The sequence below is a fragment of the Phocoena sinus genome, chromosome 11, assembly GCF_008692025.1.
Source record: "Phocoena sinus isolate mPhoSin1 chromosome 11, mPhoSin1.pri, whole genome shotgun sequence".
In the NCBI taxonomy this organism is placed as follows: Eukaryota; Metazoa; Chordata; class Mammalia; order Artiodactyla; family Phocoenidae; genus Phocoena; species Phocoena sinus.
The window spans coordinates 49516078-49660256 of record NC_045773.1 but is presented as its reverse complement, the minus strand read 5'-3'; the positions used below and the strand labels follow the sequence as shown (position 1 = coordinate 49660256).

The 144179-nt window shown below is 40.6% G+C and overlaps 1 protein-coding gene across 5 annotated transcripts; it reads left to right on the top strand.

Annotated features, from left to right (window-relative positions):
• Positions 1 to 22717: 22717 nt before the first annotated feature.
• On the top strand, positions 22718 to 141488 carry ARPP21 (cAMP regulated phosphoprotein 21). 5 transcript variants are annotated; one of them, XM_032648742.1, is made up of 19 exons: positions 22896 to 23071; positions 24771 to 24937; positions 25896 to 25937; positions 26902 to 26991; positions 30904 to 31048; positions 32504 to 32582; positions 33250 to 33309; positions 34035 to 34175; positions 46647 to 46755; positions 48622 to 48723; positions 54718 to 54755; positions 56662 to 56721; positions 61055 to 61284; positions 71258 to 71491; positions 78514 to 78695; positions 80751 to 81011; positions 84576 to 84702; positions 139367 to 139515; positions 140675 to 141470. In XM_032648742.1, exons 2-19 carry the CDS (start codon positions 24809 to 24811, stop codon positions 140930 to 140932), a joined length of 2436 nt encoding a protein of 811 aa, XP_032504633.1. In that variant the 5' UTR covers positions 22896 to 23071; positions 24771 to 24808; the 3' UTR covers positions 140933 to 141470. The 5 variants fall into 5 exon arrangements, with proteins under 5 accessions (XP_032504635.1, XP_032504637.1, XP_032504633.1 ...); XM_032648741.1 differs by lacking the exon at positions 48622 to 48723 and adding an exon at positions 79716 to 79820 and having other exon boundaries at positions 22898 to 23071; positions 140675 to 141488; XM_032648743.1 differs by lacking the exons at positions 48622 to 48723; positions 56662 to 56721 and adding an exon at positions 79716 to 79820 and having other exon boundaries at positions 22897 to 23071; positions 140675 to 141488.
• The last annotated feature ends 2691 nt before the right edge of the window (positions 141489 to 144179 follow it).

Genomic DNA, 144179 nt, shown 5'->3' with positions numbered 1-144179 from the left:
TATTTGCAGAAAGGAGTACGTCTGGCATTACTATGTCTTTTTGATCTTCAGCTTCGTGTGATCACAATACAATGATCCAAATATGTCCAGATTTGCTCTACCGAATAAATGCCAATTAGTACCCCTTTAGGACAATAATGACCTCTAGTCACTCAGTATGTACTTATTGATGAGTCAGATAAATTATTTTGGAGATCATGAGTATGAGTCACTACCTACTATATCCGGTTTTTCCAGAAGAGGGACTTCCTGAACAAAGTGTCTGTGTATTCCTAGGAAATGTTTGCTGGTCTGAGTTGTGTTCTTCATGCAGCCACAGCACACAAAGTCAGGTTTTTTAAAGACATAAGTCTTAAAGACACATTTTAAAATTTTATACCATGAATATAATATAAACAGTTAATATTTTAAACAATTGAAAAATTAATACAGCATTCCTGGTTAAGATGATTAGAAGACATTCGCAGAAGACATTTATCTTTTTTAGAAACCATGGTTAATTTCCTGTTACGTTCCAGATACCTTCGTGGTTTCTGGAGACCTAGAGATAAGTAAGACATAGTCCCTGTTCTAGAGGCACTAACGCCTGACTGTCAGATAACTTCAGGACCCTCTGATAAGTGCTGGAATGGAGATGTGTCCTCTGATGGAGGTCATTGTGAGCACAGAGGAGGAATAGACCATGGGGAGTGGGGACAGAGCCAGAGATTTGATGGGGAAGAGGTGACTTTTGAATGTCATCTTGCTGGTTAATATATAGGTTTAAAGCAGTGATCCTTCACATGTTGTAAAATGAGTTTCTCCTTTGGAGAGTGGAGGTGGCTGGGGTCACCTTCCCCCGCCGCCAACTGATGGAGGGGCTTTCTGCTTTATCCCCAAAGCCCTATACCCTTCCAGAGTAGCCCAACCAAGAAACACATGGGTACACAATGACCATGAGGCCCGGATGTGTGAAATTCGTGTTAGTTCTTGTAACAAAAACATCGGAGAGCTGTTTTGTGACAAGTGTCACAGGTGTGCATTGCACCATCTGCTGGCACTGGAAGAATATGAGAAGCATTGCCAAGGGCCGGATTGAAGTTCTGGCCCTGACAGGCCTTACTGGCATATTTCGCAGGGTTCTCAGGTTATATGGACCTTGACTTCTTTCCCTTTTTGACTGGGTTCAAGGCCAGAGGTGGTTTAATAAATAATATAAGGTATCTTTTCTAAATTAGTGAAGATTCTTTTAAATGTGTACATTTAAATGGTTCTTTTCAGTTTCTCCAGTGGGACATGGGGTGGGGCTAGTATATCCACACTAAGCAACAAGCAAGATGATCTGTAGACCTGAAAAGGCGGCGGGGGGGGGGCGGGGGGGGCAGCCATCAAAGGACCACTTACTGTGTGTTTACTTGTGACTTCGGCAGCTTATCCTGGTCTAATCCGTCCAGTGTGAGCAGTGGAACTCTGCCTCTGCCCCGCCTCCTGCATCCACACCAGAGGTGCGCATCCCTACTTTGACCTTGCTCCTCTGCCCCTTCGAATCATCCTGGCCGCCGGCTGTCACCTTTGCCCTCCTTTCTGATCTCTGCTGCCCCATCCCTGGAGAAAGGCCTGGGCTCTCAAGGAGGGCAAGAGGGAGGCTGCTCCCAACCCTTCAGGGTGTGGAACCACAGGTTCAGATAATGACCGGCTTCATTCTTAAAGTTCACGACTTGGCGAATAATTGTCGGACTCAAAAGGAGAATTATTAACTCTTGACTGAGGACTTTGAGTAAATATTTCCTTTCTTACTGGGAGGATACTACTTTCTTCATTTCATTGGGTGAGAGGATGTTTTCTTCAAAATCATAAATTAGTCTAATCTGTTATCCTTGAAGCTTAGTGAACTACCCAGTAAGGATTCATTTGGAATTTGTTGTTTAGCATACTCGCTGAAATACAGAGAGGGTAAGCCCTTGAAACGCTAAGTTGAATAACTCCTCGTTTTTAGCAGACTGTAAATTTCCTGAAGGCAGGGGCTGGACCATATCAATCTTTGCACGGCTCACAATTCCTAGCAGACTGGATTGTACCTAGTAGGAGCTGAGTAAATAATTGTTTATCCATTTCACTAGCATTAACAGCCCTGATTACACACATGATCACACACACGGATTGTCTGGGCAATTAAAGTGGAGTCCTCCAAGAGACTAAATGTTTTACCTAGACTGATTTAAGTACACATCTTCTCAGCCTCATAAAACATCAAATGCTGAATACAACTTACTATTCTCATATTGATTCATTGTCGTAGTATGAAAATCAGTTATTGAGCTGTGTTTGTGGGAATAACGATTCATGCTGTTACAGCTTCACCTCCCCCCAGGCCTATCCACAAAGAGAAGTGGTGAAGGATGCCACATAAAGAGGGAAAGGGATAAAGTGACTCTGTGGGTTGTCACTGGTAAAGTTTATAGAATGCTGCTCAGCCTATAGGACCACAATGAAAGCATTAGCTGCTATTATAATTGTTTAGACTGCTCCTTTATTAGTGTCTTTGAAGTGCTAACATACTTGCTCTGCATAGGGGAAATCAGAACACTTATAAATTTCCTATGGCCAGCTATAAAAAATTTTAAATCAACAATATTCAGTTCTAATTTACCTTATTATGTCCTGCCTATTCCTCCAAAGAGTACTTTAGATAGACAACAGTAATACATGTTTCCTGTGGTGAAAGGCATGGTCAACACTTTCTAACTTGTATAATCTCGGGCAATTTTCTTGACCTACTGAGTCTCAGTTATCCCATCTGTATAATGGAAACTGTGACGGCTAAGTATTAGCGATTTTGACAGAGTAAATGATATCATGTGTATAAGCCGTTTATCATGATATCTTTAGTGCCTACTGTGTATCAGGCATGGTGTTAGCTGCTGGTGGTCTTGAAATGACATCTAGGAATGTCACTTTCAGAGGTGCCTGCAAGTAGATGTGTGCTAGATTTGAGGTTAGAGGACTGTGTAACCTAATAGTGGCCTCTGAGAATTGGAAGTTAAAAATAGGATCAGATTTTATGTTTAGATGAAAATTCATAACTTTGGAGAGAGTTATAGATTTTTAATTGACCAGAATTAAATGTGGGGTCCAATAAGAAGCAGTTACTCGGAAGTACAGATTGATATACAAATACACATAGTATGTACAAGTTTCAGTCCCTTTACACGTATTGCAAGATTTGGATCAGTAGTGAGGTGTCCAGGGTTAGAGAAGGTGCGTTTTGTGACCACCACGATGCGACTTCAGCCTTCCAGAGGGAAGTCCTGAGGTGCGGCAGGCAGGGTCCCCAGAGCAGCCTCTGAGATGGAGTTCAGTGTGCAGGAGGTTTACTCAGGATGGTTCTTGGGACCAACACCGTGAGGGACACAGGGAAGGGAGCAGGAGTGGCCAGAGGGAGCGGTGAACCACAGTTCAGGCCTGAGGATGAGATCAGCCTTGGCCAGCTCCGGGGCCCTGCAGCTAGGATGGACCTGAGTGTCAGCCTAGGCTGGAGATGGCCATGCTTACCTTCCCACGTCAATCACTTATTGGATATGGACTGTCCTAGGAAGAGTGTGGCATTGGAGCCTCAGACTCTGCAGTCGAAATAACCCCTCAAGAGGCAACAAGTCCTTCCTTGAAGAGGATTCTGTCTCTACTATCAAGGTTGACCAGAAAGATTAAAAACTGACCACCACAGTGCCCTAGAACAAGTGTATTTTAATGTGTACCCCAGTGTTGCATAAAACTTGTCTTATATCACTCCTTGGGAAAAAAAGCCTTAACTAGATATGGGTCAGTTTTTTTCAAAGAAGCTGTGGATCTAAGAGATTTTCAGACCTCTCCCGTTCTCCCTGGCAATAATCATCAGTCATCTATGAATCAGAGTCTCTCCCATCTGGACTGAAGCCCCGTTTGGGTGCACAGTACTTCTATCTGATACTATTATATTATTTAATCCCAGAGGGATTTATTATGAAAATCTTTAAAACATGCACAAAAAATAACGATAATTGAGTACCAACCCCCCATGTATGCATCAGGGAGTGTCCACATTTCCCCTTCTCCTTCCGGAGGGATTTCTAATGCATAAAGCATAGCCTCCTGTGTTCATCTGAGACAGATCCTGACGGGTGTGTCCTCAGAGCAGGGTGAGATTTCACAATGTTTGAAGTCACTAATGTTTCTTAATAGCACTGACGTGAACGCAGTTGGAGTTGTCAGATCCATGGTTCCGGGAAGCGACCTGCTCACCACCCCCAGATCTTCAAAGCAGTGCCCCGCCAGCCACTCACATTTCTTTCCACTGTCTTGCCTCTGCAGCTCAGCAGTGGGGATTAGATTTGGGCCTGGAATGAGGGCTGTTGCCTTAGGCTGTCTCAACAATGTTCATGGCAACCCAAGAAGCCCACACCGGGAGTCACAGGCCGAGAAAGGTGCATGGAACTCTTGGGCTTCAGTTTCGTGATACTGTTGTGTGGAGGGGCCTCCTGAAAATTGATGGACATGGAAGTGACCTGCCAGCCTGCTGTGCTCTTGGCAATATTTCAGCCCAATGTAACATCAAAATCAAAATTTCAGTTTGGGAAAGGAGCATCGTAGGGAAGTCGTACAGAGACTATCTAGAGCCAAATCGGGGATCTGATTAGAACCCGTGACCTGAAGTTCCAAGACCATTTCTGATTCCCTAGCAAGTTCGAGTCCCCAGGTGGGTCTTCCAGGGTGTCCAGGATGAGGCCCCAAGCCTTAGGCTGCGCTGGGCCCGGCTCTGTCCTGAGCGGAGCAGCCCTGGCATGCCAGGGAGTGAATCAGCAGTCCCCTCTGCCCCCGCGGATGCAGTGGGGACTTGGTGGCTGTTTGGCCCCAGCGCAGGTGGCAGCGGGGGTGGCGGCGGTTGCATTTCCTCTTTGAGGTGGGGACTCAGCTGTTTCCTTGGTCACGTGCCCCTCCTAAGCGCTTGGAAGAGGCAGGAGGCCAAGAATACAGCTGAGACTTGAGCTGCAGCCAACTCCCAGCAGCTGCTACTCTGTTCTCTGAGCTGGAATCAACTCCAGGCTGCAGTGTGGCCTGATCTGGCATTTGGGGAGGGGCCCGGGGGGGGGTATCACTTGCACATTCTGAGTGACTTAACCCACCTGCTCTGTGTGTGTGTGTGTGTGTGTGTGTGTGTATGTGTGTGTGGCTTAATTTAAGTGACACTTTTCTAATATCCCAGTTACATGAAAAAAAATGTAGCTCAGTGAAAAAAGGAGAAGGCGTTCACTTTTGGGGGGGTCAGTGGATTTGTAGATCTTAAAGGAATTACTTTAAAACATAAAGCTGAGGGTACCATCCTAACTCAGAATGTGTTTAATACAAGCATGTTTTGGTCTACATTTTCGTCTCTATATATGCACAGAAGCAGCTTGGCAAGGATATTGCACCAGGAGCAAGAAGTACTGAGTCCTAGTGATTGTGTGGCCTTTACAAAGATAGGTATGTGATTCTGGACACCATCTTTGTTCTCAGCCTAGGCTGTTTGTTTGTTTAACATGCTAACTGAAGACAATAAATCTCTCAGATCAAATTATGAGTGTTTTTTGGAGAAGCAAAACAATTAAAGAAAGTGGAAAGTTTTGGGCAAAATGCCAAAAAATCAAATTTTAACAGTCTACAGAATCAAAATGTGTACTTAGTTAACACACAGTATCTATTTCTTTTTTTCCCCTTTATTTATTTATTTATTTACTTATTTATATTGAAGTATAGTTGATTTACAATGTTGTGTTAGTTTCAGGTGTACAGCAAGGTGATTCAGTTATACACACATATTTTTTTTTCAGATTCTTTTCCCTTACAGGTTATTACAAAATATTGAGTCTAGTTCCTTGTGCTATACAGTAGATCCTTGTTGGTTATCTATTTTATATATAGTTGTGTGTATTTTTGTATCTGTTTCTACACAGCAATAGTTGATAGGTCTTTAAAATGGCTTAGCATAGAGCTGTTTTATATAATGTAAACATATCCGTTTGGAGGTAAGAGATCCTACCAAACATCTAGGATTTTCTTACTTCCTATATTTGAGAAACCAGAGAAAGAATTATCTGCGTAAACATCGCATGAGTTCCTGAATCTGTCCTCCTATTTGAAAGCATTGCTGTTGACGAAGAGCCACCTTTAATGAACTCTACCTGCTTTTTTACGCAGTTAATACAAAATCCTCCTCAAATCTGGGTCCTCCAGAGGGTGCGGTGTATTCTAGTCATCTTTGGACCCCCTGTTCCTATCAAGGTGCTCGTTAAAAGTATGTAGAAGAAATGAAAAGGCATTCAGTTTATCCTGTTCATTATGCTTTTGAAAGGAAATGTGATGATGATGTGTGTTGTCGTGGTTTTAAAAATACCCAGATCAGGCTTCCCTGGTGGCGCAGTGGTTGAGAATCCGCCTGCCGATGCAGGGGACATGGGTTCATGCCCCAGTCCGGGAAGATCCCACATGCCGCGGAGCGGCTAGGCCCGTGAGCCATGGCTCCTGGGCCTGCGCGTCCGGAGCCTGTGCTCCGCAACGAGAGAGGCCACAACAGTGAGAGGCCCGCATACAGCAAAAAAAAAAAAAAAAAAAAAATACCCAGATCATCGCTCACCGTGTAACAGCTCCGCTGGTCTTTACCCTTCTTCCCAGACCCTTGGCTCCAACCTGCCCCTGAAAGGAGAGTGGCTGCAGACAGGAGATGTTTAAAAGTGACAAACTTATAGGTGGCTGCTGAGTAAAAGGGACTACAGATGGTATAGTTGGAGAATGCTATAAATGATGACGGATGTCACCCAGGCACCATTCCCTGAATCCAAACCTACAAAGCGGAAGGGAAACACATTTCTTTTAATGAAGTTACAGGGTTTCCCCACAAACAGTCCATTTTCATTGAAAACTTTTGGTTGATTCCTTGTAGAAGCAAGTAAGCTCAGAACCCAATATTCACGTCAATGGCTCCATATAAAAATATCCTTGAATTCTTAAGACATTTAAGTCCAGTCTAACTTGTAATTGTTTTTGACTTTGTTTTTAATGCATTTGAGTTGTTTTGATTTTAATATTCCAAGAACAAAACATATTTTATGATAATTTAAATGTTTAACTCATCTTGAGATTCTTATGGCATTATTAAAATAGTTCTAAAAAATTTTATTAAACAATTTGGTTCATGTGTAGGGTATTTTTCTTTAGGTTTATCTTTGATGTTTATTTATTTATTTTATTTACTTATTTATTTAGGCTGCACCGGGTCTTGGTTGCGGCACGTGGGATCTTCGTTGAGGCATGCGGGATATTTCATTGTGGCGCGTGGGCTTCTCTCTAGTTGTGGCGTGTGGGTTTTCTCTCTCTAGTTGTGGCATGCAGGCTCCAGAGCGCCGGGGCTCTGTAGTTTTTGCGACACGCAGGCTCTCTAGTCAAGGCGCACGAGCTCAGTAGTTGTGGCATGTGGGCTTAGTTGCCCCGCGGCACGTGGGATCTTAGTTCCCCCACCAAGGATTGAACCCACGTCCCCTGCATTGGAAGGTGTGATTCTTTATCACTGGACCACCAGGGGAGTCCCTGACGTTTATTTAAAACATGCCTTTCATAGACTAACTCCTTTCACTGTGCATTTGATTGGATGGACTTATTCGCTACTTTCGGTTTTGTTAACAATTGCATTGTCTTTACTTTCATGTTTTCTAATTGAATGGGTAATTTCATGGCAACCAAAAAGGGATTCACTGTGCAGTTAACACTGCAAGTAGCCTATTTGAACTCATTCAATATTTTTTGGTGTCTTCTCAATCTTTCAGTTTACTTTTTCTGATTGTAAAGCTAAAATAGGTTCATTTGAGAAAATTTTACTCCAAAAGCATGTACCCTCAGATATCCTGTGGTTTCATCCCATGGATTCCAAAGCATCACTTTGGCTGCCTTGGTTACTTATTATCAGGCATGTGGTGATTGTTATTCTCACTCATTTGAAAGTGTTGTGGTTGAAGTTGAAGTCCTGTGGCCAGTCTGTCAGAATCTGAACTGTAACCCCACCTTGTCCTAGAGCAAAATCTTAGCTATGATACTTAATGTCTCTGTAGCTGTTTCCTCGGTTCAAAAATAGGACATTTGAGGGTGAATCCTTTTATCCTATATTTTTTAATCGAAATAATGTCAGGTACACAGTGAGCAATAGGTGTATTGAAATTTTTGTCAATCGGCTCTGTTTACATTAGCATTAAACTTTCTTTTTATGTAAAATCTCTAATTGTATCATAGTAAAAGTCATTTTCTTTGCAGTGTGATTTATGGCAGTGATAATGATAATGAGGAAATAATTGCTAGTTTGAAAGTGGGACGTCAGCGGTTTTGCATTATGACTAGGTACCATAATCTCATGACTTGTTAAATTTATGTATTCATTCACTAATTCATTAAATAAGTACATCATCAAACCATTACTGAACACCAGATGTTTCCGTACAATAAAAGTAAGGATAGTCCCAGTTTTTAAAGAACTTATGTGAGAGTGAGAGAGATAAGTAAGAATCTGTTACTTCTCTCTCTCTCTCTCTCACAGAGGAATCTACAGATTCTTCCTGAATCTTGACAGTCTTTTTTTCAATGTCCATTGGAAGCTGGGCTCCATTTGGCTTACTTCTTTTTTTTTTTTTTTGCGGTACGCGGGCCTCTCACTGTTGTGGCCTCTCCCATTGCGGAGCACAGGCTGAGGACGCGCAGGCTCAGCAGCCATGGCTCACGGGCCCAGCCGCTCCGCGGCATGTGGGATCCTCCCGGACCGGGGCACAAACCTGTGTCCCTTGCATCAGCAGGCAGACTCTCAACCACTGCGCCACCAGGGAAGCCCCATTTGGCTTACTTCTTAAATAGGTTTTGGAGAGGTGCTGGATTAAAAGAAGAAAAAGAAGCAATGTAAGATTTTTTTTAAAGTTAATTAAAGGAAAATATCTAATCTGAAATGGGAACTTACAATGCACAAAAATGTAATTTATAATGAAATTTCTCCTAAATAATGCACTCTGAAAACTAGCATGGAACAGGCATCTTGACAGCGTATACATTCTTGAGTAGACACTGATTTTCAAAAGGAGGACCTTTACATACTGGTAGTATAGTGGCTGAGTACCAGTAGTGGTGACTGGAGCATCCCTGTACCATCTCTGAATTTGTTTTTATCCATTTGGGGTGAGGAGTAGTCTTAATTAAATATAGAAGTGTTCATTTTTGCCTGAGCATATCTATACTAAAAAAGGGGGGAAAAAAGAGAACCTAAAAGCCTTTTTTAGGGGTGAAACTGTAAATATTGCTTCTAATAAATATTGTTTATTGTATTCTTCATATATAGCCCAGATGTGAGTGAGTGTGTGTGTGTGTTTCTGTGTATATGAATGTGTATCTTTAGAGAGGTTAAGATGTGTAGAGACTACACTTCACATAGACCATGGTGAATACAGTATCAATAGCTTATTATTGCTGGTCAGAAAACAAACTTTTGCTCCAGTGTTTATTTAAAGGCTGCAATTGTCTTTCAAAATCCACTAAGAAACCCACCCCCCAAATTCAGTTATAATGTTTTAAAGAGAAAAGAAAAACAGTGAACAGAAAAAATTTACTTCTAATTTGCATACAGAACTTTTGACAAAATAAAATATGTGAAAATGCTGCATTACAATACGTGTTAAGAGAAAGTTTCCTAAATTTTCTACCAGTTTTTAAGAATGTTGCCAGGACACAAAATCTGCAGTAAAGCCCAGGCCACTCAACTAGGTTCTGTCTAGAGAAAGCCAGGAAATAAGGGTAGGTTTCGCTTATAACCAGAGCATTGGTTTTTTTAAATTTTTTATATATATACTTTTTGCGGTATGCAGGCCTCTCACTGTTGTGGCCTCTCTCGTTGCGGAGCACAGGCTCCGGACGCGCAGGCCCAGCGGCCATGGCCCACGGGCCCAGCCGCTCCACGGCATGTGGGATCTTCCCAGACCGGGGCACAAACCCGTGTCCCCTGCATCGGCAGGCGGACTCTCAACCACTGCGCCACCAGGGAAGCCCAAGAGCATTTACTTTTTAAACAAAGTTTTCCAGAATTGACCAACTGAATTCATGTATACACGATACAGCAGGCCGGGAGGATTTAGACAGGCAGCTCTTCTTTTCAGTTTTTCACAGTCTCCTGAAGTTTGGCTTCTTGGTGAGCCAGTGGATGGCCTGTGGAGGGAATAGCCAGTGGTTTCTGTCCCTGTGTCACTCTCCCCTTTCTCCTTCTGGAGTCTCTGAAGTTGAGAAAAATTATGGCCTCACCTGGAATTGGCATCTGCAGGTGTGACCAGGCCCCCCATGGGAATGATCAGGCCACAGAGTTTCCAGCAGAAACACTCGCAGGCAAGTTATAAGGATAGTTTCAGACCAGAAGGGATTTCAAAGACCTGGGATTGTACAAATCACACATGTGTGTTCTCTCTCTGTGTATATATGTATACATACATACACATAGATACACATACATATACACACACATATATATATATAAAATCTTAATATTTAAATTAGGATACTAACAATAACTTTTGAGGGTAAAAGTAGTCATATATGTTGACATGCTTAGAATCCATCGGTACTAACAGATTCAGATTACCTTTCTTATCATTATGTACGTGATTTGTGAGGCAACAGGATCCAATCATGTTCTTTACACATCTTTTCCTTTTCAGTGAAATTACATAATTGTTTGAAGGGTAGAACCCTTTTTTGTATATACCATACTTTAACAAATACAGAAAAATGCTCTCCTAACATATCTGTAATAATGAACCATCCTGTCTTTGCTTAGATGCTAGTAATAATGAGTGAATGACTCTTTTTGTCTTCCTAGTTTTCAGTCTATTTATGAAAATTAAAATTTGTTTCAGGCTCCATCATGAATTCCTCCAAATATTCCATGTTCTACTTTCACATATTAATTTTGGATGATTTTTTCTGACAGTTGGGCTGGCCTGCCCCTTCCTCCTTACCTTTTTTTCTTTCCTCCCTTCCTCCCTTCTGCCCTTCCTCCTTTCTTCCCTCCCTTCCTCCCTCCTTCGTTATGAGTAAAAAAAGTTATGTTTTTTTTCCGCTCTGTATAGTTTTCCCCATGTTTACGACTTGGCCTTTTTATTAAGGAGATTGTAGCTAACAAAAATGTTTCCACTTCTGAGCATGCCTTGCTATATATTATATTATGCAACTGTTGACTTCTCTTATCTATGTTTAAAATCTTGAAGGTATCACAAATAAGCCAGTGGCTCAAAAGCTGAATATTACACATTACATAAGACTGACAGATGTTTCATTTCTACAATAAATCAAATCATAAATTTGATTCTTTTGCAGATAATTTCATCCTGGCCATTTCCACGTCTGAGGCTTGGATGTACAGTCTTGCAAACTTTTAAACAGCTGTTGTTTAAAAGTTGTTTTCGTTCATTTTGCTTGTTTTTGTTCTTTGATCCAATACCAGATTTCCAGCCCCCATTTCAGGAATCCTGTTGTCCTACTGTGTTGCAGGGCTACTACATCCCGTCTGACTTTTAACTTCAAGGTTGCACCTTAGAGATATCAAAGTGCGCACATTAGCCTCATGTCTTTCTTCCTAAAATGTCCGTTTGCACTAGGTCCACCCACAGTCCCCCTTTTTTGAAGTCTCTGAAAATCAAGTGAGTTTCAAGGCTATTTTCTTCTAATCATACGACACATGTACAAGGCTAATAGCCCCTTCCCGACCCTTAGCTTAAGCATTATACACCCCATGAATAGAATGACCCCAAGTCTTCAACTTCACCATCAGGAATCCTCAAAGAATTTTTACATACAGCTTAACCCTGTTCTTCCAGTAGTCATGGGACCCTTCAGCCCTGGGATCTCAGGCCCACATCTCTCATCACCTGGGTTGAAAGTGACCATGTATCTCCTGAATTTCATCAGTGATTTCTGCCAGTTCCCTTATATAGATGGTTTGATAACCTGTTTTTTCCCACGACAGGTAATTCTAGCAGGCTCTAATAACTCACAGAGCTTACAGCAGCGCATAGTTTTGTAAGATTATCCAAATGTATTAGATATTTTAAAATATAGAGAATTTTAAAAAGCACACGCCTGTTTTCCCTGGGCTTCTCTGGATTGAAGGGACTTGTTGGAAAGTTTGAACAGGGAGCATCCCAATAGGAGAGTCTATCGAAGTAGAAGGCATTCACCTGCAAAATACTGCAGTCTTGAATGCAACTAACTCTCTAACAGTCCCTTAAAGCAAGAATGTTTTCTTTAAAAAAAAAAAAAAAAGCTTTGAGGTCAGGCTTGAGGCAGGGAGCAGGGGAGAGGTCATGGGTGTCTGGCCAAGCTTTTGAGGTACACAGTGGTCATGTGATTGCAGTAGTGACATTGAATGGTGGCACACAGGCCAACTTTAAACGGCAGCCCCTATCCTTCAAGTGACCGACCACAGCTCCCTGTAGGTGACTTTGCAAGCAGGGCACCTCGGGTTTTAATCACCATTGCCATAGATGGCCCCAGACCTGGGGGAGCATGTACATGCACATTCATATGTCTTAAGTAGGAAATTACCTGCCGGGTGAGTCCTGGGACACCTGGCAGAGAGACAGATTCTGTTCCACCAATGTGTCGTAAGTTTTCTGAAAATGTTTCCCTCCCAGGAATATATCCATTTCTCCTCCTGGCAAATTGGTACAGATTGTGTTCATGCTGTGTGTGAGGCATTATACATGCTCTTGGACCAGAGACACTGGTCCAAGAGCCCTCTGTCCAGGGAATTTAGTCATTCTCCCACCCATGTTTACCACCTGGAATGCTTTAGATGGTTTATATTTAAAGCAGGATCCTAAAACAAGCCAAACCCTCGATGGCTTAGAAGTCAAGTCTTTGAGACACCATATTGCATATTTGCGTTCTTCTCCTAGACGTTTGTTCTCCCTGAGTCTCTGTAAGTCCTGTCTCTGAAGCCACAGAGGTTTCACTCCCTGCCTGCTTCCCTTCTCGTCGAGGAAAGGAAGCGTCGCAGGAAATGTTTTCCCATCACTTTCTCCAGCACTTGAGGTCCCAATGCAGACTCTTTTCCCGAAGTCCATTCCTGAACATCCTTTGGTGGTTTTGTTGTTAACTCACTCTCTCACATCTACAATTTACATAGTCTTTCTAGAGATTTCATTGTGGTGAGGAAAAATTCCAACACCGCGTTGCTAGCCATTAAAACCAAAAACATGCGGATGTCAAATGAATTCATGTATCCTACATTTCAAGTGCATTTTCTCCCAGGAAGTCTGAGGATAGTAGGAATTATTTATTGAACACCTATGTTCTTCTCTAGCAAATCTGTTGATCTCAGCCCAGTGGCTTTCTGGTTTTCATGACTGTGTTTGCAGGGGTGTCAGTATGGAATTCTGTGTCGTGCTGTACTAGGCAGTGTAGAGAAAGAGGAAAAACAAGAGGAATAAAGTTCCCCGCATTCAAGAAGGAGCAGAGATGGCCAGTAGGATGTAGATATATTATCCTCCTCTGTGTGGGCTGAGCACCATTGCACTGCAGTGGGGGCATGGCATCCTGAGGGGCCAGATGACACAGGTGAGGGGCCTGATGAAGTGAGCACTTGGACGAGACTCCATGGAAGAAACTCGATGTAATAACTAAAAAAAGTTGAGTTTAGAAGGAATGAGAGGCACTACTTCTGTATTTGTTTTTAGTCTGGAAATGTGAGCAAGGCCTAACTGTCTGGCCAGTTTAATTGTAATAACTCATACATTTGTTGGATGCCATCATTTTCATGAAAACTCAGACACTATCAAGGCCCTAAAGAAACTCACCCGCATGTGAGTCTTCAGTTCAGGGTTTCCATGCTTTCCTTTTATCTAATGAAAACGTCTGCCCATTGTCTGTTTTCTGTCACTTGTATTTATTAGTTCCCTTAAGACTGCATTCAAATTAGCCTTTGTGAATAGAAGACTTTGAGGAAACGTTAGGTCTAAGGTTGGCAGTGGTGTGCGTTTTTGTATTGTATGCTTTATTCCTCTGGATGGGATTGCTTTGCTCTCAAATCCCTTTGTCCGCTGAATTCTCTAGTTGGGTTGTTAGCTGTCCCCGGGGGCAAGCGCCATCTCTTTCCTTTCTCTAGTGTCCTGTCCAAAAGGCCACACAAGTGTAGGTGCTCTCTAGGTAAGCTTGGACTCTTTCTCTGAATGGACTGTCCATTATCACAGACACACAGAGCTCAGTGAGACCAAAGCCCTCTTGAGACCCTCCCATCCAGAAGCGTGTCATGGTTTTGCCTTATTAGTAGCTGTTGGGCGTTTTCCCTTAACCTTGCCACATTGGTTAATAGGTCTCTGGATGGTTAGATGCCTTGACTTTTCGGGGTTGGAGGAAGCAGAAAAAATAGTACAGTGACAACAAGTCCTGCTGTGTGTCAGGCACTGTTCTCAACACTGAGTTAATACAGAGGTAAACTAACCAGGCACAAATCTCCATCGTTGTGTAGCTTATGTAATAGTGGAGGGAGAATGATTTTTACTACTTGTTTCAAATATTGAGCCTTGTTAAAGAGTGACTTGTCTGAGTGTCTAAGATCTGGGGATTTCAGTGATCAAAGTAGCCAGTAGCCAGCTGCCCTAACACTAAAGAGACAAGAAAAGTAGGCGTGGTCTTGCCCACTATAGGTTAGCAACAAATAGTGCAGTTGATGTGGGATAAAATGTAATAATCTATGGAAAACACTCATTCCAAAATCACCCATGTGGAAGTAAATACTAAAAGCATTTATTGGTGTGGCTGTTGGATCTTGTAGAAAGAGCTTGCTATCAATATATTAACACACAATTGTAGCCCAGAGTCACCCGACAGAACTAAAACTCCCTTTGTTCCTGAATCTCCTGAAATTCCCCCTGCTGTACTTGGGATGGCAGCAGACATCCGTTTCTGGTAAATCTCTCTCTCCTGCCTCTCTCCCTCCCTTTTAGGTGTAGAACTCGCCTCCTGCGGTCATAGACCCTTAAGACCCACACTTGAGCTTTTTATTTTGGGGGAACATCCTTCAATTCCTTTGCTCCCCTTGAAAATCTTTTCATTCTTCTGCTGTTGTAGGGGGGTGGAAGGAGGCAGAGCTGAGGTCCTGGGTGGGTAATTTAAACTTCTATGTTGATTCACTTTGATTAGATTTAGTGATGATGTTAGCTAGGAATAATTCTGAAAAGGCAACCTTAAGGCGTGAAATATTCACAGGCTGTGGCACCAAGTAATACCCCTTGACGTAAGGGAAAACAAAGATAACGTGGCATCATGGCCGTGAAAACCTCTTATTTTTCCCAGTTTATATATGGATAGAACACGAACCTTATCGCCATTTCAAAAACTGACAGAATAACAATTTATCAATTTATCTTTGCTTTTACTCATTTTATCTAAATGTCTCTTCCTTCTTTTCTGCAAGAAAGGTTTTAATGACACACACATTTAGCTCACCCTGTGACACCTATAACTGCATCACATTTGTTAAGTTTCATTGCTTTTGAAATGACAGATTCTTCCTTCACTTCTTGTAGGAATAAAGGACAAAAGAGTTCACATCAGATACGCTGAATAAAATTAGTATTTCTCCCCACCCTTTTTTTGAAGTGCCTTTTCTCTTCATGATGAATTTTTAGAGTTTTGAATTCTTTAAGCCAGAATTGAAAATATGCATTTGTGATAAATCCTTGTTCCGTTACAAGGTGTCTCCAGTATACGTAACTGAACATAAGTAATGGATTATATTCTTGGCATCCAGATCCTCCGAAAGAGGACATCTTAAAATATTGCATTGAACTGAATTGAACTGAGTTGAGAATACAGAAGTTCTGACATCTGTGAGATTAATAATGCTCAAGCAAAAGTATCATTTCAATTGATCATCCCCTCTCCCTTCCCTGAAATAGTGTTCTTTGTCCCAGGAAATCATGGTACAGTGATACCGAGGGAAATATTTAGGATAAGTGTGTAACTTGGTGAGATTCCTGGAAGATCTAACTATTTAGAAACATTTTTGTTTGAACAAAGTTATGTGGTATCATCAGCAACAAGATCCCAGCAGTGTTATTTACTTTCCCGGCAAATTTGTTTTAGTTACACTTGGAATAAAAAAGCAACTTCCCAAGTCGGAGATTCTGGCTCTTTGCTTAAACATTAAGGAGACACTCATTTCTAAATGTTACATGTGTTCTGGCACCAGTAAATTCAAATTCATTGTTCCATATTTAAAAAAAAAAAGTATAATGCTTTCTGAAAACCCTGGGCACACTTTATCTGGGAATCTTGCAGGCATGTGATTTTCTGTATGGCTTCTGGAAAGACAGGTACCATGAGTTCTAGAAGTGAAGGAGGAAACTGGGCAGATAACTAGCAGATATCTAGAGGTCATTCTGATGACTATGGCTTATGGGCTTTCAGGAGTTTCAAAGAAAAAGATGAAGCACAATGTCTAGAAACACACATGTGTCCATAAAATATTAGGGATAAGATCGGGAAAGAAACACACGTACCATTATCAGACAAACTGTTCGTGAAGTTTCTGGGCAGTATTTGTTGGCTCATGCGACAGGAAGGGCAGTAGTGGTCTAAGGAAAAACAATGTGTGGGTGTCTCTTGCAATATCCCAGGAACTAATCGCACAGATTAGATAAGCCTCATCTGTATTTCTAATAGAGCCCCAAGTCACTAGAGGAACACGGAGTTTTAAAAACAGCTCTGATCCCCAGTTAAAATGACAATGTTTCTTACCCAGCTCTGCCACTATCTGTTTGTAGATCTTCTCCAAGTCACTGGGTTTAATATCAGCTAGACTAGCTGATTTCAAGGTTCTTTGCAGGGCTGTGGTTCTCTGGGTACTTTTTTTTTTTTTTTTTAAGTTTGCACATGGCTGGAGGTTGGTGATGCTACCCTGTGTATGGATAAATCATACCTAGACTCTTAACAGATTGAGGTAGGAAACATAAGGTGGTGATTAGCCTGCATGGCCTATGAAAGTTGAGGCTCTTTTAAAATCCTGGGACTGGTCCCAGGGGTCACCCAGTCAAATCTAAACAAGCCTCAGTGCTTTCTCAGTCTCGGATTGTTTTCTAACATGACAGCGGGGCCACTGGCCCTGTTCTCTGTGGCATTAATTGTGGTCAGAAAATTCTCCTTATCTGCAATAAAAAAATATGCAGGGCTTCCGGGTTCCGGCTTCTGGGACCGGGTTTGTGCCCTGGTCCAGGAAGATCCCACATGCCGTGGAGCGGCTGGGCCCGTGAGCCATGGCTGCCGAGCCTGTGCGTCCGGAGCCTGTGCTCTGCAACGGGAAAGGCCACAACAGTGAGAGGCCCGCGTACCGCAAAAAAATATATATATGCAAAATACTCAGTCAGTGATGTGACAAAGCAGCTGATCAGCTGCCCCATTACCGGCAGCTCTCTCATTCAGATGATTGACAGCTGATGTTTGTATTGCGCTAGGATGCGCCCAGAGTTGTCTTGTGCAGTTAGAAGTGGTTTCTGTTACCATTTGTGGATGAGGACACATTGGCCAAACATGCACTGATTCTAGTAGAGGTGCAGCAGAAAATTCTCAGCACATCACTGCATCCTAACCTTTTATTCTTGCAGTGTCCACATTGGATGGTTAAATAGCAGAGCTTATCTTGCCAAAGATGAGACTGCTAAGATGATGCTGAGGAGGAGGACGGCCCCATTTATTGGGTACCTATTTGAATCAGTACAAACCAAGGCGGGTTACATCCACCACACTTGTCTTTCTATGTATGTGTTATCAATACACCAGAAGCAGTTTTGTAAAGTAGGCCAGTTCCTCTCTTGTACTATCATTTTCTGCCTTTGATCTGTTTGTATGTATATTGATTTGTCTATTTTTCATTTATATCATATTCAAGAAGAAAAAAGTTTTTTAGGTTCTTTTATTGTGACAAAGTATACATAATATAATATTTATCATTTTAGCCATTCCACAGTGTACAATTAAGTGGCATTGAACTGTGTAACCATCACATCTGTACCCACAACTTTTTTTTTTCCCCCCACAACTTTTTAATCATCCCCAACAAAAACCAATTAAACAACAACTCCTTTCTTCCTTACCTCCAATTCCTGGTAGCCTCCCTTCTACTTTCTGTCCCTATAAATTTGCCTGTTCTAGGTACTTCATATAAGCAGAATCATACCATCTTTGTTCTTCTGTGTCTGACTTATTTTACTAAGAATAATGTTTTTAAAGTCCATACATGTTGTAACATGTATCAGAATTCCATTCCTTTTTAAGGCTGAATAATATTCCATTGTATGTTCTAGTCCCTGCTTTCCATTCTCTTGGATGTATATTTTGGAGTTGAATTACTGGGTCATATGGTAGTTCTATGTTTAGAAAGGTAGGTTCTTATTTTTTTTTCCTAGTGCTAACTTTTGAAGCAACACCAAGTAAGGCCAATTCCTTGTTCTCTGAATATGTTTTAAAATAGCGTTAGAAAATAGCTATTTTGTCCTCCCCAAGTCTTCTCTTGTCTAAACTAAAAATTGCAAATTATGCAACTATTTTTTAGAACCCAAATGTAAGATATTTTGTCCTGCTACATTTCACTTTATTACTTTCATCAGTTAGTTCTGAGGATATCCAAATATTTATTATGGAACCCAGTACATTATTTACTTCTCCCAAGTTTATGTCTTTCTTTGAAATACACTGAGAAAACATTTAAGAATTACAAAAGCAGAAGTCATCTTTGTTTTCCAGTTCATGAATAATCAAGAAAAGGATGATGAAATTGTTTAACCCGTCTTTAAAATTTTTCATGTGGATCCATTAGAAGTATTTAACTTTTATCTTATTTTATTTTTTTGAAAAAAAAAGAGGATTTTTTGAGATGGTGTTACAGCATCCTTGCAGGTGGTAGAGATTCCATAAACAGTTGTTATAAAAGTGAGGAATTGAAACATTGGCCTTTTTCCTTCAGATGTTTTTACTGAGATCAGACCTCTCTTATTTTTAAAGACACTTGTGATTATTGTGGGGCTGTTCTTATGTTCAAAGCTTTGACATCAGTTTTTTCCGTTACTGAAGTCTGCTAAATGTTGATGTAGGTTATGTTTGTGTCCAATTTGCTATGATAATAAGGAAGAAAAAGTGATATTCTACATATGAGGTACTGTATGTTTATAAACTGCCTAGCTATCAAAGTTGAAGTAAGAATATTCATGTAAAATACTTCTACATTTAAACCCCTAGTATGAAAATTCCTTTTCTTAAATATCCTCCTAGGTTCTTCCTCCAAAACAGTTGTCTGATCACTTTGGCATTTGCATGGTGGTTCAAGAATTTTACAGAATGCCTGTGCATTGAGTTGACCAAAAAATGTTTAATGAAAGGGTAGAACTCCTGGTTGAGTATTTCTTATACATGTATTGAAGGAGACATTTTTCTTTGGAAAGTAAACTTACGTGAAATTCTCTTATTGGTGTTTTTCTGTTACCTGGGGAAATTTTCAAGCTTGCTGAAGGTATTAGTCCGTGTGTTCTATTCATGCCATGATGCCATGGTTGCTCTCATTTCTGAAAGGATTACATTCCAATTACTTCTCTTTTCTTTCTTTCTTTCTTTCCTTATTTTTCTTTCTTTCTTTCTTCCTTCCTTCCTTCCTTCCTTCCTTCCTTTCTGGCTGCATTTTGGGTCTTTGTTGCTGCGTGCAGGCTTTCTCTAGTTGTGGCGAGCGGGGGCTACTCTTCGTTGCAGCGCGCAGGCCTCTCATTCCGGTGGCCTCTCTTGTTGCAGAGCCACTAGGGAAGCCCTCCAATTACTTTTCTTCTCTCTTTTTTTTTTGTTTTTTAAGTCTTTAAACTTAATCTTACATGTTCAAACTAACTCGTTTAACTTTAACAGAATAACTGTTTTGAGACTAGGGTGTATCTTTGGTTGATAAGGGGTTGCAGCATTTAAATACCTTATGCAGAAAATTGACAGATCCCCCTAATATCACAATTTGCTAGTGGCTTACGTTTGCAGAACTGTGACTAGCTAAAAGAAGAAGGAACAGTGCATAAGGGGAAAACATTTCAGTTGTTCAAATAAGTAAATCTTGATTGTGTTGTCTCATCATAAAGTACCTATACTGATGGAGGATAAGATTAGTCATCCTCTGCTAATTTGGAGTAGAAGGATTGTGACAAAAGGGACTAATAAAGTGGCCCTCCCAACTTGCTAATAGAATTTAATGTCTCATTTTAGATATCCTCTGAGAACTAAATCACTGCTGGAATTTGAATTAAACCCCAAGCTTTCTTTCTCCACATGACAGCCCAGTGATTAATGTATGCAACACACACACGCGCGTGTGTGCACACAGTTAGGACATGCCTGTTTTGTTGGTAATGATGAAAGACAGAATACTTGGTCTTCTGCACGGTGCTTCTCTCCTCTCGCCCTCTCTTTCTCATTCCCACAAACCCAGTTGCTACTATATGCAACTCTAAAGTCAGCCCCAAAAATAAGAAACAACATAATCTAAAATGGTCATTATTTTACTCATTTTCCTCATTGTAAATAGCTGACAACACCATTGATCAATTTCCTATAGCTTACTTATTGCCTGCCTTTCCTCAATATCACCCCCTAAACCGTGGTTAAAATATTATTTCCACTGAAAGAACTGCAGTGACTTTTATCTTGTGCATTTGTATAGAGTCTCCTTTTTCTCCCTCCCCACCTCCAACCATAACAATTGACACTTGGCCAGGATATCTATTAACCAAATGTTGGGTAAAACATATTTGTTAGACATGGTTTTGCTTCTTTGTGAAAAATGGGAGAAATTGGGACAAATGAAGACTAAACAGCAGTGGAAGAGTCGGGTTCGTTTGGGGAACGGAAAGCTGGACTAGGGTTGATTCCCTGGCACTGCTTTCTTAGCAAAGAGAACAGTTTTAATCAGTTACAAAAATATTTGTGATCCATATGTTCCTCCCTGCTCGTTCCCATATGCCCATATTCTCTTTTATCTTGGTGGATGATGACTTTATGATTCAGGGAGGCAAGAATAATACCTCGCTGGCTTTAGAGCGCAGTGCTATTTCCAAACGTGTCCTGGTAGTTACGCACGCACACATATCCAGGCTGTTCACGCTTTGAGATGGTTACGTGAACACCAGTTTGTTCTTTCTTCGTGGAAAGAATTATATCTTGCATCCACCTACTGGGGCTGGAATAAGGCATCTAAGGCTTAGATTTGAAAACTGCATGGCCATTTCACCGGCTGGATTAACCACCACTGTACAAATAGGAGCATCAGAAAAAGGAGACAGGAAGGCTGCGGTGATCGTTGATAACTTCATTTTCTTTGGGAAAAGGAAAACAGAATCCAAAAAGCATTTGGTAAATCCATCCATCACAGGTGCCTATTCTAAGACATGTTAGATATTGAGCTGGTTACTTAAATAGATCCTAATTTTAAGGCATGTTGACTTCTATTTAGTGTCAAGTTTTCATTATGTGAAACTGATAAAAATTGAGAAATTAAAATTACTGTTGATGAGCAACGCATTTGATCCCTAAATTCATGTTTCCTTCGCCATAGTTATATAATTTTTAACGACAAAAGAAACACTTTTTACAGCCAAAGTATCCATTTTAATAAGACATAAATAACTCTAGAAATGATTGACTGTATAAGCGATTGAATTTTCAACAGTTGTTTTCCTCTTACACAACAAATGGTGTCGTAACCCAATAGGCTGTTGATAAAGCTGCAGTAAAATCCGATGAGGAGCCAGCTGTGCTCATGTCAACTTGGGAGGGGGCAGCGAGGGGGAGGCAGAGAGAGTTTCTAAACTTCAGAGTAAATAACTGAGATGCATTTAGTGTTTTCAAAGTCGGGTATATGGTGGAACACGTGCGCAGGCTGTCGGATTTAGCAGATGTGCGCCAGGGTAGAGTTGCAGCAAAGGGAGAGAGATACAGCTTGGTTTTGGCAAACGTTATTAGGAATCTGTCTCTCTCTTTGCGTTCAAGCTGTATTTGCCGCTGCTCCTGTAGGAGTTGTGAGAAAAAGAAAGTGCACGTTATAGCAGGGATTGTTTTCAACAGGCTCAAAGTTTGCAAATCTGTTGAATCCCTCTGACAGTGTTGCTTTGCTGTCAAACAGAATGCCCAGCTGACGGTGGCAGTCCTGATTGGGAGGGGCCAGTAGGTGGCGGGTAAATGTTGCTCACACAGCAAAGAGAATATTCGGAATTCTTCTTCTCAAACTGTCAGTGGAGAGGAAAGAGCTCTCTCAACAATACCACTGTGAAAGTTTTCTTTTTCCTTTCTTTGTTTTTTTCACTTTTATAGCTAATGCCTCATTAAGTCAAAAATCTTTCAGCCTTCTTAGGATAACTTTCAGAAGAAAAGAGTCACAGGAACAGCACTCAGGTAGATTATATTGATCTATAATTAAGACAAAAGCTTTGGTTAAAAACGGAGGCAAGACTTTTGCTCATAGGTGATCTGGATTGTCATTGAGGCAAACACACAAGCTTGTTTTTTTTTTTTTTAATATAAAGTGCGAGATTTCACTAAAAAAGGTTAAAATTGAAGTGAGTAATCTTCGGTGCATAATGCAATTGTTAATTTTAGCTCGTTGCGTGGGTGCCCCTCTGACTTGAACAGCCGGCTGTAGCCTTCATTAGAGAAGAAGCAGGCAGCTCGGGACAGGTGGAGTGGATCAAGCTGTGAACGTGATTTGCTGGAGGCCGGTCATTAGTGTTAGAAACCCAGTCTTGTTTATTTCGTCCCTCACCCTTACTATGGTTGTTGCAATTATTGTGACTATTGACTTTTCGTCTTTTTTCAGGTGGATGATGTGTCAGGCTGTGTAAGGGAATCGCACGGAGATGGGTGTTTTGAACTGTTAATGGGGACATGGGACTCCCGCTGTCTCTGATCCCTCGTGTGGATTTTCCCAGCGTAGAAGGACAGAAGCCGCTCGTAAGTCGCCAAGACCGACAGCAGAAATTCTGCGCAAAAGGTAAAGGGCTGTCATCAGATGGCTGTCATCTCATCTGTATATTTTTCTCATTCTATAAATATGCCTGTTTGCATAAAACAGTTCATGAAAGGCAACCAAAACAGACAGGATCTGTATCAGGGATTCAACTGCCTTAGTGTTTGTAAAATTAGAGCTCAATTTGTTCTTTTTTTTTTTTTTTTTTTTAAAAGCTGGCCACAATCTGTTTTTTATTGAAACCCTCTGGAAAAAAAGTTAGGGCAACAGAAGTCCCATCTCCTCCCCCCACTCAGTACATTGAGAACCAAACGATTTGCTACTGGGAAACAGAACTTTTTGTTTGGTTAACTACACACATCCCCGGTGTCACTGAAATACAAGAGATCTGTCAGATACACTGAATGGATATCCTCAAACCTCCCCAAACCTAAGAGCCTTGCTCACCAGGCCCTCACAGACTCCCAAGTACCATCCTTGAGGAAAATTTCCTTTTCCATTCCCACAATCCTTTGCCAAGTGAGCTTGTCCTGTCATGGTAGGTCTTAGCAAATTTGCAACAGAAATTACTGCAATTTAGATTTTTCTCATGCTTCCTATGTCCAGTTGGAAATAAAGTTACTGAACTAGTAAATGATAAACACTCCCAGAGAAACATGTCAAGACACTGATTTGTCCAGTAATAGTTACCATTGTAATGACTAGGAACAGGGCAGTCATTACTTGGGAATTTTTGTGAAAAAACTGACTTTCTAGGCTACAAGGTCTTTCTCTTATTTTTCTTTCTCCTTCGTTCCTCTCTTTTCTTCTTTCTTTTCCTCCTTCCTTCTTTTCTCTCCTTTCTTGTTTTTCTTAAAAAAAAAAAATTGAGGAGGAAGTAAATGCTAAATTATTGAGGAGCCCCCTTTGACAGCACGTCAGAAGGGGAAGTGTCAGGGCTTTATGGAGGAAGGGAGAAAAAAGTACTAATAACAGGCTTACACTTTGAAAAGCCATTTCCAGTGTCTGTGTAGTCGTCTCTTGTGAGCCTGGAGCATCGGAGTTCAGTTGTGATAGCTTCCTTCTGCAGAATCTCCAGCATCAGTCACCGACAGGGCTTGGGGAGGGCTTCTGCTTTTAATAGCGTCACTGTTACTTTGAAGCCTGAAACTGTTGTCCCTGAAAGGTTTACTGCCAAATTTAGATCCTATGTGTATACTGAATTATTACCTCTTACATTGACTTCTGCCCCTTGTAGAGTGTACTGAATCCCTTATACCCAGGAAGGTATGTCTGTGGTTGAAATTTGCAAATGATTTATGAGTCATCTTAGAGATGCTGCAGAACCTAGTACCACCTCCCGACTCAGAAGTGGAGGAAGAGTTGGGGAGATACTCTCTTCTTCTTTTGCTTCTACTTTGTAGAGGAGCATAGGAACCGGGAGACGTGTGGGACTTTCATGTCTCATTTTAAGATGTATTGACCCACCTTGACGGCAAGGTGTATTCACAAGAGCATGTTTATGTGTTTGGAGGGGCGTGGACAGGGCAACTGAATCTGCCTCTCGTGTTTGTCTTGGGTACTTGATTTGATCTTGTTTTATTCTCCTTTTGTATAAAATTGTCAGGGAGGCTGGAGTTGCTTATTCGAATTTGAGTACAAAGGGAAAAATCAAATATCTCAAGGATAATGGTCAAGACTTCACCCTGTGCTGACATTACTTTCTGATGTCTTAACCTTGTAGGGTGTCAAATCTTGTTATTTTAATTTGCATCTGGGAGAATGTCTGAGCCAGGAGACCTGAGTCAGACCATAGTGGAGGAAGGCGGGCCTGAGCAGGAGACGGCCACTCCAGAGAATGGCGTGGTTAAATCCGAAAGTCTGGACGAGGAGGAAAAACTGGAATTACAGGTGAGCCTGGAGAAGTCCCATTTCTCATACCACTGTGTGCATCCCTTTCTTTCATTTTGAAGATACTCTGAAGGTTTGGGGGTTTTTTGCTTGTAAAGAGTTTGACTAGTAAAATAAATAGGAAATCCATAAAATGAATCTTCTCCTTTCCCAATTATTAGTCTTTTTTTTTTTTTTTTTTTTTCTGACCAAACAGTGCATTCTGGTCAAAATGCCCTTTGAAATGAAAAAAAAAAAAAATCCAAAGAACATATTTAATGACTGAATTTGCCCACAGCTTCTGCATATTAATTTCCAGATCAACTCAAGTAGCCTGTGGAGGACTTCTCCTGAGGCAGCTTTACACTAGCTGAGTTATAAAAATGGGTTTGTAGTCCATGGAATACAGCTCATGACAGACTAAGAAAAATCAAAGACATGAGCTCTGTTGACCTTCCTGGGCAGGCTAAGCTTCGATTCTTATTAGCAGAAAAGCCTAGGGAGAAAGAATGCTCTAGAAGGGGTAGGGGGCAGTTTGGGAGTGATTGACGGTACTGAAAAAGTGATATGATTAAATACTCATGATTTATGAGAGAAGGAGATTTGGTAGAAGGAAAACAAACTGTACTTGCAAATAACCTGTATCGATTTTCTTTAAACCAAACTACAAGAGTGTTAACTCTTCTTATATAAAAAGGGAGCAGAGGCTGATAACAGCATAATGGCCAAAAAAGCCTTCAAGGCCGGCTTTTCCCCTCCCCAGGAGCTGCTGTAAGGAGGGAATGAGAAAAGCTAAATGGTCAAAAGTTTGGGGAAGCAAGAGCTGGGGGAGTCCTCCCTGGTGGTTATAATACCTTGTTGCTGTTGTTATTGATTTTTCAACTCTGGTGACATCTTTTTCTCTCCTTCTCTCCCCTCCCCTCTCCTGGTTGTTGGTGGACTGTTTGTTTGTTTGTTTGATTTTGTTTCTAACATACAGAGGCAACTGGCGGCTCAGAACCAAGAGAGAAGAAAATCCAAGGTAGGGTTCTGGAATTCTACACTGACCTGATATCATGGTTGCATGTGGATTAACATCAGGGTTAGAGAATTTGCCAACGATTCACATGGCTGTATGTGGATCTTGGCTGCACCGGTGCTGCCTGCATTTAATGGGGTCGTGTTGATGCCTCTCTGCTCTATGTGCTTTTTTTGGATGTGGACCATTTTTAAAGTCTATTGAATTCTGTTTTATGTTTTGGTTTTTTGGCCACAAGGTATGTGGGATCTTAGCTCCCTGACCAGGGAACGAACCTGCACCCCCTACATTGGAAGGTGAAGTCTTAACCACTGGACTGCCAGGGAAGTCCCTCTGTAGGCTTTTTAATTAGAGCATTTAGGGTTCACATAGCTGCAGTGTATATATTTGATCCTGGCAGACTTGACAGTGCTTTACAAACAAATAGCTGCTTGTTTTCTTTTCATTTTAAATCAAGTTTGGGGGAAATGTTTTAGTCTGTCTAATTAGTTTCTGCCTCGAAGTAAACAGGTTCTAGTGTTTAGGACACAATCTTCAACTTTTAAAACATCTTCTCAGTCAAGTCACTTCCAAACCCAGTTTTAGTAGAAATTAATTTGTGTTATCTTTTCCTCCTTGTACTTTCATGAAAAGACAGCAATTCATTCTTTGTATGTTTCCAGTGTGATGGGCACAGTTTGCTAGGCATGTTCCTTAAATTCATCCTTCCACATTCTCCTCCACCTGCATCTCCATCAACACTGGGGTCCGATGCTTTAAGCCAGTGTAGACACTGCATCCCCATCAACACAGGGGGCTGATGCTTGGAGCCACTGTAGACAGCACTGAGCAGTGGAGCTGAAGCTTGCTTTTAAAACTCTGATTTGGGAATGTCCAGAGAAGGTGGAGATGATTCGACAGCCTGAGGGTATTTCCTGGGGTTTTTTTCTTTATTTTCCTTTCCTTCTCGTTTCTTTTCCCTCCCCAGTCAGGAGCAGGGAAAGGTAAACTGACTCGCAGCCTTGCTGTCTGTGAAGAATCCTCAGCCAGACCAGGAGGGGAAAGTCTTCAGGACCAGGTATACCCCCCATCATTATGGATCATTGCATGAACGGGATCTACCTTTGTGTGCATGAGTATTAATTTGGCATTAAATAGTGTTTTGGGGGAGCAAAAAACAGTTCAAGAAGGAAAAAGTCTTCTGGCTTCATCCTCTGTTTCTGAGACATTCAATATTAGTTGAACAGTTTGTCACAAAGTATTACATTTGTTTTTTTCCAGACCCTCTGAAAACTGCAAATGGAAAGGAATTCAAAAGAATTTAGATTAAAACTTAAAATGTAAGCACAGTCGTGCTGATATTCCCCAAAGGCTCTCTCTTGATAAAACTGAACCAAATATAGTCCCAAGTATCCCATCTCCTTCCTTATTGGAGATTCTTACCTCCCCAAAATGCACTTGCCTATAAAAAAACAAATCTTGGCTTTTATGAAACTTCAGAAATAGTGAATAAGGTGCATTGAGTTTTGGAGACATACTTTTATGGCCTTTGGTGGAGATTTCTCACTACTGGAAAAATTGTCCAGAAATAAACCTGAGATGATGGTGAATTTGAGTTAATATTATTAATTCATTGCTGCATATCCTTATACCTATTTTTGCTCCTTATAGCAAGACTATTAAGCTCTAAAAATTCAAATGCCAACAAAACCCTTCTGTGACAAAATGGGAAACTTCACATCATATTTATTTTTGTTTGCCTTTCAGGCATCATATTCATTTTTATAAAAATGGTCTTGCTGCTAAAAAATTTTCCTTATTTTATCAGAGGCTGAGAGCAGTCAAGACAAGTAAAATGATTTATCTGAGCCCAGAGGAGGAAAAATTGATTAAGATAGCATTATTTTTGTCGGGCCTTGTTTTGCTTCGCTCTTTTTACTTTAATGAAAATAGTCTAAATTCTCCTCATGGGTACAGAGAGCATTGAGAGCACTTTCTTTAAAAGGACCAAAAATAAATTCCTTATAGATTTTGTCCTAAGAGTATTTTTTTTTCCCTAGCCTCATTTCCTTAAGAAGCCACCCATGTCGTAATCCATGGGCAGGCTAGCTTTCAGTAGCCATCCCTATGTTTCATACACAGGCTTTATTTTACTTGGGCTCTGAGAAATACGTGGCTTTTGTTCAGCATTTTATTTGTGCTTCTTCTTTTAAGGGAGATTGAAAAGGGGGAATAATGTGAATATCACAGCTTATATTATTCAACATTGATTGATGGCTTGTGATGTAATGCACACAATATATGTTAACACTGCAGAATGACAGACCCTGGGAGAGGTAATGCCCCAGTGGTCCCCCACTTCTAATGCCAGGCAGAGGAGGACAGCCTTTATAGATTTCATCTGCTTTTTATCCTATTTGACAAGTACCAGGAGGAAATTTTTTAAGAGATCATCTGTATCATTGTGCCCATCCTGGACCTAAGTCTAGGTTCTCCATACAATTGGTGCAGAGAAATAAGAGGCAAACGGTGCTTTGTTCCTGCTGGTTCCAAGCTGAGTAACTAAGACTAGCTTTGTAGAAATTAGAGCTTGCAAGCCTCTCTTTGGACTGGCTGAGGTGTGGTGGAAGCAGGGGGCTGATAGACACACAAATAAGCGAGTGGCCGTGCTACTTTTTTTAGAAAATAAAGAAGCAGACCTTTGAGCTTGAATGCAATGCCTTCATTAGGTACTACCGGCACTTAAACAAAATGTGGGAACTGAATCCCTGAGAACACTGGCCGAAGTATACAGTATACGGATTGTATTGCTTCCCCAATGTTTGTATATTCACAGTATTTGGAAAACTGCCTTCATTTTCCTGCGTGGGAAAAACTCTTGCTACCTGTATTACTTGATCTCAGACCCATAGCTGATGGTTCAGCCTGTCCTTAAGTTAAAGGAGTTTTGCTTTTCTAATGTTATACTATTTACCTATCAGTGTATTACTGCAACTTGAATCATTCTTTTCCTGTTGTTGGATATAAACTTATCCTGTACCGATGTATTTATTAATACTTGTATTTTATTATTGAGCATATCAATAAAAATATTAAAAAAGAACAGATTGTTTTTTACCAACTCTATAGCACTTTTGTGTGTTCTTTCAACACCAGAATGTGTAGAAAAGACAGGTATGTTTCTGAGTATGGTATTTGTCAACACACGGCATGAGTTTGTACATATTTTTGGTAAATGATGTCCTTTAGCCTGTGCTCTTACATTTATATTTCCAAGCCTCTTTGATTTTAGATTCAAACTTACCGAGGCTGGATGGTTCAATCGGTTTTGAAGAAGCAATGAGACCACTGCCATGGCCTGGTACCATCACTTTCCTCCCCTGATCCACTGTCGAATCGATTCTTCCCCACTCAGAGCCAGAAATGTTCCAGCTGTTTCCTTAACAAGTGGAAGCAAACCGTAACCCTGAAGTCTGCCTGAATCTTTGCTGACTGAGACATTTCTGTCCCAAGTCCGGTGATAAAAGACCTTACAATCAAATTACACTCCATTTTACATAATTTGTATATGTCCATCCCGAGGATAAACATGTAGATATCAGGAAACCCGGCTAAGATAAATATTTACCATGAGAAGGTGTTTTATTTCATCCTCTGTATCATGCATCTTTCCAAACGTGGTGACTTTTTATTCCAGCCTGGAATACACAATGGAGCCTCTCCCAAAAAAGAAATTTGGCTTTGGAGGATTTTTGTTTTCTGCTTGTTAGATTAGCTAGATTTACCAAGAACCATTGAGAATCCCAGGTTGACCGTAATTTGAGGACGTAGAGGCATAGTTTAGTCACATGTAGAGGAGCATTAGTTTAGTTATCAGTGAGAAACACTATTAGTCATTGGGAATATTTTTTTCCTACGTCATAAATGTTAATGTCGCTAGTAGAAGAAAGCTTTCCCATCAAATCATCTCTTACATAAGAGCCAGTGGGCTTAATGTTGGCTCATTTGTCATAGTTTTAATCATAGTGTAGTTTTTTCATGAAACTGAAAAACATAATTTGGCTCATTCTTCTTCAAAACAGTGAACATACTATCAACCAAATGGCTGATATATGAGTTAATACAAAATGATCTGTTTTCAGTGAAAAATCAATAAATATAAAAGTGGATCCAGTCCCAATACTGTAAATGGTCAACCAAGCATCAGTTCAAGAGAACCTTACATCTTGGAAAGGATTAACTGATGCTAGAATTAAAATAATATTAAATATTTATGTATAACTGATGGAAAATATAGTCCTATTTTCTACCTTTTCTAAAAGGCAGTGCTTATTGTAACCATATATTACGATGATTTATTAATAGCCTTTGTAAACAATGTATGGTAATAACCCATACCTAGGATTCCTGCAATTCTATATCTTGAGTTTTCATAGTGATAGAAATCATTATTGATATGGTTCTAAAACAGATTTTTAATTGTAAATTGGCTGTCATGGCCTTTATTTATGTCTGTTTTTTCTGTAATTATGATTCAGAGTATCTGTCTGTCTGTGTTTGTGCCAATTTTTCCTTACAAGGAATTATAGAAAAGAACTGCAGAAGCCTCTTTTTTTCTTTTTTTTTTTGAGACATGACAGGAGCTGTGATGCAAGCTTATTGATAAAGAAAAATTTTCCTAGGTGTTTAAAAATAAACCTGTAGAGAAAATCAGTGTTGTTATCTACGGAAATTTAACTTGCTTATGGTTAATATTCATGAGGCAAAGTTTTAGTACTATATACTTCTCATGACCTTCCATTGACTTCTGAAGTTTAATTCACCTTAAAGGGCAATTATTTTTCTGACAGGTTTAATTTTTTACCATTTAAGAAAAAAAAAATCTGCACCTGGCTTTCATTTTCCTGTTCTTAATAATCTCTATGCAAAATGGAAACCAGACAGAGATTCTTAAATCTGGCCCTAAATTATTATATTTTTTCCCCAACAGGAATCAATTCATTTACAGCTTTCCAGTTTTCCCAGCCTGCAAGAGGATGATAAATCTAGGAAAGATGACTCTGAAAGAGAAAAAGAAAAGGATAAAAACAAAGATAAAACCTGTGAAAAACCCAAGATCAGAATGTTATCAAAAGGTGAATGTGAAAATGTTTCCTTAACTTAACTTGGACGCATAAATAGTCACAGAATACATTATAGATTTTACACACATGTCACCTCCCACCAAATTCTGCATATAATTTTATATGTGTACGTATGTGTGTGTGTAAAAGGTGATGTGACCTTGATTTTTTTTTTCTGTTCATGGTGTCATTTTTGTGTATCTAGAAAGGTTACTTTTAGGATCACATATTTCTTTGGATATTCGTTTGGATATCCTATTTTCAATGAGAAGTTTGTACAAGGGAGTGAATATAAATATGTTCTTAATTCAGGTTTATTAGTCCAGTTAACTCGAATTGATGAACAGTAATAGTACCCAGTTTTATATCTTAACTTTCATGTTTATCTTAAAAAACAGATAGTGGATTAGCAATTCTCAGTCGATAAGTGGTAAGTGTTGTTATCCCCAAAGCACAGATGTATATACCAATGTCAATGGAACACATATTAACATTTTATCTGGTGCAGATGAATTTGGTCTCTGCAACCCATATACTGCTCCATAATGTCTCATTTAAAATATACACACTTCTACTTCAATAAAAATTCTTCCCCAAAAGTTATTCCTCCTAAAACCCCAAATCCACAATCCGGGCTTTTCAAATTGTTGCCTTACGTATAATTATACAAAACTAAAACCAAAAAAAGAGAGAGAGAGACAAACAAAACTAAGTTGAAATGAAGAATACCATGAATAAATAGCTTGGCAGTAGACTATTTTTTTAAAAAATAACTGAGGGAGCATAGGGCATCTGATCAGCTGAGAAATGACAACTACTTCTCCTATTATGCTCTATAACCACATATCTGCCTATAACGATTATCTCTGCTGCTGAATATCTAAAACCAAGGTGTATCCAAGAGTAAAGAAGTACAGCTTCCTAAGATGGCTTTAGAAATGAAGCTTTAGCCAGCATCAAAAGACTTGAAAGACTTGGAAATATTTAGTGCCCTCCTATACTTTGTATTGATTATTATTTAGACAGTCTTATAACAGAACTTTCAGTTTTTGCCTTCTCTGTTTTAAGAGAAAGAGAGTTCCATGGTATCTCAAACTCTTGAGAGCTCTCTGTGGGTTGGGAGTACCCCTCACTGTCACGGTGAGGTCGTGCCCTTGCTGACTGACAGCACAGAATGAACACATGACATTTGACTCCACCCACCCACCCAGACTGTGCCCACTTCCTCTCCTATGACAGTTGGGTCTTTCCACACTGGGAATTTACTGGGTGTTCTCAATCCCCGAATCTAATTTTCATCCTGATGTAATATTACCAGGTTGCTAGTTTTGTAACACGTATCTTTCACACCAATAGCTTCACCTAAAGTTTACCTGAGCAAAAGGGATTGGGAAAGGTTGGGAAAACCTTTTCCACCCCACCTCCCCATCGGCCTTTCTGACAACTCCATCCTGCTATTTGTTTCAGATTGCAGCCAAGAATATACGGATTCTACAGGCATAGACTTACACGAGTTTCTGATTAACACATTAAAGAATAATTCCAGGTAAATTATTAAGTAAACCTCTCATTTCTAGAAGAGTCAAGTAGAATATTACAATCAAACTCATTAATCCAAACACTTCTAAGAAGAGAGTTGTAAAAGGCAGGCTTCTTCTCTGATGTCTTAAACTGTCTCTTGTATTTTCTTTTTTCTGCAAATAGTTTGCATGTGTACTGTTTATAAATAGTCTTAATTCCTGGGTACTTAGCCAATGAATAAATTACAGTTTACAAGTTCTGCTTTTTTGGTCACAAAGAGATACTGATTAAGGGGAAAAAATAGAGGATGAGAATCAATGTCAAATAAACCAAATATGCATCAGTACAGCTATAGAACCAACTACTTAGGCTTAGCTTTGTTCCAGTTTCCTATCAATTTAAAATATAAAATTTATTGATGTGTTTTATGAGCCTAATACCTTGCATGCCTTAATTAATATTAAAAACTACAGGAGTTTCAATATTACAAAATACTTAACAAATGAGATGAGAAATAATCTTAAACAGAATGGAATTACAGGTATTTGGACAGCATATTCCAGAGAAGAGTTAGATACTGATTTGTAGCCACATAGATTTAGACAATCTTTTCCATACATATAAATGAAATTGTTAAGTCTTTGGGAATGGAAAGTACATAAAGCCTTTTCATTTTAACATTTATTTTGCAGAGACAGGATGATACTCTTGAAAATGGAGCAGGAAATTATTGATTTCATTGGTGACAACAAGTATGTTAAATTGCAATGCCGGTTAATTAATCTGATATGTCTTAGTTTGGTATTTGGGTTTAATTATTCATTCTGGAAAGATTTTTAGGGATAGATAAAACATTATTTAATGTGTTTGCTGACTCATTAAATAGAGATGCTATTGGAGTTAGGAGCTATGTGCTGATGGGAATTGTTGCTTGGACCGTGTGTGCTCCTGCTTGTTAAATTCCTGACAAAATGGCTATAAACAGGGGGCCACTGATTAGCATAGAGTAGCAGTAACAAGAAGCGACCCTTTTCATTTTTATTATAGTTTTTTAATGGGCGCCAGCTGGCTGTAGTCAGTTATGCCTGGAAATAATTGTACTGCTTTCAGTGTCAACCATGTAATGACATATCTCCAGATAGGCATCTGCAGTCCCGTATTATGTCATGTCATTTGTCCTGTGCCTGGCTCTGTTGATAAGGTATCCTGGACCAAAACAGAACACTTTCCAGTGGACATAAAGTTCTCTGTGGTCTGAGAAATGTGCAACTATAAAACAAAAACACTTATTGTAACTTAATCAATACATCTGTAAGTGGAAAATGTGTCTGGAAATGAGGACCTCACGTGATGCCAGAAATGAAATAAGCTTAATGGTTTGGATGAAAAAGAAATGGTTTTGTTTGTGTGCCTCTAAAATGTACTACAGGCCAGAAACGAATATGCTGATTCTGCTGTTTCTTGTATTCCTTTCCAGTAATCATTATAAAAAGTTTCCTCAGATGTCGTCCTATCAGAGGATGCTTGTCCATCGAGTGGCCGCTTACTTTGGGTTGGATCACAACGTGGATCAAACGGGGAAATCTGTCATCATCAACAAAACCAGCAACACAAGAATGTAAGCCCCACCACTGTATTTATTTAGCATTTGCTTTTTCTCTTGTGGATTCATTTATAAGAGCACAGTATAAAATTCAAAGTACATGGCATTTAAAATGTGCAGTGTTATTTATCTCTTGCTCTTATCAGCAGTAGTGGCATTTATCTGTAGAAGATTGTCTGAGGACCAGGAAAGTCGATAAAATTTAGGCCGTACTGTGTATTTATTGCCTGATCTTTTACATAACTCGTGAGACGCAATTTTCTTCCTTCCATCAGTAATCCCTGTGATTACATACAAAACATGGAACGTGTTATGTCAAATATACCTCCAATGAGAAATAACAGACATTTTAAAACAATAATGACATACATAGGAGAATTGTCCTTTTCTTTGTTTTTCTGTTTTATAGACATCGATCTTAGTGTGGTTTTTAGAATAACAAAAAATTCCAAACCTGGAGACAAAAGTCCTGCCTCTAAGACCCAATTCTTTTACACTAGCTGTGAGACTTGAAACAAGTCATTTAAAATCTGCCATCTCAGTTTTTTCACCTGTAAAATGAGAGTTTTTGAGCTGGCTAATATCTAAGTTCTAGATCTAAAAGGAGGTTGCTTGTTTGGTTTTGCTCCTTTCAGTAATTGTTTGCTTCTATCTTAATGACTTTTCATGGTGCCACTGAGTCACCAAAAAGCGTAAGATGAGTAGTCATTTGCTTTGGTAATTTGGAACTGTCTCTCTTGAACTCATGTCTCCTTTAAGTACAGCACGAACCACCTTCATAGCAAAAATACACATTAAACTCAAAAACTGTCCCTATATAAAGCATTCTCTTAAGACATCTGTGTATTATAATTTCTTTTTTCACAGTGTTTGGTAAATTGTGTAACCTGCATGGTTTTTAGGAATGCCGTGTTGGTGAAGGGAACTTTTGTATCAAGCACAGCAGCATGGTTAAAACATTATTTTCTACTCACCGGAGGTTGGGACTTGTTGGGATGGAGATGAGGCTCTTTCTCTGCTCAAGACTCAGTCTGTGTTCAGCAGAATGAGCGTGAAAGTCATAGTGGAGAGAGCTCAGACTAGGAGATCTGGGACTGAGGTTGGCTATTATCTCAGGAACACTGAACACTTCACTTCTCTGGGCTTCAAATTACTTATTTATCTGCAGGAGAGTTTGAAACGGATAATGTTTAAAGGCCCTTGGAGCTTCAGAATTCTTGGGTCCTGTGGTTGCATTCTACTGTGCTGGCAAAATACATCTTAAAATGTATTAGCTTTCCACTTTATCTGATTGTTGGCACATGGACCTCCTATTCTGAACAGTAGTAGGAATGAAAGATTACTGTCCTTTAATCCTTTACATCTTCCCTCTCCATCAGATACTCCTGGTTGTTGCTGTTGTTTTTCACTCTCCATTCTGGTTTTTCTTATGACGTTCTGATACTAATGCAGGGACACACTGATTGCAAAATAGGCAAGCAAGTGACTCTTTCCTTCTAATTTCACCTCTTTCTCTGTAAGGCCATAACAGACATGGAAAAAACCCATAGGTCAAGTAGACTGGTACAGTTTTAACGAGTAGAGATAGTGCATTTATGTTTAATTCACTGTGATTTTGCAATCGCATAGTCATAAATATTAATACACATGTTTGAGACCTGTTTCCTTGTATAACAGTTTTTGAGAAAATAAACCAGTGTATAAAGGCTCTCAGTAAACTCTGAGTGATGACTCTGAACTTGCTCAGTTCGATGTAGTAGTCACTACTTATGTATGACTATTTACATTTTAAATTAATTAAATTTAAATAAAATTTGAGCATTAAGATTCAGTTCCTCAGTCAGGCTAGCCACATTTCAAGTGCACCTGTTAGAGCATATATAGAACATTCCCATTTCTTCAGAAAGTTCTATTGGTCAGCTCTTCTCGAAATCCTTATGATTCTTGCAAGTTTCCATACACCACTAAAGGGCATAATTTGTCCCTTAAACCTTTTATTTTCTGCCAATGAGCGTCATATTATCATAATATCAGACTTCTTCACTTCCAAAAGAGCACTAGATTTTCTTTTTCTTTTTTTTTTTTAAATGGCCAGTTTCCAATAGACCCCATGTGTTCATGCCTCCAGGAAGAGCAGAAGGAGTGTTTATGCAGGGTACACCTTTCGGTGTTGCTGCTACAACAAAACGCCCAGGCCGCTAGACATTTTGCCTGGTTCCTGCTCTTGATCCTCACTCTGTGAGTCCTAAACAAAAAGAAATGACCGTATGTCATGCACAATCAAGGTATTTTCTGAAGAGCTGAGCTTAATAATCCTTCATCCACAGTTGTCAAGGCCTACTGTCCTATTACAGCTGCCTTTCTGACCGTCCTCGATTTGAGTGGCTCTTGCAGGGGTTGAGATGGGGTTGGGGGAAGTTAATATCTTTTAGGACAAGAGAAAAGGAAGAATTAAATGTCCTTTTACAAATGTCCTTAACAAGTCACATTTCCAGGACCTGAATCACTTTGGGCAGTTTCAGCAAAGGAGAAATAAATATTGTTCTGTGGGAAATGATACATTTGATGTTTGAAGTCTGTTGCCGTGTTCTCATGGAGTTGAAGTTGGAAAGGGAACATCTCTTCAAGTTCTAGGTGTCTTGCGTTTCTTTGAAAATTTCAGGAGTTGTGCCATCAGCGCAATTGGCATGTGATGGTCGTGGGGACCGTATTGATTTAGATATATTATTAGATGAAAATGTTTCCATTTCTATAAAGGAGGGAGGCTGAGATGGAAATTCCTCAGATGGTTCCTTGCAGGTTTTGTGTTTTAGGAATACCTTTTCAATGTGTACAGTTTTATGCTATTCTGAAGCAAATACATTACAAATGCATATTTTAAATGGCACTGCAGCTGGGGAGAAATGCAGAAAAACGTGGATGGAAGATATAAAAATGAACTAGAGGGCTGAGGGAGAGAAAACACTTTCTTATTTAACCTTTAATTTTTCTTTTTCAATGACACTGAGCTGGCGTATAAGGTGTTCCTCTGGCGTGGATGCATATCAGCTAGATATTGGCTGGGATTTATTTCCAGAATCCCTGTTTTTCTAGATTGTCAGCAGTTCAAGTAATTATAGAATGTGACTTGAAAATATTAAGTTTTGCATGGAGAGAAAATAGTTTCACCTGAAGTTCAAAATATTTAAGTCACGACAGCAGACTCTGAGGATTATACATACACGTGTGTGTACCACACTCACTTCTAGTATTTTCTCTAATGTCTTCAGATATAATACATCCATCCTTTCATGATGGAAAAAACTTATCTCAGACTTCTCAGTTAGTTAAGTGGTATAATCTCTTATAAGAACATTACCTAATGTTCGTTCAATTGCACTGGGTACTTTACCTCTTCTTTAATGTATATTATTTCATTTAATATTAACAACATATAACATAAGTCATTAGAGGTTCATTTTACAGAAGAAGAACATTAAGCACAAGCTCAGGTTCAATTTTGGACTTACAGAGAAGCAATGCTCAGCGTGGCTGGGGTCTAAACCAGTGTGTCTAATGCTGAGAACAATTTCCTTAAATAATCTAACTCTCTTTAAAGCAAAAACGTCCAAAACATCTTGGGCAAAATCCTCAAGCTCTCCGGGATTGGTTGGGATTTTCAACTCTTAAGTCTTTTGTTGTCTGATAAGAAACAATGATTGAGGGAGAAGATCTTTTTGAAGATTAACTCAGTGGTGTCAATAAATAACAGAGTCTTCCTATAAAATGATAGTTCTTGCCAGATTTTCTGTATTTATCACTGCTACAAGATGTGATATCTGGGGAGAAAAAGATGCCGTATTTGGTAGGGGGTGATAGCCATCCAGTGGAAACTTCCTATACTCCACTTCGATCTGTGTTTTCAAGAATGAAAAAGCTACGCTTATGGATAATGTCGGTACAGGAGATAAACGTATCCATTGTGTTGATACAAAATTACTGTTCCAAGCAATTCAATTGTCCAAATGCATGTTTTCATGTCATAGCCACAGGAGCATGGGGTTGAGGATGTAGTAGTCCTGAGAGAGTAGAAAATAAGAATCATGTTCACTTGGGATATGTTCCAAAAAGGTGCCTTCTTCTGAGTGAACTGATGCACTTTAGAGACTTTAGCAAAGGAAAGTCACCTTAGCCTGGCACCACTGCATCCTTGTTGATTCTCAGGGCTAGCCAGGGTGAGAACAGGTGAGTGTATGTCACCTACAGCCATCCAGCACATCTGTTGTTCCACGAGTTGGATCTGAATGGTTGGGGATGCCTCTCATTAGAATTGACTGCTTTTTGTTGAAATAACAGAGTTTTTGAGCTGAGGCTCACTACGTGTTTGTTTTTATTTTCCAGCTTTTGTTGGGCTCTCTTTCCCCCGTTTATTGCTAGAAATATGTTTCACTCTCTAGCACTTTTAAATTTTTTCTGTTGACATTCTTTGTTAACTGTCAGATTAGGTGGTGACACCAAATGAGCCCCTTGGAAATCTGGGGCAGAGGTACTAGGGTCCGTGCAATTTGGTAGTGCAAGTGATATTTAGAATGTATTTACTGTCTATCGTGTTACTTTTTTGATAAGTATTGAGGATTGAGGCTAAAAGATGAACAGTGCTTTTTAAAAAATATTTAAATGTTACAAATATGTGGGTCTATTTTCTTTATGAGAAGCTTTATTCTTCTCTTTGTTTCCCTCTCTGATCTTCACTCTTTCTCTTTTGCTTATTTTTCTACGTGTTTAGCCCAAAGCAGCTCATTGTTCTCTTATTAGATAATTTTTACCCGCCCCCCCCCCCCATTTTCTCCTTCTTAGAGAAAAGATGTATGCTCAGGGTGTATCATATGGAGACGAGAAACCATCTACTTTGACTAGTATTTTCCAAAGGGCCAAGATCAGTCATAGGCAGAGAAAATCCCACGTGTATCTGAATGTCTTTGCATATGTCAGAGTAACCATTTAACTAGCTCCAGATAATTTTCATGTTAAGATGTTGTCATCTCTTGAATATTTTTTTCTTTTGTCTTTCACATCCACCCACTGTCATTGCCTCCAGTCCCCTACTCTTAAGAGTGCAAAGCAAGGAAAGGAAATGGCAGATCTACTGCGGAAAGAGAATACAGGCCCCTGCAACCATGAAACAAGAATAGTGGCTCAAAGGCAGAGGTTGGGGGTGACACCTTAAGAGTCCAGTGCTCAAGAGCACAAGGTCCCGATTCCTGAGAGGTGTGGACGTGGGTATTGGCCTGGAGTGATGAGCGGCGTATGGTGACTGTGGTAGTTTGCTTGTTTGTTGCAGAAAGGCTGATTCACTGAGCTGGCTATTAGGTAAATCACAAGAACCATGCAACTTGTTCTGGTGCTAAGCAAAGCCTCTCTCTAAGTGAAGCATTTGAGCCCAGTTGACTTTGCTAAGAATCCCTGAGGTGATGGATGATGACTGCCCTATGAAAAGGACTGGGGGACTGCCCCCTTCTCAGGGGGCAGACCAGAGAGGAGTGGCCAGCAGTACAGCAGGGTCAGTGGACATCTGTTCTGCTCAGTTTCCTGAAGGGACTCAGGTTTAAGGTGGGAGTCATCAGTTCTTGACCCTTAAGCACTCACTCCCTGCAGGTGATGGAGTGCATTTATACCAGAACAAACCCAAAAAACCCATACTTTTCCTCCCACATCTGTTGTATTTCTTTTCCTTTGTCTCGGAATGTGAGTGGCACCAGGAATAAACTGAGCAGAGTCCTGATATGATGCTTGCTTACTAATCCTCTGAAGAGGACTACGCATCACTTCAAGTGCCTCTTGGAAATCTGTGAGCGGTTGGTTGGCATCCTGTCATTTCTAAACAGGACAGATTTACTCTGCGCTTTTTATAGGAATAACATTGAAAAATCATCTGACCTTAAGCCAAAGGTCAGAAACCTAACTAAGAATCACATTACTTTCAGGAAAACCGTGGGATTTTATTTACTGAACAGACAACCGAGTTCTTTAAACAATAGTCCAGCTCAAAGTTAAGACATTTATTTATTAACATCGGTCAAACTCTGCATCATGTCTCTCAAAATATATTTTCTCATATTATTATTCTCAAACACCTCAGAGAACATGTGTCTGTAGATAGACAGACAGACATTGTGAGGAGAGAAAATAAGTGTGCTGTGTTCCTTTCGCAACTTGAAATTATGTATGGGCCTTTGAGTGTTGAACATATAATTTACTGTTTAATTTTGGAAATGAAACATGCACGTACCTTCTATAATGTTAATATCCTTAATATAACTTTTTTTAAAAAGAGCTTTCCCATGCAGTAATAATACTTTCCAAATATCTGTATATCTATCTATCTATCTGTCTAGCTCACAACATTCTAGGTAGATAAAGCTAGACTGTCTTACAGAAGAGAAAACTGAGGTTCGTGTCTTGATCTTACCTGGTCATTTCACAGAAGATCAAGACTGAAATCCACGGCTACTGCCACTCAGCCAAGACTGAGGTTTACATGGTGTGTAAGTGCAAGCCTGTGTGTATAAATGTGTAAAGACATTATCTGTATTATACAGTTTGGGAGAGTTTAGAGGGAGGTTCACTATACATATAAATACTACATATAGTCTTTTCCTATATGTAGAGTAGTTTGGAGGGAGCCAGATTACAGTGATTTGGTTCCTTCCATCAGCACCTTGGCCTCCTGTAGGGAGCAGAATTAGGCCCAGTTTCTGCAGACTCCCTTTGTTGCTTCTAGATCCACCTTTAGTAGGAGCAGCCACATTAGCACTCTCCCTGGGGGAAGTTGTAGGGCATACTTGAAGGCCAGAGCCTGGTTGTGTACAACGAATCTTCTTGGTGTATTTCCTGTGTCTTACTAATCTTAAGATTGCGAGAGAACAAATGTATGGACACCAAGGGGGGAAAGTGGTGGGGGAAGGTGGTGGTGGTGGGATGAATTGGGAGATTGGGATTGACATATACACACTAATATGTATAAAATAGATAACTAATAAGAACCTGCTGTATAAAAAATAAATAAAATTCAAAAAATAAAAATGGTCAATAGAATGAACTGAAATTTCAACAGAGAACATATACAAATGACCAAAAACAAAAAAAAAAAGATTTCTGCTAGTGGAGAGGCCGTGAGTGTGTCACCATGACTTCAGGAAAGGTGGAATTGGGGCATAGAGTAGAAAGAGAAGTTGTAGTCTGTTGGTTGAAGATGTTTGGTTTCCAAACTTAAATGCTAGAATGCTGAATTTTTAAGGCGTAGTCTCATTTAAAAGAGAATAAAATGGTATAGAATGACAAGGTGGAAGTGGAAATCATGAAATATGTAAAGAACATAGGACTTTCTTTTTTAAATAAGAGGTATCAGTTGTCAGTATCGTAATTGAATATTTCCACGTGTTAAGGGAACAGGGCCACTCAGACTTCTGTAATATGTTTGACTATTAAAATATTTTTGACGAATGTCTTTGACATCAAAATATTTCACCCTGCTGTGCACAGCAAGCTTTCATGCATATTGATGACCATCTTTCCATTATTCAGTATGAAATTCAAAGATGTCCCTTTGTGCTTCTCCTTGTTTAGCAGAATTGAATTCTTCATTTGTGCATATGTGAGGGGGAGGGATTAAACTGAACTGTTTGGATGAGAAGTAATACATTTGGTTTCAAGAAATGGAAACCAAATGGCAGTGAGAGTAAACCACTGAAAATACTTCTAGATCAAAAAGATTTTAAAAAAATAATAAAGCATCCTCATCTTTTTTTAAGGTTCAGGTGAAAGAAATCTAACTAAAATTGGAATCAATTGACGAGAAGATAGAGTTTGATGGTCTTACACAGTATTTCACTCAGCCATACTGCCTGTCAATTCATGAGCTCTGTCTAATAAGGAACAATGAAGAGTTAGTTCTAACTTTTGAAAGGTTTGACTGGGGATGCCGAGACAGAATGGAATTGCCAGTACTGCTCACCACACGTGATCAATGAGTGTCACAGTAGACACCTGCTATGAATTGTGGGAAAACACTTTTTTAAAAAACTTAAGAAGAGGAAACTATTTTTTTTTTTAATCAAGAAGAAACATTAGGAACTTCCCTGGTGGCGCAGTGGTTAATAACCCGCCTGCCAATGCAGGGAACACAGGTTCGATCCCTGGTCCAGGAAGATCCCACACGCCACGGAGCAACTAAGCCCGTGCACCACAACTACTGAGCCTGCACTCTAGAGCCCACGAGCCACAACTACTGAGCCCGTGCACCACAACTGCTGAGCCTGTGCTCTAGAGCCCGTGAGCCACAACCACTGAGCCCACGTGCCACAACTACTGAAGCCCGCACGCCTAGAGCCTGTGCTCTGCAACAAGAGAAGCCACCACAATGAGGAACCCATGCACCACAAGGAAGAGTAGCCTCCGCTTGCCACAACTAGAGAAAGCCCGCACACAGCAATGAGGACTCAACACAGCCAAAAATAAATAAATAAATTTTGAAAAAAAAGAAGAAACATTAAATTTGTTTTCTCTGCTTTTTGATAATGATAAAGAGACAGCTAAAAATAATAACTCATGGACTGAAATGTTCCAGGGAAAAAAAATGTAGGCATGTATAATGCATGGCCATGAGATACATAGTAAACTCTAGTTATCATTAATTTAATAAATACCTTGACCTTTTGAAGCCTTGAGGAGTTTTTCTTAGAGTTACATCTTGATACATTAAAAATAATTCATTACCATTTTAAATAAAGGTCCATGATATATTACTTTAGTTCCATTCATTTTATGGCTAAGAAATAATATTGCTATAATGTTAAATTAGTGGTAAAAAGGATTTTTAAAAGCGCTAATATAATGGTGCATTACCAGTAATTTTTAGTGTAATCACATATAATACTTCAGTAATAGCCTGCATGAGTTTAAACCTAAAATTACTCCTTACCTCTAGGTAATTCTCTATAAAATCAACCTGGAAAAATCTTATTAGGTTTATTTTATTCCTTTTATGCAAACTTCAAATGGTTACTTTCTAACCTTTGAAAATATTTTTGGAGAATCAAGAAGGGATTAGTAATTTGGACTTTTAGTTTCTAATGTTTGAAAACAAATTTAAACAAAATACTTGAAAAGCAGTCGTGCAAGATGCAGTTTGCATAATTTATATCAGAGTAACAAATATTGTTGTTCTAAATAATATTTCCATTATTGATTCAAACGAGCTCCTTTGACTACTCTTGCTTATGTGATGGATGTATTTTTCCTGCTATGAAAAAAAGAAAATCAGTACTATGAAGAAACGCAGATGACATTTCAAAAATAATGGTTGAATAGCTCTCTCGTAACTATAATGACATTTTAACTGAGAAGTTCCCAAACTAGAAAAGCTAAAATTCCCATGTCCACCTCTTTTCCCAAGATATCCTCAAATGTGAAAAGCTTTTCTTTAATAACACAATTGACTTGAAGCCAAACATAAGTCTGATTTTTAAAGATGTTCCTAATGGTCTAAATTTTTTTTTAAGATTTATAATTTATTTATTTTTGGCTGCATCGGGTCTTAGTTGTGGCACGCGGGATCTGCATTGAGACATGCGGGATCTTTCGTTGCGGCATGAGGGCCTCTCCCTAGTTGTGGCAGGCGGGTTTTCTCTCTCTCGTTGTGGCGGGCAGGCTCCAGGGTACGTGGGCTCTGTAGTTGTGGCATGCGGGTTCCAGAGCATGCGGGCTCTGTAGTTTGCAGCACGGGGGCTCTAGTTGAGCCGCGGGAGCTCAGTAGTTGTGGCGCGCGGGTTTAGTTGCCCCACGGCATGTTGGATCTTAGTTCCCAGACCAGGGATCAAACCCACGTCCCCTGCATCGTAAGGTGGATTCTTTACCACTGGACCACCAGGGAAGTCCCTCTAAATTTGAATTTATGCTCCTACTAACCAAACTCTCTCCTGTTCTGTTTCATAAACATTTGTGACTGTATATCTTACTCAGTGATTCTTTGATCTGTCCCTGAATTACTGTGATTTATATACAGCTGCGCTAAATTTTCATTCATTCATACATTGAGTAATTTATTCATCCAACCAAATGCCTCGCATATGCCAGGCATGGTTCTAGGCACTAAGGATTCAGTTGTTAAAAAGCAAGGTCCCTACCCACATGGAACTTGCATTCTATCTCTGGTTACTACGCTGAAATCTCACTCTAAATGATTTTCTGCCTAAAGAAGAATTTGGTCTGAAGCAAATTCACCTTATGCTCATGAATCCAAAAGTTCACATTCTTAGACCATTTCATTTCTAAGTGAACATTTATAGATGATTAGCAACAAATAAAAGAAATATATCTGTATATTTAGCTGTCAGCAAATCATTTCATTGACTAGAGTTTATCACGTTTGCAGAACTTGGGGCTATTAGAAGAGGCTTAATTAGTATTGATACTATCAACGTTTGTACTTAAGTTAATATCCTAATTTTACATGCTACATAAAAAACAATACAACAACATCTAAGTGTCTGAAAATGTTGGGAAGCTTTAAAAAAGCTTTTTTTTAAAAAAAATTTGGATATCACTGTATTGTACACCTGTAACTTATATAATATTGTACATTTACCATACATCAATTAAGAAGAAAGGAAAGAAAACAATATAACAACATCTAAGTGGTTGAAAATGTTGGGAAGCTTTAAAAAAGCTCCTAAAAAAAAAAGAAAGAGAAAAGAAAAGCTCCTGGAGAATTTTTCTCGTTTACAGTGACCTGTAGCTATTCACACTAGTATTGTCAGACTTTATAGCGTAATAAGTAATTGAAGTGACCTGTGACTGTGCTCCACCAAAATATATTTCATTTCTCTACTGTAAATGACCTCTTCATTATACAGTGCAAATTTACTCTGTTCTGATGTTAAAATGTCACATTCGCACTTCCAGATTGCTATATTTTATTACATCTTAATTTTGATGGAAAACGTTTACATTGATATTGAAGATGATATGATGCAGATTTTTTGTTCTTTATCCTGAGGTGTGAGGCCCTCCAACCCACTGAGTACAACAGAAGCAGAGAGAGACTGAATCACTTCTCTGCAAGGATGTGAATAGGCTGTTTGATGCCTGTGGCTTAGTGGGTGAATCTATAAACTGGAGTCAAAAGATTTAGCGAGGGATGGTTTCTTTATCTGTAAAAGAGGCAAAAAATATTTGCTTTTCCTACATCAAAGTTTTTTTGCAAGGATTGAGTAAGATAATGATATCACTTTGCAGAAATTATATACAATTCTAGAAGGCTATAACTGGTATTATTTCAGTTTTCTGGTTTTGTCTGCTCCCCAATTATTATTATACTTTATGTATGTGCGTTTAAGGAAACAATGCTTCTCATCAAGATTTGAATTATACAGTTAAACTGCTCCTTTGTTTTCAAAGTGCTGTTTGCTTATTTTGGAGCTAATGATGAGATTCCCTTAATTACTGGTCACCTTAATTGCTGGTCATATTAAACAATAGATGCTGTCACATGGCTTCCCAATGACTGGATACATACTGAACCCAGGGGACTTACAGAGTTATACATCAGACACGAGAGACACTTTAATGACAGCCGTAAATTACAACTGCTCCTAAACTGGGGAATGAACATTTTAGCACTTCCTCTGGGATGAACCCAAGCCCAAGACATTCATTGAGTTCTTTGGTGTGCAGTGATGCCCGTGGGAAATTAACAGGGAAGTGGAGCCCTTTCCTGTAATAATACAAAATGATTAAGAGGACCTTAAAAAATCAATTGACTAATCAATAGTGTATAACTGCTTGGAGCATTTTCCCCATGCTAATCAGACATTAAGTTGTTTAAACTAAATATCTCCAGTTTCCCCTATTACTGAACTGATTTATAAGACATGGTCAAGGATGTCAGAGTCTGCTGGAGCCAGATTCCAGAGCATTTGTCATTAAAGAAAGACGGAAATAATTCGTAGATGGTTCTCTCTCACTACAGATTCAGAAGGTTCTTGAAAGGGAAGATATAATAGGAAGATATAAAAGAAAGTGTTCTCCTAGTTTCCAGACATTGGTGAATTAATGTGGTAATCCCAAATTCTAAGCATGTATAGTTGCTTGAGAATATGGGCAGGGACTTGATTGAATTCAGAGTGATGGAGGTCAAAATAACTATAGAAAACATCTATACACTATATACTTTCAGGCCTTTACAATTTTTTTTTAACTTCAGCCATGGTGAACGGCATGCAGCAAACAAGACTCCGAATTCCAAACAACCAAAGGTATTCAGACCACACCTGTGAAGTGACATATTATTACCTACCTGTATATTGCCAGCAATGCTAGTATCAAAACCACGTGTACACTTTTTTTTAAAGTTGAATGCCACTGTGCGGGGTGGGGGGGGAACACTAAGAAATAACTTTAAACAGGGGGAAAAACTTTTTTTATTGATATGTTTTACTTTGCTGGCAGACCAGAGCAAAGGTTTTGTGAACATTTAAAAGATGAAAAAGGTGAAGAATCCCAGAAGCGGTTTATCTTGAAGCGAGATAACTCTAGTATTGATAAAGAAGACACTCAGGTTGGTTCTCAAGTTTGAGAGTGGCTGACGTTGTTGTTTTTGAAGGTGGGCTGCCTGATGTTCTTGTCATTCTGTTGTCCCCGCTCCCCCTCCCAAATCTCCCCTGCCTCTGAAACGACTGTCCCCCCCAACCTCCTGCCCCCCTCCCCCCTGCCTCCCTCTTTGGCCTTCAGTGGGTAGCAAAACACCACATCCTGGTTGCTTCAGCGATGGCTCTGTGTTGGGCTGCATGGGTGGTGCTTGGCGCAGGCTCTGCTGCATGTCTTGGGGGGTTGGGATGCCTCAGGCTCCGAGCTGATGGGAAGAGCTTTGTCAGTTGCATTTCCAGGTGTCTGTGTAACTCTGGCAGTCGTTCCCCTCCCTACAGCTTTATCCTTCCGTTGTGCACACATTGAGCTGGATTGTCAATACGGACCGCTGATCAACTGATGTAGCTGTAAACAACAAACCTTGTTATGGTGAGGCCAGGTGGATTTTGCAAACTCTCCTAAAATAAGTCTTCACAACGAAGAATTGAGTTCAGGTTTTAGTCCCCCACCCCTTCCCCTTCCCATGTTTTATCGTCCATGTCAGTTGTCTGCTTGTTTTGCACGAACTGGAGCAGAACTTCCTCCTTACGTGTTTTTTGCTTGTGACAAAACATTACATTGTTCTAGAGTAGCCTTACTCATGGGACCTCAACAAGGCTAGAGAGACTTTTCTATGGATGGAGGGGGTGGGATCCAGGATGATTAAGAAGAAAACTAAGTAAATGGCAAAAGAAAACAAAATTTTAATGATAAGAGGAACAGTAGAAAGTCATATAAATGTCATTACAGTTACCCTTTATGTCTCTGACAATCAAATAGATTTTTTTTTTGGCAATGACTTTGCTTTAGAATGCTGAAAGGTAAGACAATCTGCGTCTCACTCAAGTTGTTATTTTAATTACCCACAGTGAGTCACCGTGAGCCTGTGTGTGCATCTCTGACGCACTTTTTTTAAAAAAAAAAAACCCGTTCGTCATTTGTATCTCGTTTCCTGCCACCACCATCAAACCACACCATGGCTCGAGTTGACTCTGGAACATGTGCCCGTGTCCTGTACTTAGTGGGTGTTTGTTGAATGGATGGATGGACGTGGTTAGTGCAGGGCGTTTGGGGAGGCACGGCAGGAGTAAGATGGGAGGGCGGTAGAGACACAGGAAGTGGTTCAGAGGGAAGAACAGCAGTCCTCATGCTGGGTTCTTTGAATTGTTAGATTTCTTGACATCGACCTTAATCAGCAGACAAGCTTTTTGAATTTAGTTCCTCTTTTTATCCCAGACGCAATTCACAGAATAAGTCATTGAGTGAATAAAAATACAAGTTAGGATGCAGAGAAGTAGCGTCCATATCTTCCATTCTGCCTGTTCCCTTCTTTACCACCTGGCTCTGTTTCTCCGGTCACCAAGTTTTCAAAGCCATTTCTTCTCTTAGTCATCTTGAACTAGCCACTTCCTCTTTTCTCACCACCATTCTGCCTCCTTTTGGGGAGTCAAAATCACACAGGTTTGCTAAGGAGACAGAGCCCATGACTCATGACCCATCACGTAGCCAACTGACCGAATACCTGAGGCACATTCAGGAGCTTACACTCCAGAAACTCCCATGCTACTTGCATCCAGCAAGGGAGCAAGCAGGAGTAACAAGCATCCCCTGCCATTGCATGGCACACACACCACACACGTACCCCACCACGGCTTCCTTAGGGACCAGAGGGAGTAAGGCTTTTCACGCCCCATTTGCTTAAGTGAACATTTATTATTCTCAGCTGACAGTTTTTCTTAACTGCAGATTTCCAACAGCTCAACTTGGATAACCCTCCTGATTTCTTTTTTCTGTTCAGCAAAACAGAATGCATCCATTTAGAGATGACAGACGAAGTAAATCAATTGAAGAGAGAGAAGAGGAATATCAGAGAGTGAGGGAGAGAATATTTGCACACGATGTGAGTAGTTGTTTTCATTGCCTCTTGAGTGCGGTCCTTCCATCAGCAGCAAGGCAGCCTCATTCCCCAGACAGGGAGCTGGCAGGGACGAGGGAAGCTGGAGGCAGGGAACAAACCGAAGGGCAGCAAACTAGAGGTGTTTCTGGAAGAGGACCTGCTTCAGGGAAGTGATGGAGGAGGGGCCGAGGGTTTGCATGTGCTCTCTAGGGTATGACCTGTGGGGAAATAGAGATACCATTTTGGTCAATGAAATAGACCGTAAGTACAGAGAGAGGTTGCCAGATTTGCAGAAATCCCTTCACGTTCATATTAGCCAGCAGATACCACACGGTTGTCTTTTTAAGACCAACATTGTACACAGGAAAGAATTACAGGAAAAGAAAGAAGAGTCGTTGATCTTACACACACACACACACACACACACACACACAGAATTTTCTGCAATCTTAGCAAGTATGGACATTTTATTATATCAAAGTTAAATAGTGATATTCATCCCCCCCCCACCCCATTTTCAGATCGAATAGTTCTGTGAACAATTCTCAAGGATATAGTCAGAAAACAATTTTTATTGTTCAAATCCCAAAGAAGATGTGATTGGGTTTTTTTTGTTATCCTTTTCCTCAGTGTGGCCAAAATTAAATGCAATTAAATTAAATACAAATTAAAAGGTTTAAAAAAACTGGATTTAAATGCAATGAAATGAAAAGGACAAGCTATTGCCATAGGTTTTCGCTTCCATGAACTCATCTGGCACCCTCCTAAAATGCTGTGGCCTCTTCTCTCTGCAGAGGTACAGCCGTGAGCACCTTTGTGTAGACCCTCTGCTGCCAACACCTCTGGCGTTACTAAGTCAGGTGGAGCGTCTGACCTCCTGTGTGATTTGCTCCTGGATGTCTTACAAAGCCAGCCTAGCATGGAGGGGGACTGCTCTCCCTAGAGGTGTTAAGCCCAAGCCAGTCTCCCTGATCTCTAGATCCTCTCTGCCTTTCTTAAAACACAATTTTCAGTTGAATAATCTGGCCCAGAGCTTGGGAATTAGAGGAGTGTGAGAGAAGGAGATGGAGGTAGCCATAGTTGGCTGATGTCCAGGTACAATTCTAGAAGATTCTAGAAAATTCTTTTATTATGGTCAGAATTATTGAGGGTGCATAGGACAGCAAGACACATGGTAGACCTCTCCTTATGTTTGCTGGATACAAGAATGCAGTAATGAGAGGATCTTTTCTAGTCATGATACTATAATGATGCCAACTGTGGACTGGAGGTAGAATGTTCCTGTCTGATGACCTTCAAGAAGAGAAATATTTCTGAAGGCTAGTTTATTTTCTATTTTCTCTGTCTCTTTCTCTCTCTCTCTTAGGCACGCGCACACACACACACACACACACACACACACACACACACACCCCTTTTCCCTCTTAGTCTGGTTCTGGCAAGTCATATAGTTTATGAATGAGTTGTTACATTGATAAACAAATACTTATCACCCACATAATATACAAACAACATTATTCTTTTTTTTTTCTTGCCAAAGCTGTGCCACATTGCCAGACACTCAAGAGCCAGGTGACAGTAAGTAACGTCACTGATGCATGCCTATGATGGGGGTGACACTTGCCCTGCTGTACTTCATTTGTGTATTCTCGTGTCCATAGGGAGGTCATCAAAGGGAGAAGGGGTCAGCGTGACTCCCTTTACACACTGCATTTCCTCACATCCATCTTAAGCAGATTATTCGTAAGCGACCTGGGTTCCAGGCTAAAGATTGCAGGCAAGGGTTCCTGTTTAAAGCCTCTATGGCCACATGCTGTATTAACTTTTTTTAACAAGTAAAAGCAGACTTAAATGTGAGAAAGCTTAAATGCAAAGCTATTGTCATAGCCTTTTTATTCCATGAACTCATTCAGCAGCCTTCTCTACAATGCTGTGGCTGCTTCTCCCTATGGGAGTGGAGGCATGAGCTCCTTTGATAGGCTGTCACGCCCGGTGGCCAGCACTTCTGGCTTTACTGATTCAGGTGGGAAACTGCCTGTTTCTGACACTGCTTTTCACTTGATCTCCTAGGGCAGTAGTTTTTTAATCAGCATGCTGTACCCAGAGTGTACTCATAAAGGGCTTCAGAGATCAAATAAAATCCCTGATATTACCTGCAAAATATTATGTTCATGAGCATATGTGCATTTTTCTAAGGATAAGATCTGTAGTGTTTATCATATTCTTATAAGTTTTCATGAAGCTTGAATGAGCCACTAAGAGCCACTTTCCTAGACGGAAAACAAAATGTCTTTCTCCCTAGTCTGATCGCTCTTGTAGAGACAATGCAGTCATACCACTGGTATTCTCTGTTTTAGCTATTAATATTCCCAAATTCAGCAGCTTAAAAAACAAACAAATAAAAATCTGCTTCTCTCACAGTTTCCATGGGTCAGGAATCTGGGAGTGGCTTAGCTGAGTGATTCTGACTCAAGGCTTTTCATGAGGTTACAGTCAAGCTGTCAGCTGGGGCTGTACTCATCTAAAGGCTTGGTGAAGTGGTTATCTGCTTCCAAGTTCACTCGAGTATCTCCAGACCTTAGTTCTTTGCTGGCTGTAAGCTGGAGATCTCACTTCCCACATAGTGATGTGGGCTTCTCCATAGACTTGACAGGTGTCTTCAGAATGGCAACTAGCTTCCCCCAGAGCAAGTGATCTGAGAGAGAAAGAAAGAATCCCAATTGGAAGCCACAGTCATTTATAACCTGATCCTGGAAGTGACCTACCTTCCCTTCTGCTGTATTCTGTTGGCACACAGACCAGCCCTGGTGCATGTGGGAGGTGCTACACAAGGCAGGGGTCACTGGGCGCCACCCTGTACTAACAGGATAACACAAACTCAAGGACATAACAGCAATATGAACTTTCTCGAATATATATAGTAACATAAAGACAGGACCCTTTAGGGAGCCTTCACCTATGCAATTCCAGATTCCCAAATGATCATTACTGCTGCCCAAATTGTCGAGGTTCACAAGATAATAATTAAAGTATCTTAACTCAATTGTAAAACAAATGCAAAGAATCCAGCATAAGGAAATTAAGTTACAGGCATCTAATCTTTTTTTTAGCTGGTCTTCAATTTAGCATCTTCATAAGTTAAAAACAGAGGTCATGTAACCAGCTTCCTTTGCCAATTATTAAGTAGTGGAGTAGTTCAAACAGGTTCAAATATCGATACACTTAAGTAGGATTTTTTTTTCTACTTGAAGTTACAATAGAGATTTATGGGAAAATACTTCCTGGTATTTACACTTTAGCAAAATCCAGATTTGTTTTAAAATTAGAAGCGTTCTTGAATATTTTACAAATGTATCTTGGTTTCTAAGGATGTGTGTGTGTGCGCACGCGTGTGCTTTTGTACATAGGTGCACAGTCAGTATATGCAGATTACTTCAGGGTTTTCTAGAAAAAGTTTTTCAAATATAGTTTGAGAATTTTGGTATCTTGAAATGAGACCAATTTATCTATTATTTGGGAACTAAAATGTTATTTAGAGCACACAACAATTTAGTTCTCAAATAATAAATAAATGTACTATTGTTGTCAGAAGTACTTGAAATACAGCTCTTGTTTCCTTTGGCAAGAATTTCAACTTGTTTTATGATTAGTCCTATGCAGCGTTGTTCCTTTTAGGAAGGTTAAGTTGATAAAGCAATATATCTGAGAGAGATCTGTTTTGCCTGTAGGGTGATTTCTGAAGGGTATTTATGTATAAATAGGGATTCGCGGGGGACCTCATCTTTGGTCTCCTTTGCATGTGCTGGGATTCTTCAGGGAGAGCTGATGATGAGGGTGTGAGGCACCACCTGGCTTGGGGGTGGCACGTGGAAGAGAATTCTGTATGCCATCGGCAAAAATGTTTTCCTCCTTTAAAAAAAAAAAGACCTTTATTTACATCTGAGAATGCATATACCTGACAGCTCTGAATGCTGGGCTTAATTACTGTGACAATTTTATCTTTCTCTGCTATTAAATTTGTAAGTTATTAATGCTACTTTATACACACACACATACACACACACACACACACACACACACACACACACACATTTTCATCAGTTACTGAATCGTAGCCCATAACTGTCTCTTGTCTTATTTATGAAAATGTGGTAGATGGATGATGAGATGATATTTTAGGACCTTTCCACAAAAATCAGGCAGATGCTCTGGAGATTGGTTTTGGGGAACATCATCTTTGACTTGCAAGTGACTTATTTTTTAATTCAAAGAGTTTTGGGCTGCTTCACTTTCCCCCAAATGCTATTAGATTAATGAGTCTGAAGAGGTCAGCATGTCTTTGATCAACTCTTTCAAAGAAGTAATTGAGTCTCAGTTATTCAGTACCAGCCAGAACATCCTAAATGTAATTGACCTCTTTTCAACCTCAACAGATGAGAAATAACAAAGTATTAAATTCATCGTGGATATCTGACACAATCTCACTTTTGTCACATACCAGGACTTGGCTCAAACTTGACTCAAACCGGTAGGGAAACCAAACTAAAGGAAATAAAGACAATGGGATATTTAGCTTACTTTAAAGAGATCCTCATAGGAATAATGTCAAGGGCACATCATCTGTATTTGTTTCCTTTTATAAAATTAAATGTCAAATTTTTTTAAAAAGATATTTTTCTGAAAAGCTTTTTTCTTAGTTGGCTGTTTTTGCCTTTTGCTTAATAAAATTTTTGCACACGATCTTCGGGATGCATGTTAAATGCACAGAGGTTAAAACAGAAATCGTTCTAGAGATGCCCCCATTAAAATGCTTAGACCACTGAGAAAAACATTTATGCCCAATCTAGCCCTTTGGCTTAGTGGAAGGAAATGATTTTTCCAGTAAAATGTAGAAAGAAACCAATATCCTACTGGCATCTCTGAGCAGTGGTTACATTAGTAGCATTTTTAATTCAAAAATTCAATATTGAAAGGTCATTATTATTTCTTTAGTTTTATTTTATCTTAAAATTGACCTGTTAAGTCTCTATTTATCCCTTTAGCCAGGTGACTTATTCATCATTTAGAAAATCCACACGTATAATTTTACATTTGTAAATTTACATTTACAAACTTAGTACTTTGAACATGGTTTTATATTAGTTCCTAAACACAGTCGTATTTTAGGACTGTTGCACCATATTTTGTTTAGACTTCTCTTTCTCTGTTAAAATTTAATTTGATCTACCTTTCCCGAGCACATATGATAATGGAATTTTATCTTCCCTAAGTTGTATGTTAAACCCAAGATAGCAGAGAAATGCGTGCTAGAGAATGCAAGCTAAGAAGAAAGTCACTGGGTTTTTTGTGTGAAAAACTAAGATATATTAGATGGAGCTTGATATTCTTTCCCAAGTAACTTCATTTTGTTCTCACTTGTTTTCTGAGCACCCCGCTGCCCCCGCCAATTCCCCGCCAAGATTGTTTGATAGCATCTCTTCAGTTTGAGAGTCTGGCAGGTCATCTGTTTATGTTGTGAGAGTTTATTGTAGCCAGGTCATAATTTCAGGATTGTGGCTTTACAGCTCTCCTATCCTCAGGTGGATCGTGCCAAGTTTGCACGCTCTGCCTTGATCTGAACTTGTCCTTTTGGCTCCTGATGGCGGCTGCATCTCGGCAGCCCTAGAGGAAACCACTAGCTCAGGACCTGATGCTCACAGGTTTCTCCAGCAGCTTCATTCACAACATCTCTCTTCTGACCTTGGCGCTACCCGGGCTAAATCTGTTTGAAACCTGGAGACACCGTGATGGAAAAGAGCTGCATGAGAATGGCTTACACTTCTAACTCTAACCGTTTTATTTTTCCTTTTTTTTATTTCCATTTTTTCTGAAAATGGTACATATTTTTCTTAATTCTTTTCCTCTTGGAGGGGAAAAGTAGTTTGAAAAGCAGGCAAGGATTTGGGCTCCCTCAGCATATCCAGAACATCTGATACAATGCTTTTTTTTATTTTTCAGTCAGTTTGCTCCCAGGAAAGCCTTTTTGTGGAAAACAGGTAAAATGAAATTTGCTTTTTCATGTCTTTAGAGGAACAAAGTCTGTCATGTGTCTTGTTTTTCATAGATATACATATGCCATATATAAGTGTGTGCTTGAATATATGTATAAATACATATATCTATGTGTACACACATATATATGCACACATATATGTTATTTAGCATGTCTAAAAGCTATTTAACTGTGGGGAAAAATTCCCTCCATTACTTCCAAACATAAGTTTCAACAATTTCCTTATTTAAAGTCTCAACTTCTGGTCCTTCCAAAGGTATAATCCTGTTACCTTCCCCAGGCATTAAAAAGTATAAATGTTGAGACGAGAACTTGCAGTTTCATTGGCTTATTGAATAGGCTGCTAAAAGTACTTGTGTATTTGGTGTTACTGGCCTCTTCCTGTGCCCTATCGTTATATGTAGCTACACAGATGATAATTTGAATAGTATTGTTTTATGTTTCTCATTCTAAATAATCTGTCTTCATAAAAGGCTGAACTTGGAAAACTTATCTAAACCGATCTAGATTTATCAGTGTACCTGGCTGGGTATTAGTAGAGAAGGTGGTGGTTATGACATGAATGTGTTAAAACATTTATACAAAGTCTTGAGTATAAGAGCAGAAGTTCTCAAATTTAGCATGTACCTTTTAAAAATAGTTCTAAACTGATATAGATATTAAAATGCTCCATTGATTTAATTGCACGTTTTCAAGGGGAATTAAGGAATTCCTCATTAGCTGTAGTGATCACATTAAAATGCATCACAGCAGTCAACTTGGATTGGAAATATGGTAGCCATTAAAAGAGTGGTGGTTAATTTCATTTCAGGTGTTGGCTTAATGGGTATCCCTATAAAATCGATTAAAATGGAGGCTATCTGATTAAATTCCAGTACTTAGAGAAAAGTTAAACCTGGCATTCAAGAGGACTGGTTTAAAAAATGCCCTCATTCATAGCAGCAGTTAGAAAACGTCAAGTAACTACCCTCAACTGAATAACCTCTTGTAGAAGAAGGGATGAAAGTAGTGAACAGGTCTTTACAAGGCATCCAAAAGCATCCTCAAAAACCCATACAGTTTTCAACAAGTATTCCTTTTTTACAGTAAATTAAGAATCCGTGAGCTTTACCATCGTAGGGATGTTAAAGCAATCCAAAATTCTATATCGAAAATTGAATTTGGATGTTGGATGCAACATTTGGATGTTGAAGCAATCCAGAATTCTATATCCTTTACCCAAAGAATGAAGTGAGCATTTAGAATTCAGTTTAGTAGGACATGTATTCCCTAGTCTTGTAGCCAATCATTTTCCCTACTTACTCCCTAATCTTCGTCATATACTTGTGTTTTGTATGAAAAGACTGCTAGTGCACTTGTGTCCCTAATATTCAAATTGGATTATATTCATCAATACAATAATTTGTCACAAATATGCATTGCATATGTGAAGAAGTATTGATGGTCCCCAAAAGCAAAATTCTGAGTAGATCCCTACAAAAATAAATATATTTCTTTGATACCTGCCTTTGGAAGGCATATTTCACTATGCCCAAAATATAAAGAATAACTAATATTACCCAAAGAAAAAAATCGCAACCGATATATTTAATTAATTAAATGTCTATTATATCTATATCCATTTCTTTGATTCTCCCCTCCTCTTCCATTCCATCTGTTTCTTCTTCCCTTCTTTCTCCCTGTCTAGCATCGGTACTTTATCCTAGGGTAGGGAAAAATCAGGCTGCCATTAATTTATTAGGGCAAAATTCTACATCTTGAAAATAAACCGTAGCATATAGGGTTGATTTGCAAGACAGGTGTGCTATAGTTGAGTACACATCCATTTAACATAAGGCATTTAGTACCCTTAGATTTTATATCATAAAAATCATGTTTTTCATTTCCAGTAGGCTCTTGGAAGACAGTAACATATGCAGTGAGACCTATAAGAAAAGACAGCTCTTTCGGTTGGTATGGTTTACTTTTTTAAAACTGTGTTTTCAGATGATGTGGTGGAATCAATGTTAAATATAAGTGTATTAGTATAAAATATCTCTGTTCATGAAATAAAATATGTTTGGTTATCTCTTTGTAAAGGTTGTTAACTGAGCTAGTGTTGAAGCCATACGGGGTCCTGTGAGATACAGGACTGGGAAACCAAGTGCTTTGTCTACAGTCCTTTAGGGTTCTTCCTCTGATTTTCTGGGTTTTTTTCCTCCAGGACTAACTTTGACAGCACACTGATTTCACATTCCCAAATCAACTTTGGTGAATTACACTGAGTTAAAATTTCTCTTATAGCTTGCAATTGTGTATACATTCCCAACACTGGAAAACAAATCAATGAAAACTCTATTTGAGTAGTTGATTTTTAGCCGCTACTATCCATCATAATATTTCAAACAATATTTTTTCAAGCACAGATTTTATTTCTAAAGAAAGATATGGGATTGTTTCCAATTATAATGAACTACTTAAATCAAGATCTGTGTGGGATAAGGAGAATAGATTTTATATATATATATATATATAATATGTATAAAGTTTTATACTAGGCTAGAGAGTGCCATGAAAGCAGAGGTACTATACCTGCTCTTTCATTACTTTATTTTTATTTATTTATTTTATTTATTTATTTTTTTTTTTGCGGTACGCGGGCCTCTCACTGTTGTGGCCTCTCCCGTTGCGGAGCAACAGGCTCCAGACACACAGGCTCAGCGGCCATGGCTCACGGGCCCAGCCGCTCCACGGCATGTGGGATCTTCCCAGACCGGGGCACAAACCCGTGTCCCCTGCATCGGCAGGCGGACTCTCAACCACTGCGCCACCAGGGAAGCCCACTTTATTTTTTTAATTAAAAAAATTTTTTATCTCATTACTTTATTAAATGTGTCTCTACCATCCATTATAGGGCAATGGATACACAGTGCTATATATATTTTATATGTATATGTATATATATATATATATATATTCAATACCTAATACATTTACCTAATATATATAATATGCTAGTGCTTTTATGAATATTAGGATTCATCTCTGTTGTAGGAGAGGCAAAACAAACAAACCAACAGAACTTCTTGACCACTGAGAAAAAAGGAAATACCCAGAAGTAAATGAATTATGTGCTTAGAACATATCTTTTTGCTGTAAATCTGAACTTATGACCTCATCCTTAGAAAAGTTAGAGCAATTTCTTTTCTTTTTACACTTTGGCAGAAACAAACAAAAAAAACAGGATCTATATTTTAACTTCCTTTACTTTTCTAGGTTGAACTATACATCTAATACCTTCCTCTTGTATCATTAGACAGTTTATTTTCACACTTGAAGGTTAAGAAAGTAACCTTGCATTTTTTCCCTTGAAAGCCCAGAGAAGGACTAGAATGTATCTGTGCTCTTGCAGTCACACACCATGACCTGGCTTGTTTAGACCAGTACAGATAAAATGTGGGTTCTTGCCCCCTAGAGGCATTTAGTTTTACATAGCCCCAAATCTGGTCCCTAGCCGGAGCTACCGTCTACTGAAGTCAACCATCCCAAATACGGATGCTATAACCCACCAAAGTTACCAAGCACAGAAACTCAGGAATATGACTTAGCACAAAGCCATCCACACACTGATAAAAGCAGTTCAAAATGTACATCATACCTAACTTGGTAAAAAAAATAAAAATAAAAAAGTGTCACGTTCAGACATGAAGGACATAAAAGTTATCAGTTATGTTCATCAGCACAGAAGCAGAACTTAGAGTATGTGCTTTATGACTACTCTGGGGTCAAATTCTAGTTATGTACAAGAGGGCCAACGCCCCTTGATGGCCAGATATTCATTATCATTGTCTTCCTGGTTTCCAATAGAAGAAGACTAGGACTGGGCTTGTTAGGAAGTATAGGAAGGCACTTGTGGATATGATACCTATGATTCCACACCCAAATAGATATGAAATTCAGTTCTGGACCTTACCTTGCCAGTGTTAAAGTGAATGATTGATAGAGCAGTAAAAGATATGATTTCAGTGTATCCGTATCTAGAGATCATAAATTAAATGCATTATTTTGAATCTCATTAATGCTAACTCTCTAAAGCAACAACTTAAATTCCATTTTTTATAAAATGCACAGATCTTGACTTGAGATGAGGATTTGAGCCAGTGGATTAGAGGTAGAAGAAGTTAAGGAAATCTTAGGTTGCCTTATTGGCTATGGGATGTGACATGAGCCTAGAGGAACTACCCAGTGCTTTAGAAACACACTAAAAAGCACTTAGGAATAGTGGTGGACACCTCCTTTGCAGAGAAAGGCTTAGCCACTCTGGCATTTAGAGGAAGTCTAAATTCCTCCCGTGGAGTTGCAGAGTTGATAATTGAAGCAGACTTTAGTGATGATCGCCTCCATATGGGGAATTGCCTTCTGATGCATCCCGTATGCTGAGGACCCCACTCCAAATCTTTTCCTATAATAAATATTCTGCGTTATCTACAGGGGCGATTATTGTCACACCCTTGGTACATTCATGGTTGCTAAATAATGATTTAGTCAGGCTTTGTCAAGGGTGGGTCAAATTAATCAGAATTATATGAGAAAAGAATGAAGCTGAATTTGGAGATTTAAAGGGAAACAATCAGGAATAGAGCACCTTGAAGGGCTGTTCTTTCTCCACCTAGTCTCCTCTGGGCTGTTTGAATTTCATAGGTTTTAAGAACTAAAGACACCTGGCCCTTGGTGAGTGTCTGATACTTCCTACTCACAAACTAGTCTTTTTTAAAAAATAGTCCTTGTTTCTAAAACCAGCCGCCCCCGAGGTACGGAACACAGAGAGAATGTTTGTAAGAAAACATTAAGAGAGGACAGCAGGGCGCTGAGTACTTTTTGTTTTGTGAATTTTCTGTTGCATTTCCTCCCCTCACTGTACAAAGTCTTTATCACAGACTAGCTGTTTCATCTTTATTATCTCCTGGATCCATTGACCTTCTTAAATTTTCACAAAATGAAAGAAAATGTTCAGTAAGTAAAGTTGAAGCAAAACCTAAAATTTTCTGTATACCTTCTGTACAATTTGGTGGGTAAGTGTTTCAGATATATATACTTCTAGCAATCTAAAGACAGTCTTTAGAAGAATTGTCTTTAGAAGAATATTAATTGTCTTTAGAAGACATTGTCTTTAGAAGAATATTAATATTAATAAAACTGCTATTCACCACTGTGATCAAGATTTCTATCACATCGCACAGTGTTATGAAATTAGGGGTTATATCTATTGCCCATGGTTTTTGTCCCCTTTGCTTATTCATAATCCATGAGAATCTTAGAATATTTTGATGATCCATTATTTCCAAACTGCAGAAAAGCCTCTGAAAAATAGTAACCAAGTCGCTCTTTAAGCAGTTGGAAACCAATGAAAATGCAAATTTCATCAACTTTCTCTATAAAATACATGCAGTTTTGCACACTGCTTAGAAATACTCTGTAGTCTTCAAAAATGACTTTTGACTATTGGATCTCTTCCAATAAGTTCAATCTTTTTCTATTTGAATTTTGAACAAATGTGTCATTTCATCTATGGAGCTATTTTGTTATTCCCATTGATCTCCTTGGAAAGTTTCGTGTCAGTGTAGTGTTTGCACTGTTGTTACTATCACGAATTTTTCTATGTGAAAGTTATTAAAGGGCTCTTTTCTCTGCCCGTGAAGGTTAAACTCACTGGGCAAAATTCTCACCAAGGGTTAACAGAGGAATTCCTGTGAACTCTGTGCTGTCTGCCAAAGCCTTAATATGTATATAATATAGTTAGCAACTAAATTAGTAAATGGCTTCTTTGAAACTGTGTATTTTACCCTGGTCCAATTACTTAATGCTAAAGGGAGAGACGAAACTCTTCTTCGGTGGGAGTTGCTTTTAGGATCATTTAACATCATAATTGCTTTCAAACACTGATTCATTGTTGATTTGGGTCAGGAGAATTTACCTTCTTCTCTCCTCTCCACAAGAGAAGTTACCAATTATATCTTATATCCTATTTTTCTTGTTGTTTCCCCTTCACTGGCAGAGGGACCATGTGACATTTCTAGGTTTGGTCTTTCGTTTGTAGTATGAGTGTTTGTGTGATGTGTTACCTGTCTGTCTGTACATCAACAAGGTGTCCGTGTGCTGTTTGTGAGGCGACAGGTGTCAAGGAAAGGGTTGACAAGAAGGGTCTTGTGTAGACAGTTCTTACAAGAAAGGTCCCGCTCTGTGTCCGTTCTGCTCTCGGAATCTAATGCTGTCCCGTGCATCTTTCTGATGGCCACACTCCAGGGGCAACAGAGACAGCTCGGGGAGAACATCTGGAAGTCGGCAGAGCAGCTCGGAGAATGAACTCAAGTGGTCCGACCACCAAAGAGCCTGGAGCAGCACAGATTCTGACAGCTCCAACCGCAATCTCAAGCCTGCCATGACCAAGACGGCGAGTTTTGGGGGCATCACGGTGCTGACCAGGGGTGACAGCACATCCAGTAGCAGGAGTACCGGGAAGCTGTCCAAAACAGGTAGTTAGTACTGAATGGGTTTATGTCCTGTGATCGTTTCCTCTGATTCCGCCCAAGCTGTACAGTCAGCGCTCTCACTGACTTCCCTGAAGTAAAGATAATGATGTGAATGATATTAATCACTGGGATAGCAAAAAAGTCAGAAGGTGCAATTGAAATAACAATACTGCCTCTTGCGAGCTGTGTGCCTGGGTCCAATTATTAACCTCTCTGATCTTCAATTTCCTTATCTATAAAATGTGGATGGTAGGGCTTCCCTGGTGGCGCAGTGGTTGAGAGTCCGCCTGCCGATGCAGGGGACACGGGTTCGTGCCCCGGTCCGGGAAGATCCCACATGCCGCGGAGCGGCTGGGCCCGTGAGCCATGGCCGCTGAGCCTGCGCGTCCAGAGCCTGTGCTCTGCAACGGGAGAGGCCACAACAGTGAGAGGCCCGCGTAAAGAAAAACAAAAAAAAAAAAAAAAAAAAAAAAAAAAAAAAAAAAAAAAAAAATGTGGATGGTAATAGAATGATACTGTAACTCCCCTCAGTAGACTATTGTAAGTTTAAATTTGACCATTTATATAAAATCAGTTACCAAGGCACCTGCACAAGGCGGCTATTTAACCAAGGTTAGCTATTTTTAAAAATTCAGTATTATGATTTATTCCTTAAAGATAAAGAATAGGATAAGGAAACAGAGCCTCAGAAATTTTCAAGTCCCCATCTTCTTTTTTCCCGTTTTTTTCTTTTAAGTGAATAGTGATTTTTTTTTTTTTGCGGTACGCGGGCCTCTCACTGTTGTGGCCTCTCCCGTTGCGGAGCACAGTCTCCGGACGTGCAGGCTCAGCGGCCATGGCTCACGGGCCCAGCCGCTCCGCGGCATGTGGGATCCTCCCGGACCGGGGCACGAACCCATGTCCCCCGCATTGGCAGGCGGACTCTCAACCACTGTGCCACCAGGGAAGCCCGGATAGTGATCTTTTGACATAGATAGTTGAAGTTTGCATTCATACTGGTGCATTCATAGCCTGCATGTGCAGTGAGTGGGGAGTCCAGGGCCCCGAGGGGAAATGCTGAATAGACAACGCCAAGCAGAGGTAAAACACAGGCAGTCCTCCACTGTGAATACTTTCCCAACCAAGCTTCTTACTAACGCCCGGGGAGCCTCTTTGTGAAATCTCGGCTCATTATGCTAATGGTTTAACGTAATTATGTTGTTGACAAGTGCTTCCTAAGAAATTATCTTGTGTTTTCCTACATAGGCAGAAAATTAATAGCATTTAGTCTCAGCCACTACTTTATGTATATATCCTGCTTCTTGGAAAGATTCAGGTGGGCTCACACTGCCTTCTGTCATCTTTATTCACCAATTGGTGAATTCTTGATTTCTTCCTCTAATTAATTGCTCTTATATCCCACTGTTGCAGCAACTGAAGTCAAGAAAATCCACTGTGGTACACTTGAGTTCCTGTAAACTAAGACAGGTTAAAGAGTTTTAAATCTCCTTCAAACGCAGAAACGAAGTACCTTAAATGGTGCACTTAAAAATTCCAGCACACCCAAAGAGCTCTTAAGATTTTTAAATTAATCGTCCTTCTCCACACACCAACCACCAATCATCTCCAAAGCAAAGCTCTTTGGAAACATTTAAAACACTTCAAGAATGCTAAAATGCCGTGTTCTTTGAAGAATGATTAGAAATTGTAAGTGCTTCAGACATTTTTTTTTTTTCTTTTCATCTAAGTGTCTCCATTTGAAAGCCTGTCAGGGTACAGGAATGGCAAGGAAAAAAATTAAAGGGGATCAAGATAGGATGTCAAAACAAACTTACAATCTCCCAAGATGGTTTTATGAAGCAAAGCTGTCAATTTTGCTGTCATGGAGCTTCAGAACCACACAAGTTTCTGATTTTTTACTTTATTGTTTACAGTGGAATGGCAAACTTTTTTTGACCTTTCAGAAACTAAGTCTGGAGTTGTGACGTTTAAGTTATTCTTCTCCTCCTCTAATTACATAGGTTCTAGCTTCAAATAGTTAATAATGAGACTCTTTCCAGGTGGGAAACATGTTTTGCTACATTTGGGGAAGAGCCTATTAACTGAAGTCAGAATGCACAAGCACATCCTCTTGAGATCTGGGCTGTATTTCCCTTATTGTACCCCCTGCACTGAGCACAGCAGTGGTCACCTATCAGGGGTCCAGTACAGGCCTGTGGAGACAGCTGATTTCATCACATCCTCATTGGGAAGAGGACTTGAATGGCGCTTGCACTGCGACCCCAGCTGTTTCTTGGTAGTGGCGATGGGGTTGAGAGAGAAGTGTGTGTGATATCTATTTCTTTCCACACTGACCACACCATGTTGGTTTTTTTTGTTTGGTTGGTTGCTTGGGTTTTTTAATCTAATTTTTATTTTATATTGGGGTATAGTTGATCTACAATGTTGTGTTAGTTTCAGGTGTACAGCAAAGTGGTTCAGTTACACATATAACTGAATTCTTTTTCAGATTCTTTTCCCATATAGGTTATTACAGAGCGTTGAGTAGAGTCCCCTGTGCTATACAGTAGGTCCTTGTTGATTATCGATTTTATATATATTAGTGTGTATCTGTTAATCCCAACCTCCTGATTTATCCCTCCCCACCCTTCCCTCTTTGGGAACCATAAGTTTGTTTTCGAAGTCTGTGAGTCTGTTTCTGTTTTGTAAATAAGTTCACTTGTATTGTTTTTATAGATTCCACATGCAAGTGATATCGTATGATATTTGTCTTTCTCTTTCTGACTTAATTCACTTAGTATGATAATCTCTAGGTCCATCCATGTTGCTGCAGATGGCATTATTTCAGTCTTTTTATGGCTGAGTAATATTCCATTGTATATATTTACCACATCGTCTTTATCCAGTCATCTGTCAATGGACATTTAGGTTGCTTCCATGTCTTGGCTATTGTAAATAGTGCTGCCATGAACATGGGGTTGAGAAATAAGTGTGTGATATCTGTTTCTTTCCACACTGGCCACACCATGTTGTTTTACTACCGTCCTTCCGTCTTGATGTCCAGAGCAGGGCTTCTCGACTTTAGCTGCATCAGACTCACAAGAAGAATTTGTTCAAGCACAGATGGCTTCTCTACAAACCAAGCTTGAGAAACAACTGCTCTGGAGAAATAAGATAGCCTTCCGTTTTGTTTTCACCATTTTACATGGCCTGGCATCTTGTTTTCTGGAGACAAGGATATCCTTGTTGTTGTTACCTTCCTGGTCTATGCCTTGGGGTGTCTCTGGAGCCAGTGCAAGATGCCTCATCTTTCCATCACTTCCTCTTCTCCGTGTTTATTTTCGTCACTACACGAATGCATCCTGGATATTCTTTTTCCCTCGTAATTTCAGAAGCTTTAGGTTATTCTACTGAACTCTGACACTTGGATCTGGAAACATTTTCTCAAACTCAGGAGAAAAAAATACTCATGGTTCAGGGTCCCTGTAAAAGAAAAATTGCATCTGATGAGTTAAAGTGGCAGGGAAGACTTTACCCATAACTAATTCAATAGAGGTCAAGACTGTTGCAGCAGGGGAGAGAAACTAAACTCAATCCTGCTGAAACAAAGGCAGGAGAGTCTGTAAATGAGCTAGAAGGCCTTAAAGAGGTGATTGGTCAATTTGATAAGACCGCCTGTGTTTGCTAATTGGTGCTGAGACTTGCAGAGAAAGGCACCATTTTTCTTGAGGACTTCACTTCAAAGGGATGGCTCCCAAGTCCTTAAGAAAGACCTTCCCAGGTTGTAAAACTGATAAAAGTCTGGGAGAAGATTTGCATCTTTTTTTTTTAAACATCTTTATTAGAGTATTATTGCTTTACAATGGTGGGTTAGTTTCTGCTTTATAACAAAGTGAATCAGTTATACATATACATATGTTCCCATATCTCTTCCCTCTTGCATCTCCCTCCCTCCCACCCTCCTTATCCCAACCCTGTAGGATAAGGGTGGGTGGTCACAAAGCACTGAGCTGATCTCCCTGTGCTATGCGGCTGCTTCCCACTAGCTATCTATTTTACATTTGGTAGTGTATATATGTCCATGCCACTCTCTCACTTTGTCACAGCTTACCCTTCCCCCTCCCCATATCCTCAAGTCCATTCTCTAGTAGGTCTGTGTCTTTATTTCCGTCTTACCCCTAGGTTCTTCATGACATTTTTTTTTCTTATATTCCATATATATTTGTTAGCATACGGTAGTTGTCTTTCTCTTTCTGACTTACTTCACTCTGTATGACAGACTCTCTAGGTCCATCCACCTCACTACAAATAATTTCGTTTCTTTTTATGGCTGAGTAATATTCCATTGTATATATGTGCCACATCTTCTTTATACATTTATCTGATGATGGGCACTTAGGTTGCTTCCATGTCCTGGCTAATGTAAATAGAGCTGCAATGAACATTTTGGTACATGACTCTTTTTGAATTGTGGTTTTCTCAGGGTATATGCCCGGTAGTGGGATTGCTGGGTCGTATGGTAGTTCTATTTGTAGTTTTTTAAGGAACCGCCATACTGTTCTCCATAGTGGCTGTATCAATTTACATTCCCACCAACAGTGCAAGAGTGTTCCCTTTTCTCCACACCCTCTCCAGCATTTACTGTTTCTAGATTTTTTGATGATGGCCATTCTGACCGGTGTGAGATGATATCTCATTGTAGTTTTGATTTGCATTTCTCTAATGATTAATGATGTTGACCATTCTTTCATGTGTTTGTTGGCAATCTGTATATCTTCTTTGGAGAAATGTCTATTTAGGTTTTCTGCCCATTTTTGGATTGGGCTGTTTGTTTTTTTGTTATTGAGCTGCATGAACTGCTTGTAAATTTTGGAGATTAATCCTTTGTCAGTTGCTTCATTTGCAAATAATTTCTCCCTTTCTGAGGGTTGGCTTTTGGTCTTGCTTATGGTTTCCTTTGCTGTGCAAAAGCTTTTAAGTTTCATTAGGTCCCATTTGTTTATTTTTGTTTTTATTTCCATTTCTCTAGGAGGTGGGTCAAAAAGGATCTTGCTGTGATTTATGTCATAGAGCGTTCTGCCTATGTTTTCCTCTAAGAGTTTGATAGTGTCTGGCCTTACATTTTAGGTCTTTAATCCATTTTGAGCTTACTTTTGTGTACGGTGTTAGGGAGTGTTCTAATTTCATTCTTTTACATGTAGCTGTCCAGTTTTCCCAGCACCACTTATTGAAGAGGCTGTCTTTTCTCCACTGTATATTCTTGCCTCCTTTATCAAAGATAAGGTGACCATATGTGCGTGGGTTTATCTCTGGGCTTTCTATCCTGTTCCATTGATCTATATTTCTATTTTTGTGCCAGTACCATACTATCTTGATTACTGTAGCTTTGTAGTATAGTCTGAGGTCAGGGAGCCTGATTCCTCCAGCTCCATTTTTCTTTCTCAAGATTGCTTTGGCTATTCCGGGTCTTTTGTGTTTCCATACAAATTGTGAGATTTTTTGTTCTAGTCCTGTGAATAATGCCAGTGGTAGTTTGATAGGGATTGCATTGAATCTGTAGATTGCTTTGGGTAGTAGAGTCATTTTCACGATGTTGATTCTTCCAATCCAAGAACATGATATATCTCTCCATCTATTTGTATCATCTTTAATTTCTTTCATTAGTGTCTTATAATTTTCTGCATACAGGTCTTGTGTCTCCTTAGGCAGGTTTATTCCTAGATATTTTATTCTTTTTCTTGCAATGGTAAATGGGAGTGTTTTCTTAATTTCACTTTCAGATTTTTCATCATTAGTGTATAAGAATGCCAGAGATTTCTGTGCATTCATTTTGTATCCTGCTACTTTACCAAATTCATTGATTAGCTCTAGTAGTTTTCTGGTAGCATCTTTAGGGTTCTCTATGTAGAGTATCATGTCATCTGCAAACAGTGACAGCTTTACTTCTTCTTTTCCGATTTGGATTCCTTTTATTTCTTTTTCTTCTCTGATTGCTGTGGCTAAAACTTCCAAAACTATGTTGAATAAGAGTGGTGAGAGTGGGCAACCTTGTCTTGTTCCTGATTTAGTGGAAATGGTTTCAGTTTTTCACCATTGAGGATGATGTTGGCTGTGGGCTTGTCATATATGGCCTTTATTATGTTGAGGAAAGTTCCCTCTGTGCCTACTTTCTGCAGGCTTTTTATCATAAATGGGTTTGAATTTTGTCGAAAGCTTTCTCTGCATCTGTTGAGAAGCAGAGATGCGCTGAGAAAAGGGAGGTAAAGGGCCTGTACTCAGAAAGAAACCTATTTAAAGTATGGTTAAGCTGTGGGGAACTTCAAGGGCATCATCCTCACCTCTACTCATCATTTAATCTGGTGGCTTATATTTTACAAAAGAGGACATTGAGGTCTAAAGAAAATGTCACTTCCTGAAGGAAATACAACTAGTTCTGGCAGAACTGGAACCAAAACTCAGGGTGCTCCCTCCCTGGGGAGTGAATGCCCATTCCCTCCTCCAAGGGACTCTTCCCTTGCCCTTTCCTTTCTGCCCCATCCCTTTCCTGGATTTCCATTTTGCTTTGCCTTATGATCTCTTTTCCAATCTCTTCCCATTTTTCCCTTTTCCTGTGTCCCTCTTGAGGGTTCATCTGAGGCTTTCACCCAGCCACCCTAGTGTCTTCGGTCTGTACCTCCCACCAGCTGCCCCTCAGGGTCCAGCTTCAATTTCTGAGCATCCCATTGTGAGTAGCATTGAATTTCTGTGCAGTATCTCCTAGAATTTGGCATAGGCCTGGTCAGGGCCCTGGTCCTACCTGGTTCTTGCTGGAATGACTTTAGGGTAAACACATGACCTGCAGGCTTCAAGCTTGGTCCCTGAAGTTGCGTTGCCTGGGTTTGAACTCAGACTCCTCCACGCGCTAACTGCACTTGGGAAATTTACTTAACGTCTCTGAGGATCAGCTCTCAGCTGCAAAATGAGGTTGCTATGAAAAGTAGATTAGATAATTCATATAGCGTGTGCTTAACACTGTTTGTCACATAGACATACTGTTGAAATATTTGCCGTTGCTGTCACTAAGTCCGTAAACAAGGAAGCACAAACCACTCTCAGCACCCAGAGTAGTAAAGTTCTCAAATATTAATTTTTTTTTTAAATCTGTGAACACTTCTAATCCTGTGCCTTTTATCACCATTGGTAGCAGCTATTTTTGATCAAGAATTTCAGTAATGCTGACTACGTGTCGAATAGTGCTTTACCTGAGTCTAGGTGATGGATGTTTAGAAACTGGTCAGAGCTGGTTATACACCAGCCAGCCCGCAGGGTGATTGCTGAGCCATCGCTCCAGGGAGGTCTGACTGCCTCCATCTTTGCAAGTGTTGAGAGTTTAAGCCAAAGTTAATTTTCCTTCTTCCCTTCTTTTAACCTGGGGGATCAAATCATTTCCATTATCTTTACCTTGTCTCCTCATTATTCCCGTTGAAGCTGCTGCTTTTTCTCAGCCAGTAGAAGGAAATATTGTCAATCAGTGATGAATGGCCATCTTCCAAAAGCCAAAATGAAGTCATCTTTTGGATTTTGTTGAGGCGTGCTAGTCTCTGTGTATCAATCTCCACCACCAGCGCACACGCCCAGGATGGTGCTAGATGCCTCGTTAGCCCCGACTTTTTCTTACTGTCTAACCTCTCCTCCTGGATGTGGGCTGAGTCAGTTGTGTACGAGCTTCATCGTCTGGGCTCAGGAAGTGTTATTGTATTATTACTGTTCTTGCTGTTGTTGTTGACGCTGCTAAGTGTCAAACTTGGACTGTAGCATCAAATCATGGGCACAAGTCCACAAACGCATGCTATAGTTTGCACTGGGACAGTGACTGCAGGATCAGACGTGTCAGCCATGTGGTCTGAAAACTACTCTTAGTATTTCCACATTTCCTTTTATCCTTCATTTTTCTGCCCATACATTATTCAGAAACCCATCAGCATTAGTTAGATGGAACATCCTGAATTAATCTGAAACTTTATCATTCTGAATAATAAAGTCATGGAAAAAGCAGAGAAGATTCCCACCTGAGAACACTGGTGGCAGTCGGTGTTGGGTCATGGTTAAATCTAGATCATTCTGCCTGGATCACATCCCAACCCTGTCACTGTCTTCCTGTATGAGTTGACTTGAGTTAACTGCCTTTTCTGTGCTTCCATTTCCCTACCTCTCTAGGCAGTATAGTCCTTATAATTACAATGTTTATCAGGTACCCACACATACTAAGTGCTCAGTAAATATCACTGTCCTTCTTCTAAAAAATTACCGCACTCTCCAATGGCCCCTCTTCTCTGCAATCACATGTTGTATTCCTCTCATTTATTTAAGAACTTGAAAAAGAGCAAACACATGTATATGTATAACTGAATCACTTGCTGTACACCTGAAACTAACACAACATTGTTAATCAATTATACTCCAATATAGAATAAAAAATTTTTCAATAAAAATAAAATAAAAAGGTCTTCAGTTTACCATAATTTAGAACTCCATATTCTCATTAAAGATGATAAATCACTTACTATTCCTTTAACCACTTATTAGTGCTGGAATAAGTTAGGGCTGTAGAGTTGAAATTCATATGTCAGCCACACTTTTTATTATTAAAAATGCTGAGAATTTTAGAAGGAACATAACAAAAACAGATAGTAGAACTAAAAGCCGTATCATTTCAAAGATAAACTTCATCACATGTTATTTTGTTACTTATATTCTTCCCAGTGTCCACTGTAAAGAATATTTTTCCTCTTTATGTTTTGCAGAAAGATAATTTATAAGGCATTATACTAAATATTACTTTGAAAAAAATGGTTTAATAAAAGAATCTGTGTTCAGGAAAAAAAAAAGGTCTTCAGTTTAAGGGCACATTTTAGAATCTTCTAAACAATCTTAACTATTCCTTATATGTGTTAACCTTTAATGACACAGAATAATGTATTTTTAATGACATAAATCAATAATGTGGGCTGATAGTTTTTAAAGTTTCTTATGCTCCATTCTTTCAAACTATGATGTCACTCAATCCACCTGTTAGTTTGAATTCACAGATACAGAAATTTTACTCAGTGCATTTTCTCTCTGAGGCTCTGGTTAATATTCAGAGCCCAGAACAGTCACAGTCAAGGGTGCTGGAGCTGCTTGGTTCTGGTTGCAGTGAAGAGTGGCTGGTGCCTAATGGACGTGGGCTATAGTTTTTCTTGTCCACATTGGAGGGAAAGGGAGATGATTAGGGCTGGATTCCATCTTGGGAGCTTCTGCACACTGACCCAGTTACTTACATATTTGAGGAATCTACAGTCCACAAATCTCCCCATGATTCTACTCTACTGTGTCATCTGAAGGATGCTCAGTCAATAGCATGATGGCCAAGCCCTCCTTGGTTCACCTCTTGGTCATATTAACAAGACTTCTGTGAGTATGGGAGGTACAGTGCAGCTCTTAAGCATTTCTAATAGGAATGAGCGAGTTCTTCTACTCACATTTGAGGGAAAAGATCGTTTCTGACCATGACCCTTCAAAATGCAGCTTTACGGATGTTGGAGAACCAGTACTTTAGAACCATCTGCGTGACCACAGACTCCTCCTTAAACTGCAGTCTCTTTAACCTCCATCCCAGTCATTTTACTGTCGTAACTCCGGCTCAGTGAGACATTTCCACTTCATTAGTTACTCAGAGAGATGGGAGTTTTCAGGCCCTGAGTTCCCAGCTTTATGGTACCATTTACCAATTCATCACCCTAGTGGCATGTGAGAAGCCGGAAAGAGAGAGCTCATTCTTAATCTCTCTTTTCCTAGAAATCTGACACATCTGAAAAATATGCAGCAAATATTTCAGTCAAATGTGGGAGGGGCATTAGTTAATCTCATCCTGCAGTGCTCACCTCAGATTCTTTAGTGATGGATTCTTTACACTAAGTAGTGGTTTCTCTCCTCTCCTCCATGTGGAATGATTTGTTGATTTGTGTCTCTCTGGTAGGTTCTGAGTCCTCCAGCAGTGCAGGCTCGTCAGGATCGCTGTCGCGTACCCACCCACCTCTCCAGAGCACACCGCTGGTCTCAGGCGTGGCAGCCACTTCTCCTGGCTGTGTGACCTACCCAGAGAATGGGATGGGAGGCCAGGTCGCTCACAGCAGCACCAGCTACATCCTCCTTCCACTCGAAGCTGCCACAGGCATCCCACCCGGAAGCATCCTTCTTAATCCACATACAGGTTCGTTCATTACCTCTGCTTTGGCTGAGACATAATATCAGAGGTTTATTCTTGTGTTTGAGCTTATAAATTTGCTAGCAAGTGTTCTGAAAATTCCTGGTGCATGGATTGTTGTGTAGGGTCTTGATTTAGGAAGAGCAGATCTATAGAGAGCTGGAATCTATATCTCTGTATCGTTATCAATGTTGGTATGTAAGTCAAAATACTGATACGCCCCAGAAATATCCACTTTTCTCTTCTGTCCTCTTCCTGGAGCACAGTGTCTCTCACGTACTCCCAGGAGCTAAGATCAGAAACCATGGAGTGATGAATTGGGATGTACTAATTGAAAATTGATGTTTCTCAGACCAAATCCATGGTTAGCTTGTTTTTGTGTCAAAAGCATTTTTGCATCCAAGATATTTCAGGAACTTGAGATCTCGATTGGAGCACATAGCAGATTCTTCACTACAGAAATTGACTTCCCACCTTAGAACTCCATGCAACTCCTTCTGGGAAATAAGGAACAGCAGTGGCAAGAGAGTACAGAGGGCAAGTTCTTATGTATTTTAGGGATTTTAGGATTAGACTGGTTTTGGTGGGGTTTGGAAAATCGGTAACTTCATGACTATTGTTTCTTTCATGATGAATGGCCATTTTTTACTTTTTTAAAATTGAGGTATAGTTTTACAATATTATATAAGTTACAGGTGTACAATATGGTGATTCACAATTTTTAAAGGTTATGCCCCATTTATAGTTATTGTAAAATATTGGCTATATTCCCTGTGCTGTACAGTATATCCTTGTGGTTTGTGTTATACCTAACAGTTTGTACATCTTAGGTTTTTTACTTTTTTAATTTCTCCTGTGGTCAGTTCACTTCCACACTAATTTCAGAGGACCCAGAGCATTGGGCAAATAGACTGATGAACACCTGCTTCATGGGGGAAACTTCTCAACCAGAGGCAATTTTTCCATGCCTCCAAGGCCACTTGGCAATATCTGCAGATATTTTGATGATCATGACCTAGGGAGGAGGGGCTGCTACTGGCATCTAAGAAGGTAGAGACCAGAGATGCTACTAAATATCTTACAATGCACAGAACAGCCCCTGACACAGGAAGATTATCCAGCCCAATATGTTAGTTGTGCCAGGGCTGGTAAACCCTGGGTTAGAAGGCTTGATTTGACAAGTCACTTCTCTAGAAACCTTTGAAAGAGATTGAAAAAAAAACGAATTTTCTCAAAATATATCCGAGGTTTGGTTTAGATTACTTAAAAATGCAACGCTGGATGAGAATCTCGTAAAAGTGATCTGGCTCAATCTTCTCACATGTCTAGTGCTACTAATAAGTAGGAGATTCAGAGAAGCATGACAGTAAAACAGTTACTTGAATAATTGCCACATTTTCATGAAAACATATGGCACATTCTTAAGGAATGGTGTTCGATTGAGACATTTTGAAAATGCCACAAGTTTGAGGGAAAAGGAGGCATGATCATTTTATTGAAAACCATTTGAAAGCTTTCAGATTAGATACTTCTAAGGAGAATATTAGATATCCGGATCAGTGCAAGCACTATAAAGGAAATGAAAAGAAAACCAGGATCATATTCATTACTCTGGGCACAGATCAAAGTATGATCTGACTGTGTCAGCTTTAATTCTTTCACTTTTAATTGAGATGGAAGGTTTGTAGACAAGAGCAGCCACTAAGCATAGTTTTGAGTATTACGTTTTAACCAAAATTGCAGAGTATTTCAGGAAAGCTCAAAAGAGTATTTTTTAGGGGACAGCGCAGGAATATGATTTGTCATGAAAGCATGGATGTGTGTGTGTATGTGTATATTATCATCTATGATCTTGTTTATAGAAAAGGAAAGAATGTGCTCTTGGTGCCAAGTCCCAATTACAAATTGGAATGAGTAATTTGGAGCTGTTATTAAAATTTATCCTTTGCAAAAGGATCCTAACTAAAGAAAAGGATCCGATAATACTGTTGAACAACAGAGTTTCCCTACACACATCTCTGATCTGACAAATGCTAGACATAAAACTATCCCTCGACCAGGAGGAAGATGTACTATTCTATTCTGTGATTGAGTGGTGCGATGTAAGGTGAATTGTGATATTTCTTTTTTCCCAGAATGTGTTTATTTTTGTCAATTAAAAATATGCGTGGGGGGACTTCCCTGGTGACACAGTGGTTAAGAATCCGCCTGCCAATGCAGGGGACACGGGTTCGATCCCTGGTCCGGGAAGGTCCCACATGCCGAGGAGCAACTAAGCCCGTGCGTCACAACTACAGAAACCCACGCACATAGAGCTCATGCTCTGCAATAGGAGAAGCCACCACAATAAGAAGCCTGCGCACCGCAACGAAGAGTAGCCCCCGCTTGCTGCAACTAGAGAAAGCCCGCAGGCAGCAACAAAGACCCAGTGCATCCATAAATTAATTAATTAATTAAAAAAAAAATATGAACAGGAGTTCCCTGGTGGTCCAGTGGTTAGGACTTAAGGCTTTCACTGCCGTGGCTCCAGGTTCAATCCCTTGTCAGGGATCTAAGATCCTGCAAGTCATGTTAAACACACACACACACACACACACACACACACACACACACACACACACACACATATATATGCCAGCACATATGAATGTACATCTGTGGTGAGTCATGTGCGTGTCTGTCTATCAGGCTGTCTGATCACTTATTTGACTCTACTGTTGAAACTGGAAATTTGCCTCCTTTGGGCTAGAACTCATCTTTCTCTGGCATTGCTGTGTCCCCCTAGAATCCACACCTCTTACCTTTTCCTAAATACCCTCTGCCAAATATGTGGTAGGAACACTTTGGTATAAGCAACCCAGAGCATATGACTACTTTGCTTCTTATGTGAATTGCCCTTGGATCCATTTCCCTGTTACCAGCACATTCATGAGCTTGTGGGGAGGAACCATACTTGGTTATATTTTTGGCCTCCCTAGAGTGGATAACAAAGGTCCTCAACAATTACACATTTTTGAAACAATATCTACTATTCATCATATATGCTAATGTGGATAATAGAGCAGTTTTTCATCCAATGTCATATATTTGAGAATGTCCCTCGTATGTAAAACGATGATTGATTAAATATCTGTCTTAAGCAGTAAGAAGACAAGCAATGATTTGAAATACTAAGGTGCCTGCCAGTCATTTGTCTATTAAATGAAACAAAAATGAAACTTCCTTTGTCAGCACAATTGACCGGGCTCTTACTAGGAACTGAATATTTGGCAGCTGAAACCAACCCACTCACATACATTCTTGTGGCTCCCCAGATACAACCAGGACTTTTTATTTCGTCTGGCTTTAGACTCAGCTCCCATTTGGTCCATTTCCAACTCTAAACCTGCGTTGGCTGTTGTTTCTTTGCTTTGCAGGCATCTGGATGAGGGAGTCAGAGGCTCTTTCTCAAAGTTATCCCTGGTCCGCATCTTCATCCTTGCCAGGCAAGCCTGGGTTTGACTCTTGAGAATGAGCTTCCTCCAGCCGTCTTGGACTCAGCCTCAGTTTGGAAATTTCTAGCTGAAAGCTCATCTTTGGCCATTTTCTTTCTACTCAGTGCTATCCAGAGATGTCAACAGGTGTTGGCATCCCTCAAGTGCTCGTTAGTGCCGTGTGTGTTGTTTTGCCATTTTGCTTTGCTTTCATCTGGCAGGAGTCCAGGAGCATGAGATGGAAGAACACGCCATCTGCAGGGACTTGACTTTGAGCCACCTTTGAGGGCTTGTCTCGTTCAAATGCTCCTGATGGGCTTCCATAACACTATGCTGTTTTTGTTTTTCACAGGACTTGTAGAATCGATTTATCCAAACTGCTTCCACCTTTCGATTAAATGCACCATGAAGGTTTTGTGTGCTGTCTAGAAACGTATCTTTGCAAGGCCTGAATCAGTCTTTGCTTATCCATAATCATCAGCTCCCTAATCATTTGATTGCTCACCTTCTAAGGACTAGGAAAGGAAAATATTTTTCCCATCATCCCCTCCCTTTCTTTTTAAATAATACCCTTCTGCCGGGTACATGGTAGCAGTGCTTTGGTATTGGAAACCAAGAGCGTATGATTACTTTGCTTCTAGTGTGAACTGCCCTTGGATTCATTTCCTTATTACCAGCACATTGGTAAGCTCTTTGGGAGGAGGAGTCCTACTTAGTTTATCGTTGTTTGTTTTGCATCCCTGGAATGGATAACAAAGCTTTAGTCACCATGCAGGGGCTCAATCGTTATATATTAGTAACATAATATCTGCTGCACATTGCACACATTGATGTGAATAGTGGAGACGTTTTCCACCTAAAGTTATGTATTGGAGAGCGACGGACGCTCTGCATTCAATCCTTTTCTCTGCCCTGGCTCAGCTCGCCACACTGGCTTACCTCTGTCACTACACTCTCTTTACCTGCTAACACCCATTCCAAGGCCTGCTGGACACGCTTCTGCAGTTCTGACATGAAAACCTCTGCTAAGCGGAATAGTCCTAGAGCCAGTGTGTCTTTCTCTTTTGATTTTCAGCCACTGTCATTCAAACTAATTGCCTGGATTCGGTCGTAATTGCATCTGGATTGGTAAACAAGGTAGAATACCGAGAAGCCACCATAGCCTGGCTTGAAAACCAACAGTCAGTCATCCCGGCCCTCTTAGAAAATTGTTTTTGGTCTCTTCCCTGGCATCCATCTGACTTCTTTCATTTTCCTCAGTTCTCTCCACCACTCCTTGGTGAGCATAAGAATCAACCTTTTATACTACCTTCTCTTTCTAGAAGAACCTGCCATCTCTCTCTACCCAAGTGAATTATTAGTACTTTCCACGTGCGGTTATTTAGAAATATTTCTTTCTTCTGGTCCACAGCACAATAATAATATTTTAAACAGAGGGTCTAAAATTTATTGAAAATGGCATCTGAATATTCTGCTGTTATATTTTCACCCTAAATATGGTCAGTTTTTCACACTTCCTTAATTCTCACTGGGGTAAATCAAAAGTCACGGACATAGTAAAGAGCCTTTTCTTTTTAATTTTCCGTGTGTGTGTGTGTGTGTGTGTGTGTGTGTGTGTGTGTAAGAGCTTAGAGTGAGGTTGACTTTGAAATTATTTTGTATGAAGTTGCTGTGATAATTTTTTTTAAATGTTAGGTACCTAAAATTTTCCTCTTCCCTATTAAGATACAAAAAAGGAGGAGACAAGTAAGGATTAGAACCCCAAATGGGCTAATAGATTTTTATAAATTGACCTTTTTTTTCATCCTTTCCCAAATTGCTGGGTTTTGCAGGGAAAAAAAAAAATGGGTTGCAGATTTCAAATTCAGAAGAGTTATTTTGGAAAGAAGAACAATAATTTAAAACAATAAAATATAGCTAAAATTAAGTAACAGTGATAGGAAAACAAGTGCTTATGAAGAACATTGAAAAAAAAAAAAACTTCTAAATTTAGTCATTGTTCTCTGACTAAAATTCTGGCACATTTGCTTTTCCATCACATCATGTTGTGATTGGTTATGAAACTGTTGTTAGAACTCCTGTGGTTCTGGCAGGTATGTTCATGAATATGCAGCATGTAAGGTTACTTGTTGCATACATACACACATACATATGTATATAAATATTTGGGAGGGTACTGAAAATTTGGGGACTGCTAAAGCTTTCATGTCAGTTCCTAACTGAGCTGAAATCAAGTCCACTGCTCTTTTGCTGTAAGCACTTTGCCCATCTTTTCCCCCAGATTCTGATTCTTCTTTATTTACCAATCCTGGGGGTGATTCCACCTTGAAACATGACCCTCACCTCTCCTAACTTCGCATGTGTTGATGAATAATTTTCAGTTACAATTGGATTTTTTTCATGGTACCTCGTTGTACCATGTACTCATTAAGCAAACTTGGATAATTCACTGAAGTTGTGTGGTATGATGGGAAGTGAATGGACCAGGGCCATTTCCTGGGTGTCTCACTTACTGCTTTGTGTATTTCTGAATAAATTGATTGGGGCCTCCAAACTTTGATTGTCTTGTCTCTAAAGTGGAATGAGATTGCACACCTGTGGGGCTCTTGGAAGAGAAGACCATGGATGTAAGGTGCCCGTTGCTGCACCTTCCATATTGGAAATCCATTTCTTCTCTCCCTTACCTCCTTTCTCTCTCTTTCATTTGCTGCCCTTTAATCTCTTCCTTTCAGCTCCTTATTCCTGTAATCTCCCTGGTGGGCCTTCATTTCCTCTTCTGAAACATAGGGAGATGATACCTACCTTCCTCAGAGGCCCGGTTAGGTTCCAGTGATACTGTTTTGTAAACCATAAAATACTCCTCAAATAGTAGGAACAATAACAGTGAACCAAGCCATTATCTCAAAAGGCAAAATAAATGTATATTTGCTCTGCCATGACAAGATGATTCTGTGATGGGTTTATTATGCATCACCTTCAGAATCTCTATCCCCTCCCCTGTGTACTTCTGCTTGTGAGAGAAGCGAGTGAAGGCATGTGGTATATCCTGGTTGTATATATATTTGTGGAACTGATAATGATTCTAAGTTGGTGACCAGCCCAGTGGAAGCAAAACAAATATATTGGTAAACGTTGAGTAACTGAATGTCGCCAGAGCCGTATAAACGGAGAGCAGCCCTTATATTTCAGTGTAAGTTATCTCGCTGGTAGCTGTGAGGTGCAGGGCAGCAAGACACAGGACTTGGTGAAGGTTGCTTCTCCACAGGCCTTCTGCACTGGGTGCCACTGTACAGATGCACTTAGCTTTGGCAAATTGCCTTGAAGGTGATGGATTCATTTGCGGCTTCTTTAAGTTGCTGTGGGCTTACTCTGTTACCTCGCTCAGCCTGATGGGTCATAAACAGTCAAGTCTTCACACTGGCAAAGGCTCCAGTGTCCTGGACTTCCCCTGCCCCTTTGCTTTAGGTTCCATTTTTGAGTATCTGTCGGAGTGGTTCTTTGTGCCAAAGGAGAGCTTGAGAAGTTTACCTTGACCAAGGTGTGATTCCACTGCAGGCCAGCCCTTCGTGAATCCCGATGGAACCCCCGCCATATACAACCCCCCCACCAGCCAGCAGCCCCTGCGAAGCGCGATGGTGGGGCAGCCCCAGCAGCAGCCCCAGCAGCAGCCCTCCCCGCGGCCCCAGCAGCAGGCCCAGCCACCCCAGACGCAAATGGCAGGCCCACTGGTCACTCAGGTAAGAGCTGGTGGGAAGGCAGGGAGGCGAAGTGCTCGGAGACGCAGACTGCACCAGCCTCAGCGATGCGGTGCATCAGGAAGAGGCGATATTTTCCATGGGTGCCAGCCCCGTCCACTCAACTCCATAATAAAACCTGGCAGCCTAGAGCCCTCGGTTTCAGGTTGACAGGACTTCAGCTGGAGCCTTAAGCTTAGGTAGAGATGAGGGCCCCGTCCAGTGACTCGCATGGTGAGGCATGGTACTTGGGAAAATGAATGACAAGTCTTGTCTTAGATCTAGATGCTGCTTTTATGTGTCAAGGAGCCTGTACTGTCTAGGGGACTGAACTCAAGCCCATCCAGGCCGTTGTGTCACCTTGCTCACCCATTCCTAATGCAGATCAGGTGGCCTGACTGTTCATTTGTCCCTTGGAGAGACATTGGGCTGTCCTCCTTTTCTAGGACAACACATGGAAATGTTCAGAAACCTGAAGTTTTCCAGGCAGGTTGCCAGGATGAACCTCTTTTTTTTTTTTTTTTTTTTTTTTTTTTGGCCACCATGGGCAGCATGCAGGGATCTTGGCTCCTGGGCCTGCAGTGGAAGCAGAGTCTTAACCACTGGATGGCCAGGGAAGTCCCCTGAACCTCATTTTTTTTGTTTGTTTTTTCTTACTTTTTAGTACTTGGACTATATTTTTAGACCCAGGGACCTGACCACCACCACCAACATGAGAAGTATCACAATAACTTCTTTTTTATTAATTGAACGAAAGATTCTTTAAGTTCTATAGTGCTTTACAATTTTCAAAAGTTTCACACACAGGACTTCATATCTGAGCAGCAAGCCTCCCTCAAGGCTGGCTGGCACTGGTCTGCCTGCATTGGCTTCCTGTTGGTGGCTGGTGCCCCTCTCTGGAGTGCACTGAACCAGGAGGACCTATGAGGGGGACGGTGGTGTGCTTCAGATGCGATCGCCTTCCGGTGGGATTTCAACCCCCAGTATTTCCCTGTTACCTGACCAGCTTTTTCTTTCCTCCAGTCTGTCCAGGGGCTGCAGGCTTCCTCCCAGTCAGTGCAATACCCAGCTGTGTCTTTTGCTTCCCAGCATCTCCTGCCCGTGTCTCCGACGCCGCAGTTCCCCATGGTACTGTATCATGTGGGGATGACTTTTCACCTGGGAGAGCATATTCACTGGTTTGACTGCTTTCTTGTGCAGGGCAGGCTGATGCTGGGTGGGTGCCCTGGGCTGACTGTAAGGGGGGAGGTGGTGTGTGAATGTCTCATTCTCCAAAATAATGCTTTCCTTTCTGTCATCTGTCCCATGTTTAGTGCCTCTGCAGTGGTACCCTTTTAAGAGTTTGCGAGCTAAGCGGGAATTGAATGTCCTCAGCGTTACATGTCAGGAACAGAGAGACACATGGACTTGGTGTGAGGGTTGGGAAATATCTTAAAAGTCAATATCCAGATGGTAACTGACATCACCCTGTGCTCCTGATACAGGTGTTCCCCTAGAATCCCGATCCTCCAACCGCCTCTCATTTCTCCTCAATGTACTAGGTCCTTTTGGACAACGTGAGCATTGTCCCTGAACATCAGGCCAGGCCAGTGACTAAATACTCTTTAACGTGCAAATGAAACCCCACTGATGACGCCAGTTCTGGCTCGATTTTTGTGGCAGCCATAGGCAGCACAAGTCCTTCTGCGTCCTCCAGAAGGCAGATCCTATGGTTACTGCTGGTAGACCAGATGACCCTCCAGGACAGAGCCCCAAATCCTTCTTGTCTCAGTGCCATCCTGAGGATCCCAAGCCCTCAGTGAAAAAAATAATAATTTGTTTCCACTGAAAAAGGGAGATACGGGTCAAACTGTTGGCCATCTCTAATCCTCGAGATGATTAAAAGCTGTCTTCTCTTGTTATGTTCTCTTGGTGTTCTGAACAGAGAATTCCTTTCGTTCATTTTTTCCAAATTGTTCTCCCTCCGTCTCCCATAAGGACAAGCCTGTGTCCTATGTCTGCCACTCCCACTCCTCAGCCACTCTTGCTGACGCCCTGGTTTCTCTCCATGGCTTGCAGAGAGAGGATGTGACCACGCAGTTTGGCCAGATGAACCTGAGCCGGCAGTCCTCGGGGGAGACTCCCGAGCCCCCAGCCGGCCCTGTCTACACACCGTCCCTCCTGCCGCAGCCCACCCAGCAGCCAAGCTACGTCATCGCCTCCACAGGCCAGCAGCTCCCAACAGGGGGCTTCTCGGGCTCTGGCCCTCCCATCTCCCAGCAAGTCCTCCAGCCCCCTCCCTCTCCCCAGGGATTTGTGCAACAGCCTCCACCCACACAGGTAAGTGTGCTTTTTCTCACACCTGTGACCCAGAGCTGGTTGCTGGTGCATCTTGACCTCTGTTTCCATGTAGAATATCACCAGCTCAACTAATCTCGCTCTTGTGGTCCATACTGATATTCCCAGCCTACAGGCCCCGGTCTGTCGCGTTCATCAGTTGTGTGAAGTCTTGGGGGCTCAGAAAGTAAGTTTAATGACGCAGACCCGTGTCCCTGGTACCAGGGGAAGTGGCCCATTTTCCAGGCTGCTTTGTGCAGAGGCCATGGGAGAGCATTGCCCTCCAGCAGGATGTCAGCTCACTGGGGTGATTGCCCAGGGAGGGAAAGCCTCGGGGAAGAAAGGGGAAGGCCAGCTCCTGGGGGACTTTCATCTCTCTTGCTGCTGCTCTGGAAATGTGTTGTTTCCTTTCTTGTCCATTCATAAGCATTTTCTGGAGCTTTTCTGGGGCTCCTCTCTGAATATAAAGGAGGGAGCTAAGCCCCATCCACTGTCCTCTCCACTTCCCTGGGGAGCGGGGCTCCTGCACATGCTCACAGGTAGCCATTAATCATATTTAATTGACTTGAACATGTAAGACACCACAGATCCCTGATTTTTACTGTCTTCTCAAAGACTGATTATGTGTTACTCTTCACCACCGAACATCTCTGGGGCTCTCCTGGGTATCCCTTGCAGAATGTTGCAGGTGATTACTGTCAAGATGTAAAATGCACAGAAGCGTTTTCTGGTCCATTTTCAAGGCATGCATATCCCAAGCAAATTCCATCCTAATTATGAAATATTGCATTGGATGAACCGTTTAAAGTACAGTGTCACCTCCGTATCATTTGTGGTGTGGCACTGCCTTAACATCTTGAATAAATGATTTTCTTTTCCAGCCATGCAGAATCCTCCACCATGAAATGATTTTCACCCAGCTGTTCATTTTATTTTCAGTGATAATTAATAGTCAATCTTTAGTTGCCTTCTATGTAATGTAGTGATGTTGCTGGTAGGGTTTAAGGAGATGTTAAAAATAATTTTGAGTTACAGGAGAAAGGACCTCATTGATATATTAATTATTTTACTAATAAATATTTACTTTAATTATCAGGGAAAAATAGTTTAACTCTTTTTTTTTTTTTTTTTTTGCGGTACGCAGGCCTCTCACTGTTGTGGCCTCTCCCGCTGCGGAGCACAGGCTCCGGACGCGCAGGCTCGGCGGCCATGGCTCACGGGCCCAGCCGCTCCGCGGCACGTGGGATCTTCCCGGAGCGGGGCACGAACCCGTGTCCCCTGCATCGGCAGGCGGACTCTCAACCACTGCGCCACCAGGGAAGCCCAGTTTAACTCTTTTAGCCTAAAGAGCATCTAAGTGTCACCCTTTTCTGATGTCAAAGAGAAGAGTTGGCAGAATATTTAATTGAAGACTTTTTTAAAAAAATGCCCTTCCTTGATTGAAGGAATTTCAATAATTAGTGCACTACAAGAGCAAAGACAACTCAGAGCTTTGGTGTGTCTGCAACAGAAATGTTTTCATTCCCTCTCCAACAGATTTAAAAATAGAAAGAGGGACGGAAGAAAAAAAAAGGAAAACAGATGCTCATGAGCAGTCTGGACATCTGTGAACTTCTTTGTAAAAGTACCACAGATAAAGGTATAGGATATAACCCACAGTGATTGTCAATTTAGTAAACATTTTAAAACTCAGTTACTCAATTATGTATAGTGTTGAAAAGAACACTTGAGATACAGTCCATGGGCATATATGGAAATACGTTATGTTTATGCAGAAAATGACCTATTTAATAACCTTAAAGGTCAATTTTGTCTGATTTGGGTGAACGCTTTCTGAACGCCCACTGGAAGGATGAAGCAAAAATGTATGGACGAGGGCTTCCCTGGTGGCGCAGTGGTTGGGGGTCTGCCTGCCGATGCGGGGGACACGGGTTCGTGTCCTGGTCTGGGAGGATCCCGCGTGCCGCGAAGCGGCTGGGCCCGTGAGCCGTGGCCGCTGAGCCTGCGCGTCCGGAGCCTGTGCTCTGTGACGGGAGAGGCCACAGTAATGAGAGGCCCGCGTACCGCAAAAAAAAAAAAATGTATGGACAAGGCAAAGAGGGAAAATAAAATAGCCGTAAAATTCACAGTTCTTAAACAGGTGGCTCCTAATGTTATTCTAAGCAGATAATCCTTGCAGGCTGTGTACTGGCACACCTCTGCTTACATTTTAAAGAAGCTGATAGAAGAAAAGTCAGAGGCCTGTAAATAAAAAAGTAATCGATTAATAAGAAAACAGGGCTTCCCTGGTGGTGCAGTGGTTAAGAATCCACCTGCCAATGCAGGGGACACGGGTTCGAGGCCTGGTCCGAGAAGATCCCACATGCCGCGGAGCAACTAAGCCTGGGCACCGCAACTACTGAGCCTGCGCTCTAGAGCCCGTGAGCCACAACTACTGAAGCCCGCACGCCTAGAGCCCATGCTCAACAAGAGAAGCCACCGAAATGAGAAGCCCGGGCACCACAAGGAAGAGTAGCCCCCGCTCACCGCAACTAGAGAAAGCCCACGTGCAGCAACGAAGACCTATCGCAGCCCAAAATAAATAAATAAATTTCTAAAAAATAAGAAAACAGCCTTAATATAAATGACCTGAGGCAGGCAAGGAAGTCTTTCCAGGTCAGGAGACATTTGATTTGAATCTTATTGGAAGTAATTAGAGTATTTTCAATCATTCTTAGTCATTAGAAAGTGACAGAAGGTGACATGAACAGTATTTTTAACATATGTCCCTTTTAAAACTGAACATCCATTTTTTGGGATACCAGCTATGTGCCAATCACTCTGAAAAGTGCTTTGCTGGGCCTTCCCATATTTCATAATTTCATCCTCTGATTCTTTTAGGCAGGAGATCAGCAGATTTCATGACCTACCTGTGTTTGCATTAGCAAAACAATTCAAGTTAATGATCATATTTAAAACTACGTAAAAATGTGTTGTTGTAGATGACTGTTTCATTCACTCTTGTTTCATTTAAAAAGCACAAAATTCAGCACCTTAAGACAATCACCATTGTATTGCTCACAGCCAGGTCGGCAATTTGAGCAGGACTTGGCAGCGATGGCTCGCCTCTGCACCACATGTGGCTTGACTGGGCCTGAAAGATCCCAGGTGGCCTGACTTACATGCTGCAGTGTTGGGGTCTTGGCTGGGCTGCCTCTGTTCTCCACACGGCCTCTTTCTCCAGCTGGGTAGCCTGGACTTCTCCTGGTGTCTGGGTTCTCTCCTGAAAGAGTGGAAGCTGCAAGTCTTCTTAAGGATCAGGCTTACAAGTCTCAGAAGTCATCATTTCTGTCTCATGGCATTGGTCAAAGCAAGACAGAGCCAGCTCAGATTCATGGCTTTCGGGAGTAGATTTCACCTTTTCATGGGAGCAGTAATGCGCGCACACACACACACACACACACGTAGGCATGGTGGCCGTCTTTGCAATCTACTGTACTCACATTATGTCATAAGATGACAATATTTTACGTTTCAAAATGTAAAATACAGCTCTCATTTCCTGCCATTGTTCCCTTTCTTCCACAGATGCCTGTATATTATTATCCATCTGGTCAGTACCCTACCTCAACCACGCAGCAGTACCGGCCCATGGCCTCTGTTCAGTTCAGTGCTCCGAGAGGCCAGCAGATGCCACAGACAGCACAGCAAGCAGGTACTTGGAATCCGTTTCCCATTTTCTCCTCCAACTCAGTTATTTTGCACATAAATCTCTCAGCTGTCCTCTTTGGATGAGTATCCAAGCTTGGCAATTTAAATCAGCTCATTTCCCTTCCCCAGAGAAGATAAAGGAGCATTTGATTAACTCCATGTGGAAAAGTGACAGGTCCAAGGAGGAGAAGCCCATGTCACGCCAGCATCCCTAGCATCCCCAGCATTCCTAGCGTGCATGTGAAACGCGGTCTCCGTAAATGACTTGAGGATCCTCTTCGTTTCTCTGAAAGCAGAGAGCCAGCTGCATCCCTATCTTCCTAGTTCATACTTTTTTCCCCCTTTTCAACCTAAAGAGATGTTTCCCCTGTTCCTAAGGCTAGGGCACCAAATTAGGTTGTTTCTGTAGCATCCTAGAAAGCAGCGTTTTGAGAAGAAGGCCACTGACACTGCAGCCTGTGTCCCGATGGAACTCAGACCCTGGCTTATGGTCTGGAGGGCCACAGCCTCCTGCGGCAGCCGCTGTGCAGTGGGAAGGGGGGCCGAGGCACTGTCCGAGAGTGAGTAGCAGGTCTCACAGTGAACCGGTCTCTTTCCCTACTGTGTCACACTCCTGATGGGATGCCGCGACCCCGACAGCAGCAGGAAGCCGGCAGGCCTCAGTGACCTGTGCTAGGGAGACATTTGTGTCCTTTCTGCTGCCCACACGGCAGAGAAAACCGCTGATGGTCCTGCTGAAGACCGCCTGGCTGGGGCACCCTGCCTTCCGTGAGTAGGGCAGCATGTTAGAGCCCACACTCCCATCTGCCACCCAATTTCTGCACTGGATGTATGTATGTGCATCTGTAATGTGTACAATATGCCTGTGTGATATCTACAGGAAATGGACAGTTTTTATACGTTATGACAAAAAGCACCATCCTTGCCAAGGATGAATACCAATCCCCACTAGAATACTCACGCTGATGCTGCTAGCATTTTGTCACCTTGGAGGGGTCCTTTAATTCCTCCGTGGTGGGGGTAGCTGTATATTCTTTAGTTCATCTCATGGCTTAAAGTCTGTGGGAGAAGAAGGAGACGCATATAGCAGCCACCCAGACTATGTCTCATTTTCAACACTGTATCAGTTTGGGGAAGAATATATTTTGACCTCTGAATTGGCTTTACACTTTTACAGTAATGAGAGCACTAAAGGATTGCTAATTATTACTTTAAGACAAGCATTTGGCCATATTTTCTCTGACTGTTGGAAAATGGTATTATCTCTATCATTCTGGCGGTAACTGTGCTATCAATTCAGATATAGATTCTAGTAACGTGTTGTTTGCATTTTTGAACCGTCTTTTTTTTTTTTTCCTGCTCATGTTATCAAAGAGTTAATTATAACTTCTAGCTATTGGTCCAGAGGCTACAGCAAAGTTTTCCTTTTGGTTGCCACTGCCTTTAGAAGAAGAAAGATGCCAATATCTAATTATAATGATTTTTTTTTTATTTAGTTTAGTGCCACTGTTTGAGAGTTTTCTGAAGGATATTTGTCTTGTGTTAGGGTATAGTTCACATACAGGAATGCAGGTCCAGACGTGCGGGATCCCACTATCCCGTGAACTCTGGGTCTGTGTGAGGGGCTGAGAAAGTTGGATGAATATGTTAACTGGGCAACAGAATAAGATTTAGAACAAGCCTCGGGCTCCCCACTGACTCTTCCCTGCTACCTTCACTGATGCATGTCAACCCAAGGGAGAATCCACGTGACCTTTTCTTACCCTTTTTAAAACACTGTAGGGGAATTGGGGATGCAGAAACCACCTCCCCATCTTGGGGAGACCTAACTCATGGCTTTTACGACAACCCAGTGGTTTTGACTTGTCCCATGCCCCACATCACCAGGGAACTGCCACCCCAAGGCAAGTTAATGACACGTAATTAGAAGAAAGCATTCTAAGTCAGTATCTTGCTCAAAATAGCAGCTGGTGCTTCAGGTGTCAAGGAAGTGAGTGGCAGCTAATGTGCCTGTGAGGGTGGGGAGCTGAGGAATGCAAAATGATACGTGCACAGTATCTTCCCTGAGAGTGATGACCTCAGTATACACATGTAGACCCTTGTGCTCCTAGTGTGGTGGCCATCACAGCTGACATCAGGCCGAAAATCCCCCTGTGGTTTCCACCTCTGCTGAAATTTACTGAGTGTTTGGGAAGCAGATCGTGTCCCCAGATCTCACTGAGAATCACCTCTGCCAATAAAATCCAAGGAACACAGCTTGGCGATGGCTCTGTGACGGTGGAAGGGGGCTCTGGGCCCTACAGGTGGGAAGCTTTTCGCTGAGCTTAGTGACACCATCAGCAACTTCCGAAAGGGACATACATAGAGGAGTTATTTGGGGGAACAACTCCATGTCCGTGGACTGCCTCATAGAGGAAAGAGCCTCTTAATTAAGCCTGTGTGTTAACCAATTTATCATAATGACATAAACATACTTACTAGTTTTGCCTTTATTTCCTGGCATGGTTGATCCTGTAGAACTTAACATGCTGTAACTAAACCAGCATGTTACAGAGGTAGATAACATTTAATTAATTATTCAAGTACACAGGGTGGCTTAATAGCAGAACACATTGAGAGCCTGGACTTTTGTCTCCCGACTCACATGGGCTTCCATGTTATTTTGCAGAGCTGGTCAGTAACAAACGGCAGAGAGCAGCTGAGACATCCGTGCACAAGTCACACATTGGGAAGGAAAAAAATAGCGTTCCCTTTTACATCATGTCTCCAAATTCCCTTTTCAGTTTGACTTAAAAGTGTGCTCTCTCTCCCCTCTCTTTCTCTCTCTGTCTACATATATATGTATATAGCTTCATTCTTCGTTCTCCAAGATCTTGGACATGTCCTAAAAACAACAAAAATGAACTTGTAAAGTCCCATATACTTTCCTAAATGGGCATTTGGGAATGAATAAATCCTAATTGTGGTATTAGAATAATACTGGTTCACAAAATAAATTAGGAAGTGTTTTCCTCCTCTTTTATTTTTTGGGTAAAATTGTGTAAAATTGGTGCTAAATCTTCTTTAAGTGTTTGGTAGGATTCTCCAGTGAAACTGTCTGGGCCTGGGATTTGCAGAAGCAGAATTTTTTTTTTTTTTTACTTTTTATTTGAAGATAATGTGTGCAGCTTTAAAATATGAATTCATTATGGTTATAAGACTATTCAGATTATCCATTTCAGTTTTGCTGAGTTTTGGTAGTTTGTGGTCATTGAGGAATTGACCCACTTCTTCTAAGTTGTTGAGTTTATGAGTATAAAGTTGTCAGTAGTATTCCTCTATTATCCTTTTAATAGCTACAGGATATGTTGTGATATCTGTTCTATCTTGATATTGGTAATTTTAAATTTTCTTTTATTTTTCATAAATCTTGCTATATTTATCAATTTTTATTGATCTTTTCAAAGAACTACCTCTTTGTTTCACGAATTTTCTCTATTGTTTTATTGTTTCAATTTTATTGATTTCTCCTCTTGTCTTTATTTTTCTCCCTTCTGCTCATTTTAGTTTGCTCTACTTTTTGTAGTTTTTGAGGTAGGAAGTTAGATTATCGATTTAAGACCTTTTCTCTTTTCTCATGTAAGAATTTTGTGCTTGTTTCCTTCTCAGCCCTGCTTTAGCTGTGTCCCACATATTTTTAGATGCCATATTTTGATTCATGTTTATATATTTTTTCTTTATTTGAGATTTTTCTCTTTGACCAGTGGATTTTTTAGAGGTATGTTGTTTAATGTGCAAGTGTTCGGAGATTTTCCTGTTGTAGTTCTGTTATTGATTCTACGCTGATTCCATTATTGTCAGAAAACATACTCTGTATGATTTCAATTCTTATAAAATTGTTGCAGTTGGTTTTATGGCCCAGGGTATGGTCTATCTTGGTGAACGTTCCTTTGAGCACTTGAAAAAAATGGGTATTCCGCTATTGTTAGGTGGGAATGTTCTATACATGTCAGTCAAATCCTGTTAGTTTATTTTGCTGTTAAGATCATCTGTAATTTTGCTGATTTCCTGTTTACTCGTTCTGGCAGTTGCTGAGAGGTGGATATTCGTGACTCAAACTATAAGACTTCCTAAAGTCCTGAAATGAATCTCAAGACAAAGGCTGCCCCCGTATCCCTGAAGTCCAAGGATGAAGGGGAGACTGTAGCTATTTGGAGCATGTTGGTTCCTTTCCCAAATAAACAAGAAATGCTTCATTCCCTAACAGAAGCTAGAAACGTTCCATAGAAGCAGTCTGGAAGGTAAAAGCCCTCTGACCAGTGAAGTTTGGGTAAGGTCTTCCTATAAGCTGCTGTCCACGTCTCTCACATGCCAGGCTTTCAGCCCTGTTGCTTAAGGGCAGTAATACTACTTTAGGTTTGGGTAGAAAAATCATGTAGGTGACTGTTTACAACAGACAGTCCAACACTTCTGCTTTCCTAATAGAGCAGATGTTTCTGTATTCTTGAATATAATGAAAATAGAACAACAGGAAGAGAACATGGATGGCTTCAGAGCAGAGCAGGAAGGGGAAAAACATGAAACTTGCGTGAGCCTTAGATTAGATTATAACTGCAGTAGATCATTTGATGTGGATTCTGAAAACTGTGGGGATGCCTCTCACCTCTGCTTTTCTAAAATCCCATTCCTCTCCCACCTTCCCCCACTCCCAGCCATCTGCCGAATGATTCATTTTTTGGTAAAAACCAATCTCATAGAGCATTTTCCATGACAATGTTTTACTTTTCAAATCATAGTTTAAAAGGAAGCCATGAAAAGGTAATCTTAAAAATGAATTGTATTGCAAAACTCCATGCAGCCTTTGTGGGGTTCTGCTCGCCTATTTACTTCTGCTCTGCTCAGTTCTCTGGATTGGGTCCATGAGGCTCCAACTGGCCTGGTGACAGTAGAGTTGGAATCTCTTACAGGAGGCAATGGTGGAGGTCTTCAGAAGTTTTTGAACTTTACTCACTCTTTTCACTTGGATTTAAGATAAATCTCACTTGGACTTTCTCTTATGCTCTGCTCGTCAGCCATCATGATATTTAAATAGTGGAAATAGAAATGGAAGGTAAACACCCAGTTTTGCTAAATGAGGAAACTGAGGAAGGTCAGCCTCCTACCCGATGTGGAGTCTTTCTCGTCAGAGCCAGAAAGGGGACTTCTGCTACTTCCGTCTTTACAGATTTAGTAACCGATGCAGCTCTCAGACATTCAGCAGGATTATTCAGGCTGACTTGTGAGATTTTGCCCTTGACTATATGAACTCAGAACCAACTAGCATGTGCAGGTGGTAAGGAGGGCACATGAACAGGAGTAAAAATAACATCCAGATAACTCGGAGAAGTGTTATCACCCCTCCCTATTCATAGGAGAAAAAACTGAAGCTTCCCCACCTCTTAGGGCATCCATCTCTCCCTGCCCTGATAGAGAAGCTGGAAATAAACCTTGCAGCAAGCCTCCTAGTGTCCAGTTAATCAGAGTGAAGAATGATGGATGCAGATAAAGAAGGTTGCAATTTATTTTAAATATATGTAAATAAAAGGTATACAAGAAGAATGGTGAGGGAAGAGGAAACCAGGTGAGGGAGTAGAGATCCTGTTTGTTTTATTTTGCTAACTGATGACAGGATAACAGTAGAATCCAGGAATCTCTTGGGGACACTCTGACCTTTGGGATATAGATTTCATTGATCCAAACCTCCATTCCATCTAGGAAGAAAACCACTTATATGTAGAAAGTTCTTCAGTGAAGAAGGTAGAGTTCAAGGGGGTCAGCCTGTCAGAAATACAAATGATATAATAGGCCATTAGGTTTTTCTGTTCTTCTCTGGAACAAAAATCCAAAATATCTTCTACTCTTTAGGTAGGGCAATTCAACTCCCTGTAGCTCCTTCCACACACAAATCAACTCTAGGTCTCTGAATATTCCTTAACTAGATTTTGTAAATGCAATGTCTGCCCCCTCATCCATTTTGGATATTTGGGGGAGGGTGACTGGAGCCAGTGTGCCTCAAACTTTCAGGTGTATACGTAGCACCTGGGATCCTGTTCACATGTGTATTTTGATGCAGTAGTTCTGGGTGACTCCTGAGATTCTGCATTTCGAGCACACTCCCAGGTGATGCTGGTATTACTGCTCTACCATCTTGACAGCAGTGTAGTAGATGGTACATTTTTAACCATGGCTATCTTGTAGACCAGCTACTGACAAGAGAAAGGACCTACCGAGATTCACTCTTTGATTCAACATTATTTCTATCTCAGGCATAAATCTAATACTTCACGGTCAGCATATATGATCTTATGAATTATAGCTAGTGAGTATTTAGAATAAACAGGTTAAAGCTTACAAATGCAAATCTTGAGATAGAAAATAAATAGAGCATGATTCTACTACATAGCAGGTACTCACAGGTGCTGAAAGAATGAATGATATGTGTACCTATTTTATGTTCACGTGTACAGGGAGCGTGTGCTTGTGAGTGAGAGAGCGGAGAATGTGGGAAAGTTTAAAACGTTAGGTGAAAACCTGTCAGCCCTCAAATTTAAATATCAAAAGATATTTATTAATAAGATTATTACTTAATTATTATTAATTAATAATTAATTATTAATTAAATGTTATGAAATCAAGTAAAAGACAGCCTAACCAACCAATCCATGTTAACAAACGAATATACACATTTTTTTCAAAGTTCAAACATCCAAGGACTATGTTACAGATACACATTCAGGGATATAGTATGTTTGGATTTTCATGTGCTTAGCAATTTGGGAATTTCTATACATTTAAAGTAATGAGGGGCTTCCCTGGTGGTGCAGTGGTTAAGAATCCGCCTGCCAACGCAGGAGACGCAGGTTCGAGCCCGGTCCGGGAAGATCCCACATGCCACGGAGCTACTAAGCCCGTGTGGCACAACTACTGAGCCTGTGCTCTAGAGCCCTCGAGCCATAACTACTGAGCCTGTGCGCCACAACTACTGAAGCCCGCACGCCTAGAGCCCATGCTCCACAACAAAGAGAAGCCACCACAATGAAAAGCCCGCGCACTGCAATGAAGAGTAGCACCCGCTCACCGCAGCTAGAGGAAGACCCCATGCAGCCAAAAAAATAAATAAAGTAATGATACTTCCATCAAAACTCATTTTACAGGGCTAGTTTTTTTGTTTGTTTGGTTTTCTTTTTTTTGGCTGCATTGGGTCTTCATTGCTGCACGCAGGCTTTCTCTAGTTGCGGCGAGCGGGAACTACTCTTCGTTGCGGTGCGCGGGCTTCTCATTGCTGTGGCTTCTCTTGTTGTGGAGCTCAGGCCCTAGCTTTCCTTTAATCGTTTTAGTTGCCTTGTGAATGCACAACGATGGAATGGATTGGGTGGCATTCCTGGCAGGAAGATAGAAATTATCTGTGACCCGTGTATATTTGAAAATAGACAAAAGCCTCTGTTCCTGATAGGAAAAGCAACGTCTTAGCTTTTTATTTCTTTTAGGAGTAATATTTCTTGTTGCAATAGAATATTGTTCATATTAACAGCTCCTGGTGAGAAAGAGGATTACTGCCTCTTTACTGTTGCTCTGAAACACATTTGGGATGGGGCAGAATGTACCTTAATGGAGTCTATAAATTAATCAGTGCAGTGGAGTAAACTTGACAGTGAATTCTGTATTTTTAGCCTGACTTATTAAGCAGTCATTGTCAATGTAATTGAGAGGGATTTTATCTGCAAAAACCTTTTCTCTGTCTTTGTTCTTAGGATGCTATTCTTCACCTTGACTTCTTTCCCTCTTAGGATTGGCTCAGATGAGGAGAGGGAGCATTAGAGATCAGAGATAAAGAAAGAATGTGGGGCTTCCCTGGTGGCACAGTGGTTGAGAGTCCGCCTGCTGGTGCAGGGGACGCGGGTTCGTGCCCCGGTCCAGGAGGATCCTACATGCTGCAGAGCGGCTGGGCCTGTGAGCCATGGCCGCTGAGCCTGCGCATCCGGAGCCTGTGCTCCGCAGCAGGAGAGGCCACAACAGTGAGAGGCCCACATACCGCAAAAAAAAAAAAAGAAAGAAAGAATGTGGTACATCAGTGTGACCAATAAGAGATATTCATTTATAGACAGTGGGATCTTCTCTTTTTATCTTAAATTGCCTTCTAAAATTTGATGATTTTTTAAAAAAGAACTGTTTGCCTAATTACCCTACATATAATTTCCATACATTTTAATATTTTAAATCCCATTAATCTCTATTTTTTTTAGTTTGAGAAAGAATATATAACTGATAATCACTCAGAGAAGCGATGCAAAATTTTTTACACTTGACAACTCTAAGGAAGTGATTGCACTTTGGATGTCTGCATTATTATGTTCCTAAAAGCAGAGGGGGTAAATTGTCAAAGAGTTACAGGAGGATTTAATTGTCTGATTTCTGTTAACATCAGTGGAAGTCACATGGATAAATCCTTGTGGAACATGCTGTCCTGAAAATATTGGTCTGGAAAAGGTTTCTATGGAAATGTTCATGTGTTTCTTTCATTAATTGGTCTAATTATTCCATTTACAGAAAATGGGAATGAGAAGCATTAAGCTGAGATTATGAGAAAGGTTAACTCTGTTAGGAGCATTAATAGGAATTATGCTATTTTTAGGTCTGAAAATCTTACAGGTTCCCAAAACAATATAGATGGCCAGGTCCCTCTGTCCCCTAGGAGGTTATGGTAAAAGAATTTATTCAACGTGTTTGAAATAGTTACTTTAACACTTTGCATTTTATGTACCTTTGGTGTTAACATACTCATTTGTTATGCATTTAAGCACTACAGGATGGTTAGGATTTCTGCTTTTCTGTAAAGATAGGAAGTAAGACAGATCATAGCATTATCTGTTTTCTTTTTTCTTTTTTTAAAAATCTGTTTCCTTTGTCTTATGCAACAGAAAGTGGAAAGCTTAACTTGTAAGGTGGCAAGAAAAGCATACAAATACATGTGTTTTTGAAAACTGTTAACATCTTTCCTAAGAGAGATATAGTTGTCCTAAGAGAGAATCCGAATGCATTAGAAAAATCCAAAGAACCCGAACTATACTTGTTCCAAGGTGTCAGTTACCTGATGGTTTAACCAAAGTAAATTAAGAGAAGTTAGGGGGCTTCCCTGGTGGCGCAGTGGTTGAGAGTCCGCTTGCCGATGCAGGGGACACGGGTTCGTGCCCCGGTCCGGGAAGATCCCACATGCTGTGGAGTGGCTGGGCCCGTGAGCCAAGGCCACTGAGCCTGCGCGTCTGGAGCCTGTGCTCCTCAACAAGAGGGGCCACAACACTGAGAGGCCCACGTACCACAAAAAAATAATAATAATAAATAAAAAAACAAAAACAAACAAAAGAAAACACACACAAAAATAGAAGTTAGGATGTTTTGTGCCATGTGCAGTCTTGACCCTCCCTTTTTGTGTTCTGCTCTCTTTATGTCTTGTGAATTTGCTGCCAGCAATTTCTGCTGTCAGCTGTCACCTAGATCTATGAATGACCTCACTTTTCAGCCCCACTTTTCTATAGAAACATTTTTTTAATTCCTCAAGGTCTCTATTTCCTCCCCATCCCCAAATCCGTTTTCTTATTTTATTTTCTATCTTTAATTCTTAACTCTACACAGTCTCCCTCCCTTTCTCTCTCCCTGTCTCGTTTGTTTTCCTTTTTCTTTCTCCTTATATTAAATAAGATTCACTCCAAACTCTGGGTGCTTGGTGCCTTTCATCTCATGTGTTCATTGTCTGCATTTTCCCCTTTATTTTTTTTTAAAGTCTTCATTGAATTTGTTACAATGTTGCTTCTGCTTTTATGTTTTGGCTTTTTGGCCGCCAGGCATGTGGGATCTTACCTCCTCCACCAGGGATTCAACCTGCACCCCCTGCATTGGGAGGCTAAATGTTAACCACTGGACCGCCAGGGAAGTCCCTTCCCCTTTATTTTAAATTTATCTCATTTCTTTCCACCCTACATCCCTCTCCATTAAGAGATAGGATACTGCATTCTTTCAGAGACATTCACAATCTAGCATTCAAATGATTAAGAAGAATGTTCTAGATTTTCCCACCTTCTGGAAGCAGAGCATGGAAAGTACTAGGCTATTTTTGTTCCCGTTGCTGTCCCTAAAGCAGCATCAAGTTAGCTGTCAGGGTTTGACTCCACTTAGAAATCTGTGGTGATAAAACAGTGAAGAGCATCTTGAATTATGTTATTTTATCTTGCTTCCCAGATTCCAAGCTGCCATGGTCTCTACAGAAAAAACGATTAGGCTGGTATTTAAATTTGTCATTTCCAAGGGGTTACTATTGCTTAAAATTATTGATTTTTTTTTTCTAACTTTGAATTGAAAACAGTGTGAAGATCACTAAATTCAAAGGACACTACCTCCAAGTAAGTAGCCGTGAAATACGTTCCTTCTTTTTTCCACGGTCTTCAGGTGTGACCATTTCTGTAGGGACACCAATATCAATTCAGCCAAGCCAATCAGCATGGGTGTACTTTATTCATGACATCCTAGTTTGCCCCCTTCCCTGGACCAGCAGCGCAAGAACAAACTTTTAATCACCCCCTCCAGCTCTGAAATGCCACTGCCCTTCTGTCCAAACGATGGCACATGAACGTGATAGTTCTGGTCCAGACAGCAATCCAGGAAGGCTGCAGGATTGTAGGAGCCTCGAAAGTTAATATAATTCTCAAAGAAGCGCAGTGGCTCCCATACCCTCTTTAAAGCAGGTGGAGGTCGCATGCTTACATGTAGGGTCACTAGTTCAGTTGTTACAGCCCGATTCCACGGCAGAGGCATTTTTGCACGGCTGTTCATTAGAAGAGCAACGTGCAATAGGCTTCACACTCATGCTCTTGTTCAGATCCCTGAAGAGGCCACAGCCCCACTGTGTGGTTTCATCCAGGTGCACTCACAGTTGTCAGCCCATCTTCCCTGGCTGTAGCCAGGATTCTTTTTCTTTTATATAAATTTATTTATTTTATTTTTGGCTGCATTGGGTCTTCGTTGCTGTGCACGGGCTTTCTCTAGTTGCGGTGAGCGGGGGCTACTCTTCGTTGTGGTGTGCGGGTTTCTCATTGGGGTGGCTTCTCTTGTTGCGGAGCACGGGCTCTAGGCGCATGGGTTTCAGTAGTTGCAGCACGTGGGCTCAGTAGTTGTTACGGGCTGTAGAGTGCAGGCTCAGTAGTTGTGGCACACGGGCTTAGTTGCTCCATGGCATGTGGGATCTTCCCAGACCAGGGCTCGAACCTGTGTCGCCTGCATTGGCAGGCGGATTCTCAACCACTGTGCCACCAGGGAAGTCCCTGTAGCCGGGATTTTGATGCCCTTCCAGGACCGCCACCAATCCCTAATTGCCCACTGACATCTTCTCCCTGATTCCCACACCATTTTCTTGAAGGCACCTAGAGATTCATTAAAATTGCATTTTTAACGTTTTCTCAGATGCTCTTACTCTGTCATTTTTGTTTTGTTTTTGAAGTAGTCCAACGCCATTGCACTTTTTATGAGCCATTGTGGGTCATACTGTTTGAGAATAAAAAATAAATGGCAGACGGAGGAGTTAGAATAGAGCCCCCAAAATGCAAGATACTGCAGTGAGTACACATTTTGAGGGACTGTAAGAATACGCAGTAGGATATGTCAAACTAGCTCCAAGTGGGTTTGTGTGCATTTCTTTCCCAAGGAAAACAGTTTATAGATAAATATCACTCTGAGTACTCATCTTTGCATGGGTGGTGTTAACCAGGCTGTGTGGTATCACATGATACAGGTCAGAGGGCTTGAGATACTCTTTAGTGAATTTTGATGAACACCTTGATTTCCCCAGTTGAGACCAACTAGATCTATCTTGGAGGAAAGGCTCAGTTTTTACTGGGGAGATGAGTCAAAGAGAACAATCCAAGGACCAAAAAAAAAAGAGAGTAAAGCTCCTGCCTAGCTGAAAATTGTGGCAATTTTCAGTCCTAACATAGTAATTTTTGTCATTTTATTTAGAATATGAAACTTTTTATAAATTGTGAAAACAACACAGTACTTACAGGGAAGGAATTTTTTTTTTTTTTTTTGGCTGCGTTGGGTCTTTGTTGCTGCGTGCGGGCTTTCTCTAGTTGCGGTGAGCAGGCGCTACTCTTCATTGCCGTGCACAGGCTTCTCATTGCTGTGGCTTCTCTTGTTGCAGAGCACGGACTCTAGGCACGTGGGCTTCAGTAGTTGTGTCGCATGGGCTTAGTTGCTCCGCGGCATGTGGTATCTTCCCGGACCAGGGCTCGAACCCATGTCTCCTGCATTGGCAGGCGGATTCTTAACCACTGTGCCACCCGGGAAGCCCAGAATGTTTTGCAAGACACAAAAACTCCATGCTGACAGAATAATGATTTTTTTGCCTTTTTTTTTTCTGTGTTTGAGCTTATATATGCATGTTATAGGCACATAATCATAGATCATGCCACTTTCTTATTAATACAATGTTTTTATTTATTGAAAACACCTTATTATTTTATACATGCATGTAATCTGATTCTCATAACAGTTCTGAACACTATATTTCTATGCAAAACTGTATTTTCAGGTGACATGCATGTTTAAATAAAAAAATTCAAGACAGTCTACAAAACAGTTACTAGAACGAATAAGTGAGTTTAACAATGTTGTAGAATACAAGGACACAATATAGGAATTAATTGTATTTGTATATACTGGCAGCAAACAAATGGAAAAATTTTAAATGTAATTGTAATAATATGTGGCATAATTTTAATAGCAATAATGAATCACCCCGCTCCCAACCTTGTAGGCCCAACCTTGCCTCAGTCATTCAGGACTACTCAGGAGAACCCCAAACACTCGGAAATATCTCGCACGGTAACAGCAGTTTACAACATGGAATGTTTCCCAGAGCAGCCCTTGCACTCCTGGTTTCCTGTTTAATAAGAAAGTACATGTGGTGGCGGAACAAAAGCTTTCAAATCTTTCATTTATCTATCTTCCTTAATGTCCATATCCCAGGACTATTTCATAACAGACTGTTGTTACTGGCTTCGCTTGTTCTCTCCCCAAACAGGGAGGACTCCACAGAAAGTTCAGGGTATTTCTCTGCCTTCTGTCAAGCACTCATGTCTTTTTAATTTCCCATTGTTAAAGCGACAAAATTCAAGGAGCTCATACTCTTTGGGTTGGAGTCTACCTCGAGAGTCTCTGGGAATGTGCCACACAGAGGAGGTTTCCTTGGCAACAGGAATGTGGGGGAAAACACATGGAAACATTTGCTCCCTCCCTCCTTCCCTGGGGCTCCTCAGCACTGCTGTCTGTCAGGCATTAAAAACTACACTTGTCCTCGCTGTCAATTCATTTAGCCATTGACCCCACTACCAACCACTTGCTCTGTCTTCCCATTCATGAAAATAGCTCATCTGTGAAATGGACACTGTTTCATTATTGCCTTTAGCTGGCCTTTTCTAGACATCCAAATAGAGAAAGGGAAATTGGGTTTTTAAGAAGTGTGTGTGTGTACGAATGTGATTGTCCAAATAAACTGAATTTAAATGACTGAGTGGTAGCACTTATTTTTACATGTATTTTCAGTTCTGAAATTTGCATAATAGGCATTTTCCAAACTCTGGCAGGATGTAATGGCATATTTGGTGACTAGTGTGAAAATTAATGTATTAATTTGGCAGAACTTACGACATACTTTCTAGGTATGCTTCTAAATGAGCCCCCAAGAGCTCAAAATGTTTTTCTCCCCCTCTTAAAAATGGCAAGACAAATATAGGCATGTGAATTTATAGATAGGTGAATCTAGGAAGTCCGATTCCAGGGACATCATTCAGCAAGTATGGGAATCAGCTGATGTGACTTTCAGTCCTAAGCTCTCACTATGCCCCAGGAAATCAATAAACCTGTATCAGTCTGGATCCAAAACTCAACCTCTTCCTAACCCACTTCATCCCTCTTATCTGTATTTTCTCCTTCCTCAGAACAATGATAGAGAATATGCATATATAGTTGTTGATTTCTAAATTATTCTGCTGCTGAGCTTGTCAGCTAGTTAAGGATATTTAGTGTGCTGTAGGCTTTTGCTGCTTTTTCCGGGTAATTGAACCACCTGTTCAACTTGGAACTTAAGGAATTTAAGAGTTTGCCAAGAGATTTAGTGTCTCTTATTCAGAAACAAGTCTTCAGCGCAAGTAGCAAAAATAAGAGGGTTAGTATGTGTGCGTGCGTGCGCGTGCGCGTGCGTGTGTGTGTGTGTGTGTGTGTGTGTGTGTGTGTGTGTGTGTGTGATAAAGAACTGGCATTTATTTCTCACCCTTCTGGAGGCTGGAAGTCCAAGGTCAGGTTGTTGGCAGGTTGGCTTCTTCTGAAGCCTCTCTCCTTGCAGAAATCTGTCCATTCTTTCTAAAGTGAAGAATTGAAAAAAGATACTAAGTGCAGAAAATCAGTGTGTTTTGCCAGAGTGCTTGCTGTCAACAAGCACTAGCACGTTGGATTGTTTCACCCACCACTGGCTAAAATTAACCAGAACAAAAACAGCGATCCTGTGTAGCTTCCCATTTTGAGTTACTCTAATGTTGCAGGAACTACCTTATCCCTTCAGGACCTAGACGGCATATATTAAACATCACATTGTACCTGTGTGTGCTTGTAAATGGAGATTTAAAACCTAAAAGGGCATGCCAGGCTTATTCAAGAGGCTGTGAAACAGAGTAAAAAGACACCAAAAGCTTTCTCTCTTTTTCTTTTTCCCCCCTTTGTTGTTGTTTGTTGTTGGTTTGTGGTGACAGCAACTGACTATAAATTATGTGAGTCAGTAATTCCAGCTCTCAGCATCCCGCAAGCTCTCTTCCTGTTCCAGCTCACACTGGTGGCCCTGAGGGTCCGCAGGATTGTCGGGAAGACCGGCTACTTGAATCCTGTAAATTTGCCTGGTGGTGACAGCCAGCACTTGTACAACGACACCTGCCATCTGGCTCTTTCTGCTAGATTTGCAGCAGAAGCCTCTGTAGGGTGGAGGGGATGTGAGAGTCTCCAGGCAAACCAGAACCTCTGTGAAATCACTGCAGATGGCTTTATTTTGGGAACTAACAGGCGTGGAAGTCGAAGCAGGAAGTAAAAAAATAAATCAGCTGGGAGTTTGATGTCTGCTGGTCTTCAAGGGGCTTGAGATAAATTTCATTGATTTATTAGGACAATATTATGTACCTGGAAAAATTTGGAAGCAGTTTGGAACTTTAAAGACCCCATCACGGAACTGTAGCTACTATACTCATCTTCAGAAAAGGTGGTGATGTGATAGAAATTTCCCATTGGAAAAATGCACTTTCATCACTCCTAAATCACTGTTTCTCAAGAGATGTTCCATCGGCATTAGGCTGGGGAGGGGAGCTTATAAAAAATGCGGATAACTGGATTTTCCTGAATTGTTGACAGCTAGGCATCACCTCTCCCCAAGGGGTACTCTCTTTTTGTAGGGAAGGTGCATTTCTTCAGTCTCTTTAAAAGCTTTTTTTGATTTTAACTAAGTGCAACTTATTCTAATGCTCAGACAGATCAGCTTTTCCAAACTGCATTCTCAAGCAATTAATGTGCCATTAATCTTTTTTTCTTCTTAACATCTTTATTGGAGTATAATTGCTTTACAACGCTGTGTTAGTTTCTGCTGTATAACAAAGTGAATCAGCTATATGTACACATATATCCCCATATCCCCTCCCTCTTGTGTCTCCCTCCCACCCTCCCTATCCCACCCCTCTAGGTGGTCACAGAGCACCGAGCTGATCTCCCTGTGCTATGCAGCTGCTTCCCACTAGCTACTTTACATTTGGTAGTGTGTATATGTCAATGCTACTCTCTCACTTCGTCCCAGCTTACCCTTCCCCCTCCCCGTGTCCCCAAGTCCATTCTCTACGTCTGCGGCTTTATTCTTGTCCTGCCCCTAGGTTAGTCAGAATTTTTTTTTTTTTTTTTAGACTCCATATATATGTGTTAGCATACGGTATTTGTTTTTCTCTTTCTGACTTACTTCACTCTGTGACAGACTCTAGGTCCATCCACTTCACTACAAATAACTCAATTTCGTTTCTTTTTATGTCTGAGTAATATTCCACTGTATATATGTGCCTCATCTTCTTTATCCATTCATCTGTCACATTCATGGGCACTTAGGTTGCTTCCATGTCCTTGTGCCATTAATCTTTAAGAACCACTGCCCTAAAGCTAATCTACTTTGAGAATTCCTCTGATGTTTATTTCCTTCTCTATGTTCTAAAGAATCCTTATGGGCAGGAATACCATCGGGTTCAAATTGGTGGCAAATTTCCATCCACATCTCCAAGGATGTCTTTGTTGTCAAGAATACTGTCTGATGCAGCAAATGTTTGCTTTCTCTGTATTTTGGGATGTGTTCGGAGGTGATTAAGATGAAGAGGTGGCAGAGTGGTTAGGGTAGGCAAAGGTACACGAAAAATGTGACCAGAATTTTTTGACTGCTTATAAGGCAAAGCTACTTATAAACGACTCACGTGACCTCTGTGCCTTCATGGGTGTTTGCTGTCTATATAGTAACAGGATACAGTTATACAGTCACCGCTCACAGGAGCCCAGGGACTTGCTATTGGAGAATACTTCCTCCTGTACCACCTCCTCCTCTCTGTGCCTTGATGCCCATGGAGCTGTCCCATCGAGTCTGTCAGCAAAGTTGGCGTTCTAGTCTGTTTCTAAAGAGCATATTTTAATCCCCTCTGAGGGAACACTTATCTGAGTGGAATTAAGAACCAATGTGATTTTTTTATTATTAAATGGTGGAAAGTGGGAGCTAAAATATTGTGGATTTCCAGTATGTGGAGACCGGAAAGATTAGCACTACTGCTAATCAGTAGTGCTGACACTACTAACATCACCAGTGATGTGGTTTTGTAATCAGGCATTTATTTATTCAGCAAATGTTTATTGAGCCCCTGATAGGACCAGGCAGGAATCCGGTGATATTTGGAGACACAGACCTGGTGTCATCTCACACTGAGGCCATTTGCACCACCCACCCACGAATCTTCTCAAATCTGTTGTGATTTTACAACATGTTTAAATAACAAAGAGCTTCTTCCAGACACAGAGCCCTCAACATCAAATCAAAAACTATGATACCTGCACACACACGGAGACACAGCTCACGTACCACACATACACGCATATGGAATAGATCATTATTCTTGCACATTAATCTTACACATAAATTTTTTTCCAAAAATCAGTTGTTATTCCTTCACATATATTTTAAAACTAAAATTACAGAGAATCAACTATATGCCAGTATAAAATAAAAATTAAATGAATAAGTAAAATTACAGAGATACTCCGTCATGGAAAATATTCTTATTTGTGTTGATAGCCAAGGTAGAATATCCTTTGAACACTAAAAAATGATATTTGTGATGCTAATAAGACGATGCTGATACTATTTCTCAGTGTTTACTCATTTGCTCGTTCACATTCAGTGTTGGCAACAGGCACTGCCTGTGTGCACATATGTGATACTATTCACATGTGATACACAGGTGTGATACTATTTGGTTATTAGGATATTTGAACCCTCAGTCTGAGACTTTCAGCTCCTTATATATGTTCTCTCATCATAATATCTACTTACTTCTGATAAACAGTAGATTCACGAAGGCTGAAGGGCTGGGGAACTGCCAGTTGAGACCAGTCGTGTCAATATAAACCTCACATAGCAGGCACACAATCAATATTTTTTGAACGAATGAACAGATGGCAGCATTTTCTAGAACAATAAGACCAAATGTTGAAGATGGTTCTAAGTGTCTAATTTAACCCCAATTTAAAGACCTGCATATGTTGAGGTTTTGTGAAGTGTTAATTCAGCATTGTATTGATGGCCAGAAGTTCAGAACCAGAATTGGCCTCTGGAGCCAAGAAAACTATAAAGCAGCATCATTTCCCAGGATCACTTGGTTCTAGTGGGGAGGGGTCATTTCCCCTCTGTCCCTCAATGACTTCTTTTACTAAATGTTATAGATTCCAATGCTTAGACAGACCAGGTTCTCTGAAATATCTTTGAAATAACCACTGGAGAAGTGAATCAGAGGCCTCAGTAGCAGACACAAATATAGAGCCAAACAATTAGTTATGGTAGAGAAAAACCCCAGGGACGTAGTTCTTAGGTTAGTGGTGCTGTATGTCTTTTTAAGGCTGTGATTACACAGCTAGGGGCGGGGAAGCCTATCAAAAGTTCTCTAATATAATTAACTGACATACTTTGGTTGTATTAACATCCCAGTGATTCTGATTGAGTTCTCCCACTTGCGTCATTCCTGCCCCTTGTAACCAGGATCTTAGTGGAAGATGGGATGCTGGCATAGCCTCAGGACAACTCATCAGAGAGTCAGCACCATAGTGTGACTTGAAATCCCGTGGAGGAAATCCTGCCCAGCACTGCTGGCTGTACATCTGATAAAGTTCTTCAAAAGTCTTGATGTGCGTGTATCATCCACCTGCCTCTCATTGGCATTCCATGTGAAGGGTGAGGAGGTGGGTAATGGCTGCCTCCCCCGCCCCATGCTTTTCCATGAAGGAAGAGAGCTATTTCCTAATCCCATGGAACCATGTGGAGCTTGTCCAATCACCAAAATGGTAACCCAGCAGTTGTAACTTGGCAATCATAAGTCCTTTAGGGATCACCCTAAAATCTAATACATTTTACAGAAGTGAATATAGCATATTGATCTTGAGTTTGAAGTCATAACTGACATCAGTGGAAATGTAGAGGCCTAGGTAGGGGCAACCCCCAGTCCAAGTATAGAAATCATGTGCTAAGTGGTATCCTTTCCAAATCTTTCATCACCTTCTCATATTTGTGGAAACATTCAGAGATTGTTCATCAACAGTAAAATTTTGTGAATGACTATTGTGTAGTCCAAATAGGATTTTCAGAAGGGGATAAATTGCTACAGATGACTAAAATAAAAAGGTACATTTTTTAAAAAGTTAACTTGTTTTAGGCAATTAAATGTTAGCGTCTGTTCTTGTCCCATGAAAGACCATGGTGAACCTTTTAACCTTTATTGGTAAGCTAAAAAAAAATAATGTTGATGAAAAAGAATAGTTTCAGTCCCTGTGAAACCTCTTAGACATACTTGTCAAGAAAAATTAGAGCTGTTTTACATGCATATTTTTGCATGATAATTAGAGCATTTTTAGGAATATTTATTTTTAATATTGTGGCTTTGATTTTAAAAGCTGACGCTTGCACTAGGAATGTAACAGTTGTAACCAGCGTACAGTGGTGTGGCAACAGATTCTAGCAGTTTTTTTCCTCCATGTATTCTGTTTTGTTTTCTCTTCCAGGGCTGATGTACGCCCTCAGTTTTCTAGGTTAAATGTGGCTCTTTCGGTGCTTTCCTCCATGCATCCTTTGGGGAGGTAGCAAAGCAGGCCACAGTGGGTAGAAGTCAAGAATTGATCTCAGAAAGTGTCACACCTTCGTCCCTAACTCTAGGTGACTGTCTCAAGCAGTTTTCTTTGGTCACGAAAGAAGTCAGTAGGAGCACAGAATTACTGGGCAAAAAAGGGACCTTAGATAACGTTTGCGGGGGTGGGGTGGGGCTTTAGTTTTCTGTTTGCATATACATGCATTTTGGTTTTCTAAATGGTTGCAGAGAGACAAATGTAAGTCTACCACTCTTACTAAAATATTACAGTTCTCTTGTTTGTATGTGAAAGATCAAAATCCATATACATATATACATAGTTATACAAAGTCTAGAGTGGATTTTTTTAACTACTTATTGAGTTACGGCAAGGAGTTTAACACTCATTATTTCCAAAGCCTCTTCACTTCTCAGGATCTGAAGTAATTCTCTTCTCTTGGCTAAATATAAAGCCACGGCATCAGAATTAAAATCATGAGAAATGCATTATTGTCTCATGTATGTACTATTGGTGAAGGACAAGGAAAATTCTGCTTAGGTGAGTTAAAAAAAGAAAAGAAAATTATCCTTTTAAGCCATTGAACTAAAATTTTGGATAGAAATTTTGCAGAAGTAATTTCACTTTCCCACCTGACAAAACAGAATATATACACTGAACATAGCATTGTTCCCCCCCTAAATATCCCAAGACTACACTTCTTTTTGCTGATTTTTGTCTGTCAAAATGTCAAATTCTGAGCGGGATTGCCTCAGCCCCATTTTTTTTTCTTCTACTCTGACTTGGGTTGAGAGAGTGGTAACAAGGCTTGTTAGAGACATGTCTGAGATTGATTCTGAGTGATAGCTAAGAGCTTAGCTAAGAACGAAAAGCCTGGGGTTTAGTACAGAAATGCTGTAACAAGTAGTTAACTGGGTCCACTCTTTTGCCCTGGGTCCTTCCGTTTATTGCTTAAGTGAAGCATCAGTGCACTGAAAATCCGTCACCAATCCTTCTTGTCAGTTAGGCATAGCTGGGATGCAGTTTTGCATGCTTTCTAGACAAGGAACAAAGCTCAGCCATTCCAAGAAACAGAGGTGACATGAAAATGTAAATGAAAGTAAAGTGCTTTCAATGCTTATTCAGTTGATTGAGTGTTAAGTAGTTTCTTCCTACTGAGATCAGAAATGGGAAGGATGGGAAAAAAAATGGAAAGAATGGAAAAGATAAAAATTAGTCCTTTAAAATAGATCAGTCTAAATAATTGTTACACGTAAGTAATTTGTCCTGCATAATGGAATGGTTAGAAATAAGAAGTTAGATTACCTGGCTTCAAATCTCTGCCATTTGTAGCTGTGTGACCTTGGGCAAATTAACCATTCTGCCTTGGTGTTCTCATCTGTAAAGTGAAGGGAATCCTAGCACTACCTCATTAATCATTAATGCAGTAATGAGAGGAGACTGCTTAAATTGTGGGAACTAAGTGCTTGATACACAGATCACAGTGACGGATAGGTCATGTAGCTCTGGGTACCTCACTGAGCCTGTGGAAGAAATGGGCACTGATTCTGAAGACTTTCTGTCCTAAGGTACCTCTTTTCTATGTAGGGGGAGTATCTAATATCCAGTGCAGTGAAATGTTCCACTCAGTGCTCTTCCATTAGGAATTTAGCTTTCTAGATTTTAAATGCTTGTCACACAGCTGGAGTCATGTTTTCATTCTTTAAAGAGGAAACTGGGCATTTTGGATTCTTTGGTAAAATATAGGTACGTGGCTCTGCCAAGTTTAATTCTGGAATCAACTGAGAAATCCCCACCAGTTATACTTTTAATGGCACACAGTCCTAAGCCAATGTTGAATGCAGTATGGGGGTGCCAGTCTCTTTACTGATAAAAAACAAGAGAAGCTTCGTTATTACAAAACAAAAACACTCACACAAAAGAAAACAATGAGGCACTAATTTGTTTCTTTGCCCACCTTAGATGCCACTGTATGTGAGATTATCATGGAAAACACATCTTGCTATAATTTGGAGGCTTTAGGCATTTGATGTGCCAATTGCCTTCACTTGGATCTGGTCTGTAATTTATCATTGGAATGTCCTACCTTGCTCAAATGCACCCTTTGTGGGCAGAGGCAAAGCTAATATACTTGCCAAGTGTATTTGAATTGCTTCAATAAATCACAGCTGCCACTGTAAGCAGCTTTATCATTTGCCAGAACAATAAGTTATCTTCATGCTTTATAGATGCAGTGCTCTCCAAGACTTTTATTTGTGTAAATTGTAATGCATCATAACCCATTTCCTAAAATGAAATTAGGAAGCCACATATATATATATGTATATGTTTTTTTTTTTTAAGATGCAAGGAAATATTCCAAGGAACTAGTTTAGGCTCACCAAGAAATGGGGAGATTTTTATCCTGCTTATTTTATAGTAGCAATTTATTTCTTTATTATTACTGTAATGATGTGGGCATTAAATGCTTGCAATTGGGGTTAAACTTCATTTAGCTCTTTACTGCTCCAGTGTCTCAGTAAAACCAGTCCACAAAGAAATAGGACTGAGCACAAATGGTTCCCGTTGGATCAGCCAGGAACAAGTTGGAGAAACCTGATATTTCATAAATATTTGTTTCTATTGACAGCTGTATTAGCAGTCATTCCAATAAATCAGGCTGCAGAATCAAATTTTTGCCCATAGTGATCTCTGGGACTGACTTCCAGTTTCCTCTTTATTTCACGATGACCAAACCCGAATTCAAACCTGATTTGAACCCGTTAGACGCCTGAGAGGGAAATGTATTACATAACAATATTATGTCTGAAGATCCCGATGAGGAAAACATAACCTAATTTTAATACAACTTCAGGACTCTAATCAACATGATGAACAATAAAGTGTGCTCTTTTTTATTGGCTTGACTGAGTAACTGCTAAATATTTATAAACTAATTTGCCATCACTTCTTCCATGATAAGAAAATACTTTTGTTCATAATTACCTCAGTAGCTCACTCCAAGCAGAGAAAACAATGTTTGTCAAGAAGCCAGGTTTCATAATTAGAAACTAATTTATTTGTTTCAAAGCCAAGTGTTTTCCCATGCATATTACAATATTTGGATTCGCTTTAATTTTTTCTGTCTTCATTACCAAGAGGGGACTTATACATCCTGCCATGGAATTTTAGATTTTTCCATCCATCTCTCGAGTTAACAATGCTGTTTATTTTTATATCAGACTGCCCAATAGCTATTGTTAAGAGCGTCATAAACCCCTCCTTTTTGCGTGATTACAGGATCTTTAAACCAGTGTTTTCCAACCTACCAGTAGTGGTCCCATCCTGCCCCTTAAGCAGAACTCCATGCTCACCAATTCTCAATCATCAGTGTCCAGGTCAGCATCAGTTCCCCCAACATCTGCAGTTTATTCAGGATGCATCCCCATGACTCTCATCTTCTCATTACTCCCATTCCCTTACATGGTTTCTGTCTCCACCAGCCACCTCCTTGCCTTTCTGATGCCAAACCCAGGCAAACCCACCCCAGCTCCGGGCTCATACCCTGCTAGATGACCATGCATTCCTGTGTGTGTGGGGCGGGGGTGGGGGTAAGGATGGGGAGGATGGAGGTAGAGATGGAACTCAGATTTAAGCAGGTAGAACTTTGCCTCTCTCCTTCCTATTTCTTCCTTTTCCCCAGGCCCTCACCACATTGCCTTCTTTCTTTTTCTTTTTTTGAAATTTTGAATTTTATTTTATTTATCTTTTTATACAGCAGGTTCTTACTTGTCATCAATTTTATACACATCAGTGTATACAAGTCAATCCCAATCTCCCAATTCATCCGACCACCAACACCACCCCCTGCCACTTTCCCCCATTGATGTCCATACATTTATACTCTACATCTGTGTCTCAGTTTCTGCCCTGCAAACCGGTTCATCTGTACCATTTTTCTAGATTCCATATATATGCATTAATATACGATATTTGTTTTTCTCTTTCTGACTTACTTCACTCTGTATGACAGTCTCTAGACCCATCCACGTCTCTACAAATGACCCAATATAATTCCTTTTTATGGCTGAGTAATATTGCATTGTATATATGTACCACATCTTCTTTATCCATTCATCTGTCAATGGCATTTACGTTGTTTCCATGACCTGGTTGTTGTAAAGAGTGCTGCAGTGAACATTGGGGTGCACGTGTCTTTTTGAATTACGGTTTTCTCTGGGTATATGCCCAATAGTGGGATTGCTGGATCATATGGTAATTCTATTTTTAGTTTTTTAAGGAACCTCCATACTGTTCTCCATAGTGGCTGTATCAGTTTACATTCCCACCAACAGTGCAAGAGGGTTCCCTTTTCGCCACACCCTCTCCAGCATTTGTTGTTTGTAGATTTTCTGATGATGGCCATTCTGACTGGTGGAAGGTGATACCTATTGTAGTTTTGATTTGCATTTCTCTAATAATTAGTGATACTGAGCAGCTTTTCATGTGCTTCTTGGCCATCTGTATGTCTTCTTTGGAGAAATGTCTATTTAGGTCTCCTGCCCATTTTTGGATTGGGTTGTTTGTTTCTTTAATATCGAGCTGCATGAGCTGTTTATATATTTTGGAGATGAATCCTTTGGCAGTTGATTCATTTGCAAATATTTTCTCCCATTCTGAGGGTTGTCTTTTCGTCGTTTCCTTTGCTTTGCAAAAGCTTTTAAGTTTCAATAGGACCCATCTGTTTATTTTTGTTTTTATTTCCATTACTCTAGGAGGTGGATCAAAAAAGATCTTGCTGTGATTTATGTCAAAGAGTGTTCTTCCTATGTTTTCTACTAAGAGTTTAATAGTGTCCAGTCTTACATTTAGGTCTCTAATCCATTTTGAGTTTATTTTTGTGTATGGTGTTAAAGAGTGTTCTAATTTCATTCTTTTACATGGAGCTGTCCAGTTTTCCCAGCACCACTTATTGAAGAGACTGTCTTTTCTCCATTGTATATCCTTGCCTCCTTTGTCATAGATTAGTTGACCATAGGTGTGTGGGTTTATCTCTGGGCTTTCTATCCTGTTCCATTGATCTGTATTTCTGTTTTTGTGCCAGTACCATACTGTCTTGATTACTGTAGCTTTGTAGTATAGTCTGAAATCAGGGAGTCTGATTCCTCCAGGTCCGTTTTTCCCCTCAAGAATGCTTGGGCTATTTGGGGTCTTTTGTGTCTCCATACAAATTTCAAGATTTTTTTTTTTCTACTTCTGTAAAAAATGCCATTGGTAATTTGATAGGGATTGCATTGAATCTGTAGACTGCTTTGGGTAGTATAGTCATTTTCACAATATTGATTCTTCCAATCCAAGAACATGGTATATCTTTCCATCTGTTGATATCATCTTTAATTTCTTTCATCAGTGTCTTATAGTTTTTGGCATACAGGTCTTTTGTCTCCCGAGGTAGGTTTATTCCTAGGTATTTTATTCTTTTTGTTGTAGCGGTAAATGGGAGTGTTTCCTTAACTTCTCTTTCACATTTTTCATCATTAGTGTATAGGAATGCAAGACATTTCTGTGCACTAATTTTGTATCCTGCAACTTTACCAAATTCATTGATTAGCTCTAGTATTTTTCTGGTGGCGTCTTTAGGATTCTCTATGTATAGTATCATGTCATCTGCAAACAGTAACAGTTTTACTTCTTCTTTTTCAATTTTTATTCCTTTTATTTCTTTTTCTTCTCTGATTGCCATTGCTAGGACTTCCAAAACTGTGTTGAATAATGGTGGAGAGAGTGGACATCCTTGTCTTGTTCCTGATCTTAGAGGAAATGGCTTTCAGTTTTTTCACCATTGAGAATGATGTTGGCTGTGGGTTTGTCATATATGGCCTTTATTATGTTGAGGTAGGTTCCCCCAAGGCCACTTCTGGAGAGTTTTTATCATAAATGGGTGTTGAATTTTGTCAAAAGCTTCTTCTGCATCTATTGAGATGATCATATGGTTTTATTATTCAATTTGTTAATATGGTGTATCACATTGATTGTTTTGCGAATATTGAAGAATCCTTGCATCCCTCGGATAATCCCACTTGATCATGGTGTATGATCCTTTTAATGTGTTGTTGGATTCTGTTGCTAGTATTTTGTTGAGGATTTTTGCATCTATATTCATCAAGTGATTTTGGTCTGTAATTTTCTTTTTTCGTAGTATCTGTCTGATTTTGGTATCAGGGTGATGGTGGCCTCATAGAATGAGTTTGGGAGTGTTCCTTCCTCTGCAATTTTGTTGGAAGAGTTTGAGAAGGATGGGTGTTAGCTCTTCTCTAAATGTTGTTAGAAGTCACCTGTGAAGCCATCCGGTCCTGGACTTTTGTTGGAAGATTTTCAATCACAGTTTCAATTTCATTATTTTTTTATTGGTCTGTTCATATTTTCTATTTCTTCCTGGTTCAGTCTTGGAAGGTGATACCTTTCTAAGAATTTGTCCATTTCTTCCAGGTTGTCCATTTTATTGGCATAGAGTTACTTGGAGTAGTCTCTTACAATGTTTTATTATTTCTGTGGTGTCTGTTGTAACTTCTCGTTTTTCATTTCTAATTTTATGATTTGAGTCCTCTCCCTCTTTTTCTTGATGAGTCTGGCTAATGGTTTATCAATTTTGTTTATCTTCTTAAAGAACCAGCTTTTACTTTTATTGATCTTTGCTATTGTTTTCTTGTTTCTATTTCATTTACTTCTGCTCTGATCTTTATGATTTCTTTCCTTCTGCTAACTTTGGGTTTTGTTTGTTTCTTCTTTCTCTAGTTCCTTTAGGTGTAAGGTTAGATTGTTTATTTGAGATTTTCTTGTTTCTTGAGGTAGGCTTGTATCGCTCTAACTTCTCTCTTAGAAACTGCTTTTGCTGCATCCCACAGGTTTAGGATCGTCGTGTTTTCGTTGTCATTTGTCTCTAGGTATTTTTTGATTTCCTCTTTGATTTCTTCAGTGATCTCTTGCTTATTAAGTAGTGTATTGTTTAGCCTCCATGTGTTTGTGTTTTTTATATCTTTTCCTGTAATTGATTTTAATCTCATAGCATTGTGGTCAGAAAAGATGCTTGATATGATTTCAATTTACTGAGTCTGGATTTGTGACCCAAGATGTGATCTATCCTGGAGAATGTTCTGTGCACACTTGACAAGAAAGTGTAATCTGCTGTTTTTGGATGGAATGTCCTATAAATATCAATTAAATCTATCTTGTCTGTTGTGTCATTTAAAGCTTGTGTTTCCTTATTAATTTTCTGTTTGGATGATCTGTCAATTGATGTAAGTGAGTTGTTAAATTCCCCCACACTTATTGTATTACTGTCGATTTCCTCTTTTATAGCTGTCAGCAGTTGCCTTACATATTGAGGTGCTCCTGTGTTGGGTGCATATATATTTATAATTGTTATATCTTCTTCTTGGATTGATCCCTTGATCATTATGTAGTGTCCTTCCTTGTCTCTTGTAACATTTGTTATTTAAAGTCTATTTTATCTGATATGAATATTGCTACTCCAGCTTTCTTTTGATTTCCATTTGCATGGAGTATCTTTTTCCATCCCCTCACTTTCAGTCTGTATGTGTCCCTAGGTCTGAAGTGGGTCTCTTGTAGACAGCATATATATGGGTTTTGTTTTGTATCCATTCAGCGAGAGCCCGTGTCTTTTGGTTGGAGCATTTAATCCATTCACGTTTACGGTAATTATCGATATGTATGTTCCTATTACCATTTTCTTCATTGTAATGGGTTTGTTTTTGTAGGTCCTTTTATTCTCTTGTGTTTCCCACTTAGAGAAGTTCCTTTAGCATTTGTTGTAGAGCTGTTTTGGTGGTGCTGACTTCTCTTAGCTTTTGCTTGTCTCTAAAGCTTTTGATTTCTCCGTCGAATCTGAATGAGCTCCTTGCTGGGTAGAGTAGTCTTGGCTGTAGGTTCTTCCCTTTCATCACTTTAAATATACCATGCCCCTCCCTTCTAGCTTGTAGAGTTTCTGCTGAGAAATCAGTTGTTAACCTTATGGGAGTTCCCTTGTATGTTATTTGTTGTTTTTCCCTTCTTGCTTTCAATAATTTTTCTTGTCCTTAATTTTTGTCAATTTGATTACTATGTGTCTTGGCATGTTTCTCCTTGGGTTTATCCTGCCTGGGACTCTCTGTGCTTCCTGGACTTGGGTGGCTATTTCCTTTCACATGTTAGGGAATTTTTTGACTATATTCTCTGCAAATATTTTCTCAGGTCCTTTCTCTCTCTCTCTTCTCCTTCTGGGACCCCTATAATGTGAATGTTGTTGTGTTTAATGTTGTCCAAGAGGTCTCTTATGCTGTCTTCATTTCTTTTCATTCTTTTTTCTTTATTCTGTTCCACAGCAGTGAATTCCACCATTCTGTCTTCCAGGTCACTTATCCGTTCTTCTGCCTCAGTTATTCTATTGATTCCTTCTAGTGTATTTTTCATTTCAGTTATTGTATTGTTCATCTCTGTGTTTGTTCTTTAATTCTTCTAGGTCGTTGTTAAACATTTCTTTCATCTTCTCGATCTTTGCCTCCATTCTTTTTCCGAGGCCCTGGATCATCTTCCCTATCATTATTCTGAATTCTTTTTTGGGAAGGTTGCCTGTCTCCACTTCATTTAGTTGTTTTTCTAGGGTTTTGTCTTGTTCCTTCATCTGGTACATGGCCCTCTGCTTTCTCATCTTGTCTATCTTTCTGTGAATGTGGTTTTCGTTACACAGGCTGCAGGATAGTAGTTCCTCTTGCTTCTGCTGTGTGCCCTTTGGTGGATGAGGCTATCTAAGAGGCTTGTGCAAGTTTCCTTGTGGGAGGGACTAGTGGTCAGTAGAGCTGGGTGTTGCTGTGGTGGGCAGAGCTCAGTAAAACTTTAATCCACTTATGTGCTGATGGGTGGGGCTGGGTTCCCTCCCTGTTGGTTGTTTGGCCTGAGGCGACCCAACACTGGAGCCTACCAGGGCTCTTTGGTGGGTCTAGTGGAGGACTCTGGGAGGGCTCACGCCAAGGAGTACTTCCCAGAACTTCTGCTGCCAGTGTCCTTGTCCTCATGGTGAGCCACAGCCACCCCTCCCTTGCCTCTGCAGGAGACCCTCCAACACTAGCAGGTAGGTCTGGTTCAGTCTCCTTTGGGGTCACTGCTCCTTCCCCTGGGTCCCGATGCGCACACTACTTTGTGTGTGCCCTTCAAGAGTGGAGTCTCTGTTTCCGCCAGTCCTGTCGAAGTTGTGTAATCAAATCCCGCTGGCCTTCAAAGTCTGATTCTCTAGGATTTCCTCCTCCCATTGCCGGACCCCCAGGCTGGGAAGCCTGATGTAGGGCTCAGAACCTTCATTCCAGTAGGTGGACTCCTGTGGTATAAGTGTTCTCCAGTTTGTGAGTCACCCACCCAGCAGTTATGGGATTTGATTGTACTGTGATTGCGCCCCTCCTACCGTCTCATTGCAGCTTCTCCTTTGTCTTTGCATGTGGGGCATCTTTTCTGGTGAGTTCCAGTGTCTTCCTATCGATGATCATGCAGCAGTTAGTTGTGATTCCAGTGTTCTCACAAGAGAGAGTGAGAGCATAGCTTCTAGTCTGGCCATGTTGAACCGATCTCTCCTGCCTTCTCTCTTTGAATCACATGGAAAGGGAGCTGATTTCCTGTTCCCCTGAATGGATTCAGTTGGCAAATCCTGCTTCCAACAGTTTAAGTGGAAGAGAACTATAATTTTTGGAAGATCTGCTCATTTTCACCAAACAGTGGGGCAATGCCTAACACTGAGATTTTAATGTTTCCTCTTTTAGAAAACCAGTTACTTACGGGGCTATCACTATTTTATAAATACCCATTTAAAGAAGAAAAACAACTGATAGTTGCTATTTATATCATTAATTTTAATAGTGTATCTTTGGAAGAAAAGAGCTATACAATAAAATATAGTATGCCATCATAGATGATTGTTTAGAAAGTTAATTGGCAACACTTCTATATAAAATCCCGTTCAAATATTTGCTTTTTATTTAAAAAAATCTCCATTTGAGCATGTTGAGTTTTACACTTTTTCAAGTGCTGAATTGAGCGTGACTCACTCTCGTTTATCTGTCTTTTCACCAAAAGGCCGCCTGCGTCCTTTTCTAAATTATTGCAGTCTTACAGTATTATTACTATAATTATTTTATCATTAAATGCTTGCGATTTATTATCATATTGCCATTGTGCTCCTTAAATCCTGGCATGATATTTTTCAATATCCTGAGTTCACTGTCTAGGCATAGTTTACTAAATAATTAGGAATGTTATGGAAATGAGAAAGGGCTAGAATAAAGGAATTTCTCCTTGGGGGTTTCAACCTGTGTCAAATCCAGGCGGAAGGTTAAGGGAATGATTATTGAGAATCCATGAAGAAATGATGCATTCTCTGTCTCTGTCTCTCTCTCTCTCTCTCTCTCTCTCTCTCGTTCTATTGGGTTGGTCAAAAAGATCATTCGGGTTTTCCCATAAGATGGTACAGAAAAACCCGAATGAACTTTTTGGCCAACCCAATATATGCTTATATATCTATATTTTGAGAGAGTAAAAATTAGCCCAGCCTGAGAAAGTAAAATTCTGCACAGCCATTCATCAGGCTAGAATAACAGACACAGAGAACAGCAGGGGCAACATTAACAGGATATGTGTCTCCTAAGGACAGGGAAATCTAGAGTCCCTATAAACCCCTTATGTGAGTGACTGCTGCCCTCTTATTCACGGAGAAATCTTGTCCTCTTACATTATGGACTATGTAAAGTTACATCAGTGAAGAATAAAACTTCCCACTCTCACCTGGAAGACCTAAGTCACTGTAACATAGAGAAGCAGCCTTGATTTACAACCCATGTGCAGGGGTTCAGACAGACGCTTCTGGACACAGCATTTCACATCTATCCTAACCTTGTGGTTAAGACAAAGGAGACAGGACCCTAGGTCCACTGTGCAGTCCAGAGAGAGGGATGTTAACTCCTTACACGGCTCTGCTTTGCTTTAAACCGATTAAAACTGCTTCACTTAAATTCTGTCTAAACTCCCTATGAGACCTATATTTTCCTCTGTCCTTTGTTGGTAAGACACCCTAAAGTTCCTCTGTTATGTGGCCTCCCTCATTGCAACGGGTAATAATTTATCAAATTACAGGTTTTATTCTTGGTAGTTTTAGGCTGATTGTGCTAAGACAATCTCTGTCCATCGACCCAGACCCCTTTGACTGATCATTTGGGGCAAATTTTCTTTGCGCCTGCCTAGAAAAGTATACATTCCTGTAGCCAAAGCAATGCTGCCTTGCCAAGAAACAGGAAAGGCAATTGATACGGAAACATCATGGGAGTAGAGGTATTGCTTGGAAAAACGTGGTAATTTGGTTTAAAAACTCACAAAAGTTTCCCCCAAACAGCAAAAATAATAATTGTACAACTCTGCAGGAGTGTGGTGGTGTGGAAACCACTAAGGAGAGGTTTCACAGTCCAGGGGACTCACTACTTAAATTTGCGGTGTTGTCACAGTACATGGAACCCATTGCACCCGTGTAAACATAAAGGCAGCTGGAAAGCTTCTCAACCGCAGCATTCATTAACTGCCAAATGGTCATCCAAAATGTACTTCTTTTTTGTTGTCTCTGGGATTAGAACCAAACCTGTTTTATATGATGTTAGCCCCAAACTGGCCTTCTAAATTCTCTTCAAGAAGGAATGCCCTTAGTCTTCTGGATGTCTCAGATCACTCCTTTTACTCGTTTCTTTTCTTTTCACCAGCTTGGTGTAGGAAAGAGTTGGCTGGGTTTACCAACAGTAGTTTCTTTAAGGGTGTATGTTAGTAAGATTAATAAACTGGTTCTGAGTCTTGGGAGTCATGTTTTTATAGCTCAAGCTGCCTCTACTGTTGGAATGGTGGCCTTTCATCTCCATGACTTGGGGACAGAGCATTAGGAAGTAGCGTGTGGTTCTTTTTACCACAAACAGCATTGACTGTTTGTGGTGAAACAGTTCTTGCCACGGTTTTAGAAGATTCTTAAAGAATGGCCCCAGCCCTCGGAACGCGAACTGTTTGATTATGAGTTTTCACAGGTGGGCAGTGACTCTACCAACTTCCCTTGATGCCACATCATTTTTGAGCCTGGTAGATAGCCTGCAGAAGAATTAAACATAAAATGTTAACATCACAAACAGCAGACTGCTGGGTCTTCCCATGCCATGATTCTTTATACCCTAATAGGCTATTTGTGTCATGCATGTAATTTACTTGACAATGGGAAGGTTATGTGGAGGAATCACTGCTGTAATACATTATTTCAGTCAGCAGATGGTTGTGTGGTGTGGCAAATAGAATTAATCATCAATAAAGACCCAGGGTTTTCAAAGAGAGCGGGAGAGTGTCTGTCAATATTGACAAAACAGGAAGGTCCTGAATTGTTGGAACTGGAAGAATCGTCCAGCACTCTCATTCTTCACCTGTGGGGTGCGGTGAGTTACGTGCTCTGCCCAAAGCCACGGTGTTCGCCTGTGTGTGACCTGACCTTCCATTGGGAGAGAATTTCTTTTCTCTTACTTTTGTTGGAAACTGCCTGTGCCTTGGAGCTAGAGTCACACTTAGCCAGGTGGGAAGTCAGAAGAGCTAAGGACCACAGTGTTTCCCAGTCTCCTTGCCCACATGCACGTTGGTGTCCGTCGTCACCTGTTTTACTTGTTGGCCTCTGGGTTCTACCCTTTCGAAACAAGATGTCTGGGTGGAAAGTTACATAACATCAAGCCCTAATGCTGTTTTATCTATCAACTTTCATTTAACGATAACAATACATTTATTAAGCATCTGCTGTGTGCAGGAATTGTTACTGCCTGGAGAGTATGGGGTAAGCAAAGTGGGAACCATGTAACAAAGATAAATGATAACATAGAAGCAGTCTCTTAAGGGGACTTCAGTCAAGAGGAAGAAAAGTGACTCTTAAAATCATTGCATAGTCATATACATTAGCAAAATATTTTTAAAGGCCTTTTGGACTGTATTCAAATCAAGAAGGGTTTCTTGGTCTGTTTATTTTCTCCCCAAAAATATTGATATAAACTGATCTGAACAGACCGACCTTAACAGACTCCATGAAAACCCAACTCACATTAGGCAAAAAAAATATTTGTAAACAAACCTAATATCAGATTTGGTTCAGGTTCAATATTATCTTTTCAAGTAGCAAATGTAGCTCTTCTTTGAATCCATTAAAGTCCTAATTTTGGTTGCAGCTGGTTATTGCACCCAGTGAGAAATGTAACCTTTGATGAATTTGGCAAGTTGAATTTGAAGCATTTGGAGGCATCTGTTGAAGTATCCAATGTCCATATCAGCTATTCCTAGAAGTGGGATAAAAAGAAAGGGTATTTAAATAGGAAACATCTTCCAGAGCTTCAAAAGTTTGTGACAGAATGCTTATTTACTAAGTCTTCCATAAAGCAATCCTGTTTAAATATTAGAATGTTAGAAGAGCTCTTAAACAGATCCAGTTTAGCTCAGGGCCCTAGCTTGACAGTCATATTCATGGTGAGGAAACCAAGGCCAAGGGTGGTTAAGTCACTTGCTCAGAGCCATACAATGGAGTAAAAGTCGAGAGCTGAAGTTCAGTTTTCCATACAACTGGTCAGTGATCAGCACAGCTAACCTTGATTCAGAGATCAGGATGTTTTCTGCATCCAGACGTGAGGCCGTGGCCTCCTGGGTGGTTCCTACAGTCTCAGGCTCGCCAGCACATTTCAGTCTTGCCTTTCTCAAAGCCAGCCTGTTTTCTTTCCAGTCCAGTGGATTTACCTCTACTAGATATAATCCTCCTCTTTTTTTATTCTACTTTATTTTGGGCAATCATCTGTGTGGTGATCACAGATTTCTTAGCTGCAGATAAATTAAAGGGCTTTGGATACCCGAGAACAGCTGCACAGGCTTCGGCTGGGTTAATGCATTGATTGAGTTCAGCCTTGCAGTGCAGGGTGCGAGCTGGAACCTGGCTCAGCTGCTCTTCTTTCTGGAAGGGCGCCTCTGTAACAAAGCCTCGCACTAGATTACAATTATTTTTGCTTACAGCCACTGTTCCTCACAGATATTTTACTTTTTATGGAAATGAGAAAGAAAGGATTTTATACTTTTAAAAGACAGCTTTCTTAGCCATATCGTCAGCATAAGCCTTGAGTTTCTTTTTATTCAGGGACTCGAAACTGTGTCTCAAAAAATAAGTAGAAAGTATATCATCTTGAGGGTAAAGCATCTTATTAGAGTATGATGCCTTTTGGGGGGTGGCGTACTCTTGGCAGCAAGTGAATTTCTAACTTCACATCATTTTTAAAGTTATAAATTAAAGCAACTTGAGTGTTTTTTCTCTATATGCCAGACAGTGTGCTTAGGGGTGTATTACTACTTAATCCTCACTCCAATCCTGTGAGATTGATGTCATCAATTGTGTCACCTCCCCCGCTTTCCAGATGATGGAAATAGAGGTTTGGAAAGGGGAAGTAACTGCCCTAGGAGACACAAGGAGTCTGTCACCCAAGGCTGGGTCTTTACTGTAATATATACTGCCTCCTGTGATTTGACAGCTGTGCCTACAAAATAGAACAGTAATCATCTTTGCTTTCTCCCAAAGAAATGTTTTTACTGGTCTTCGGATGAGATGTTTGTATCCACTGAGACATCATTAGGTGTGTGGTCCTGGGTATTAGATATCAAATAGCGGTTCTTTCACACCTAAGGAAAGCAGTTGTAATCATCTATTTTTAAACTGCTCAACTGTGTCCTTCATCATGATCTTGTTAGTAATGCTAGGCTGCTCAGGAGTTATCAGTCATGAAATTTCATCATATAAGCTTTCCAGGGGCTCTCACTTGCTGAAACACCAACTCTCCTTAATTAAAATTTTATTCTCAAGAGAAACAGCTCTATGCGTTTTTTGGTGAGTTAATAATGAAACTAATTATCATGGTTGGCTGCGTCTTTGGCTACATCTATTTAAACATGGACATTTGTAGCCTTGTGTTCCCTGGCAGCATTATGAAGACACACTGTCAGCTAAGCGCATGTTTTTGGGAGAGGTTCTGCCCACTCCATTTCAATCGAACACTTTTGGAAGATGGTGTCTGTGTCCTGCCTTTGCTGGTAGACAGTCTTATTGATGGGGAGGTACAAAAGCCTAACAGCCCTGCAGGGCGTTTTTATTTTAATGTGGCTGAGGTAGGATGGAGAATGTCCCCCCAAAATGTACTTAACCGATTTAATAACAGATTAGAAAGGATTTCCCTAAGGACAAGCAATTTTTTTAAAAACATGGCTGGAAATATAATGAGAAACATTTTATTTATTTTTTATTTTATTGTAGTTGATTTACAATGTTGTGTTAATTTCTGCTGTACAGCAAAGTAATTCAGTTTTTTTTATATATATATATTTTTCATATTCTTTTCCATTGTGGTTTATCACGGGATATTGAATATAGAGTTCCCTGTACTACACAGTAGGACCTTGTTTATCCATTCTATATATACTAGTTTGCATCTGCTAATCCCAAACTCCCAATTCTTCCCCCCACTCCCCTTTTCCCCCTTGGCAACCACAAGTCTGTTCTCTATGTCTGTGAGTCTGTTTCTGTTTCCTAGATACGTGCATTTGTGTAGTATTTTAGATTCCACAAATAAGTGATAATCATATGATATTTGTCTTTCTCTTTCTGACTTACTTCCCTTAGTATGATGATCTATAGGTGCGTTCATGTTGCTGCAAATGGCGTTATTTCATTCTTTTTATGGCTGAGTAGTATTCCATTGTATGTATATACCACATCTTCTTCACCCATTCATCTGTCGATGGACATTTAGGTTGCTTCCATGTCTTGGCTATTGTAAATAGTGCTGCTGTGAACATTGGGGTGTGTGTATCTTTTCAAATTATAGTTTTGTCCAGATATATGCTCAGGAATGGGATTGCCTGATCATAGGGCAAGTCTATTTTCAGTTTTTTAAGGAACCTCCATACTGTTTTCCATAGTAGCTGCACCAATTTACATTCCCACCACCAGTGTAGGAGGGTGGAGCGTCCTACGTCTGTTGGTAATCTCTCTTGGATTAGTCATAGATGCCTGAACTTGTCTAAGACATTGAATTGCTCTTCATCAATGCAGATTTATTTCTTGTGAATTCCTCAAGCCCCCTCTTCCACTCCTATCTTCCACTCCTTTGTAATAGTTAGGATCTTGCTGGAAGAGTGTATTGAGAAGTTGACTGCTTTGAATCATGTTTGTTATATTTGAATGATAAAGAATGAGAATTGCTCATTTCTCCCACTAGATCAGGAGTTTTAAATTCTGGGTTTCCGGAGTTCCTGAAGCCAGTGGAATTTTATGTAAAGTGTTTTTTGTATGTGCCCAGGTAAAACTGACTAGAAAACGGGTTCAAGACTCTCAGTAAATTATCAGTGTGATCCATAATCCTCGGTAACTGTTAAATGTCAGTGCCCTTGATCGATAAACTTCCCAGTGGTGCCTATTGTTTTGTTGCCTCCCTTTCAAAGGTTAGTGAGGAAATGAAGCAGCAGTTCCCAAACTGTCGACATTAGGGCTTCTGGAAGTTTCTGCTGTTAAAAACAGCAAATATGTCAATCTGAAGAAGATTAATACATCAAATTATTATAAGCATCCCCCATCTCCCACCCTCCCCCCAACAAAAGGAATTCAGCAGATGTGCTCTGAGTGGGAGGAGAGCTCAGATGACAGAGCTGCCATGACTCAGTCACTCATTCTTTTTGGCACTGTTCTGAACCCAGTTATCTGCCAAACTGATTTAAATAGTTTCAGTTTGAAACTATACATTGTTTAGCTTATATGCATAACAGAACAGGAAGAGAGAGAACAGCCAATGTTGCAATGCAAGATATGCGGAGCACAAAAAGAGTGACATTTCTCTAAATTCATATCATAAAAATCTTCACTCAATTCCTAAAAAAATATATTTATGTATACATATACGCATATTCATACACATGCAGACACATATATATGTATATATGTGTGTAAATGTGTACAGTATATGTATATACCTATATATAGTAACTGCAAAATTTCTTATCTGAACCCATACTGATTTGAGAGTGAAAAGGAAGGCTATTAATAATTACACTAGAGTAACTGGCATTAGTAGACACATGTGGTCACCTTATATGTAAATGCAGTATTTGCTCGGTTACAAAAAAAAAAGTTTTAGAAGTGAGGGAGTTAGATTTTAATCTTAATTTTGTGCCCCTTTGGACAATATGTATTAAATAAAAACTGATGATTAGAAATAAATAAATACATGCCAAATTCTAAGAGAGGGAAATAATGACATATCTAATTTGGGTCTTTGTTTGGGAAGAATAAAGGCTGTCTATAATCCACAATGTGTTTTTTGTGGATAAGGGCTTGCAGTGAGCAGCAGGAATCCTTTTATCTCATCTCATCAATTAGAAACAAAACACAAAAATTATCAAAACCAGTCAGTTGATTTTTTTTAACATCTTTATTGGAGTATAATTGCTTTACAATGGTGTGTTAGTTTCTGCTTTATAACAAAGTGAATCAGTTATACATATACATATGTTCCCATATCTCTTCCCTCTTGCGTCTCCCTCTCACCCTCCCTATCCCACCCCTCTAGGTGGTCACAAAGCACCGAGCTGATCTCCCTGTGCTATGCGGCTGCTTCCCACTAGCTATCTATTTTACGTTTGGTAGTATATATATGTCCATGCCACTCTCTCACTTTGTCCCAGCTTACCCTTCCCCCTCCCCATATCCTCAAGTCCATTCTCTAGTAGGTCTCTGTCTTTATTCCCATCTTACTCCTAGTTTCTTCATGATCCTTTTTATTTCTTTCTTAGATTCCATATATATGTGTTAGCATACGGTATTTGTTTTTCTCTTTCTGACTTACTTCACTCTGTATGACAGACTCTAGGACCATCCACCTCACTACAAATAATTCAATTTCGTTTCCTTTTATGGCTGAGTAATATTCCATTGTATGTATGTGCCACATCTTCTTTATCCATTCATCCGATGATGGACACTTAGGTTGCTTCCGTGTCCCGGCTGTTGTAAATAGAGCTGCAATGAACATTGTGGTACATGACTCCTTTTGAATTATGGTTTTCTCAGGGTATATGCCCAGTAGTGGGATTGCTGGGTCGTATGGTAGTTCTATTTGTAGTTTTGTAAGGAACCTCCATACTGTTCTCCATAGTGGCTGAACCAATTCACATTCCCACCAGCAGTGCAAGAGTGTTCCCTTTTCTCCACACCCTCTCCAGCATTTACTGTTTCTAGATTTTTTGATGATGGCCATTCTGACCGGTGTGAGATGATATCTCATTGTAGTTTTGATTTGCATTTCTCTAATGATTAATGATGTTGAGCATTCTTTCATGTGTTTGTTGGCAATCTGTATAATCTTCTTTGGAGAAATGTCTATTTAGGTCTTCTGCCTATTTTTGGATTGGGTTGTTTTTTTGTTATTGAGCTGCATGAGCTACTTGTAAATTTTGGAGATTAATCCTTTGTCAGTTGCTTCATTTGCAAATATTTTCTCCCATTCTGAGGGTTCTCTTTTCACCTTGTTTATGGTTTCCTTTGCTGTGAAAAAGCTTTTAAGTTTCACGAGGTCCCATTTGTTTATTTTTGTTTTTATTTTCATTTCTCTAGGAGGTGGGTCAAAAAGGATCTTGCTGTGATTTATGTCATAGAGTGTTCTGCCTATGCTTTCCTCTAAGAGTTTTATAGTGTCTGGCCTTACATTTAGGTCTTTAATCCATTTTGAGCTTATTCTTGTGTATGGTGTTAGGGAGTGTTCTAATCTCATACTTTTACATGTACCTGTCCAGTTTTCCCAGCACCACTTATTAAAGAGGCTGTCTTTTCTCTACTGTATACTCTTGCCTCCTTTATCAAAGATAAGGTGACCATATGTGCATGGGTTTATCTCTGGGCTTTCTATCCTGTTCCATTGATCTATCTTTCTGTTTTTGTGCCAGTACCATACTGTCTTGATTACTGTAGCTTTGTAGTATAGTCTGAAGTCAGGGAGCCTGATTCCTCCAGCTCCATTTTTCGTTCTCAAGATTGCTTTGGCTAATCGGGGTCTTTTGTTTCCATACAAATTGTGAAATTCTTTGTTCTAGTTCTGTGAAAAATGCCAGTGGTAGTTTGATAGGGATTGCATTGAATCTGTAGATTGCTTTGGGTAGTAGAGTCATTTTCAGAATGTTGATTCTTCCAGTCCAAGAGCATGGTATATCTCTGCATCTATTTGTATCATCTTTAATTTATTTCATCAGTGTCTTATAATTTTCTGCATACAGGTCTTTTGTCTCCTTAGGTAGGTTTATTCCTAGATATTTTATTCTTTTTGTTGCAATGATAAATGGGAGTGTTTTCTTGATTTCACTTTCAGATTTTTCATCATTAGTGTATAGGAATGGCAGAGATTTCTGTGCATTCATTTTGTATCCTGCTACTTTACCAAATTCATTGATTAGCTCTAGTAGTTTTCTGGTAGCATCTCTGGGATTCTCTATGTATAGTATCATGTCATCTGCAAACAGTGACAGCTTTACTTCTTTTCCGATTTGGATTCCTTTTATTTCTTTTTCTTCTCTGATTGCTGTAGCTAAAACTTCCAAAACTATGTTGAATAATAGTGGTGAGAGTGGGCAGCCTTGTCTTGTTCCTGAATTCAGTGGAACTGGTTTCAGTTTTTCACCACTGAGGACGATGTTGGCTCTGGGTTTGTCATATATGGCCTTTATTATGTTGAGGAAAGTTCCCTCTATGCCTACTCTCTGCAGGGTTTTTATCATAAATGGGTGCTGAATTTTGTCGAAAGCTTTCTCTGCATCTATTGAGGTGATCATGTGGTTTTTCTCCTTCAGTTTGTTAATATGGTGCATCACGTTGACTGATTTACATATATTGAAGAATCCTTGCATTCCTGGAATAAACCCCACTTGATCATGGTGTATGATCCTTTTAATATGCTGTTGGATTCTGTTTGCTAGTATTTTGTTGAGGATTTTTGCATCTGTGTTCATCAGTGATATTGGCCTGTGGTTTGCATAAAGTGTAACATTTCAAAACATCAAGTCAAAAAGCATTTTAAAAATCTATTTTGGCGCTTTAACATGCCTTTAACTTAAATGCCCATTTTAGTATTCATTGGTCCCCAAGCTGAACATTTTGAAAGATGTTTATTCACAAATCATGGTTTTTTTCCCTCACATAGTTAAATAGAAAACAAATGAAACATCACGTGTCATTTGTTAAATGGGAAGAAGTAAAATTGGTCCAGATATATCATGAATATTATTAAATATTGTATTTGAAAGAATACTGTAGTATAATCAATAATATATTCATTGAAAATATACCTTTTTCCTAAAAACTGCTTGCTTAATCATCTTGCATAAAAAATAGTACAGAATGGTTAGGTTAGAAATATTCCTAAAGTGGAAGATTCTCTGTCCCTCTGCAATGGTCTCAGGGGTTCTTGGTGCTGGGAAGCATCATAATAGTCTAAGGAGTTAGGAGATGGGCCCACAGTGAGAGCAGCTGGCCAGGGGAAGCAGAGGAGCGGTTGACGCTTTGTATCTTATCTTTGATGTGATGAGAGGGGGCTCCATTCATTAATTAAGTCACCAAAAGAAAGATGGAAAGGCACGTGCTTGAACCCAGATTTCCCCCAGTCTTCTTTTGCTCTGAGACAGCTTTAGATTAGGACACAAGAGAAGAGGGAAACTTGGTCTGTTTCTTATATGGGAACAAAAGGAAGCCTCACATTTCTCTGAGTCTTTGGTGATAAACATGGAGCAGAGCCTCTAAACAAAGGATAGACAGCACCCTGGCTGTCTTAAAGTTACAGCCTAGAAATCGGTGCTGCCCGAGTGCTTGGAGTCTGGACGCACAGGCCTTGGCAAATGATTCCCACCTGCACACAGCCTCCCCAGGTATGATTAGCTTGCCTCTTCCACTCCCTGCTATACTGAGTGCTTTGCCTACCTTCACGTTCAGAGCTGCTTCTGCTGTGTTTTGTTTTGTTTGCTTTGTTTTGTTTTTGCGGTACGCAGGCCTCTCACTGCTGTGGCCTCTCCCGCTGAGGAGCACGGGCTCCAGACGCGCAGGCTGAGCGGCCAGGGCTCACGGGCCCAGCCGCTCCGCGGCATGTGGGACCCTCCCAACCACTGTACCACCAGGGAAGCCCTCTGCTGCTTTTTGCTACTAGAGATTACACTTTCCTCATAAACCCAGGTCAGAAGAGCACATTCATTGCAGCGCCCATGGTCATGTCCAGGTGACTGTGTCTTGGCTCATAGGAAATTTGGGGTAGTGAAGCCTGAACATTGTGAGCTAGGTGGGGCAATTCCAGGAACTTTTTTTGGCATTTGGAGTCCTTCCTGGTACTATCAACACCCAGTTTGTTCTTCATGTAGGGTACAATTCTGCAGGGAGTGAAAATACTTTCACTTTACATAGCATCGTTTGGTGGAGACAAGTGCCAATTACCATGTAGTCAATGCCGTGTCTGAGGACGTGTGACTCATATCTACTTGATCTTCATAAAAGCCCTGGGAAGTTGGAAATTAATAGGCAAGCAAGACAAAGCTCAAGGATAATAGATAACTTCCCAGTCACGGAGCCAGTGGGTGGAAGACTTAGCAATCAGCCTCTTGTCTGTCTGATTACGGAGCCTGTGATTTTTCTATTAGGAAGCCGAAACTTAGATTTAACACCAGAAGGCTAAGTTGAAGTCTCATTGAAGTATTCTTTTACAGTATTGCATCTTGCTGATAATTCCTTTAAATATCTGAAACAATTATGGCTAAATGTATTAGACTTGAGACTAATATATAGCAGAACATTTTCTAAGCCAAATATGCTTGGGGAATGCGGAGATCAGTTAAGGTCATTGTGGAAATAAACTAGACCCTCCTTTTTTCTTTTTCATTTTCTCCCGAAATATCCTTTGCCCATTGTTATCCATTTGATCTCAGCCATCTGGTTCTGCGGCCAGCAAAGGAAAATGTCAAATTCAACAAAATGAGTAGTACTGCTTGAGTTGAATCATAATTTAACTTTTTTTCTCTACCCTACAGGATACTGAAACAGTAACATAACTTAATAGTACTTCCTACGTTATTATCAGTTTCCTACAAACAATGCCATTTCCTCAGAATGGAAAGGCAAGCATTAGGGCGGAGAGTCAGCTATTCTGCCCTAATAGCCAAGGACATCTAAATTTGAGAGTTAACATGTACTTAATTGCTGAAGCAGTCATGCTAAGTGCATAGTCTGACACATCATCAGGTGTTAAAAAAAAGATAATTTCTGAGGGGAAAAAAAACCCATCTATAAAACCAAGAGACAGTACTCTGCGAAAATTATCACCCACCTCTCCTTAAAATCTTCACTTGATCAGGTTGGCACAGTGGCTTGGGGAATACCGCTTGACATAGGAGTGTATTCCTTGTACTTTTTTTTTTTTTTTTTTTTTGCGGTACGCGGGCCTCTCACTGTTGTGGCCTCTCCCGTTGCGGAGCACAGGCTCCGGACGCGCAGGCTCAGCGGCCATGGCTCACGGGCCCAGGCGCTCCGCGGCATGTGGGATCTTCCCGGACCGGGGCATGAACCCGCGCCCCCTGCATCGGCAGGCGGACTCTCAACCACTGCGCCACCAGGGAAGCCCTCCTCGTACTTTTTGAAGGGAAGGGGTGTGCTGGTTATTCCGTTTGCTTCTCCTCTCATCACATAGCCATTCTGCATCCTTCTGTTAGCTTCCTTTTGTCCTGTGGCTTCCAGGTGGGTTTTGCTAATGGAAGGCGTCAGAGGGCAGAGGAAGAGGGAGATCAGAGTCTCTTCAGCTCCTCCCTCCCTTGCAGTGCAGTTTGTTCTCCAGGTGGCCCCTAGGCTCTTACTGGCTTCTGGTAACACTGGCTTCTCCCCTGAGACCTGCAGGCTGAAGGGAGAGAACGGTCCTTCCTGTTGTTAGGCTCTGGGTGCCCCTCGCTCGCCTGTTGGTCACGTAACTTGCCTGCTCATTTGGCAATGCTCTCTTTATTAACAAACACCTCTTCAGATGAATCACTGGAGCGCAGTTCTGTTGCCTGCCAGGACCCTGAGCTGGAGGTGGGAAGAAATTAGTAGATACGCCTGACTTAATTCTGGTCCTTCTAGGCTGCATGGCCCTAAACAATCTAACTGGATTCCTTGTGCTTCATTTTCATTGTGTAAAATGAGCGTCATAACGGCACCCGCTCCACAAGTGCTTAACTCAGTAAGGCATAGGCCATAAAGGTTACTATTAGCTTGGCTGAAGAAGGGGGAACAAATGCTTGTTCTCCTGGTTTGAGTTAATGCAAGCGTGGTCCGTATTAACCCAGTATATGACCTCCTGGGAATGTTGCCTGTTGGTAAAATAACTGCTAATATCTGTACCTAAACATCGAGATACAGTCAGGCTGATAGTTTCAAGAGATGGTTTGATTCTGGGTTTTGCAACTCATGATATGTTCCTTGAATCTCCAAACTTTTCTTTTCTTTTTCCCTAATGCCCTACTGTGGGTTATCTTAGAAAAGTCTGTTGGTAGCTCCTAGAAACAAGCTTGGTGAACTCCAGTTCACATACACAAGTTATATTCTCCAAACTCTTAGTAATAACATGATAACAGCAACAGAGCCAACGCATGTGTGGCTAGGAAACAAAACTATGCCTAGCAGTCCAGTCTGTCTTATTTGGAGGAAGCACTATATAGCATATATGCTAGCAAAGGGACTAACAGGAAAATGGGATTTAGTCCCCAGTTTATGAGAAATTCTGCGTGTGATCCTGTGCCTACTTAGCCCTCTAAACCCCAGCTTCACCACCCAGAGCTTGTTGGGCCAGGAGATCTCCGATCCGTTGTTCCCACTCAGGTTGAAGGACTTCAGGCTTGGGGGGGGGGCGCCAAGAAGAGATTTAGAAAAGCAAGGAATTCCAGCCGTATGCTGTAGGAGGGAAAGTAGGTGAGGTCCAGGTTTCTTGCTTGCCTTTTTTTTAGGCCAAACGAAGATTGAGACACAGTCACAAGGGAGCATAACCATGGGTTAGCAAACTCACAGTTATGTCCCAAAGACACGAGGCTACAGAAATCTGGTTTGTTTTCCTAGATGCCTCACCAAGTGCTAGCAGATAGGTTTGAGAAGGCCAAACAGTGTCTCCAATGGGTTTTCCTTCCCTCTCCCACTCCCTATTTCAGCTCCTTCCCGCATCTTCTCCTTTCCTTTTGTGGACCTCTCCCTATGCCTATCCCATTAGCATCAGGTGGAAGTGGAAAACTGTGCTGTGCCCTCTTGATTTGCTGCTGGAAGGAACTTCTTTTTTCCAGAGGCAAAGGGGCTAGGAGAAAACATTTGGCAACCAGTCGTCTTTGTCTTTATTCTACTGTGATGGTGATAAATTGTTTCCATTTGGCCCTGCCTCACGCACGGGCAGAGCTGGGGGCTCGCTCTTCTGAGTACATTTGCTTCTTCATTCTTTTCCTTGACGTTTTTGTTTGTTGGCTTATTTTCTGTAATGTGGCATGGTAAGAGTCGTTTAGGGTGAATGAAATGAGGATGGTTTTTTATCAACATCATTGATAAAATGTTCTTGAGACACTGAATGTAGAATACGGGGCTAGGCCCAGATGTATAAGATACGCTTCCTCTTCCAGAGGATTATAATCTACCTGGGAAGCAGGACCTAAATCAGTAATAAAATTTAATTCAAGTTCATACAAGGTGGAAAGTGAAAAGAGCAGAGGCAGGGCAGTCACATATCTTGGTCATTGCCAGGTGCTCAGTCCCTGGGATTTGTCTTACAAGAGGTGCATCTTGGACCATCCTAACACCCCTTGAGAAAGGATGGTCCCCATTTTACAGATAAGGAAAATGAAATCAGAGAGGAGAGATGGCCCCCCCTACAGGATGTGATGTGCCAGATTCCATCACCCACTCTATGAAGGGAAAAGTAAGCGGGTTAAACGATAGGAATTCAAGGAATTCAAGTATTTATTGAGACCCAGGGTCCAGCAGTGATTCCCAAAGTGTGGTCCCCAGACCAGTGGCATCAGCATCCCATGGGCACTCGTCAGGAAAGCACATTCTCAGGCCCCACCCAAACCTACTGAATCAGAACCTCTGGGGGTTGGAGCCCAGCAATATGTGTGTTTTAACTTGGTCACTTGAACCAGGTTATTCAGAGACAGGAAAATGTCGAGAACCATTGACCAGGGAAAAGAGTTCCAGCTGGGCGGGGAAGCAGGCACTCAAACATGGAGACAAGATGATGAGGCAGGACTAAGTGGCAAAAACCTTGAGAATCCAAAGCTCCACGAAGGCCGCATACACTCCTTGCTGGGAAGGATGGCCCTGGTTTAGCACACTCTCAGCACAGCCTGGTGTCCTGCCACGGACAGAACCTGAGGCCTTCGCTGGTTCTCTCAGACCCGGCGTATTTGCATCAGCTCATTACGTTGAAGTCAGCAGGCAGCAGAGGTTGTGACTATCTTAAAATGCTCACGCTCTATGTGGGTGCTTATAAAGCATTTAACCATGATGAAATGTGAGTTTTACTCTTGCAGGCCTTGGGTGGAAGACCGTTTGTCCTTCAATTTTACTTTTACTCTAATTATTGTGAAATAGGATTTAAGTGTGGACCATATACTCTGATTCCAGCTAAAAAGATGATGATAAGCGCATGTGTATTTGTGTGGACAAGCCTGTAGATTTCTAATTGTTGTCTCAACCCAGATAAAAGCAACACTTTTAAATAACAGTTCCCCGCGTGGTGAGATTAAAGATTGTTCTTATTGCTGTTAACAAGGATAATCGTGTGTTGATTACGTAGATGAACAGAAAGTATCTCTTCATTGTTGCTTAGAGTTGTGACATCATCTGGTGCCCAGCAGCTTTACTTTGGGGCCATCTGTCGGAAAACTGATAAAGAGACAGCGAACAAGGGACTCAGGAGTTATGTTCCCTGAACCCTATGATGAGAACTTTACAAATGTGTATCCCCATATTTTCTCCTTGGAAAACATTAGTTATGGATAGAATATGTACATTTATACCAAGTTCAGTTGTGGGTTTTTTGTTTTTGTTTTTGAGCTATACATTATATAATTTAGAATCACTCACTCTTTGGTTGTAACAAAATGTAAGCAAGTTGACTTTTAAACTTTTTTGGCATCTTGAGATTGAGAACGGACTGATGTGTCTACTGGACTGCAAGGAAAAATCAGAAGAAACTAAATCCTGAAATCAGTTAGAGCTTGGCATCTTGCATATATATGTTCAAAGAACATGTGTCCACAATGTACCAGAAAACGTCATGCTGGTGCTTCAGTTTCTTCACAGTTCAGTGTACATCCACTGTACAGCCCAGTGTACATCTCAGTGTACATAGTGTACAGTATAGTGTACGGTCCAGGGTACATTCCAGTATGTAGTGTACAGTCCAGGGTATATTCCAGTGTACAGTGTATAGTGTACAGTCCAGTGCGTATCACCTGTACAGTGTATGTCTTGTGTGCAGTCCAAGGGCACATCTGGTGTACAGTCCAAGTGCAATCTGGCGTATAGTCCAGTGCACGTCTGTGCACATCTGGTGTGCAGTCCAAGGGCACATCTGTGCACATCTGGTGTACAGTCCAGCGTATGTCCAGTGTACCATCCATTGTACAGCCCAGTGTACACCCAGGGTACGTCGTGTACCATCCAGGGTACATTCCAGTGTACGTCCAGTGTACAGTCCAGTGTACGTCCAGTGTACATCCAGTGTACAGCCTAATGTACAGTCCAGTGTCTGTGCCTGTCTTCTCCACGTTCATAAAATCCTATGAATGGCTTTTACAGTCACTCTTACAAGAAATGTCAAAGAACAAATAGTCAATAGGTTTGAAGAAGGAAGGATAAAAGGAACAAAATTTAAATGAACTGAAAATTGGATTGCTTGACGTTGAATTCAGGTCAGTGGTGTACCAGAGCTCTCTTGTTCTGGCCCACACGAGCAACATTCAAAACATCAGGAATTTTGCCAGCTGATTGTTAAGCCCTTTATAGCTTGAAATTGGCCACAGTGGGAATAGTTACACCAGGGAAATCAGCAAGCACTACAAATCAGGGCTTTTGTTTATCAGAGAGTTCATGTTCTAGTGGACATGTGGACAACGGACATTCATGACTATGGTACAAACTCATCCAACATGTGATGGCACTAAAACTCCTAGATGCCAGTGTCTGGCAGTTCACATCCTAAGTATTTCCCCAGTGTGTCCCTTCTCTGTCATCCTACCATCTCTGCCTTAGTTCCTGTCTTTACTGTCTCTGCCCTAGATTATTGCTCTTGCCTCCCAGCAGACTTTACCAGTGGAACAATGTTATTGTTAAATCTACCACTAGAATAAAGTTTAGTTAAGAACCCTGCCAGTCTGGAATTGAAGAAAAGAAGATAGTTATCTTTGACTATTGGGAAAAATAACGTATAACACTTTCCTATATAAACAGAGCACTTCTGATTGACTCTAAAGTAAGTGGTTTTCGGTTTTTTATGTTTTTTTCTGTTTTGATGTGGGTTTCTACAGATTGTATCTATGACCATAGAACTTACTTTCAAAATAGTTTGGCCAGGGACTTCCCTGATGGTCCAGTGGTTGGGACTTCGCCTTCCAATGCAGGGGGTACAGGTTCGATCCCTGGTTGGGGAGCTAAGATCCCACATGCCTCCCTGCCAAAAAACCAAGACATAAACCAGAAGCAATATTGTAACAAATTCAATAAAGACTTTAAAAATGGTTCACATCAAAAAAAATCTTAAAAAAAAAAAAAAAGTTGGCCAGGGCTAGGTTACAGCCTGTAGCTATGTGACAGTGACAGTAATATGATCACAATGGTATTGACCCCATGACCTTTGACCTCACGATTGTCCTGTTCTAGCCAGCTGATCAAAAGCAATTCATCAGTGAAAATATCCACCAGAGGGAATGCTACTGTGGGGAATGATTAGACCCATCTTTGTCTTGACTTTGCCCCGAGCTTAGTCTGGGGAAAGAACTCCTCCAAGTTGCCTCCGCAACAGTTCGCTGTCACCCAGCCTGGTGTGAGCACATCCGTAATTAACACTGGTAGATGTGCAGAAACGCGGGAACGCCGTATTATCTTCTAAGCCACATGGCCTCATTAATAAAGTAAAACGTTTGTGAGGCTCATGCAGGTTTTCTCCCTCTGGGCTGTGGAAGCTCTCTGGCTGTCAGCACAGCACTCAGGGCCAGGAAAGTTCAGAGAATTACTTCAATAATATGACAGCCTCGTCCTTTTAAAATGGAATTCAATGCCGGCTTCCCTCAGAGGCATTCATTGAAATTCCATGCATGAGCCATTCCTGTAGTCACTTAACAATGTCTCTCATGTTTGCCCTGATTTAAAAAAAAAAAGAAAGAGAGAAAGAAAACCAACTTTGTAGTTGCGATAACATGGATCTGGATGGTCTAATTACATGAAGAGGCCCCGAGCCTGCAGTAATAGATGGTTCATCTGATGCGTACGGCCATTAGAAACTGACCCACGCGTGGACGTTCAAGGGGGACAGTAAAGAGGCTTTTAAGAATTACACTCTGTGCAGTAGGAAAGCTAATGAGCAAAAGACCAAGTAGGAAGAAAAACTACTGCTTCAGGAAGTGTAGTTCCATTTACGGCCTGTGACAGCTTTCCTCAAGTTCATATGGATGGACTGGGCTTCCCTCTCTTCCCATGCAGCCTCCCCATGGCTCATTCTGCATCTTGTTTTTCAGGAATGAAACCACTGAATAATAAATGGTGAGGAAAAGAAAGGGGATGGATGCAGAGTCTGCCAGTAAATAAGATGCAGGCAGACACACAAAGATAAAAGAAGTCATAATGGGCTTCAAAAGCCCAAAAAAAGGCAATTTTTTATACTTCTCTTTTTGACTTTCTTATGCTATTTTACTTCATATATTAAGAAGAAAACAGTATCTTATTATGATGTCGAGGCTAGATATTTTTATCCTATATCTTAATTTTTGGACACGTTTGAAAACAAGTGTCTTCGGATGCAGTCTGTACGGCTTTCTTGTTTTAAAAGTCCTATGTGGCATGTCAGGTCACATAATTTGGGAGGTTGACGTAGAGGCAAAATGCTTCAAAAGATACACACCTTGCCTTTCAAAGTGGACCCCCCCTTCACCTACACTGTCACACCAGGGAGTCAGCACCTAGGAGTAAGAAGAGTGGGACAGTGTCTATAAAGGCCAGTGAAATCAGATGCCTCCTTAGTCCCAGAGGACCCCCTGGTTCTGGGAGGCCTCAACGTCAGTGGAACTGTCGAGGGCATCTTCCATTCTACCTGAGGTGGGCGAGGGGCTATCGGTACCCCAGATCCACTTTCTGAAGCATAAGGTGGTGGTTCCTCTTTCAGGAAACCATAGCGATATCGTGATTCCATAGGATACATCTGTTCCCCCTACTCAAGCCTACTTTGAGCACCAAGGTGCTGTAGGTAGATGAGGCCAGAAAGGACCCCTGTCTTAAAGACAGTGCCTTCATAACGAAGTAAAACTGGGGAACAGATCCATAGTATTCATAGAATTAGAACACTGATGAGAGCAGTCTATAGACTCCGAAAGTACAGCCGCCTCTAAGTGGCCTGGGGGATTTTGATTTCTCTGACATCCTAGGCTGTTTCGCAGAGTTTCTGTGTATCGTCTCTCTCTTACCCACTTTTATCTTTCAAATACTACAGATACTATTTTTGTTTCCAAAGGTCAGGTGACTTTCCTAGGGGCAGCAAGTTGCCTGGTGCAGTCAAATAACAGAACTGATGTTACACTGAATGTGCAAATAAGTTATTTTTACCTTATATTTTGAGAAAACAATCCAGAGTAAATATACAGAGTCTTCAAAGATTGTGAGGAGAAGCGTTATTTGAACTGGTCTTAGTAATTGAAAACTGTAGTTTCCACTGATTAGAAACTAATTAAGTAAATGAAGGGACTAGAATCCATTTGACCCTACTCCAACCTGACTGCCTGTCTAGTGTCCCAGTATCTGAGTAACAAACCTTTAAAATGTTATTACATGGTCTGAGTTGATTTTGTCGGGCAATTATGCTTTACCTTTGATTTTTTTCCTTTGATATCAGCAAGATCTTGTTCAACAGACTATGGATCATAACTCTTGTCCTCTTTACTTAATTAACTATTGAGAAAACAATTAATGCAATGAACAGCCATTGAGTACCTGCCATGCTAAGGGGATTTACGTTAAGCTATGAAAGTTGGAAGAATGTATAATAAATAGTACTACAATTTAGGGAGTAAAAGCAGGGATGCCCAAGTGAGAAAACCACAACTTAATTTCTAGCGTTCCCTCCTCCTAGCTGTGTGACCCTGACAATGTCTACATCTAAGTCACAGTTGTCTCTTTTGCAAAAGGAGTTTAATAACACTGACTGCCTCCCGGGATTCTTGTGACAATAAAGTAAAAGTGCTTAATTTACTGCTTGGATCGGAGTAAGTGATCAACAAATATAGCTTGTTAGCTCCTTTAAAATGGAAAATCTTTAAAGAAGATGAAAGTTCAGAGGAATTGATAGGAAACCAAGAAACCGAACCGGGCAGATATTAGGCAGTGGTGTGTGCAGTGCATGAACTATAAAAATTCGGCAAAGGGACAAGCCAGCCCTGGATGAGCACTTTTTTTCTTTTTCATAGTCTTCACCAGCCATGCCACAACTGAACTACTGTAATTCCATCTCAATACCATGTACAAAGAACAGAATTTGAATTCAGAATCAGCTAGCTGGTTCCTTAGAAACCTGGAGAAATGTGTGTATGTTGGTTCATCCAAGATAAGTCATATTTTCTATTAAGCAGATTATTAACTTTAATCATTTGAAAAGGCATTCTACCATATTAAGAATACTTAATAAACCCAACAGGAAAATTACACTGCTTGGGTGGGTTTGGGGAGGTGATGAGAACTGTCTAGCTTCTCAATTACTTTGCTCTGTAGATATTTGCCCTCCTAACTACACCCTTCCTCATCGTCAACCTTTATAACCAACAACAACCAGGGAATCAAAACCCTGAAAATACAGGTTACTACGGCTTTGTCATTCATTCATTTCCAAAATGTTGGCTCTGTAACAGTGTATTCAAATAAGAGTTAAAATAATGTCAGTCACAATCATGCAATTTATAATTCCTAAATTGTAATCCCAATTAACATTCTGATTTTTCATAAATATGCTACATCCAGCGAAATGTTTCCTTGACAGACTATTAATGAATTATCCTCTGACTACAAACAGTATTCAATAACTGCTGTATTTTAGTCAAAACAATATTAAATTTTCAGATTTGTAAGCTCCATACATTTTAAATGTTATAACTCCTCCGTCTTAGTAGAGGGTACTCATTTATTTGCTAGGAGGCATTTGTCCTTTCCTAACCTTTTTACCTTCAGAAAATAAATGATGCATGTGACTTGAAAACTGAATTAATCTCAACTGAAAAAGGAATAATAACAATAGCCCATGTCTTTATGATCACCATAGCAAGCCTACAGGGCAGTTACTTCTGCTATTTCTGTTTTGTCAGATGCATTCTATCGACTAATCCTCAATAAAATGTGAAAAACTGATCATTTCACAGCTAAGAATTGACAAACTGGAACACGTTTCTCATTCGAATAGACGAGATAAGCAGGTTGCCACCAGCCAGCGTTGCCACCTCTGCCTTCAGGCGAGCTGTGTCCCTGGTAGACCCTGTTAGTTCGTGCCTAGGTCACTGCTATCACATTTCTATTTGTCTATTCCTGGACCGGAGCTCAGATTCACATTCCAAATAGCCTCCTGTCTCAAGGACCATTCTGCTGCCTACCTTCTGTAGCATCATGTAAAGGAATGGAGCCCTCCAATTAAACCATTCCAGGTGTACATTTCTTGCCTGGAGAGCAAATTGAGAAATGAATGGGGTTCATGAATATAAACTGGGCTTTCCTTACACTTAAGTTTTCATTTGGAAATTGTATGGCATGATTCGCTCCCCACGTAAATCTTTATTTGCCTTAAGTGTGTTTACTGTGGGAATCCCAGTGCACAGCTGGTAGCCCATTGCTTATGCATGACTGAATATTAAAGTTCACAAATCATCAGGCAGAGGGGGCTTGGGGAGGGCGACATCGCAGTGTCCCTGCATCTGTGTGCTCAGCAAAGATGAATCACACCCTCCCAGGCCGTGCACCTTTACTGGGACGAGGCCACCCAACCTCACTCTTTTTCTCTCCTTGAATATTATTTGACAGTTGCTTCCCCTTTCTACCAAGACATTCTGTTTTCTGTATGTCTTAACAGCTCTGTTATCATCAGACTTATTTTTCCTTTCACCCCAATTTTGGTTTATAGAGCTGATGTAATAAATGAATCTTTCATAGGCCACCTCAATTTATTTTTGAACAGACTCTGTGAAACAGAGTCATTTTGAAGATGACTCGGTGAAAGGATGGAACGATTCAATAAGCAAATACATCATCTTTAGATGCAAGGCCACTGGACCTCTCCTGCCCTCCCCTCTCCCCTCCTTTCCTCTCCTCTTTTTGTTTACATAATAGCCGTGTGTATTCTGCAACAGGACCACTGAGGCTAACTGGGCTTTCACCAGAAGACCAAACATAAGTCAGACTTTTAGAAGACATTTCTCTCATTTTCAACCTGTACTTTGAATCTTCAGCCAGAAATAAGGCACCATTACACAGACTTGGAAGTGTGTTCACATTGCCTGCTTTTTGTTGTAGAACTAGGAAATGGTAAGGAAGGCTGTGGTCATAAATTTTCTATAGTCACGCCAAGTTATTTTTTTAACATATACAACGATTCATATGACAGTGAATTTGACGTGGCTAGGAGTAATGTCATAATAATAGTAAAAGAGCAACAGAATTTTTTTAGGGCCAACGGGTATATGAATAAGAGTGGTAGATCTAGACAATGGGAAATCATAGAAAACAGTTTTTTTACAATTAATGTTTAATTTCTCCCTGCATATAAGGCATTCTGGGAGGTAGTAAGGGCCATGACATGGCCTTAAGTCACATTTCTTGTCCCCCAAGTCTGATGATTTTTCCATACCGTATAAACTGCCGCAAAGCATATGTAAGGGAGGCTTTGACTGTGTTACCCCAACACAATGTAACTGGAGGAAAGGTGGTCAGGACCCTTACTCACATTCTTAATATGTGGTGTCTTTGTGAGAATGTAGAATAACCTAGTAAGGAAAACCATTATGACAGTGGAGTAGGGAGAGTAATTTGAACGTGAAAAGAATGGGACACATAAAGGAGGTCAAAGGATGACTTTCCAGATTACACACCTGCTCCACTTACCAATCAATGCAGGCACAAGTCCAGGCCTCCCAACTCGGCTCATCCCCAAGTTTGCTCTCTCAGGTGTTCCAAACTGACCACACCTTATTTCCATCTCCTTAGATGAACAGAGTTTAACTCAGTGACTATCTGCAAGACACGTTTCCACAGTATTTCTAAGATGAGTGAAAACACATTTTTTCAGAGCAAAGGAGAGCGAAGTACTGTCTGTTTAAATTACATTATAGGGCTTCCCTGGTGGCGCAGTGGTTGAGACTCTGCCTGCCTATGCAGGGGACACAGGTTCGAGCCCTGGTTCTGGGAAGATCCCACATGCCGCGGAGCAGCTAGGCCCGTGAGCCACAACTACTGAGCCTGCGTGTCTGGAGCCTGTGCTCCGCAACAAGAGAGGCCGCGCTAGTGAGAGGCCCGCGCACCGCGATGAAGAGTGGCCCCCACTTGCCGCAACTAGACCGCAACTAGAGAAAGCCCTTGCACAGAAAACGAAGACCCAACACAGCCAAAAATAAATAAAAAAAAAAATAAAGGAATTCCCTTTAAAAAAAATTTTAAATTACATTATAGTCTTTATGTAATTTTACCCTTTCTCAGTTAAAACTCCCACATGCACTCAAAACAAGGTCTATTTATAAACAATGTGGATTGATTAGGAATCTTTTACCCTTTGTTTCAATTTTTTAAATCTGGTTGTAAAACAGTGTCTGCATTAAGAAAACCTAGGATTGTAAAGACTTTCTTGCAGGGAACTGTATTAAGACAGCAGTTCCACTGATTTCCAGGCACTCAGCACAGTTAATAGTATGAGCTCTGGAAGGACCTTATTTTACAGCATGAAGTAAATCTGTTTTATTTCTCTAGCACCATGTCATTTTCACCTACATTACAACCTTCTTCCCAATATTTGTAAGAACAGTTCACAGCCTTCATTTAAGAATGCATTTTAAACCACATCTTGTAGGAGGGATTAAGATAATTAGAATAGATCCTGGTCCACTTAAAAAAGAAGGAAAAGAAAACCTACCAACTGACCCATCCAGAAGGTCATAAACACATACCTTCTTTACATGTTGTACTCTGCATTATCTGTGATATGTACATGATCCTTCATGGGAGTGTTTTGCCAGAACGTTTTCTTGGGAGCTAGTGGTGGCACAGAATAAAAGCATGACACACCTGCTGTTGTTGCCTTTTGTCTAAGTCAATGAACGTTGAATTATGTAGAGTAGGGAGTCATTTTGTTCACTAGGGTATGGAAAACAGAATGTATCCTAAGTTAACAGGCTGTTTGGTGATCTGTGTGTGAAGTGAGGTGATGCAGAAAAGCGAGAGGGTAAGAGAATGAATCAAATTAATTAGGAAAAAACTTGATAATGTGTGACTTCTCCAAATATCATTGAAACCAAAGCAAAAGATAGATCTGAAAGGTTTAATTTACAGCAGTCAACCGATGTCAATACAGGTTCCCGTCTTTGCATCATGAAGAATTTACCACTGTCACAACCTGCTGATTGGACCGCTCTTAAGGATGGAAGTATCAGTGAATTTTTTGGAGTCATACCCTTGTCCGCCCTAAGAAGCAAAACATGCGTTATTAGGAAATACACGCTCCTGATAACAGAGATTGAAAGGTCTGCAGGTTGCCTGGTGAAGAAGTGCTCTCATCCCGTACAATATCATCATTGTTCTTCTTGGTACAACCAGTTCAAATGGTGTTCTTTCTTCACAGGTTACCAGCCGCTCTTGTCTGGTCAACAGGGGTTCCAAGGCCTCATGGGGGTACAGCAGCCGCCTCAGAGTCAGGGCATGATGAGCAGCCACCAGGGAACTCCAGTGCAAAGCGTGATGCTCTCCTACCCAACCGTGTCTAATTATCAGGTGCATATCAGTAACTTGGAAAATTGTGTTTTATAAAGCAGAACTTGCCTAAGTACAGGCTGTGGGTATGTCCCCACATCGGCTGGTTGGCTGGGTGGTAGGTGCTAGGCCCAGCCAGTGCTGACGGCTGATTTTGAGTCAAGATTATAATAGACAAGCAGAAAATGGGAAATGTATACTTCTGTAACTACTGTGGCTTTTGAATGCCCTGCTAAGTGTGATTCCATATAGACTTTGTATTCATGGAAGAAAATTCTTTAAAGTTCTATTCATGAAGACCTTCGGGCATTCTGTTGAAATTGTACTTACTGGGAGAAAGTCCTCACAACAAATTTTCATTTGTTTTTGGTCACACTCAAACTTCATTTCACCACAAATTTATCTTACAGGGGATTTTAAAATGGCATCTCAAGATTCATTTAAAGGGCATTTATTGGACCTGACAGCTGCATTTTCCAGACTAAACCCACACTGGGTATTTAAAAAGTGTCATGCCCCCTTCTGTAATGTATATCCTGAAATACCCTGGCAGGGGGCAGGGGGTAGTGAAGGGTTGGTGAAACACTTTAATCATTAAATTTAGCTGCATCAGGTACGGATGGCCCTGGAGAACTTATCCTCGGTCCTCCTGCCCTGACAATCCTTGTTCACACTGCATCAGTTTCTACCTCCGACTGGAAAGGAGATGTTCGCTAAGGCTGCAGGTTGAGAGTGAGCTGGTGTTCCTGGGACAGAATCCCCTTTTACTATCGATGGCTCCAGACCACTTTGCGTAAAACCGGAATGGGAGCGTGGCTTTTCAAAACAGAGAGAAATCCGGAGTGGGAGGTCCAGATGGCAGTCCCTCGAGGGCCAGGAGAGAGGAAGGAAGGAGGCTCAGAACTAACATCTCCTGAGCATGTACTTCTAGCCAGATGTGTCCCAAGAGCTGTACACCCCAGCAGTCCTTTCAGGGGCACTTTGAAAGGAGGTTACATTATGCAGATGGACTCAGAGAATCAGAGAGGTTAAGTGACTTGCCCAATGTGAAACAGCTGATAAAAGGGAGAGCTGGGATTCCAACCTAAAAGCATGACTGTTTTTGATGACACCACTGTAGCTCATGGGACACCCCAAAATAACCTCTTCATACAGGCTTCTGTCTTGTGTCTTTCTACAGGTGCCAATGACCCAGGGTTCTCAAGGACTGCCCCAGCAGTCATACCAACAGCCAATCATGCTACCTAACCAGGCAGGCCAAGGGTCCCTCCCAGCCACTGGAATGCCTGTGTACTGTAACGTCACACCGCCGACCCCTCAGAACAACCTTAGGCTGATGGGCGCTCACTGTCCCTCCAGCACTGTCCCCGTGATGTCAGCCAGCTGCAGGACCAACTGTGCCAGTATGAGCAATGCTGGGTGGCAGGTCAAGTTCTGAGCACTCTGGCCATGGTACATGTCTTCAGATACTACTCATGGCCTTTAAGGGAGGAAGAGCAAGGTGCGAAAACTCACTGAGGACTTAAGTATTCACTCAACACCCAAATGACTGCTGCTGGTATTCTGTAAAAAACAAAACAAACAAACAAAAAAAAAAACAAAGACTAATCCACACATTAGCTGGTTAATGGTGCATATTTCCGTCATGTCTGCTAGGTATGCCTTTCTAGCTTAGCTAGTGACATGAATTCATCAAGGTAAGATTTTCTCCTACCACTGAATACCACTGTGTAGATGATAATATCCCTAATTTGGATTATTAGTTTTGTACTTTGTGTTGACTTTGTGATGCTAAAAGTATTTAAAAATTATATACTGAAATCACATTGTACCAAAGCTGTAATGGAAAAGAATTGATGAATGGAAGGAATAATTTATATACACTATAGAGTTTTCTTTTTTTAATGGATATATACTGTATTGTAGTGTCTAATCAAAATAAAACTATTTGACCTTATGGAGGAAGGTCATGTTTTTACCACCAGTTTGCTTCACTCTCTGTTCCAATATATGTTGGCTTATGTGTCACTGTTATCCCTTTTGAGCACTATTTCATGAATAATGCACAGAAAAGATGTTCCAGGTGTTTGTAGATGAACTGGCATCACCTTGGTAGGCAAACACTGAACCAACTCTAGTTTCTTGTCACGAATACTACAGGGGTCCTGAAAATCAGGCAACATTCATCTCATCTGTTCACTGACTTCACATTTTTGAAACGTGTACCTTGCTTTTAGTTTTAGCCCCATTGAATGCATGTAGCTATACTTCACCAACTAGGAAAACCTGAGTATCCTTGGTAACAACAGCTCTACACCAAACTCTATACCAAACCCTGATCCACCTCCATTCAAATTCCATCACCTACCTGGAAAACAAGATATCTTTGCTTAGAGGGAGATTAAAAGAGGCACAGTCTAATTTATACTGGGTCACACAATGTAACGTACCACTAATACTGACAGTAGGTCAGTATCTCAAAGGTGCTGTTTGTCCTAATAATTGAAAACAAGGCAAAATACTGCAATTTGTTTACAAATACTCAGAACATTCACACACAAAAAAAGAAAGAAAATTAGAAGAAGGCTTTTCCTGTCTAATCCCAAAATGTTTAACTCCCTATAGATTCTGCAGGTAAGACTGATTTATGACAACCTTTGAAAAATAATATCAGAACTCTGTATACCATCTTTGGCCCTTCCAGGAGATTTTTTTTTTTTTTTTTTTTTTTTTGTGGTATGCGGGCCTCTCACTGTTGTGGCCCCTCCCGTTGCGGAGCACAGACTCAGCGGCCATGGCTCACAGGCCTAGCTGCTCCGTGGCATGTGGGATCTTCCCGGACTGGGGCACGAACCCACGTCCCCTGCATCAGCAGGCAGACTCTCAACCACTGTGCCACCAGGGAAGCCCTCTTCCAGGAGATACTTAATAAGGGACTAAAACCCCACAGCTTTCACTTTGCTATGGCAGTACAATGACTAACAGTTTTGTATTTTATACTCTTTACCTAAAAACCATTATTACCAATGAGAAGGATTTGGAAAGTATATCTGGATAATTACCATTGTTTTTCATATTATCACATTCTCTATATTAGATTTTTCCATATTCATGTTGTTTAGCTGGAGATAGAGTTAGGCAGCTAGTTAAAAACTCAACCTCCCAGATTACCGTTCCTTAATTTTACACTATTGTTGTATTTTTCCTTTAAAGGGGATTTTTTACACATACTATCATTAGTTTTATTCCTTGTGAAAAGTCTGTCCCATTTCCCCAAATCTCAGTCTACTGATTTCTTCATAATAAGTAAAACCCTATGAAAAACGTTATGAAAAGAGGATGTTGCATTTTTTTTAATTGAGCCATTAAACCAATAGGCTGAGTAGCTTTTAAACCAAGAGCTGCTCTGAGAAGAAGCTATGTGTTTGCCTAATTAATATCTTCCCCTAATAGAAGGAGGGGGCTGACCAATATAGATTCATTTTTAAATATATTCCCCATGTAGCCCTCTGATCTTGGCAGTGATCCCAAACTCAAGGATCCAAATATGAGTCTGAATGTTTATTTTCTTTTCATATAATTCTGAGAAATTTTGAGCATTTCTTTAATGATTCTTAGAATTATCGAGCCTTCTTTCCCATGGATTTGAAACATACGTCATGCTAATAAGAATAAAGACAGACCTTCTTTCTTGTTGGCCATTCTTCTCCAAACGTGTTACACTCTTTCATATTTAGACATTTGACTTTATTGCATAAATCCCTTCGGTTACTGCTTCCAAGCTGAGGCATCTTCCTTACTTTCACTAAATATTTGTATCCAGCATTACCTTATTCCTAATCTCATGTTATGCTTACTGTCTTTTTACATTTGAATATTCAAGGTGGTTGTGTAGAGTGCGGGTCCCCAACCCTACCCGTCCGCAGCCTGTTAGGAACCCGGGCCGCACAGCAGGAGGCTCCCCATTGCCCTCATTACCGCCTGACCATCCCCCCCAGCCGCACACCCACATCCGTGGAGAAACTGTCTTCCACGAAACTGGTCCCTGGGGCCAAAAAGGTCGGGGACTGCTGGTGTAGAAAGACAGTTGTTATTAGTGAAGCACTTCCAGAATTTAATTTACCTTCAGGAGAACATTCCGTTTTTTTCACATTAGTTAAAATTTTATTACAATCACATTTTGAAAATACATATTACATATATGTCTATGAACTTATATAGATACATACATATGCAAATATACAAATATACATAGTCATCCCTCATGATCCTCCATGTGAATGTAAAAGAGAACAGAAGTGACTTATGCATTCATTTATTCAGCAAAATTTTATTGCATACTTCATTATATCCTAATTATGTGGCACAATTTAAAATAAAAGTACAAATAAATTTCATGCCCATAGATTTATTCTTGTAAGTTTTATCATACATTTGGTTATTCTGTGATAGTTGTAACTAAATGTGCTAACTAGGATACCGATGAATTTCAGCCGTAATTATTTTATTGTTTTAATATCGTTCCCCAGGATGTGGGGTAGGATAAGACAGTGTGTTATATAACATTATGGAAATGGATTTATGTCATTAATTATAAGTATAGTTGGAGGATTTAGATAAAGTCGTAAATCACCATAACAAAATAAGTGGGGTACCTCTGAGCCAGAGCAGCTTCACAAGAAAGG

Bases quoted from the DNA above. Each gene is read 5' to 3' on its own strand.
- ARPP21 (XM_032648741.1), top strand. From the start codon at position 24,809: ATGTCTGAGCCAGGAGACCTGAGTCAGACCATAGTGGAGGAAGGCGGG. The intron at 56,722-61,054 runs GTTGGTATGGTT...GCCACACTCCAG, and splicing joins AAGAAAAGACAGCTCTTTCG to GGGCAACAGAGACAGCTCGG. The intron at 78,696-79,715 runs GTAAGAGCTGGT...TCTTTCCTCCAG, and splicing joins CAGGCCCACTGGTCACTCAG to TCTGTCCAGGGGCTGCAGGC.